Source organism: Aphelocoma coerulescens, chromosome 17 (assembly GCF_041296385.1).
Source record: "Aphelocoma coerulescens isolate FSJ_1873_10779 chromosome 17, UR_Acoe_1.0, whole genome shotgun sequence".
Classification (NCBI taxonomy): Eukaryota; Metazoa; Chordata; class Aves; order Passeriformes; family Corvidae; genus Aphelocoma; species Aphelocoma coerulescens.
The window spans coordinates 4,037,234-4,180,986 of record NC_091030.1 but is presented as its reverse complement, the minus strand read 5'-3'; the positions used below and the strand labels follow the sequence as shown (position 1 = coordinate 4,180,986).

Genomic DNA, 143,753 nt, shown 5'->3' with positions numbered 1-143,753 from the left:
GATAAGTGTGAAAGAATTTTCTTTGGAGTGAACTCAGTTCACTGGAAGATTGTTTCTAGCTTTGAGTAATGCCGGAGAATGTCCTGTGTGGCAGAATCTGCAGATTCCCAAGTTTGGGCCTCTGGGGGTAAGAAATGCTTCATAATGGGATGGCAGTGGGCTCAGTACAACTGATATAAATACATAACTCCACAGGCAGATAGCAGGCAACTGGCCTTTTTCCCCCAGACCCATTTAAAAAGTGTGTGGGTTAATTCTTATGCATGAGTCTGCATGAAACAATGACATTTCCAGCTAAAGAATGAGCTGGACAGGCTTTTTGTCTTGTGTACAGCAGTTCTAGTTCTTGTTAAAAACAGAACCCTTCATGCCACCTTTGCAAGGTGGCTTTAAATCAAAACTGGAGGATTATTATGGGAGGAAGGGGTATTTTCAGACAAAGTAGATCTTTACTTTCCGTAAGTTTAAAAAGAGTGGGAAAAAATAATTTTCTGGTAGAAAAATCAAGAGAACTAGTTCAGCTGGCTCAGACTGGGTTCTCAGACTGGAATGAATGGATAATGCTCTGACTGGGAACAGGGATCAGGGTTAGGATTGAGGGACAGAAAGAGCTGGTGTCACCACGATGCCAACTGTACCCAATCAGGAGGTCGATCGAAGATGCTCCTCTGTTGAGATGCTGATCCACACGTTTCCCTCAGCGGAAAGCTCCTAGTGGGAAGAGCAAGGAGGGGGAATAACAGTGTTTGTTTGTTGAAAGGGAAGCATGTTCCTGTTGACTCAGCCTCCATTAAATGGCTCTCATTATTGCCCAGGGTGAGCTGCTGGCACCAGCCCTGAACTGTCACCCCACTGCCATCTGGAAAAGGAAGGGAAGGGAAGTAGGGCAGGAGGGCCTGGGCGTCCATCCCTCTTCCCAAACCTCCTCCCTGAGCTTGTCTCGATCTGAAGGAGCAGTGCTGTGCTGGGAGGTGCTGGGAGCCCTGTGGCTGAGCCATAAATCTCACTCAGTCAGAGGGGAAGATTTATGCTCCCAGCCTGGGAACGACGCCCGTAGCATTCGCACACACACACACACACACACACACACATTCCCTCCTGGCAAAACACAGCAGCTCTGCCAGAATGGAGACTGAGGAGAAGGTGCAGTCCCAGGAACAGCTAAATTGCTTTCATGACTTTCCAATAGCTTTTGGAAGACAAACTGGGGGCTTGTGTTTTAAATGTATCCCAGATTTGCATTTTGATTGGCTAACAGGCCATGCAGATTCCACGGTAAAGTACTGATCTGTCAAAGGCATCTGACAGTTTTCAACAGTTGCTGAAATGGCTTTAAAACAGACCCGGGAAGGCTGGGGAGAGAAAAAAAAAAGAAAATAAAACAACCTCTGCCTGATGAGTGAGTTCTTTCATCTGCTAAAAGCTCTCCAAGCCCACAAGCCTGCAGCTGACTTTAAATAGTCAGTGGAGAAATATCTTCTGGACAGGGATATGATGAAGCTTTCCAGTAGTTTTCTCCCTTTCACTCCCTCTGTCCCTCTCTCTCTTACACCTATTTACCTTTGCTCTCTTCCTCCCTCCAGAAAAAGTCCTATCCAGGCTGGTGTTGGGTGCCCTTACTTCTCATGGAAGTCAGAGATGAGTCTCACACTCAGCATGTCATAGGGTTGAACTTCAGGATGGTCCTGCAACCACAGGGTCACCTTGTCCAGTTGTGTAACATGGATAGTTCAGGGTAATTTCTGTAATAATAAAGGGATTTGTCCACTTATGGTATCTTTAAATGAGCCACAAGGGATTTTGCCACTGGGTTGCTCTTCAGACACAACCTGTTTCTGGATAGAACCAAGAAGCAATATATTTCCTAAGGACATGGCCTAGGGAGGAATGAGCAGCCCTGAAATAGCACTTGGCAGTGAGAGATGGAGTCAGTTGCATTTACAAGAATGATGTATACTGAAAACTGGGGTTTAAAGCTACCAAAACTCCAAACTGTTTCTGACTCCAGAGATTAAAAGATTTCCCCCACTCCTTTTCCATGTGAAAGAAGTGAGCTCATCTTCGGGGGTGCCTTTTTATGGATCAGCCCGCTGACCTCTGCAGAGCCTTTGGGCCATCCCCATACAGAGTGACACAATAATGATGGATAAGCATCATCTACCATTTTTGGTGAGAGGCAGAGAAAAACATCAATGTTTCCCAGGCCTGTCCCAATACATGGAGGCTGGCTCTGCACAGACCTGCCTCCTTTCCCAGAGCAGGGAGCAGCTTCTCAACCCTACAGCACATTCCTGTCCCTGCCCCACAACCCAGCCCTGATATCCCAGCACTTCTATCCTTCCTACCTCCTCAGCATTGCACAATCTGCCCATGAGCCTGTTCCTCCTTCTGCTTCAGTTCAGTGATGAAGCATCAGCCTTAGGCAAAACTCAGCTGTGAAGAAACGATTTTGCCTTGAGGCTGCAAACCTTTGGAGACAGACATGTAGGCTCTGCAACCTCCAAAAGACACATTAACCTGCTTGGTTTTCTTCTGCTTCTCTGAGGGAAGCTGACCTTGTCTGGAGAACAGGTGCTCACCAAGCCTCTCTACCACTCCTCTTCTCAGGAGGGTGGAGAAGGGGGGAAAATAAGATGGAAAAAAGTCATGTCAAGGTAAAGGCAGTTTTTAATTAAACTAAAGCAAACGCCCCTAGCAGCAGCAAAGAAAAAGAAAAGATTTATTCTTTACTTTCCATCAGCAGGAAGTAAGGATTAAGTACATGTAGAGGATGCTCTGGAAGACAAATATCATAGCAAATGCTCCCCTTCTTCTCCTTTCTCTAAGCTTTTATTGCTGAGCAGATATCATATAATGTGGAATATCCATTTGGTCAGTTTGGGTCAGCTGTCCTGGCTGTGATCCCTCCCATAATCTTGCCCATCCCCAGCCTGCTGCTCAGGGGGAAATGTTGGAGAGACTGCCTTGGTGCTCAGCAGAACCAACACACCAGTGTGTTACCAGCACTTTCCCAGTTACCAGTACACAGCCCAGCATTGTGAGGGCTGCCGTGGGGAAAATGAACTCCATCTCAGCCAAACCCCACACAACTCATACTTGTTTCAGGTGGGGTGCAGGCCCTCTGCATGGTTCCTAGCACAAATCCTGCTGGATGCTGCTATGTGCCATAAAGTGATGTGTAAAGTCATCATAACATGGTGGCATGTGGAAAGAAGGTTGGCACTCAACTCATGTGGGCTGGGAGAGATCAGTGCTACCCCTGGATTAGCCACAATGAGGTAATTGGCTGTAGGACATCTTGGGGTGTGAATTACAGGCTGCAAGGACAGCACATTGTTGGTAGCATAGTGTGGTCCCCAAGTGCTGCAGGACTTGGGCCCTCTATGGTCCCTGTGTATGGTGAATGCTCCCTTTGTGCTTGTTCCAGGTGAGATATCCCAGAATAAGGAGACAAATGAGCCGGGTGTGGAGGTGCAGAGGAAGAAGAGCTGCAGCCAAGGGGCTCCATCCCAGAGCAGATATCCCTGCAGCAGCTGGTTCTAGCCCAGCTCTGCACAGTGATCTGTGGCTTTCCCGCTTATCTAAGCCTGGCATGAGCAATGACTGATGAATCTCTGCACCATTTGTATTTGCATGTTCTGGATGAGGACTGGGAAAAATCACCCCAACCATCGAGTTCTACACACAGTTCTGGCCTCTCTGCATCCCCCTGGGCAGCTCTGCCCCTCTCCTGTTCAATAAACAGTCCTGTCTTCCTTTATTCACTCCTTCCTCTGATGTTCTTGACTATCTAACCCAGGCATAACTGGGGATTTGCTCATCTATTTAATCCCTAGCTAAGGCCATTGCAGTTGTATGTTAAGAGAGGAAAGTATTTTACTCAGTGCTTTTTCCCTTTCCCCAGGCCTCCCTCCAGAAGGATTTCCCTTTGACCTCAGCTAATGAAATGATCCAGATCAGTGACTGGGGAAAGCACCCTCAGGACAAAGTTCAAGCCTTTTTCTTCTCAACAGGCTCTCTGTGACAGTTCCTGTTCAGCATTTAGTAGGTATTTATTATTAATTTCCCATCTCTATCAGAGATGGATGTTCTTGGAGCTCATAGATGTTTTCCACTTGGGAGGAAACTGGACATCTCAGTGGGTTAAACACAAAGATGAGGAGGAGGTTGGCAGGAGAGGACAATGTGACTCCCACGTGTAATTCAGCAATTAGAACTGGATTGTTCTTTTCTTGTTCTTTCCTATTCTCCCCTTATGCCTTGGTATGGTCATTGCTAGCAATTTGTGTCATGGCATCCTGGACTCCCAGGTTCCACAAATCCATCCATTACCGCCTCCAGAAACAAATCCCATCAAATCACCAGCTTATAAACTGCATTTCAGATATGTTACATGAGCACTGATTGCAAATCTGAAGACATTTCCATTTTGCCTGAGGCAAAGTTTTTTAATTTAAAAAAAAGAGTCCTGTCAGGGTCTGTGCAAAGGCTCTTTAGATATTCCAACCAGCACAGTTTATTTAAAAATTCAATAAGGCAATTTTCATGGCAGCAAGGAAATAGAAACAGTGCTGGTGTCTGCACACCCAGTGAAGAGGAAGAGGCAGCCAGGATTTCATCTCCCAGATCCACTCAAGCCAGACTTTGCTGTTGCCTCATTCTAACAGCCAAAAACTGAGGTACACTTCCTGCTTGACAATTAAATTTTTCCCCAACAGCAGAACAAGGATTAGGGAGTGACAAGCAGGAATGGCCTTTTTAGAACAATCTGATGCCCAGGACAAGTATTACCAGACCTGTTTCTGGACTTCATGAGGCTAGAGAGAATACCTGGAGGAAGTGTCTTGGTTTGAAGGACAGGTGTCTGCTAAGGAAGGCAGGAGCCTCCCTTGGAATGGAAAATATGACCCCCTTCCCTCCAAATTATTATAACTTTGAAACTAAGGGGCTTTCAGGCAAAGATATAGGAAAAGGAATAACAGTTCTTTACTAGTGTATATACATATATATATATATATATAACAAGACAAACAAAGACAGAACCCCACAGCGGTGGTGAATTCTTCCCACAGCCACTGCAGCCTCCTTCCCCTCCGAATGCCGAGAGCAGGGAGGAGCTAGCAGCTGCCCCAGCCCCGTTTTTCCCAGCCCAGGTCTCGCAGTATCTCTGCCCCTCCGAGAGAAACCCTCAGATAAGAGGAGTGCAGCCAAGTGCTATTCTCCTCTGAGCTTGGCAACTTCTTCTGTCTCTCCTAAGTACCAGGTCGTTATTGTCTCTTAACAACAAAAATGGGAGAAAATTCCCTGAAAGAAACAAAAGGAAGGATCCTAAACCCCAAGAGGAAGAGAGGGGTTAACTTTGCATAGACACAGCCCTGGGAAGAGGACAGAAGGTAAGTAGGATGCATGTCAAAAGTGGTTGTTCTCTGCTTTCTGTGAACCATAAGGGCTCCTTGGGAAGCAGAGACAAAACTGAATTGCTGTTTATAGATCAGAGGTGAAAAAACATCCCTGGCTGCTCTAGACATAGAAAGGCATTTCCTGCTGCCTTATGGCCCTTGCTGTCTGCCAATCTGTCCTCAGCCAGGCATAGATAACCATACCATCCCCTTCCCTTGGCATGGCATCAGGACGCAACTAAGTCCTGACTTTGAAGGTTTGGAAGGTTCCCATCTTATCGAGAAAAGAAGCAGCCAGAAATTACAGATGCTTAGAGGAGAACGGAGACCTCTGTCAGCCATCCATCCCCTGGAAAGCTCAGCCCCAAAACTCACCCCATGAGCAGTCACCTCTGTGACTTCCCCCACCTTACGCATTCAGGTCCCAGCTCCCTGGCAGAGGAGCTAAAGGACACTCTGAGCCTGCTGCTAAGGAGATCATTAAGGCAATCACATGAACCTTTCCAGTCAGAAGGATGAGGTGGGGTTTTAATTAAGGTAATTATACTCAGCTGGATGGGCTATTTGCAGAGGCATTTAAAGCCTCTAGGAGGGTTTAAAGATAGTAATACTGATAGAGCACAGGAAATCTACTGCCTGTGTGGACCACTGGACTGGGGCTGCTAGCACTGCTGGTGTCCTGCTTGAGAAACCTGAGGCTGGATTGGAGAGTCAGGTGATGCTTTGCCAGTGGCAAAGTCAAGAATGTCCATTCTAGAGAGGACGTGGCTCTCTCAGGTCACGGGAGGGAGTTTTCAGAGCGTCAGCACCTTTTTCCTCTCAAAAGAGGACAAAAACTTTTAACTGCCGAAATGTGAGGATAGTAATTTGTGGGGAGTGGCCGGTATCTTTGTCAGGTCAGTTGGCATTTTGTGTTTGAAATGGAGTGATTTGGGTTAGGTTTTTTTCCCCCCTTAAACTCTTATAGTGCAGTGATTTACAATTTCTATATGAAAAGTCATTACAACTTGAAATTGGGAACTTGACACTCTGACAGTGTCACACTTCTGACAATTTAAAACTTGTAAATTGTAGAAGAAGGGTCAGAGCTGACCCCGGCCTGCAAGAAGATGGGATTTTGACAAGCCAGTGCTTTCTTGTACAAGCTTCCATGGGAATTTTCTAAACAGCCCTGATTGTGCCCACTTTATTCTCTTTTTCACTCTTTCTTACTAGAAGTCACACCTATCACCCCTAGCTAGAAGCCTGTGCTACTCTTCCTTTGTAGCAGCTTTGGGGAGCACTGGTGGTCCCCAATGCTCATTCATCTCATTGTTTCCACCTCCTCAGTGAGCCAGAGTGGATCAATGTGACTTCCACTTCACCCCTTCCCATTTGGTGCTGCCTCTCATTTTGTTCTCCTTTTAATGCCATCTTTATTGCCAGGCTGTTCTAATGCTGCTGTTTATTTATGGCTGTTACTGAGATGATGCTTTAATTGTCGGATCAGCGCCTCCAGTCCATCAGGCAAAGGAGCAGCTCTTTATAAACATCATTTTTTCTTTAGCTCTGCCACATGCAGACACCACACACACACAATTAGGAACAACAATGGTGCTATTCCAAATGAACCCTTGTGCAGCTCTTTGTGATTTTATCCCGTTTCAGAAAGAACAGCCTTTGAGTCTGTTTACTGTTCTTTCTGCACTGAGCATTTTGCTTTGTAGATCCAGAAAAAGGAAATTCAATTAGAGGAGTATTCAGGATGGTTTTTATATATATTTTCTACCAATTAGCATTTTATTAAGGCAGTTAAATTGCATTTGCCAGAGACAGACACAACCCATTGCAGAACATTATTTTAAGATCCCATTTCTTTTTTTTTTTTTTTTTTCCATCTTGCAGGCTGAAAATGAAATCAGGGAATGATTGATTAATTATTAATTCATTACTGGTGATTGGGTTGAAGCTGGTCAGAAGAGGAAAGTGCTAAAACACAGTCTTGATTTATGTTTTCAGACAACTTTGCAGGTGTTACCTGTGGTGGACAGATGTCCTAAGGCCAAGTGGAGATGCTGGGGTGCATTGGATGCTTTGTACCATCTGTTTTTGAGGACTTTAAAGATCATCCAGCTCCAACCCCCTGCCACAGGCAGGGAGAAACCTTTCACTAACAGCCCAGGGTAGTGGGAGGTGTCCCTTCCAACCCAGTCCATTCCATGATTCTCTGATTTCCTCATCCTGACCTCCCTGCAGGATGGAGGAGGTTGATAGGGAATAGTGATATCTTGTCAGTATCACTCCAAAAATCTTTTGTGCAAGAACCATCGTACTCCTTGGTTAATCCCCCTCCTCATCATGATGCAGCTGATCAGGGGGATGAGCAATTGCTGCTCCTCCTGGGGGGCTGATGACAGAGGGCACAAGCACACATGTGGCACAGGCTGCTGGCTCTCCCCAGCTGTCCAGGCTGCGCCTTTGCCTGGCTCTAGAAGGTTAAGCTCAGCTTTCCCTTTCATTCCTGCCTGCTCTGAAGGCTCCTCTCCATCACTCCCCCCTGTTTGCAGTGTCTCTTCATTGCTCTCAAGGTCACCATTGATCAGATTGTGAGCACTTTACATCTGCAGCCTTGGATGGGCAGAGAGAGGAATTGATTGCAGTCAATTCAGCTGCAGATTGAACTGTATTGACTTGTCCCCTATTCATGCAGACGAGGAGCTTTGCTACCTTTTAATTACCACGACCAGCCCTGCCCTGCTTCAATGGGATGGCTAGGGGTGTGAATGGAAGTATGGGGGTTATATGGCCTTGAGAAAGTCTGGGGGGGAGGGGGGGGTAGGATGTAGGGATTTTTGTTCTGTCAGGACCACAGGAGAACTAGTGCTGAGGGAATCCCAGGGACAGAAAGTCATCTTTCCTCTGTCCACAGTGACTCTTCCTGGAGGAGTCTGTCACTGGAAGTGATTTATATTCCATAGTGGGAGCCAACCATTTCCAAGACAGGGGCACTGCTGAAGAAGAGCAGCCACAGGTGAGGTGAGGGTGCTGCTCCTTTGAGCAAGACACACTTGGCCAGGCAGGCAGATGCTCAGCTGGCAGAGGCCACACTGGGAGAAACATTTACCTTCCCTGTGCATGAGCACAAAGAGGAGGAACGTGCTGATATAAGCTCCCATTAATCTCTGGGTGAGCCCCTCTCCTCTTTAGCAAAGTCCTTTGCCCAAACCCTGAGTCCTCTTGTGGAGGAGGAAGAGCTGTTTTTGTGATCCTTGCTTATATCTAGGGATCAGGGGAGACTGGGATGTGTTCAACTGGCCCTTGTGGAAAACAAGCTGTCCATGACTGATTTCCATGGACCAGCCCAGTCTCCCCAGACTGGATTCTTCTGCTGGCTCTGTCCTTGGGCTCCAGGCTCTGCCTGCACCAGCACAGTAATTCCCTGCTATCATAGAAAGTACAGTTGGCATTTCTGAAAGGTGTGGGATTGGCATCTTTAGAAGACTGAAATCCTCTGTTCATCTGCTGAATTGATGCCAGTAGTACAAGCAATGGGAGTAAGGGAAGAGAAGCGATGCCAGTAGGGCTGGTGAATAACAGCTTTCTTAGCAAATTGAAAAGTAAAAAAAAAAAAATGCAACCAGAACAACAAAATTACTTCCATTTAGGGTCAGGGAAAGTATTGCACTTATTTTTTTACCATTAAAACTATTTTGAGTAAGACAACAACATTAAAGGAAATGTCAAAACAGAGTCATTTTCAAACAACAGCTACAGTCAACATTTTAATGACAAGTGGGGAAAAAAGGGGTTTTAAAATTTTTTTTTTTACCTCTTGCTTCCCTTTCCTGCTGTTTCTACAAAGAGACAGAAATTCTCTGTCAGGGTGATGTGACCAAATACTTCATTTACCCTCCTCCCTGGGACTGACGTCCAGCACACTTCTCCTATCTCCAGGATTAAAGCCTAGACATGGCTCTTTTTGTAAGGATGCTGACCCCAGGCTGGGTTTGTGCAGTTCCTACCCAGTCATGGGAAACTGAACTAAGACAAGTGATTAATTTTTACATGAACTATGAAAACACCATCAGCTGGTGACAAACACAGGCCACAGCTTCCCTCAGAACCCGGACTAATGATCTGTAGGACCCTTTCCTAGCCCTCACCGTGAAATGGGGGTTTATTTTTTTTGACTGAGTGGGTAGGGAATGGTGTATGCATCCTGACTTTGTAGGCTCAGATGAAATAGGGAAAGGGGCTTCTCCTTTTCAATTACCTGGCAAGAATAATAATCCTTTATTTTAACCTTGCAGCAGGCAAAGGTACTTAGAAGATATATTGAATGTGTACGTGCATGACTATGGTTTTAGTCCCTGCTTTCCAAATGGTATTTGTATGGAAGCCATCCCTTGTCTAAACAAAAATCCCAAATCCTCTGGACAAAATATAAATGGGCTCGGTCTTCCAGCTTCCATGCTGCAGAGATGGGGTTGTCATTGTTTGCAGACCAAGGATGTCTCTTGACTATTGCAATCCAAATTTCAAGCTAACACAGACACCAGCTTTCAATCATAAAGCTCTTCCTCTCTTCTTTGCAGCATCCCAAAGGGGAGAAGTGAATTCCAGCAGTTAACAACTCCCAGGGAGAGAATGTGCTATGCTAATCTCCCGCAGTTCCTCGCTGCTAAAATAAATTCTTCTCATGTTAGTAAGACTCCCCTGAGGCCTCGGCAGAACAGGTGCTCACTTGACCCAAGTGTCACCTGTGCCTCATATATCACATCAGCCCCAGGGGAGGAAAATGCAGCCAAGGCTCCCTCCCCACACCCGCCCAGGGGAGGCCTGGCTCAGCACAACCACAGATGGAGCCCTGGGTGTATGCTGGGAACTGCAGGGAATGCTCCTCTCCAGAGAGGAGATTTGCTTATTGTGCCACTTGGCCAGCTTGTGTGCTGCCTGCCTTCAGTGATGGATGGCTCCTTGGGATGCTCCAAGGGATTGCACAAGGCTCCTGTTTGTCCAGTGTGATGTTTGAGGTGAGGCATCTGTACCGAATGTTCTTCTACCAGGTGCCCGTGCACTGATTTTTGGAGAAGACCTCTGGATTCTCATGGCATTAGGCTGCTTAACTAATGCTGCTGGTCTTGGCCAGGGAGATGAGCAGCTTCCTCTGGCTTTGGTGAATCAATGTTTTCTTGTGCAACTCTCTCAGAAGTGGAAGGAAGTCAAATATTGAACACTTCTATCCCTGGATGTGTTCCAGGCCAGGCTGGATGGGGCTTGGAGTCACCTGGGATAGTGGAAGGTGTCTCTGCCCATGGCAGGGGGTGGAATGAGAAGAGCTTTAAGATCCCTTCCAACCCAAACCATTCTATGATTCTAGGTTTGAAAAGTTTTTTTCAGGGAGTGTGTTCCTGCAGAAACTGTCTGTCTTGTCCCACAGCAGCCGTAAGGTGTAAAGTGTCACTGGAAGTAGCCTGAATGATGGTGCATCCAGAGAAAAACAACTCAGTGAGGGAAAGCCAAGCCCAAGATGTGATTCTGGAGGTGCAAGGGGGAATATTATCATGAAAACTCTGGGGAACATCCTCTGTCCCTGTGGTTCTGGATGCCCACCGCCGGTTACTGGAGCTAGGTTTAAAGAAAAATAAATCCTGTCTCTTCCACAGAAGTTCTTGGCAACAGAGATGCCATAAAAAGAAGTTAGGGGAGTGTCAGGGTCCCTCCCCCTGCCATGTAGCCCTGGGAGAGGGGCCCTGGGGGGAGCCATGGGATTTCCCTGCCCCTGGTCAGCCTCGTTCCCCGTTGGTTGTTTTGTGTTCCCTGCGTGGGAAGGACCCTCGGGTCCCGGGATTGAGCAGTTCCTCAGCAGAGCCCGGCCATGTGGCTGGAGAAATAAACATCTCTGAAACATCTACCAAGAATCAGTCCATAGATATTTCTTTCTCACGGGCCTCCTTGTTTGATACACGTGTTACAGAATCCCAGCTGTAACAGGGGAGGTTGCCTCAGTATTGATCAAAAGGGGAGAGTGGAAGTGAGAGAGATGTAATTTTATCTGAATAATATCAAGACCCACGTTGCATCCTTCCTACAGTTTTCCCAAAGTCACCCAGCCAGGTTATGCAATGATGGCCGAAAACTTGACATTCCAAACTTGTTCACTACGACCCTAACTCCAGGAGCACACGTACTTAAGGCTCTCATTTTTGTCCATACCTAATTATGTGTGCTATTTATTTGGCAGGTTATTAATTATTTTGCTAATTATTTAGACTCTGCGTGCGACTAGTCATTCCAAATGATGTAAAACGTGGGTTGATTTCACACTTCATGCCATGTTTATCCCAAAGTCAAAAGGGTTTATATTTTTATTCATAACCAGGCAACATTAGTGCAACACAAGAATCCTGGGAACTTCAGCTGGAACTTCTAAGGAGCCAGCTCTCATTGTGTTCCCTCCCAGGCTGTGTAAGGCTGAATGGTCCTGTTTTGCTGAATGCAATGTTGCGTGAAAACTTGCATAAACTTTTTATGAGCCCCTAATTGCAAGTGTTTGTGAGCCATCATCTAATATGGAAACAGGTTCAAGTGGACCTTGTGGTTTAAGTGACCAATTCTGCCTAGTATTGATCAGCTCGTGAACATTCCCGAGCATCTGTTGGGATGGGAGTCTGAATTGTGATCCTGATGGATTTGCACAGCAAAGATGCTTCAGAAAATTAAAATCTATTCATGGAATACTCTGGCAGCAGGAAAAAGAGTTTATATATGGCTTATAAATTCTTCACCAAGCTCTGAGAATAACTGAGTGCTTGCAGGGAAAAGGATTGGGGATGCTCACATGGAACATGAGTGAAGAGGAATCACTGCATTTATTTGGGATGAAATGGTGAACATAATAAGCAGATAAGAAGCACACTGATGCTTTCAAAAGGCTTCAGGATGGTTTTTCTGAGCGGCTGTTGGCAATTTACTTCTTGCCTCACTTCCCATGTCTTGGCTCATATGGATACTCAATTCAAGGATGGATGTCCAGTGGGATGGGTGGGGAAAAGAGGAAGAACAGAAAACAGATGTAGCTTTGTATCTGTGCCATGCCATAGTGCACAGTGAGGCACTGGAGAAGGGAGGACAGCCAGCTCCAGAGCATGGGTTGAAAAGGTATGGAAAAATTATTTTCCATGATTCTTATTTCACTCCCATTACTAAGGCACGGGAAAAACAACCTCCTCTGTTGTGGACCTAAAAATCTGTGTGTGTGTTTTTTTTTTTCCTTGGAGCAGTCTTGCAAACTTTTCCTGAGGGCCACCTGTCAGGCAAAGCCTGCTCTCTGCAGCCACCTGGGAGCCACTGGAGGCAGGCTCAGTATTGATATTATTTATTTCTCCTGTTGCCGTAACCAATTAAACAAAAGCTTACTCAGTCCATAAAGAGCAACAGCCTGGGGAGAGTGGGAGGGAGAGGCATTCCAAACAGGCATTTTATCTCTGACACACACTCCTGGGCAGGGGATTGAAGGTCAATGCATACACATCATCCTGGGCTGATTGCAGTGCTGACAGCCACTCACTTGGTTTTATGAAATTATCAATTGATCTGTGATTGCAGAATCTAATCAAGGCTTGGGAAATGCAGCGGGTGGAGGAGCCAGTTGGGTTGGATTGTTCTCCTACCTCTGGTTCTGTGGGAGGGGGCTCTACAGGAGCCCTGGGACAGGGGTTAATGCATAACCTTTGCTATCAGCTGCCTTGTTTACAGGTCACCCTGGCCTTTTGTGGTGTTTTTTTGCTCATTCACTGCTGAAATAACATAAAATTGTGACCATATTCACGTGATGAAGACACTCACTGGGGTTTGGCTCTGGCTGAAAGCTTTGCACATCACAAAAGAAGTGTCTGGCAACATTTTGAAGTAATAAAAGATCACTGGATATTGGTAATTCCTATCCCCAAGAAAACAGTGTTTGCTGGAGCCTGACAAGGGAGTCAGAGAGGATGACAGAACATCAGCAAGGAAAAATCTAAGAATTTGTATTACTTGAAAAGGGATGAAAAGTGCAAGGTTTATCACAAGTCATCCTGACAAAATAGGGAAAGAAGGATTTCATCAGTGATGTGCACTGGTATAATTTTAAGTGAGTTATTATAAATCTGATAATATCAATTGCTTTCAGAAAAAGATCCATATCCAGGTGCCATACTATAATTTGGATAGTTCATCTTCCAGCTACCTACTTTAGGAATCAAGTTTTCATGGCAGGAGAAAAAAGAGAAAATATCTTTTGTGACCATTCCAAAGGATCAGAAAATAGAAGTCAAAATATCCTTTTCTGTTTAAGTTAATTTTGTATTTTACATTAAATTCCTTGCACAGAATCTAGAGACAAAAAGATTTTTTTTTTTTAATTTTTTAATGCTTTAACTTAGAACTGAGCAACGTGTGGTATGAATTCATGGGTTTTTCTCCTGGAGCTTTCCCTTCTCAAGGCTGGACAGACCTGCTATATCACCATCCTCTTTTTAGCAGGATATAGTATTTTCCAGCCATCCATACTATTTTCTCTGTACTACTTTCTAATCTAAATGCACAGAATTTTCCTTTCACCTCCTTTGCTCTACCACTGAACATGCAGCAGTCAGAAGTTGGGATCAGCATTAACCAACCATTAATTAAAAGAATAATGGCAAGGCTGTTATTTCTACACTTCTGTAAACATTCCTGCATGCCTCAGTCCTCCAAAGCTGGGGAGCTTGACAGGACCCAGGACTCCAGGTGGGGAGATATTGATATTTTTTCCTGCTCTGAATAACCTTCAGAAGGCACAAAGAACATGCATTAAAGCCTTGGGAACATTCTCCATGTTTCATGTTCCATTTCAATGGAATTACTCCAGTGAAACATCAGGAAAAAATTACCATTAACTGCAATAGAAGAGAAATTCAGAATTCTTGCCAAGATCAGGGCTCTGTTGTACCAGAGGATGTTCAGACACATAAATAGAAACATGCCTGGTCTGAGGAGCTTCATGTCTGAAAGGCAAGAAGACCTTTTGGAATCTAGAATGTCCTAAAACGAAGAGTCTGTTCTTAAAAGTAACAAAATAACAATAATGACTGAAGAGTACAAGCCTTTTACAGTCAATAACAAAGGAATTTGGAGCAGTGGAGTGTGCTGTTCTCTCTTTTTTCCTAAATAAGACTTATGGGTTTTTTCTGATGGTGTAAGGAGCTACGAATGGACTATTTCTCTTTTTTATTTTTTTTTTTTCCCAAATGAAGAAAGCAAGAAAACAGCTGTATTGTTTAAATCCCACCTGTTCATTTCCAGGACCATGGATCTACTCAGAAGGCAGCAGAGAGATACGAGAGGTTATGCTTGATCTAGTTTGAGGTGGCTCCAGCAAGCACATGTATTTCCTTTCCATGCTCCTTTTAAAACGCTTTACTGTTTAATAAAACAAAGTCAAACTGCAAGGGAACAAAATGATTTTCATAAACATTGCTGTGGGGAAAGGGGCCCTTTGGATAATAGAACTTTTATCTCTGTTTTTGAATCTTCAGGCTGCCCTAAATGCATGCAATAACAGTAAGTCATTCCCAACATGCACATTCTCCCAGAATTACTGTATTAAACAACTGTGTTAAACAGGTGGGGAGGGAAGGTATATCTTGTTTTATTATCCCTGCACAGAAAAGCTGATTGGGAGGAGCTGGCCTTGCTGCCAGGGATAGATAAGATCTGAGCCTGTGGAGGTCAGCTCGGACACTCATCATTTACAATCCGAGGCACTGTCCTGTGCTGATATAAAACTGCAGATCCAGGGATGGGAATAAATGGTGGCTTTTGGGGAGCCATGGTGGGGGAAGGGGCTTTTTGTTTTAAGGGTAGAAATTTATACCAATAGGCTGCAAGAAAAACTGGGGAGTCCTGGGGATGAGGTTTCACCCTTACTCAGAAATGCTAAAAGAAAACCTCCATCAGCAGTCTCTGCACAACCTGTACTGTTAATAACTAAGGTCAGGCTTTGGCTAAAGCTGAAATGGCTTTTTATCATCACAGCTCAGTCACAGAATTGGAGAGCACTGTGTGAGGTGGTGAGGATGGGGTGGGACAATTGTCCTCAGAGCCTCTCCTTGTCCTGGCTCAAGTTACTTCTGTAATAGGTTGTGTGCAGGGGAAGGGGCTGTGAATGTAGATATGGATGTGCTCCAGGAGTGAAACATGGACATTCCTTGATGCCAGCCCCTGCCTGGGGGTTTGTGGAGAGGACTGGGACAGAATCACACTGCAGTCCCACTCTCTGCATCAAAGACTCCAGGGGAGTCACACAAGGACCCAAGTTAGAGTCCCAGCCTCTGATTTCCTACACAGGGCCAGACTAAAAGTTTCTTTCTCTCTGTTTTCAACGAAAGTAGAATCCTCTGATTGAGAAGTGTTGTTGAAACAAAAGCCTTTTCCATGTGAAGTTTGGGGTCAAAATATTGATGTTTTTAAATAAAATCCCATTCCATCAGGGAGTATACATCCATCTGTCCTGCAGATGTTAGTCTGTATGTTTAGCAGCCCTGCAGAGAAGGAACATCATGTGGTGGAAATATTTCCTGCCACATTAAGAACTCTTTAGTAAAATTTTGGTGGAAAATAATTTTCAATTCTTTCTTTTCCCTTAAACTGTAAAACCTTTGCTAGCAGACCCTCAGAAAAACCACTGGCAGAGCTGAGGTGAAGAAAATTGAACAAGCAGTTATCTCCAGGGCCTCCTCCAGACTCCCTTTATACAGAAAGCCATGATAGTTAATTCTTCACTTATTTCTGGTGATATGAAGTCAGGGGGTTTGAGGTACTATGGACTGAAAGCTTCCATTAGAAAAAGGCTGATCCAAGGGTTAGGAAACAGTGATGGTATTTTGGAAGCAACAGTTAAATTTGCTGTCTGGACACATCTTTTCTATGTTACTTTACAGATAAGTGCCCTCAGTCTGTCACATTTTCATCTATAAAAATGATAAGAATATTTCCACCTTATCCTAAATATGTTAGGACGTAAATCTAGAAGATTGAGGCTTTCTGTCTATGTGAGCACATGCATCTACCTGCAGTGCCTCCTCCCTTTCCACAGACATTACTTCATTCTTACAGCACATTCCCTGATTGTAAGAGGCAAAAGTGTTGGCTTTTCCCTAAACCTCCTTTTCTCTTTGCTGTGCAAAATAACATTCTAAAGATGACACAAAATTCTGCCACCAGACATCACTTTCATGGTGCTCTCTCTGGCTGAGGCACTGCCTGGGTGAATCTGACTGAATAAGATCAAAAGAGGAGTTTGTCTGTCCACATTGTCTGGATCAAGTGGTGCACAGTGTAACAATGTGGGTCACACCCCCTTTTTATTTAATCATTATGGTTATATATAATAGTAATACATTTTATTTAATACATAATTTGATTAAAATTTGAGCATTATCTGTGTAGTATGAATTATCAATAATAGCTATTATTTGAGTCTGAAGAACAGTAATATATTTTGGCCTAAACAGAGGTGCTTTCTCCTTTTATTCTAGAACAATATTTCTAGATATTTCTTTCTACTTGGAGAACACAAAGCCTGAGATTGCAGAACTGGGCTAGGAAAGCTAAAATCTATTCCAATGATCCGTGGGGCAGTTCTGATTAATGCTCTGACAGGTCTTGCTTGAGTTTCCCTACCTGCTGAAGTAATATAGAAACCACGTCTCATTAGAGTGCAGCTAAATTTATGCTTAATTGCCTCCAGAACAGAGGTGTTTGGAGGTGCACAAAGAAAAGTGTGCATCTCTGCACATTCAGAGAGCCTTGAAGAGGCTGTAATAGGATACTTTGCCCAGTCAGAGGATTTGAAACCATCTCACCTTCAGCATCGGGGTCAGAACAGCCCCATGTCCTACACAGTGCTCTTGTACAAGGCTAGGGAGCACCTCACCCTATCACCCAAGGGACCCTCAGGGTGCTGTGAAGATAAAAGCAGGCTCAGACCATGTTTGGAGTTACCGTGTACACAATTAACCCCTTATCATTTCGTTGGTGAATGCACCAATTAGGAATTATGTCTGTGATTAGAAACCCACTTGAAATCAATCACTTTCCTTCCAGCAAGCAGGACTTGAGTGCAGGAGTTTGTGAGACTGCTGGGGCCTCTCTGGATGAAAGGCACAGCACTGAAATGCTATACAAAAAATGTTCCTTCTTCCACACATTCCTACAGGAATATACGTGCCTCCACCTACTTCAGCACACTGAAAGGAATCTGCTACAAGAATAAAGCTTATCAAAGCCTAAACACATCACAATCAGCCTTCTGTGTAGATGCAAAACCTTACTGAGCAGCAGCAGCACAAATTAAAACCAACAGAGGAAGACAGAGACTCATTAAAATGACTTACAACAAATCAGTTATCAGGCATTTAAAGAATAAACTTGTTAGAATAAACCTGTTAAAGAAATCCTCAGTAAAGCTAATTAGGTCGGTGTTGCAGTGGCACAATGGCTCCCTTCTTCCACAGAAGACTTAATGGCAGCATAAGCCTGTTAAAGGCACACACTAAATATACAATAAGCCAGCTATTTATAGGACACCTCAGTCAGTTCATCCTCTAAACCTGACCTACCTGCAAATTGCCCCTGGTGAGAGAGCTCTCCTGGGCTCCAAATGCCTATTGAAAACCCAGGACCATGTGCCTTGTTGTTTGTGAAAGATACATCCATGGATGTGCCCCTTTTCCCAAACAAAGGGACTGGTGATGGCTGTGGAAGAGCGACATGATTGAGGGATTTTTGTTTTCCTTTCTCTCCGTGTTGTACTCAAGGCACAGATTAACCAACAGAACCTATTCTCAGAGCTTTAATGACAATATTGATCGAGTATTGGTGAAGCAGGAAGGAAAGAAAGAGAATAAAAATAATTACTTTGCCCCTATAGAGTGGTTTTTGTCAACATGTGTAGAGATGGATGATTTGGAGATTAAAGACATTTAACTGAGGTCTGGCACTGTGTTTTTTCCAAGTTCTGCCTCTGGTTTTGTGTAAAACAGGTTCTTTCTACGTCACTCTCATGAACAAGAGGGTCAGTACTGCTTCCTTTTAACTTCACCTATTGCCATTGTCCTCGGTGACAATGTAAGATGTAACCAAAACCATGTATTCTATTATCATCCTCCCAAGCTGTTAAAGCAGGTGGGGCAATGTTCCTTGTCTCCTATCATGACTCATCCTTGATAACTCCCTCCGGAGATCTCTCTGTTTAATGGGCAATCAAGGGCCCACCGCATGACTCATGGAATTACATCAGCCCATCGTGGGATGCTCCACCCAGGGGGAGGAGCCAAGCATTCCCACCTGGGTATAATCCAGGGTTTGGAATGGCACAAGCAGCCCTTACCTATGGGATTCCTAGAAGACGAGAGCCGCACCACTGGGCCAGTGGTGAAGTGAAGACCAGACTCTTTTTCTACATGATCACTGCTTCAGCAGGGCCACTTCATCCTGACTGCTGCCACCACCCTGACTAACAGGGTATCAGGTTGTATCCTGACTCTGTCAGTGTTATTGTACTATTGCACTTATTTTAATTTTCCTATTAAATTATAATTCTGACTTGTGATCTCCCACTGGTTTGTTTTCAAACTAGTACAGCCGTACTGAGGTTTGTGAGGCAAACCTTGGAACTTCCCTTGGGATGATCTACAGAGGCCAAAGAGGCTTTGGTAGAGGATGTTAAAATTCCCATGGTGCTTTAATCCTGCTGATGTGGATAACTGCAAACCGTGGTGCTCTCAGTTGTAACATTGCCTATAAATACCTCAATATAGGGCTGGATTCATGCTTTTATGTTGTCTAGACAAAAAACTGGGTGGGCAAATGCAGTTAGCTCAGTCTGGCTTCGAGGTGGAAGTTAGTCAAACACAAATAATCCTGACAAGAGTATTAGATCTGTATTTTATCATTGTATTACACAGATGTGAAGAGGAGTAAAGTGATTCCCTCAAGAATATGTAGCTATCAGCAGCAGCAGAGCTAAAAATAGATCCCAGGTGTCCAAGCTGGTCCTGCACATACTATACGATAGATCACTCCCTCCAGAGGTGAGCTGGTGATTTTCCTCAGGAAACATTGGAAGAGTTAAATGCTGACTGGCTGGGAGGAAATTGGCCTACAACTAACAGGGAAAGAAATGTTTATTCCTGGAGAAGGTGTCACAAGCATAAGGAAAGCTTGAAAACAAGAATTGAACACGACAAAAAGAAACACTTGACAGCCACAGCCCTTTCAGTTGCCTTGAGTGTCTGTGTGCAGAATTAATTGCTGGCATCCAAAAAATAGTGTCAGCTCCAGAGATTGAACTCAGAGTATGAATCTACTGTAACAGCACTGGGACATTGGGGATGACAATGCTCTAGAGAGGACATCTGGGCTGGTTCAGAGCTGCCATGGGAAAATGGATACCCAGAGGGGAAAATAGAGGGCACAAGAACCTCTAGGATTACCCAGACTGAATTGCTGTCTAATGTTTAACCCACAGAGAATGAAGTGATTGGTACAGAAATCTGAAACCTGCTGGTACCAAAACATGTCTGGGCAGCAGGAAGTGAAGAAGGATGGAGGCAAAGATCCTTGTTAGGAATATCTCTACTTCCATGGAAAGGCAGCAGCTGAGTTCAGGACTGCTCAGGGAGAGGTGTGCACACACAGAGTATGTAGCAGTCTTTACTTTGGGAAGCATCCAAATGAAATAAACAAACTGTAGTTTTTATACTCACTCTTTAACATGCTGCTTGGGAAACAGTGCCATAAGGGCTGCATCTAAACAGCTGTGTTTCACACAAAGATCCTGGTCCTACTCACCTGGATAGGGTACACACACCACGGCTCCTTCTTGGTTTACCTGACCATGTTTCTGTAAATAGATTCCTGAATATTTTGATTTGTCCTTTCCTGCTCTGACCACTAATCAGAATAGTCCAAGAGGCTGTGTTTATGCAGAGTTTTTGTGAAGCCCTTTCAATATAGTTCCTGGCAATCAATGGCATCACTTTGTCTTAATGAGATAAAAAGTCCCTATTGTAGGTGAGAAATAATATTGCTCAAGGCATGTGGTTACTGTGAGGAGCTCCACTTCTCAGGGTGCTGGAATGCACCAGCCATCAACCTGGTGACTCACTGCATACCTGAGGCAAAATGCAGTTATCTCAGAGTAACAGCACACTCTAAAACACGGTATTCCTCACTGATTCAAATTTTCTCCCAAATAAATAATAATACCCAGTGGTGAAAAAATAAAAGTTACTTTTTATTCCTCCCCCTATATTCAATACTTGCCAGGTATATTGGTCCAAAGATAATGGTGATGGTCCATTCTGACCTGGACTTCTGTTGTTGAAATAAATGCATTTAGGTAGCATGAATCTGTTGGAACAAGCTGGATTCCCTGTCCTGGAGATTTGGACCCTTAGGCTTCAGAAAACAGTTTCCCCCCTGTGTTGTGTGGCAGAAAGCCAGGTGGCTTGGCTGTTATTTATAATCCAGGGACAAAAAGACAAAGCCACCCCTTCCAGAGGCTGAAAACAGTGGCCCAGACAGTTGCAATGGATCAGCACAAATTGAACAGTCATGCAGTGGGATGTGTGCTCGTGGCATGACTTGGTTTTCTGCTGGGGCTGGTACCATTATTCCTTGCTAACATCCAATGTAGGACCTCAGCACAGCCCTGCTGGGTGGGGACATCAGAACAGAAGCACTGACCCTCTAGCTCTCATCAGAATTAGCTTGGACTTTGGATGACAATGGCTCTCCTGCAACTTTTTAAATCAAGCTAAACCCTCTCTCACGCCTGCTTCATAAACATCAGGAGATATCCATGCCTTTTGCTTTGCCATCTCCTTTGCAGTGAATCTTATGGGGGCTCTGTGAGACACGAAACAGTTGCAAGAACACAGATATGTTGGAGTGAGGAATAAGAAAAAAAAATCCATTGAACATTTTAGTCCCTGCATTTGACTGCACATGGGTTTCATCTGCCAACATTTTTTTTTAATTGGTCTGAAGTGCTGAGTGATTGCAGATAGAGGGAGACTGAGGCTTGAAGTCTTCTGCACAGCTCATGATGGGCTGGGAGTTACAAGTAGTTCCCTTTTAAAAGTCTTAGTCCAAGTTCAGAAGGAAACTAAACTGCAGATGATGAATACTGATGACTTGTGCTTGGTCCCACACAATAGCAACAATAGTGAATATGAAAGACTGCTAATAAAGAATATGGATTTGTGCCTAAATGGCAAAATCAGCAGATATAGGTTCATTTGCTTGCTCTTCCATGCACCACAGCAAGCTCTAAAGGAAAGTATTCAAATCCTCTGGCTTCATCCTTCTTCTAACATTTTGGAATTCATCTAAGCACTGATTTGGTTCCCTTTAGAGTCAACACAGAGAAAGAGAACTTCAGAAGGCAATTCAAGCCATGTCAAAGACATGTCAAAGAGAACAGGAAGATTACACCTGTAGAATTAAAATGACCACTTTCTGTTAACTGCAGAGAATGTTTAGATGAATACCTGAAACCACATGTCTGGCCTGTTCTAATTCCCCATTAATCCAATGGATCAAATAGTTAATTTGTATCATCTAGTCTTGGCCAGGAACTGTCATATCAATGACAGTCAGGAAACAGTCTTCAGAGCTGGGAAACAACCAATTCCCACTGTTCTTTCTGCCCACTACATTTTCTGAGAGTTGACCTCAGAGTGGTCGCTGCCTTATTTTAAACCTCAGTGAAAGACAAATCACTATTACTTCTTTCTCACAAGACATCTCCTAAGAAACAGAACAGCAGGGAAAAATACTAGAAAAGCTAATTAGAAAGCTGGATTTCAGGAAATTGAAAATCTCGTTCCGCAACTTCAGTTCATGGTGCTTAGAACAAGTGTCCTGAAAGTGCTGCCCAGGACAGCTGGAGTTCAATTCTGAAGTTAAGACATTCTGCCTTTGTTAGTTTGAAGCTGGAAAGAGATTGATCTAAAATGATAAATCTGGGATATGTTAATTTAGGAACAATGCAAAAGTGGGGAAGTACCTATTTGGAAAGATTAATGAGTTCAGAATTTTTAAGGTATCTAAGAACTGCACTGAGGATGATGATTCAGTTTAATGCAAGGGAACTAGATATCAGAAACTCCTTTTAGAAAAAACCCCAAACATTTCCCAACTGCTTCTTCCCACTCTGTTGGGACCTGCCAGCACTTTATCTTGGCTGGGGATTCCAGCCTTTCCCCAGCCACTGCTGAAGACTCAACTTAAACCTTTAATTCTGCATTTGGGGGTGGTGGAAACAGGCTCTGCTTGCTCCTTGCCTCTTGGCCTGACCCTTGAGCCCATTCACAGCCTTCTTGCCATCATCCATTAGAACAGCCTGGTAGTTGTCTGTCCACAGAGCCCTTTGTGTCACCCATCCTGCTTGGGGAACACTGAGACACTCATCCAGGTGTTCAGGGATACCAACAGCAGATGAATCTGGTTGGTGCATAGGATATCTCTGCAACCAGCACAAAGCACAGTCTGAGTAAGATCACTGCTTGCTGTGATATTGTTTGCAGAGAAGAAAGAGGAAATATATTTCACAAGAGACTGGGAAAGCACCAGAATATCAATACAATGCTCACAAAGCAAATTTAATCCATTTTTAGCCTGTAATAAACAATGAAGTCTGTGAAACCTTGGCAAGAATACATTGTGCATTCTCAAGAAGGACAACACAACAGGATATGTAGGAAAGAAAAGTTTGCCGGTAGCATGTGAAGAACTGAGAGTGGAGTCTGAATATCTTCACCAGCTCAAGGGACTCTGGAGTGAGTTTTGCTATAGAATCACAAATAGAGATGAAGAATTCACTGTGTGCAGCTGGCACATACAGCTCCTTTTGCAAGAGACAATAATGGCACTTTGTGCTGGCCTGTTTGGGGTAGAGTGAATTTCCCTTATAGCAGCTCATAGGATCCTGTTGTAGGTCTGTGACCAAAAACTGCTGTTCATACACTGATGATTTCAATAATGAACATCATGCTCAGCAATGAAAAGGGAAAAAAAGAGGATTTTAGTTAGATTAGTCATCTTTTGTTTGAGATCCAGCTGGGTATTGATCTACCTGTGAGATGTGGTGAGTGGTTGCCTTCATCTCACTTCTTTTGCTTTCCTTTAGTCATCTTCTACTGCTTCAATTTTGAAAAATTTTTCTCTTGACCACCAGGTTTTCTTGCTTTTATTTGCCCTTTCCTCTTCCCCCAGGCCCCTGGAGTGAGGGCTGGAGGGCAGTGAGGGGATGACTATGCTGTGTTGAGTTGAACACTGGAGTTAACCCATACCCACAGCACACCTGGCACACACTGTGGAAACCTCTTTGTTCATCATTGTGGCACTCTGAAGTGACCAACTTCTCTGCTTTCTAGATCTCTCAGTTCCATGTGTTTTCTTCCTAAACTTCTAATAAAGAGTACAAATTACTGTTTCCCCATCCTCGTCACTACCACAATTTTTTTTTTTTCCCAGTGCTTGCAAATTGGAGACTCTCTCTTTTCACCCTGTGTGTTGTGAATTTCTGTTCTCATTCATATCCTCTCCTGATACACTGGTTTCTCTTTTCATCATGGGAACAATATTATAGTTTAAATAAGTCCACACATTGCTTTTAAGACATCTGTGGAAAGAAGGGCAAAAAAAAATGAGGATTGGATGTGCTAAAATTGTTAAAAGCTCAAAAAAAAATTCCTTACTGGAAGAAGAAATAGAAATCCTTGTTCAATGGAGCTTTGCTGATTTGGGGTGAAGATCCAGGCTTTGTTCATTGTAGGGAGAAGGTGACTTGAAATACCCCAGACTAAAAACAAGAGACCACTGAAAAGAAAAAGCTACTGAAGTGAAATAATTTTGTTTTTAAAAATGGCATCCAGAAACCTTATCTTTGACACATAAGAACAGACACATAGCTAAATATACTGTAACCTGCTTAGGTTTCCAAAGCAGCAAATTAAACCAGTGGACTATGCAGTGAGTGTCCATTCAGATGAGCAAAGCTCATTGAACACAACAATACTGTAAGAGAACATGTTGAATACTCAATGCACCAAATAATCCGCTTTTGATACAGAGACAGTCACAGCTGTGGGAAAAGATGCAGCAACAGTGTATGTGTGATGTGGGGGGGAACAGGGAAAACATTCTGGACAGGAAAATGATAAGCAAAACGATTCTTTTTGCATTATGCTTTCCTCTAATTATATTTTTATTATATTCATAGAAAATCTTATTTCCAGGCAGGACAACTGCCCCAGGAGTTGGTTGACTTAGACTTTCTGGATGCAGGTGTTACTCTGTAGAGTTTTTATCACAGAATTACAGAATCGTGGAATATCCTGAGTTGGAAGGGACCCACAAGGATCATCCAGTCCAACTCCTGCCCCTGCACAGACACCCCAACAATCCCACCCTCTGCCTGAGAGCGGTGTCAAAGCACTCCTTGAGCTCTGGCAGCCTTGGGGCTGTGACCATTCCCTGGGGAGCCTGGACAGTGCCTCACAGCCCTCTGGGGGAAGAACCTTTTCCTGATATCCTCCCCTGACACAGCTCCAGCCCTTGGGTGATGAAAGGTGCCCCAGGTCTGTGAGACCTTTGGGTGCCTGAAGAGTATCATCTCACTTGTTTTCTCTCTCTCCCTCTTCACAGGAATATGAAATGTCATTCTGGGTGGTGCCAAATCCTGCCAGACCAAATCACAGAAGCCATCTCGGGCGTACTGAGGAAAGACACACAGAACTGTTGCATTGGTTGGGCTGGCAAATCCCATGTTAACTGCAGGTTAACGGACCCTTCGCTTTAATTTCAAACAGCCTCATGTAGGACACAAAGGTTCCTCTTCTATTTCTGGTAAATGCCAAGAGCATCAATGAAAGAACACACTGATGATAACCCCAAGCACCATTTATTTGTTTAAACAACGGCTTTGACCTTGTTTATATGTTCTGTATAAGACCCAGTTCCTGAATTTTCCCTGCTGTGGAGTTTCCTCTGAGGCCTTGCACCAGGGGAATCTGTGAGAATAATTTCAGACTATTATTCGACCCAGTGTGACAGAACGCAAGGTGGCTTACCAGGAAGTGTGCTTTGTGGCTGAACAGTCACTTGGAAAAAGGCACAACTCGGGAGATTTGGGTATCCTGTAACTGAGATAAGGTAAGCTTCAGCCCTGTCGGAGCAGCTTGGAGTTTAACGAAACAGCTTCTTATTCTGCTTAGGAAAGATTTGCTGAAGATTTAGCCTAAGACAATGTTCTGTAGCCACAGGGGATGGGTGAGAGAAGGACAGAATGTCCTTGCAGGCCAGAGAAGGGCTTGTCCTTGCAGGAAGGAAGGCGTCTCCCACTGCCCTCCTTTCCCCACATACCCTGCACGAGGTGGCTGATTTTTTCCCTGATTTTTTTTCCAGCCCAGCCCAGCCCAGCCCAGCCCAGCCCAGCCCAGCCCAGCCCAGCCCCGCCCCGCCCCTCCCAGCCACTGGCTTTTCTTAGGGGTCCCTGTCTGTAAACCTCACATCACAGTGTTGTGACGCTCTGCTCATACCCTGGGCTGCCTTTGCTGATCTGCTGAGATTTATCTGGGTGGGTCATGAATCGGCCCCATCTCCATTCCTCATCCCAAGTCATCTCCATGCCCAGCGGCGGGACTTTCACCCGGGGGGCACAGGCGGGCCGGGAGCGCAGCCGGCTGCCGCTGCCTCCGGCCTTGGCTCGGCTCGGTTCCGCCCGCGGCAGCTCAGCGCGGCTCCGCTCGGCTCTCCCGGCACGGCCGCCGCTGTCCGCGGTGCTGAACCGCGCCCGCCCGGCGGGGATGCGGAGCGGCTCGTCCCCACCGCACCTGCCCAAGGAGAGGCGGGATCCCTCCAGCGTGGCGTCAGGCTGGGAGCATCCTGCTCTCCCATCACCTCCCAGCTCGGCCGAGCGAGCCGTGCGCTGTCCGAGTCCGCAAGGAGAAAATTGAAGGCGTGGGGGTGTAGGAAAAAAAAAATAAATAAAAAATGGATGGGGTCTTCCTGGAATGGCAACCGGCGCCGCTGCAGCCTCCTCCCCAGACCCCCTCTTATTCCCCCTCGGCAGACAAGTTTTTACCCCTCCCGCAGCTCCATCCGACGGCCCTTCCTACTCTCACCCTCCCTTCCCACGGCCCAGGCTCCGTCTGGCCGGAGCTTAAGTCCCTCCTTTTTGCCACCGGCCCCTCCCCTTCTCTAATTATGTACGAAACACTTCTTAGAATAAAATGGCCAAGCTGGGGCTCCGCCCTGCTTTCCTCTTCCCCATTCATCCTCTCCGGCCCGCTCCAAGCCCCTCCCCCGGTGGCAAGCCCAGCCTCTCGCTTCCCTCCTGGAGCTCTTTTCATTTTTATTTCTAACCCCCTCTCCATTCTTCCTGCTGCCTCTGCTCTTTCCCCCGATGGCTACGAACTGAGCAGCAGAAGAGGGGGGGGGGCACAGGAAGGGGGGAAAAAAAGCAAGAAAAAGGGAAAGGAAGAAGGGGAGAAAAGGAATTTTTTTTTTTTTTTTTTTGCTTCTGCCCTTAATGCCCGCGATCTGGATCAAGGAAGGGGATTTTCTGTCTGAGCATGAAAAGGACTGCTAGAGCCCCAGGATTTTCACGCCTGCAGTATCAGCCCCGCACCCAGTATGCGAGCTGGACAGAAAAGCTCTCCCACAAGTTCCTACCGAGCCGAATAAAACCCACGGGCGACCCGATCTCCGCCAGGGAGGGACATTAGCATCAGGTAAGGCGAGCGCTGCGCTGCGGCTGCGGCGCTGCCCCTGCCCGGGGCCGGCTCCCCCGTCCTGCCGCGCGTTGTGTAACGCGCCCGCGGCCCCTCCGCTCCCCCTGCCTGCACCTCCGCCCTGGGCGGCGCGGAGTGACGAGGGGGGATGGACGGCAAAGTCCCGCGGATCCGTTAGCCATTCTGCGTGCCTGGTGCTGAGCGAGGGGCCGAGATTCGCGCACTGGGAAGACTGGGAGCGCTGGTTTTTACTGGGGCGAGACGCAGCCCCCCCGGAGGATGCCCGGCAACTGGGGTTCAGCCCCGACTCGGCTGGGCTGGCGGCGAGGCGGGTATGGCGGTGGGGGTGGGAGACAGCCAGGATCCATCTGTATTCCGGAGTATCGATACATCCCGGAGAAGGGGGGACCGTCCCCAGGGAGATGGTGTCATCTCCACTTAATCCACTGCTCCGCTTTCGCAAGTGACAAGCAAATCGCGGAGGAAAAGGAAAGTCTGTCGCCTCGAATTCCACACTGGGCTGATTGCCTCTACTTCCAGCGGGGATGGGAGACAGCGGCAGAGCCGGGGGAGGGCAGCGATGGCGGGGAGCTGCACCCCACGGTGCTGGAGATGGCTTTTCCCCACTCAGCATTCAGTGCTGCTTGCGAGGCTGGTGTGGAGCATAACTTTGCCTTTTTCCAGTCCTTGGGGAATGGGGGGACGGAGAGCATCTCCATGCCATTGCATCATCCCCGAGGTCCAGTACAGCCTGGGTCTAAAGACTCAGAGACGATCTAGAGAGAGGAGGGGGGTTATAGGTGTGTGTGTTTTGGCTTTGGAGAGTTCCCCCGTGCTGGTACCTGGGAGTGGGTAAGGGGAGGAGGTGTCACTTCTTGGATGCAGTCTCCTCTTCATGGAGGAACCCGGCAGCAGATTAAATGCTGGCAGAATTCGTGTTTGAATTTAGCCGTGTGACTGACATCTGCACTAGGCAGGACAGGAAGGTCCTTCATGCTTTACTCTGGTTGCTCATCTGGCTGCATAATAATAATTTCTTAATGGCAGTAAATCTGCTTTCCTAGGAGCTGTAGAGAAGTATTTGGGAGACAGTGAGAGAAGGAGGGAGTGAGTAAAGAGGCTTTGGTGTAAGGAACATGAAAGATTTAAAAAAAAAAAAAATCCTTATAAAGCAAAAATATCAATCAGCTCTCCTTGTGAGTAGCAGGCAGACAGCCCCGGACTCTCTCCCTCCCACACACCCCAGACAAGCCACCGTGGTCTCCCTGAAGCATGTACACGCCAAGCAATCCAGCACATGCTGTGGAACTCACAGCCCACCCCATGCTCAGCCACAGTACCTCGGGCTCGCTCTCCCGTGGATGCAAACACCTCTCCAAGCTCTGCGGCCCCGCAGTTCCCACACGCTCAGCCACACAGGTGGGACCCACGCACACTGGAACGTGCAGAAATAGCTGCATTGATATTCTTATTATGTAAATCAAACCTTCAGAAGTTCACATGAGCACACACATGCTGTCTTCTTTGCAGGGCTCGCAGTAGGTGGTTTGTTCCTCCAGTGTAGTTTTCTGTCTTGTAGTTGGCTCCTGGCATTGATTTGGGGTTTGTCGGACTCCAAAGCCCTTTTCAACTCAGCAGAAATGCCTACTACGTTTGGTGTGTGTAGGTTTGTTTTATGGCTCTTTGCAGATTCCCAAGACTCTGGAATGATTTCACTACTGGAAAGGCAGATGAGCAGCAGACAGGGAAGCAGGGAAATGGCTGGGGGCGCGGTGGCAATTCCATACCCATCATGCCTTCTCTGATCAAGAGCTGGAGTCTGGGAGCATGGGAAGAGCTCTGCTGGAGTTACATAGCTTTTTAATGTGTGTGAGTGTGTGTGTGAGCAGAACCACACACACATCTATGCTAAAACACACAATGCAAGGCTCCACTTCAATCTTACCCTGGTTCAGAGTAAAATCCTCCCATCCTCAGGGGACAGATACTCCCTTTGCAAGCCCCTTTGGTGAGAAATGACAGAGTAGGCACAGGGGAGATTATGTCACTGGGGTTAGAGGTGTTTAACATCCCCCTCTGACCTTCCTCCTCTTCCCCTCTTTCCATAGGGCCTAGTGAGGAGACAAGCCTCCAAGAGCAGGAATATAATGAGGCCGACTAAAGTCTGTGTTAAAACTTTGGAGAGGAGGAACATATGGTGAATTGGCTTGTTCTAGGTAAAACGTGTCCCAAAGCAAACGACACAGAATGTGTATCTGTTCCCTCCTAGCCACCACTGTTTACTACATTGGAAGTATGTGTAAGGCTGGTGCTAAACACTATGTGGGAATGGGTCTGCCAGCAGACAAGAATCATTGTTGTCTATATGACAGAAATAGTTCAAAGCCAAATCCTCCCATCTTTGCTCAGGCAGGAGCCCCACCACCTTCTCCAGGCGCATTGCTCAGGAGAGCACGGCAGGAACTGACTCCAGAACCAGGGATCCGTGCCCAGCTCCCTGCCCACCTCCAGGAATGGACGTGGATTTCCTTTACCCAGGACTTGGTATTTACAGCTGATGCAGAGATGTTGAGAAAGCAGGAAAAAATTGATCGGGGAGGGGGGGAGGGGGCGGGGAAATCGCTGAAGAACAGAAACGAGGGTGAAGGACTCCCCGAGCACCGCGAGGCAGGGCATTCGGAGGTGGGAAATCAGGGAGGGACCCCCCTGGGAAGGGAGCACACCCCTCGCCCCGCGCAGCCCCGCGCCCCGCTGCGCCAGCGCGGCGGGCGGGCGGTGCCGCCGGGCCCCAGGAGGGGGCGCTGTGGCTCCACGGAGCGCCGGGCGCGGAGCGGCGCGGAGCGGAGCGGGGCTCGTCCTCATCCCTGCGCGCATCCCTGCGCGCATCCCTGCCCGCATCCCTGCGCGCACCCCTGTCCGCACACCTGCCCGCATCCCTGCCCGCATCCCTGCCCGCACCCCTGCGCACACCCCTGTCCGCACCCCTGCCCGCATCCCTGCCCGCACACCTGCCCGCATCCCCGTCCGCACCCCTGCCCGCATCCCCGTCCGCATCCCCGCCCGCATCCCCGGCCGCATTCCGCGGCAGCATCCCCTGTCCGCATTCCCCGGCAGCATCCCCCGCCCGCATCCTCGCCTGCATCCCCTGCCCGCGTCCTCGCCCGCATCCCCTGCCCGCATTCCCAGCCGCGGATAAAGCGGAGGGGCCGGGGCTGGGTGCTCGGTGCCGGCGGGGCTCTGCTCCCGGAGCCCAGGTGCGGCTGGAGGGGTGCGGGCCGCGTCCTCTCGCGACGGAGCCGCGGGGCGAGCGGGAGCCGTGCGGGGAGCCGGCCCGGTGCGCGCAGGGATCGTTCACCCGGTGATAAAATGCAGCTACTTCTGGGACAGAGCCCAGCAGCTTTTCCGTGCCAGCAAATACTACAGGGGAAGTGAAAAATCACTTCATGCATTGGAAGTGCAGAGATGAACTTAGTGAGGCAGAATATAAATTACCCGGGCCGAGGGAGCTTGTGCCCAGTTGTTTGATTTACACCATCCTGCTTGCAAAAGTATCGTGAGATTTTTAACAGCCGTAAGGACCTTGGCCCATTTCCTTCCAGGCCACACAGAGCAACTTTTCAGAAAGGAAGAATATCCACACACACAGACAGATCTGGCCTCTAAACACATCCATGGACCCGCGGCTGGTCCTGCGGTTCTCCCTCATCCCTGGAAGATGGCTGCCAGGATGCCGAGGCTGGCTGAGCAGGATGCCGGGTTAGGGAATGGTGCTGAGCTAAGTCAGGGCAAAACATCTCCCCCCAGCAATGTGTGGTACCCCAGTGTGTTCTTGGGTGCCAGGGAAGGTTTTCCCCTGCTTGCTGTGCCTCTGCATGGCCACGTCCAGCCGACGTGCTGGGCCTGGAGCATGTCAGGCCAGGGCTGCAGCGGGCTCATGGCTGCAGTTGGTGTGGAAAAGGGAAATGTTGTCAAGCAGAGAGACCTGGGGAAGCAAACTGGATATAGCTGCTAGGAACTTCTGTCTGGAGAGAGGATGGGCAGAGCTGGACCAGACAAATGAGGTGACATTCCAAGGGTTTGGAGTAGGCACAGGACAGCTGTTGCTGGCTTGATGAGCTAAGCTATGCAGTGCCAGGGAAGGAAAAGTCCTGACTGGTGGGAGGGAGGAATGGGGGAAAGAGCAGAAATCAGAGGAGCAGCTGATTTAGACTGAGCTGAAGGCTATTGAAGGACTTACGTTTATTTCAGGAATGCTGGATCACATCCCAAGTGGAGGTGGCATAAACTGGGTATATGAACATGTCATTTTGGAAAGAAAACAAGAGTCAGGCCCAGGATTCCCCTGAGCCTGGGCTGGGGAGTTTAACACAATGTTTACAGCCCCCTGCCCAGGGAGCTGTTTTCCTGCAGCCTTGAGGCAGGACCTGCAAGCAGCTTCACAGGAGAAAGATGCTTATTTATTTTTGCTATTTGTTCTTCTGAAATCATGTGTTCTACATCCATTTTATTGTTGCCTGCACAGCGCAGCTGGCAGAGCTCAGCTCTGCACAGAGCTGCTGCTTTGTCCGCTGCAGTGCTGGGTGAGAGTGGGACCCATGTTGGCCCCAGTGGTGGTGGCATGTTTCTGGGTGTTGATCCAGCATTCCCCAGTGCTTGAACTCTCACACACATGATTCCTGGCTCTTGTTCCAGGAACACAACCAGTTGCAGTGGATCACCTCTTCCAGTGGCAATAGGAATAACAGTAAGTCATAGAGGAGTGAATAATTAAACCAGCTTCAGAGGGTGGCCTGCAGAGGAGGATGGAGTGAATTGCCTTTGCCAGACACATGCTGTTATTCACTGTACTGGGGACAGAAATGCTGGACAGAGGTAGAAACTGAGGTGCCAGAAGCACCAGTACAGCTTTGAAGCCCTGGAACAATTCTCTGTGTGTGTGTTAGCAGTGGGCACCATTCGGTGGAGTATTTCCATCACAGAGACATCTTCCCTCCCAGAGAGTCATGAATTACAGCAAAGTCAGCTCAGGGCTGACACACACCAAGCTTGCAAACGAAGCTGTGAGAGGTTCTCACACAGAAGCTCCAGAAAACCAACAAAACCCCAACAATTTGCTCCAGGGCTTTTGGTTGGATATCAAAAGAGAATATAGGAGTAGAGGGAGCTCTCCCTCCCATCTGTTCCCCGTACTCCCAGCTTCCAGTAGAGTAGCTCTGGATCTTGTAGTCTTTTCATGCCTGGGACCTGACAGGAAGCATGTCCTTTACCTGGTATTTAGAGAAGATACATCCTGAAGCCTTACAACAGGTCTTCTTACAGCCTGGACTTTTATATCTTTGCATGTTACAGCTGGAATATGTTGTACAAGCGAGTTCCTGTGAAAAGCTCACAGCCTCTTGCTGTAAATCACTGCAACCTGTCGAAGCCAGGGCTGTTAACTGGCTCTGTGGTGAGTGAGGATCTCTTTCTTAGGCTTTGATTTAAAGTGTGATTTAGATCCCGGCCTGTGCTCTGGACTCCACTGTGGCCATCATGGTTTTGGATGCAGTTTTGGCCAGAAGTCCTGAGTCAGCACAACTGATTCCATTTAGCCATTTCTTTACCCTGCCCTCGCTGCGTGTGTGGCTGTCAGATACATTGCTAACACTGGAGACCTCTGTGGTAATTTATCCTTTCAGCTGTGGATGCTGACTTGCTAAGCAGGGTGGAAGACAGGGAGGGTGAGCTTTAAAACCATCGCCTCATGCAGGCAGCACATTCCAGGTGAGGCTACAGACACCAGAAAAATAAATAAAAGGAGTTTGTGGAAAATTACAAAGAAACTAAAACTAACCAGGGGAGAATGAACAGAAATGAGCTGTCACTCCAGGGAGGAAGCTGGGGATTCAGAGCAGGCAGGAGGACCAGGATGAGCAGGTGTGAATCCTTAGCTAGACTTCTGGGATCAGTGGAACAGATACCAGCAAGGCAGGATGCGGGTGCTGGAGCAGCCAGGCTGCTCTTGGCACGTGGCTGCTCTTCAGGCAGGTGCAGATGGTGAGTGGGTAAACAGAGCCCTCAGACATATGCTGGGGTATGTATATGGCTCTGGGTCCCTCCTGGCTCAGACCACCTCCCTGCCTGGAACAGGAGTGTTATTCCAGCCATTTCCCACACTGCTCCATTCTGGGTGAGGTTTACAGTCAAAATCAAAGGTGTGTTTTGAGGCAGCAGCAAGAGCTTAGGAGGTACAAGCTGAGACCAAAGAATGCCTAAGAAATACCAAGAAAGTCAAAGAAAAGAACTAAGACAGCACAGTGTTTGTGCTAAAATTGTGAACAGAGAGAAGAAAGCAGCAGCAAGGATCCCTGTAACATAGCCTTAAGACCAGCAGCTATTTCTAGAATTGCTTATTGTCATGTCGTCCAAATTCGGAGTTGCTTCTGCAAAACAACTCCAGGCTTTGCTGGTTTTTTTTTTTCTGGAGAATGCTGATAATGTGGTTTATCTGCTATTTCCACTCTCCTAAAAGAGAACTGTAAAGTATTTGAAAATGATGGACCATGTTTTAGTCCAGTGAATAGATAAATCTGGTCAGCCAGGGAAAAGAGACCAGTTAGGATTTTCCCACAATACTTACCTAAAGTAACCAAAGACTGGAAATTTGAGTTCTAGAAATATTTAGATAAAACCCTTTCTGTGCAATTAGAGATACATATGCATCAATCCTTTTATTTGCTGCTTGGGGGGAAGAGTTACGGTGAAAAGACTGATTGGAACTGGAAGTGTTGCTCAGGGAATTTGCTGGAGGATGAGAGATGAAGGAGGGATATATTTTGCTGATGGAGCTGGATTGGGCCTTGTTAAGACTGGAAAAAAGAAAGACATGGATGAGCGCTGTCACTCCTGGGATAACCTTTCAGCTGTGTGGCGACGTGCAAAGTCAGTGGTTGTCTGAGGACTGTCATCTGCAGTGCCAGCTGGAATATCCTGTGTGTGACTATTTCTTTATTGATTCCTTTCATGCTTTGTGTTTTCATAACATTCTGCAGTAATGGAGTAAGTTACGAGTCATCTCTGGAAGTATTTTTTTGGGGGAAGTTTTAGATCTGGTACCACATAATTTCCTTGGGCGTCTCTCAGCTTTCTGTGGGAAAGAGAAGGGGTGAATAACCATATCTCAGTTCTCTCCCCACTTTGTGACGGGATAGATGCCAAAATCACTCCTCTTGTCTCAAAAGCCCTGCTGCTGCTGGATGTGTCACTGAGTGCTCAGATATTGCTCAAAGTTTATCAAACATGGACTTATTTTCACACCTGGGCTCAATTGTCAACTGACCCAGAGCAATCACAACCACAAAGAGCCCAATCCTGCAATTGGAATCGCACGGAGAAATTTTTAATTACAGCCCCATGGACATAATGAAACTGATTTCCAAGATCAAAGCCCAAGCAACAGCAAATCCATACACAGGCTGAGTGCAGAGTGAATCATGTTTATGGTCCATCAGTGTTCAGCTTCTTTGTTCCAAAATGCTGGTCAGGAAGGCAGAAGAAATATTCCCCGGGATATTATAAAGACTAACATATCATCAGAGGGAGAATCAATGGAGATGGATGGCAAATTAGATGGACACTTGAGACATTAAAAGGAAGGATGGAAAATGGAAGTGATATTATAATTGAACCATATTAATACATTTTAAATTGCTTTACAAATATTAACAAGTTAAATAAGGGAAGCCTGGAAATAATAGTTCATCTAGTCTGGGAAAGATGGGAGTGAGAAGGGACATTCAGGTTCCAGTACAAAGGTATATGAAGGTTAAAATGAAAAGTGATCAGAAGCATTTTAACACTTTGATGATACAAGAACAAGAGGACACATCAAAATTAAAGGGCACAACTTTTAAAGCAAATTAAAAGGAAATAGTCCTTTCTTCAGTGTATAGTGAAGGCACACAATTCCCTGCTGCAGGATGTTACTGAGATGAAAGTCCGGATGGATTTGAAGTGTAAAAGGCTACATAACTTTGTAGCAATTAATAGCATTTGCAGCCCTGCAATCTGGGACAATGGTAATCAGGTCTCGGGCTTCAAAGCAAAGGATGACCATCTTCTGTGGTCAGGAAGGACATTTTCTGTCTGCATAAAAAGAACATAATGTGGTTGGCCAGGTGATGTGACTGCCTATGGTCAATCCCGCTGGAAGCTAAGTCAGCAAGAGATTAGCAAATTGCTTCTGTGGGTGCTGGATTAAGGTATTATAAAAAGGTTTTCATCAATGCCAGACAGAATATCAATCCAGCAATCTCTTCTCCTGTGTCAGCTCCCACAAAAGTAATTTCAATGATTAGAGTAGATATTGAAGTAGGACATGAAATGGGTGGTTATAGGTGGCAGCCGTGACCCTGAGCTGCACAGCTCAGTTTCCTCTATCAGAACCGGTATCTGCGGGCTGGTGCAGAGCTGGGATGAGCCTGGAGTCTCCCAGCACCAGGTTCTGTATGGATACAAGCTCCCTGACCCTAAGGGCCTGCTGCCTGGACAGAGGAGGGGGAAAAGAAACAGGGAATGCTGTCACCTCTACTCAGTAGCAGAGGAAATGCAGCACAAGGCTCGGAGATCAGTTCAAATCCTGTCAGTAGAAGCATTTCAGTTTGCAATTTTGCCTTGACAGATTTTCAAAGTAGTTGGTGGCAACGTAGCAGAACATTATAGAAAACAGGACCTTAAATACCGCTGTGGGATAGGAGGAACATTTGGAAAATCAGCCTCCAAGGTGCTGGTAAGATGTCACCTTAAAGAATCAGCCCAAGCTGATGCAAGGAGGCTGCGACAGAGATAAGTGGGTGCATGAAACCTTGAGACTTAACCAAAGCAGCCTGGTAGGAGTGACAGGGTGGACAGAAATCAGCTATGGAGCCATCTCCTCTCCCTGTATTTTCCCCACAGTCCCATCCCCCTGAGGGTCCCAGGGTGACTCCCCCTGTCTGCCTTGTGTTGGGCACAGTCCTGCCTCCTGCCCAGGGTCATCCATTATCACCATGCTGATAGGAGGAAGGAGGAATGTGCCTTTCTCCATAACTTTCCTCTCCCATCAGCCATTCTTTTCCTGCTGCTGAAGACATAGGTTGGGTGAAGAGAAAACAAAGCTGTTGAGTACAGACAGGGAAGTTCAGCTTCAACAGGTGACACTTGCTGATGGCCACTTCTGCAGTGGCCATGAGCATCTCTAGGTGAACAGAGAAGAAACTACTCTCCCCTGGTCAGGTAATACAGCAGTACTTCTTTCAGAAAGGTGGAATGGGTGGGCAGCTGATGGCTGTGAGGAAAACAGATCAATAGATGGGATAAAGTTCTGACAGGTGTGTGACTGGGAGGAGGGAAGGGGGAGCTGAATGGTGGGAACACAAAGTTCACTGCTGGGGCAGGTGTGAATGCTCAGACAAATTGCCACATTGGGACAAACAATTCCTTTGCTTCCTGGATCAAAAACAAGAGAGGGATGTGAGTGGCAGACGTAAATCTGCTAGTGAGGTGTTGTGTAGGTGTGATGATTACTGTGCTCATGGCCTGGGCTGGAAAGGATGGACAAGGGAGTTTTTGTTCTGCAAAATTCATCAGAAAGATGCATGCAAAAAAAAATAGCTATAAGGTAGGATTGCAATTTACCTGCATCATTGGAAGATTGATTTCTGATTAAAGGAGCAAAAAAAGGAGGAGAATAAAACTTTATGAATGGCAAGAATGGGGGTCAGAGGTCTAAAATGGCAGCTGTTAGTATTCTTGAAGGATTGGTTCAAATGGGACTGCAGAGACCAGTGCAAGCTTCTGATTTCCAACCACTTGCATTTAGAAAAGAGAGGGAGACCAGCAGGCTGGCCTCGGTGAAATTCTGCTGGATTTCCCCCAAGAATCAGAATTGTCCCTGCATTTCAAGTACCTGAAAGCCTTAAAACACTGACGAGGCTGAAAGGTGAGGTGAGGGTCAAAAGCGAGAACGGCTGATAGGAATAAGTAGATTGTAGTCTCGGCTGCTTAATTCAGGGATCTGTAATAAAACTGCCCAGTGACAGATAGTGAATAAAAGACTACAGGTATATTATGGTTTACGGAGCACAGGACAGATGTGTCTCTAAGGAGGAGGAGATAAGGAGAGGAAGGCAGCAGCGGACCGGGAGCAGCAGCTGTTTTGGGATGCAGCAGCACTGTGTGAATAAAGCAGCGCTGTAGCAAGATAGTTAATCGTGGTACTGTCACTGACATGTTGTATATGACCTTGAGTAGGTCACTTAGGCTGGGAGCTTTTCAGAAGAGCTTTTTAAATGCATGTGTTTCCATGCACAGGAGCTGAATCCCTTCAGTGCTGCGGCTCTGAGATTCCGGCTCACACAGCGGATGGGAACTACCCAGGGAACTCGGATCCAAGTTTGGCATGAGGGGAAATGTGGATTTTTAAAGAATTCAGCAACCCCTGTACTCATGAAATATAATCCCCCAAAGACTGGTAGTCAGCAGTGCTGTCTCTTTACATTTCCAGTGCTGGGCAAAAGCAGTACTGGTTTGCCTCTGTCTCCCCGCCACCCCAGCAAAATGGCTCCATCTTCACAAATCTGGCCTGAATGAATTTCTCTCCTCATTGCCTAAGATCACTGGCAGAGTTGGCCTTTCACTGGAATAGATAAGGGAAGAAGAACATGCTGACTGCATCTTTTTGCTTCCCTTGCACACAAAAATGAGTATTTTACATACACAAAATATAAAATGGAGTTTGCAAGTGCGCACACACACAGAGACATGTGCATTGTGCTTTAAGAATGCTGAATCAAGGCTGCTGTTTCATATTAATCTTTTTACCAACTTCAGCATTTGCAGTAAATAGCAATTAATGATAAAGCTGCTTGCATTAAATAGAAGAGCAAAAGAGGCTGATAGGTCCTTCCTTACCAGTGGATCCTCCTGCAGTGCTTCTCATTACTTTGTTAAGTTTGAAGACAGACATTTTGTCCGTGGCTGCACTTTTTTTCTCATTGCTGCTCCTCTTAGGCAGCTCTTCTGTAAAGCCCTGACACCAGTGAATGCAGTCCCCAAACCCTCGTGTCTTACACCACAGGGATTCGTAGCCCTTTGATGCTGGGGCATGACCCTCCCTCGGGGGCTGTGGCAGTGGTGAATGGAAGGGCTGGGGACAAACCCGCTCTGCTGCCCTTGCACAGTGTTGCTCTGGTCTCCAGACCTCCATCAGTAACATTTGGAGTCAGGGAAAAGGAAATCAACAGGACAGCTAAGACACACTCTGGATTTTATTTTTAGGTGTAAGTTTAAAATTCCAGGCACTTGAAAGGATATGAGGACTGATTCCCAGCTCAGTCATACAGTATTTTTGTGTTAAGAGACTCAGGATGCATTTTCCATGCCCCACATGCAGAGTGTTCAAGCTTGCAGCATCTGCTGGGACAATGCTGCAGGACTGTGGAAGATGACAATAAACCACTGGAGGATTTGTGCTTGCTCATATTGCCCAACACTGATGTTAATAAAGCGAAATATACCCAGAACTGGGTTATTTCTGAGGGGAAGCTTGTTTCCTCCTGGAGAAACTCCAAGAGCAAACTAATACAGGGAGCTGAGATCTTTGGCAATGTGGAAACATCCAGAGATATTAGATGCTCAATTCCTACACACATACCTAGTTTTCTTTAAATCCTCTGGATACAGGAAGCTGAGCAGCTGCTGCTTCCCTAAATAGCCCTGGGACAAAGACTGCTGTGAGCACGGTCCTGTGCTGGAGAAACCAGACACAAAAATGGGTGCAGACACTGCCTGAGGAGCAGGATCCCTGGAACAGGCTGTTCCCATCCCTGCATGCCTGTGTCTCACTCCGAGTGCTCTTCAGGGGCTTGACTCAGGGATGGCTGATGGAGGGAGCTCTGCTGCTTTTTTTTTTGGCTGTCTTAGGCACTTGGACATCACACGTTCCAATTTTCTGCTGGGACTTTGTGCCTGTTTGGTTCTGTGGTGATTAAAAAAAAACAAACAGAAAGCCAGGAGAAGTGAAAAGGAGGAATTCAGAGAAATAGAGGGTGAAAAGGGATGGTGTCACCATCTTAAAATAAACCAGAAGCATATGGCAATTTCTAATGGAAGAAGTGAATTCACTCTCAGATTATTTCCTGGGAACTTTTCACTCATTTTTGATACAGGGCTTTGCTCATCTATTTTGCTGTAAACCTAATTATTTCATTTTAAGTTCTCTGTTGAATGCAGGTTTAGACTAGAAGAGAGCAAAGGACTCTGAAAGTCATCAGCTTAAGGAACTCACAGAAACTCAGCCTTGCTGAGATCCCTCATGTTGTTATGAAGATCTGACAGACAGTTATTGGAATTCCTGGTAGGAATAGGTGAATAATGATTTCTCTCTCTTTTTTTTTTTTTTTTTCCCATCGGTTTAGTTCTGGAAGAAAAAATGAAGGGAAAAAATTACTTTTAGGTATTTAACTATAATTAGTGTGGTGGAGGAAGAATGAAAAGATTTTATATTTGAGACTAAAAGGAAAAGAGAGTAGAAAATCACTTCAAAACTTAATTTTTTCATAAATGAATAACTTTTTTTTTCATGACCATAGTATTTCCCTTTTGGTTGGTTTATTTTTTTAATCTTTCCTTCTAGATCCACTTTATAAACATCTCATCATGAAGCATTTAAGCTAAGAAATAATGCAGTCGTGTACTTTGATTATTTTAATTTTTTCCTATCCCACTTTTTGACAGTAACTATCTAATGAATTCAATCTGAATTAATAAACATTGGCAGACAATCCCCAAGCACTTTTCTGAGCCTAATTTTAGGATGTGTTAAAAACAATGTCTTGCATCCTTTAGTGCCTATGATTGCAGTTTCCTTTATGCTGCACATGGTTAAAGACAATTCCTACCTCAAATAACAGATACTCAAAGGGTCCAGAGTGATGGGAGATAAAAGGAGAAAGTAAAAAGATCTGTCTGAAGTCAGTCAGGAGCAGAACCATTTAGAGAAGTGTATGGTCTTGACTTCATTCCCTGCTTTCTCACCAGCCTGGGGATTAATTATAAATCTCTTTCTCACCCGTTAGATTTTTCTCATCCTCCTTCTACTCCTGCACTTTCTCATTCACACCTTCAAGTCTTTGCTACTCTTCCTTTAATCCAACTTTCCTGCCTCTCCAATTTTTGTACACTTTCCCGTTTTCTCCTCTGCTCCTCCTGGAGAAGATTGCAAACGAAGTGGCAAGTGTTAATAACACGTCTTGGCTGTGCCTGCTGCGATGGAGAAAGGAGGAGCAAGGGGGGTGAAGGAAAGTTGCAAAGAAGGAGGGAGGGGATGATCTGAACTGATTTCAGACTCTGGGCAAAGGTGCAGGAAGGCAGAGGAAGCCCCTGCACGCTCAGAAACCTCATTGCAATGGGAGCAGAGTCTGAACTGATTGTCTCAGGAGGAGAACATCAACATATCTGCAGGGTGGGACTTGTCTCCTCAGGGATACAGGGGCCAAAGCAAAGACTTCCAGGACTGGGAGGTATGTAAGGGGAACCAGCAGACCTCTGTGCTGTGCTGTGACAGGAGCTCAGACATCCTGCATTTGATTTGTGTGGCTGGGTTTGTGCACAGGGACTTGTGGTGGTGCTGGAGTAAAATCAGCTGTGGGTGTGCACATTCAATGAGACAGGGCTGATGGTGCTCCCTGTGCTGGCAGGGGATCCACAGCCATCTGCTCTGGCTCCACAGGGCCCCACCTGAGCCCGGGATGTCCCTGCACCTCTTGCCGGCTTCCTCGAGTCCTGCAGGATCCCCTGTTTGTCACTGGAGCCTCTGCTGTGTGGTTGCTGGGGAAAATCTGAGCAGAAGCTGTGGTTTTAGGGGTCTGAAGTGTTTAAGGGGTACACAGGAGAGCCCTTGGTTTGGGCTGGCAGCTGCAGCTCCCTGAGGAACACAGGCTAAGCCCACAACAGCTGGTGGGGACAAACTGTGTTGGTCCTATTGGAACAAAGATGTTGTCTAGTCTGCAGGAGGAGAGACGAAACAGAGGTGTAAATTACAGGGAAGTTTCCTTGAGCTGCTCTGGTCTGAGAATGTTATACCAGAAATAAAGTGTCCAAGAATAGCTGCCTGTCATTGTAAACAGTCACATAAGCCATGATAGATAACTTCAGGCTGTGTCTTTGTGAGCACAGCAGAGTCTAAAAACTCTTTTTTCTTTGGAAACTCTTTCCCAACACCTTTGATTTCACAGGGATAAGCCAGCTGTATTTCTGTTCTGCATTTAATTTAACACTCATACAAAATTATGTATCTAGCCAGCTATTTATTATCTAATTTGATGTCTGCAGTTGAGGAAAGACTATTTATCCTTTCCCACAGCAGTGTCTCTTTCTCTGGCAGCTCTGACTAGCTGCTAGGTGCCCTGGGAAATGTCAAGGCAGAATTAATTAGTCATGACCAGCCATGGAGGTGTTTTTCAGATTTGGATTTGGCCAGCTGATTGCACGGGATCTTTCTGGGAGTCAGGCTGTTGAAGACACGTGTGATGCTTGCTCTGGATTGCTTTCAAAGTCACTTTAGGAAGCTGCAGAGGCGTGAAGGATCCATCCAGGGTGAGGAGTTCTAGCAGGAGAATGTGTGCAGGCTGGTGGAGGGGACTGCTCGTGTCCTTTGGCAGGACACCATGGCAGGGAAACTGTAAAGTACCACTCAGCATGTCCTGTCCTTCCCCCAGCCCACAAAGGTGTAAATCTCTCAGCATCCCCGTGGAAGCTTTGTAGGCATTCATTCTGAATGTCTTCCTTGGAGCAGGAGGAGCTGTGATGGCACCTGGCACTTGCCAAACTGGAAGTCACCCCTCGGCCTGCCCACAAGTGATGGCAGCACCAGCCAACTGCACAGGTTGTGCTGAAGCTGTAGTGTTTGCTTTATAAATAGCTCTGAATTCTTGCAGACCTTCTTGCCTGCCTTTGTAGAGCCTGGTCGAGCATGTGCTGTTCTTCCTGGTCAGTGATTTCCTCCTGGCACTGAGGAAAGGTCAAGTGTCCACGCCAATTCTTTTGGATCTGTCAGCAGCCCTCAGTCCCTCTGGCAATGAAGGGCTAATGATTTGCAGTGTCTGGCACGGATGGGCAATATCTCCCTGCAGGAGCATTCCTCCTTTCCAAAGACACTCCACAATGTTAACTTGGAATAATATAGCATTTCCCTCAAGGACTCTTCCAGGGGGTAATTCCTTGCTCAGTTGTACTCTTGCTGTCAGAGAGATGGGGCTCCAATATTACAGATGTGCTGGTGACAAGGGGTAAGGTCAACTTTCAAGTAAATTATCCAGTTTTCAAAATTGATCATCCTCAAACCTCCTTTCCTGCCTTCAACTTGTTCCATTGTTGCCTAACACAGACAAATTGAGGCACTTTGCTCCTTCCCCACCCCAGAGATGAGGCCATATGCACAGAAACGTCAGCTGGGATGGGATGGAGCCATTTGTGGGGCAGGGAGGTGGGAACATCAGCTTTTAATGGAAATCTCAGACTCCAGCAGTGCTCACTATTAGCCAAGAGCTGTAATCCATAGTGACAGGCCAGCTGGAGCACGGGGACACATCCAGGCAGATCTGCATTCAGAGGTGCACTCCTGGCAGCTGCATGGGGGAATTCAGATTTCCAACCATGGAGCCTAGCGCTCCAGGCATGTCCTGTTAAGAGGAAAAGCAGACAGTAAAGCCCCTCTTCCACTGTAAATAAATCTCCAGAAGTTTGGGATGCTTCTTTTTATTCCCACTTCACAAACACAGCTCTCCCTGGGAGAGGTGGTGAGGACTGATCCCTCTCTCTGAGGGTGCTGAGCCTTCCATGGGAATGAGCAGCCCTTAGCATGTGTTGGGACTTCCTTTAATCCTGTTGAAAGGGAGGAGAGGGAAGGAGAATGGTCGTGCATGGCCATGCTCTGCTATCTCTCCATCACCATCCCACACAGCCTCGCTGGGTCCTGCCTCTCTCCACATTTAGAATGGGCTCTGTGTCCTCCAACCATCCAGCACTGCCTCCGTCTCTTACCGAACCCGTGGCTGCACAGGGGACCTTGGGGACATTTTCCTCCCTTAAAAGAGGAATCGATGGAGTTTCCTCGTTGCAGGCTCAGCTCCGTGCTGCTGTTCTTGCCTTCCCTTTTGCCACTTGCTTTGCCCTTCTTTTCAACCCACTTTTCCCACCACCTACACAGAGGTGGCAGCAGAAATTCACAGGGAGCGATTCCCCTCTGCTACACAGGGAGGAGCAGACATGTGGTTTCAAACGAGCAAAAAAAAAAAAAAATCAGGTAGACTTCCAGGAAGGAGGTGGAATATATCTCTTAAAAGTACATAAGTGGTTTGAAAGACAAAGGCCCCAGGTGGTCAGTGATATTCAGATTTTTAAATCCCTGATGCTTATGAAAACATTGCATACAAATTCTGCTCTGGGAAAACCTGCATTTTCTTCTTCTTCTTTTTTTTTTTTTTTTTTCTTTAACAAGTAGAGAAGTTGGTTTTCTGGTGTCCAGAGGGGAGAGGAGCTGTACTATGCTGTCATTGACAGAGCTGCTTGGAAAATGAGCAATTTCCTTGGGAAATTCCTGCCTTTTGATACTTGGTTGGTTTTTTTTTAAACTTCAATGTGAAAGAAAACCATGATCCCACACGGCTCTTATGACCTAAAAATTTAAAAGCAATAATAATTTGAGATCATAGATATCTTCTGTTCCTGTGGTGCTGAAGCACTAAGATACTGTGGGAAATATTTAGCACTGTATGATAATACATAAAATAAACAGCACCAAATGTTTTATGCAATATATAATGCATTCTAAACATTTAATACAATACATTCTAAACATGTATCAATACAATACATAATATCTGAAAATGTCAAAACAAATTAATTGAAACAACACAAAAATAGTGTGTTTGTTTCCTCAAAATTAAACATTTCAACATGACTGAAATGAAGAGAGAAAATCCAAATTATTTGTTTTGACACTTTAAACATGAAAAAGTTTGTCAAAATTGACATGTTCCCATGCAACGTTTCGATTTTGAGGGAACTGTGTTTTCCTGCAAAAAACTCTTCTGTCAAAATTTTTTGACCAGCTCTACTTACAGTCTATCTAAACAGACAAGCATCACAGCCAAGACTCTCAAACACTCCAGGTGGTCAGGAGATGGATTAAGCACAGAGCAGAGCAGTCTCAGAGAAGGAAATAAATAAAGCTCACAGCTAGAGGTGGCCTCAAACGTGGGTATCAAAGGGCTGCAATGTTTGAGATGCTCAGAGCTGAGTGGTGTTGAACTTTAATCCCAGAAAGGACTTAATTCCTTCAGTTTCTATTTTTTTTTAGCATATCTGTGTTGCAGAACTGGTGCACTGATGGGAGAGGGTGTTTGTGATGCCAGTGCAGATCCTCAGTATCCTCTGGGATTTTCCAGTTCTTGGCTTTGGCTGGAGTTTAGCTGGTACCAGCCTTCTGTGCTTGACAGATTAATACTGGTAAGGATGAGATGGCTTTATTTTCCACACATCCTTCTGGCCCAGTGGAAATCCCAGGCTTAGAGCTTGGGGAATAGGTAGAAATGCAGTGCTCCAGGTGGATTGGCTCTGGGATTCAGGGCTGAGAACAGCTTTGGGTAGGTGTTCTCCCACCTTCATGGTACACAGATTTTAAATCTTCTCATTATATAAATGCAGTTACAGGTTAATGTGAGTTTCTAATTTAATATGTTGTTCCAAATTAAGAGTTAAAATGATATTTGATTATCTTTTTGCAGTGAGATCCAACCCAAAGCTCATTGACTTCAATAGACCTTCCAGGAGAACCTGCAGTGGCAGAGCCTGCGCTTCAGATTTCTGACTTCTGCTGCAGAAGCTGCCCATGAAATGCTGTTATTTGGGGCCAATACTCATTCTAGCTCACGTTCCTAACCTGAATTGAAGTGCAGTGCATCTAACTTCTCCTCTGTGGGGTAGCAGGGCTGCAGAAGGGACAGATCCTGGGTGTTTTCAGCCTCAGAGCAGTGTCCTGCATACCTAAAGCAGTGATTTGTGTAACTCACCTTTAAGTGATCCCCCAGGGAGTTTCAGGGATACCAAGCTGACATCAGGGACTTCCTGTGCTCCCCCTGGCCCTACCTGCAGCTCTGTTTCTCCACAGAAGCCTGAGCCATGCCATTCTCGGCAGATCCCCCCCTGCTTCCAGAGTGTCCTGGCAGGAGTATGCACAAGGGTGTGAGACAGCGGCTGCAGGAGCCAGGGGGACTAAATGCACAGAGAGTTTTATGGCCACAACAAATTCCTGATCCACTCAGTGGGATAAGGAAGGTGGAGCTGCCCAAGGCCAGAATTTGCAGCTGCCAGCTCAGAGTCCCTTTTCTCTCCCCTCTTCAGCTGCCCCTGCTTCTCTTGTCTCCATCCAGCTGAGTGGTGGCTAAATATGGTGCCCTGAGGAAGCTCCGATGGTGCTTTTCATCCTGGCAGGCAGGGCTGGCATTATCCAAGCAGCAGGAGCTGTACCAGGAGGATGGCCTGTGGATTTTAACCCCTTCTGCTCCTCCAGTAAGAGTGGAGGAACACAATAACCCAGTCAAAGGCTAAGCTGCTTTTTGAGGGACAAGACAAATGGGAAGATAAACCATTTGCGAGGATCCTTAGGCAACCTCAATTTCTTTTACTGAAAGAAGCAGTGGTAGTTTGCATTTCCCAAGCCCTATGGAGTGGGATCACTCCATGTGGCTTCAGTGGTAAAGTCTCTTCCCAGGAATGAACTTCAGAACAGAAATACTGCACAGACTGTCAGGTGTGGGATAAGAGTTGACTTTCTTGGATTGAATATTACATTATTGCTCTCCAGAGGAGTTCTGGCATCAGTTTTTTCCTTCAGCCTCTTAGCTCACAGGTCTCAATTGTTGCAGTGGAACATGTTAGAAAGGCAAGACTGGCACCAGGACAGAACAGTAGTGAAAGCAAAGCCCGGGATTTCTGGACTCTGTCACAGGCCTCATTAAACTGAGCATTCAGATTACTCTTTCCTAAATTTCTATTAAGAATTGCAGGGAATTCCATGATTTTTGTTCAGTTTATTGTGTCTGGTTTGCAGGTGTTTCTTTTTCCAAACTGTAAGAACAGTATTAAATGAATTTGGATATTTCCTCTTGTGCATAAATTACAAAATCTATTTCAGCTCAGTCAAAACACACAGCTTAAGAAAACACTTCATTTTGATTTTGAATATATGTTACTCAACATGTAATGAAAAACAAAACACAATCTTGAACCAATCCCTTCCAAACAGAACACTCAACACATTCTGTTCCAAAGAAAAGCTGACTTTATCAAAATGCCTTTTGTTTCCCCCTTAAATCAACAAATTTCTACAAAGTATTTTGCCTCTGATGAATTGGCATTTTCCTGACATGAAATGAGCAATCCAAAATAATTCTAAGCAGCTCTGTGGCAAGTCCCAGCTAATTCTGGAATAGTAGCATGAAGGTGCGTAGGAAGGGTACTGCAAGGAGACGTAGCACTGAGCTGAGACGTAAGAAATTTGGGTTGAATTCCTGAAGCAGTTTTAAAATGATCTGGAACAAGCCATTAATGTACCCTGTGTCTCAATTCCCATCCTGCAGAATGAAAAAAAGCAGCGTTTCCCCATCTAAAGCTACTGCAAGGATAAAAATCTACTAATGCTTGTAAGATTACTGGACTTAGATATGAGGTGTATAAGTAGTAAGGAAGACAGAAGATAGAGCTGCGTTTTTGTGTAACTTTGAAAGAAATTATGGGGAAGTGGACTAGCTAGGACAGTACTTTAACAATAGCAGGAATAATTTCAAGTTCAGGGCAGTGCTTAATAGAAATCACTGCTCAACACCCACCGTATTTTTTTTTTTTTTTTTAATAAGCAGCTCAGAAAAGTGCAATTTATCATCATTATTATTATTATCATCTATATTCATTCTATCTCTGCCATTTCATAAATGAGAGGAGTTCCTCACAAACATCTACAAAAGCGAGCTCATTATCCAGTCTCGCTATTTTTAACTCTCATTTGTGACAATAGCTATCAAACTCTTGCCAACAGTTGGGCTGCTGGTGTGCTGACACCGCTGCTCCACGGCCCGCTGAGCGGGATTAGCTCACTGTTCCCTTGCGTTCCCCCATCTGTCCCCGGCCATCTGCTGTCCTTGCTCTCCTAAATAGATTGTGCGCTTTTTGGGGCATGGGCCGCCTTGCTGGTTGCTGTCTGTGCAGCACCCACCGTTCCAGTCTCGGATTCAGCAGGACTGGCTTCAGAATCACAAAATCGTGGAATGTCTTGAGTGGGAAGGGACTCACAAGGACCAGAGTCCAGCTCCTAGCCCTGCCCAGGACACCCCAGCAATCCCAGCCCATGCATCCCTGAGAGCGTTGTCCAAACATTTCTGGAGCTCTGTCAGTCTTGGAGCTGTGCCCATTCCCTGGGGAGCCTGTTCAGTGCCCAGCATCCTCTGGGGGAAGAACTTTTCCCTGATATCCAACCTAAACCCCCCTGGCACAACTCCAGCTGTTCCCTCAGATCCCATCACTGGTCACCAGAGAGAAGAGATCTGTGCCTCCCCTTCCACCTCCCCTTGTGAGGAACCTGAATACCACAAGTTCTCCTGAGTCCTGTCTTCTCCAGGCTGGACAAACCTCAGCAGCTCCTCTTATGGCTTCTCCTCTAGACCCTTCACCATCTTCATGACCCTGTGACACTTCACCATAAACCTGTGTCCACGAGCAGAAGTTCCTTTTAACTAATTTCCCAACGTATGGAGAGCTGTGAGAAGGTTTCCAAGCAGAGCCCTGACCCAGGTGTCTGTGGAGCCTGGAATTCAGAGCAGTGACTTTGGCACCTTGACCAGTAGATTTATGATCAGGACTTTTGGGGTTTGACTCCCTCTGTCCAGCGCCACCTGATTTTGTGACTTGGTGCAGGTACCTGCTACTCTTGTTTGGTTTGAAGCTGCCTCTCCTCCTCCTCATCATCACACCAGGATTTTATAATTAGCTGAAGTGCGGGCACAAACGAGCTGAGAGCGGGTATAGAGCTTTTTTAATTCTCTCCTCCTTAAAGGCAGGGAGTAATTGGGAGTTTCTGCACAAAAACTGCTCCCTTTAGGCTGCTGGTTGAACTCCATTAATAAAAAAGGCTTTGTGGAGTGGTTTTGTTTCACTGAATATTCTGACAAGTTGTAAGCAAAGTGTTGACAAACTGAAAAGAAGAAAAAAATCTTTTCTCCTACAAGACATCTGGGGTCAAAAGTGATATTTTTATCACTGTTCCATCTTAAGGGGGTGGAAAGACAAATCAAAAGGAGAAAAAGCTCCAGTAGTTTCAAATAGAGATTTGGAAACATTTCCCCTTTGAGCTCTCACAACCCAAACACTGACATCTCCCAATCATTATTTTTTTCTGCATGAGCAATTTGGCAAAAGTGAAGTGAATTTGTGGACTCTGTTGGTGTTATTGAAGAAGTATTTCTCATCTCCTTGCCTTTCCTCACCCAAAAATATTTCGGCTGATGAATATCCCGCAGGTCTAACCACTCATGCATATTTAAAACTGTAGTGGTTAAAGAGTAATGCAAATTTAGACACTAATCAGAACAGAATTACAGAGATTTGGGGAGGGATTAGCCAATCACTGCCTGAAATAGTGAAATCCCACTTCCATAAAGAAATAGCTTTACAACCATTTGGGATTTTACGATGTTGTATGCCACAGTCACCCAGAGAGTCAGAGCCACTGCTGAGTTGCAGCTCCAGCCCTGACTCAGTCAGATATCAGTGTCTCCAGTCTGAGCTGTAAAGACATCTAGGTCAGAAGTGCCCAAATTCTGTTTTCCCAGAGCTCAGGTTTATCCACAGCAGTTCCTATGACTTAAACTCTGGCAGATTGGCTTCCCTTTCCATCCACGTTCCCTGTATTCCTCTGGCCCTGACAGAGGAAAGGTGTCCCCAGCTTGGTTGGGTTGCTGGGCAGGGTTTCCAAAGGACAAGCAGGGCTGCTCCTGGCTGTTGTCTTTCCAATACTTTCAGGGGCCATCTCTCAGTTAGGGGCAGGACAGAAATGTTACTGCTCCACAAGTTAAATTAAATCGTAAAGGTGTGGGGCAGTAATTACCTGTCCAGGAATCTGAGTGCACAAACTCGAAGCAGGGATAGCTGAATAAAATCTAGAGTAGCACATCCCATACTTAAAATTAAGGGTACACTTAAGCTGCTCACTGAAAGGAGGTCAGATGTTCGTCACTTTACAGGGCCGAGCTCTAAACTAACATAAGCTCTTTCATCTCTCCCCTGACACTTCAGCCTCTTACTAATTTATCAGCATCCTAAAGCAGTGTGTGAAGTTGCTGAAGAGCAGAAGTGTTTCAGATACAAATAGCAATTGTTAGCCTCTTCCCTCTGGTAAATGGCAGCAGGCAGAAACCTCTCTCAACCTGCCAAAGACCAAATGTAGGACACAAGGAAGAATTATTGGTGCATGAAGCTTAAAGAGATAGGGGACTTATTCCTTTACTGCAAATAATGTGTTCAGTAATTTCTTTTTCCTGAGTCTGCATTTCTGATGGAAATAGTTCACAACAATGAGCATGGGAAAACAGAAGGGATGTGTTTGAGATCAATTTGGATCTAATGGAAGGGATAAATGAAAGGTACAGGGGTTAGAGGAAAGGTAGAAAATCCCAGGAGGCAGAGGAATGTTCACAGCAAACGATGGAGAGTCAGAGCACCTGCATCCTGTCTGCCTGTTTATAGCAGGGATCTGGGGCTGCACAGCCTCCCTTGGATGAAACAGACCTTGCAATATAATTTTGTGCAAAATCTATCACTCTGAGCTCTCCCACTGTATAAAAATTACCTTTTAAGTGGCTAAGTAGACATCCAGCTCTATTCTTTTCTTCTTATTTCAAGAAACAATGGGAGTAACTGCACTTGCCTGCCTTACTAGAGTGCTGAGAGCTTTAATTAATGTCTCTAATTCAATTTGAACTCCTTGGATAAAAGGCAGTGCCTTGTGACAGCAAAGGTATTGCCAAAAATAGAATATAATTAAAACACAGATATCAATCACAAAGAAATTAAGTGTACATTCAAATGCAACTTGCACTTTACAGAAAATACTTGCCTATTTTTCCTCCAAGAATCCTGAAGACTCATAAGATAAGGAACATTTAATGTTCCAGGCTGAATTTGTATTAGAAAAAGGGCATCTTAAGCCACCTAACAAACTCCAAGGGGTTTTAAGAAGGATCTCCATGTGCACTGGGGGATGTGTCTCCATGCTGGACGGTGCTGGAAAATGACTGTACTATGACTCAGAGTCAGCACATCCAACATTTTCTTCTCCCACTGCTTGTTTGCTGTGAACTGGAGCCATGTCCTGGCTCACCCACGGATCATGTTTATTAACAGATGTGATGATTGCATGATTGTGTTTGTTGACACGAGCCAGAAGGACCCAGCTCACTCACTGCTCTGTCGTGCTTCTCAGTGGAAATGGGCTTTATAGCTGGATATTGTTAACAGCTGCCTTGCAAAGCTTGCTGAGATGGTTATCATTCACTGCTTGTAGGACAGAAACACCACTGGAGTCACCTGGGCAGCAGGTTTGTGTTTCAGGAGGTGCTACAGCCCGATTCTGGCCTCTCCAACAAGTTCATGATATAAATAGTCACACAAATACTATTGTGGCTCCATGTTGATAATTGGAAAGTCAGGCCAAGACCCCACACGTAAGGGCACTGCCAAAGGTCGTAGGGGGTGTTTGGGGCAGAGTTGAGCCAAACACTGGATTCTTGGATCAAAACTCAGTGTCTGACTCCCCCAAGTCTACCCTTTAGTCCACAGATTGCTTCTGTGCCAGATTTAGCTTTTAGTTAGCCTTGGGTCTCCCACCTAAGAGCTCTATACTTGGAGACTTCCCCTCCCTGCTTCTTCCCTGGTTCCTTTTGCCAAATCCATGAAACATATTTCACATCACTGGAGCCCCATAAAGACACCTAAAAAATTAATTTCAGATTCAAGCTTGTTAGGAGGTAGATTGAATGCACCTCACAATATTGTCTTAGACACAAGATAATCCCACTTTAGTAAGCTTTATAGCTTCCATGGGGACCAGCCCTGTGGAGTGGATTAATCTTTAATGTGAAACAACATCTCTACAGCAGCTACAGGGGGGGAAAAAGACACTACTAAAAAATTAAAGTTGATGGTGTGATAGTAGTCTGGACCCAGTTGTGCTCCACCATCCTCCATTGCCTCAGGCACCATTCCCTGCTCTCAGAACTGATTCAGGCAGCTTCCATGCTGGAGATGTGATCATTTCTTCAGTGGTCTCAAGGCATGTTCTCCCCATATCTTACCTCTTGGATAAGAACATCACAGCCCAAATCATCCTGACTCCAACTATGCCCCAAAGGAAAGGAAGAGAGGATGGAGACTTGTGTGTGGGGAATTAGGAACTATCTCCTCTCTTTCACAAGCTGATATTTCCCCAATGTATGATATTCACATGCAGGAGGACACACTGGGCTTTCTCTGAGGCCTATTTTGTTTGGCTCTTCTCATATTTCAGTTCTCACTTGCATCGTGCTGGGAACTGGAGGGGGGGCTGTCCCCAACTTGGGTACATAAGAGCTCCCTTCTCTCTGCAATAGAAATCCAATAGACAGTGAAATATTTAAGGGAAAACTGATCCAGGCTGGCAGATGAGGGGAGTAGCTATGGATGAGTTTAATGAACAGACAACCAAGGAGGCTGGGACAACATGTACAGAGCAGCTGATTGTTACCTGCACACCCAGCTCATGGCAAATATGCTGAGTTTGCAGCTGCTCACCCTGGTGGGACAAGAGCAGCCAGGCAGGGAAGGAACCTGCGTGGAGAAGCAGTAGAAATACACTTCTGAACTGGAATTTGGAGGTCCTGAGGTGGGATGTAGCTGGGAGCATTTCCCCTTGGGCTCATGAGTGAGTGGAAGCAGGGATGTTCTGTGGCCCATTTGGAATGTGCTCTGTTGCCCTCAGTTCGAGGCTAGAAACTACCCTGTTTTGTAATGTAAGGTAGAACCAGTCCTTGTGTGATGTGAGGGATTAAGCACTGAGAACTGCCCTGTTTAGGGCTGAAATAGGAGTCAGTGGTGAAGGCTGGTGTTAAAAACATGTCTCCAGAACGGGAACAACCTCCTCAGCCGGGAGCTGCAGGTACCACCAGGTTTAATAACAGTAATATTCCATCTGCAATTAGAAAGAAGTTTACATGGGACCAACAGAAAAATCAAACATTGGCTGACTTTCCCATACTTGATTGTTTTTTTCCACTTCTTCCTGTAATGCAACAGCTGAGTGCCGTCTTTAACCAGACGTACACAACTCGGTTCTGGCAAGTGCTGCTGAGCTTACTGCAGCTCCTCGAACACATGCTGTGCACACGTGCAGGCTCCCACACGCTCTGGCACACACAGAGGGCTCCTGAGCTCCCCGGCACACCCAGGGCTCCAATCCACCTGCACAGCAGCCTCACACACTCATTGCCATGGGATGCAGCTCTGCCGTGCTCCAGGGAAAGCTCCTGGAGCAGAGGAGGTAGCCATGCTGACCACCAACGCTGGTGGCCTCTGGTCTGTGCTCTGCTGCTCACACCAGCCAAGGTTCACACACAGTGCTGGGAATGCGGGTGGCACCTCTAGCACACCTCTCCTACACTTTCAGCAAAACTTTTTCTTTCTGGGAATTACAAACTTTTCAAGTGCTTACAGAGGACTCAGACTCAAAACCAGAAGGTTTTCTGGAGATGTGCAAAAAAGCCTGGCGTGAAATCTCACTGTGGCAAAGCTTTGAGTAGCCTAATTTCTCCTGCTTTAAAAAATATCTGCAGGCTCTCTGCACTGTATTTTACAGAAACAGGTGGGTATCACCAGTCCTGAGGACAACTTGTGCTCCCAGAGTTGGGGGAGCAGCCTTAAGATCACTGCTGGCCCAGCTATGCCCACAGTGTTGGCATATCCTCCACAAAACCCAGAAGGCAGGAGGAGGAACCACTTGTAAGTGTGGAGAGGACTTTTTCCAAGCAGCTCCCACGGGCGAGGAGCACAACCCGACAGGCTGAGCTGCTGCAGCCACACAGTGCTTTGGAAGCAGGAGGGGACTGTGCTGGGTGCGGGGTGACAGCTAAGCAAGCCCCTCACCTGCCACCACAAGAGCGCGTGGCTTTGCCTGGACAGGGGCACGGTGCCAGCAGCCCGACTGCGGAGGCGGATGAGCTAATGGCTGAGGTGCTGGAAATGGGAGTCAGGAGACCAGGGCTCTCTTCCAGCTGTATCCATGGCTTGCTGTGTAACCTTTGGCGAGGCACCTTACCCCCTGGTTCCCTTCCCACTCACCATATGTCTTGTCACATGCCTGGGAGAGGAGCTGGCGTGGCGCAGGGCTGTCTCTAGCCTCGCTTTGCCCGGGGTGCAGCAGGGCAGCCACTCTTCCACCATGGCAGTGAGAGTGTGTCCTGCTCCAGGTGCTGGGAAGGATCCCCTGAAGCTCCCTAGTAAATCTCCCTTGCTGAATATGCTTGTTCAGCATTCACTGTGTCATCCTGCAGAGCCTTGATCTTGGGAAGAGCCTCGAGGTCCCACCATATGAAATAGCAACAGACCCCATCCCCTGCACCACACACACCTCCCCAACACCCCAGCAGGAAAGCAGGCTGAGGACATTTTTATCTGTCAGAGTCTGGCAGGATTTCATAGTTGTGTGTGTCTGTGTGTGTGTGCCTGCGTGTCTGCGTGTGCTTGTCGCTGAAGCCTGGGTAATTATTTTGTTTTATTTCTTTTTTTGGCAGCACTTGAAAGTAAAAGCTGGGTCTTTATAGATTGCTCAGGTTGCACAGAGTAGATTACAGATCATCAGAGAGACATGAAAGCAGAAGACACGTTTCTCTGGCACAGCATTAAAGGGACAATAAAGGGGTAATTGTAGCCTAGGGTGCAGCCACCTCCTGTACCCAGCCTTCACTTGCCTTTGCAGCACTGTGGAGAACTTCATGAGGGAAATGATGGAGAAGTTGGGGTGAGGATGTCTCAGGTCAGGACCTGGTTATTTCAAAGGTGATATATGCTCAGGAGGTTAAAGGCACCACTTAAATACATGAATAAAACACTGCCAAATACTCTAAGCTGTAACACAAGCAAACCAAAGTCTTTTAAAACTTGATTTTTCACATCTGTTTTCACCCTGAGAGATGGTTGTCAAAGGATCAGAGCAATTCCCGTTTTTAATCTCTCTTTCTCTCTCCCTCCTCCCTCTCTTCCCCTTCGTTTCTTTTTCTCTCTCTCCTTCCTCCTATCCCCTCTCTCTTTCAACAGGACTCCACAGAATGGAGCAAGAATGAGAGGAAAAAGGCAGACAGAAAAGCATGAACTGGAGGCTTGTTGAGTTCCTCTACCTCCTGTTTATATGGGACCATATACTCGTACAGCCCTCCCACCAGGACCCAGCTGCTACCAACCAACATGTCTCCAAGGAGTTTGATTGGCTTATTTCAGACAGGGGGCCTTTCCACCACTCACGGAGCTACTTATCCTTTGTGGAAAGACATCGTCAAGGATTTACAACCAGATATAAAATATACAGGTATGCCGGGTTCCTGGGGCTTGGATGAGTTTTTAGGTGGTGGGAACTCTGCCAGTTCCCATGGGCTCCAGGCTGGGAGTCAATGGGAGATGCACCATTGTCCCTGTTCCACCTGGAAATGCTCCTTTGGTTCCCCATGGCCCTCAGCTGCCAATGCACATTGCTTCGGAGGCTCGGGTGGAGTGCTCTGCTAGTGAGATGAAGGCACTGCAGTGTCATGGCAATGTGCAAAGCACAGAGTGAGATGAAAAGGAACTGAGGGGGTGGGTGTTCTTCATTCGTGGTGACAGACAGTTCACAGGCAGGTTCCCAAGCAGCTTTTTCAAATCAATGGAGCTCTGGACAGCCCAAGCCTCTGTACCAAACTCATACATGTGAACTGCCAATAGCTTCAGGTTCACATAAAGATGTCACCACGCACGTCAGTGTGACAGTTCTCACACTGCTGTGTAGGAGCCTTGGCTGTGTGCTGCCTACCACAGACTCTCTGAGGATTTATCTCCATGTATAAGTTGGACTTGCCTGCAGAACTGTGATCTTGGTTTAAAAAACTACAGAGAATTAAAAAAATCCTACAGAGGATAGGCAGAATTTGGATTTTATTTTGCCTTCTAGGTTTCTAAGCCTTAGTTGTTGCTTGTTTCAAACTCTTCTTGCCAGCTTTGCTATCTAGAACCACACTTTTTCCTCTTCATTTTAATCTGAAAAGCTGGGGTGCTTACATGAACATTCTATTAAATCAGCAAGCACTTTGGAGTGAAGGGGAATAAGCCAGCAAGTGTCAGGAGATTTGTGCTAAAACCCAAAGAGACTGGAAAACCCTCCCAGGCATGTGTGCATTTACATAATTATATGGTCCTGTTGTGCTTCAGAAAGACACTTGCAAATGCAGCTATGCAAAGTGGTGGGCAGGGAAGTGCTGGTGAACAGCCCATGGCACTGTGAGCGTGGAGACATGGACATGGGGATGGGGGAGCAGGGAATCACAGAGAATCACTGGATGTGTGCAGGGGGTGTTGTCCCATGAGCACGGAGCCAGAAGCAGAGTAACAGAGATGTGTGAGGCATCAGCTCTGTGTGGGGAAGAAAAATGAGTTGTTCTTGTCGTGCAGCCTCCAGGGAGTGCAGCACCCCCTCCCCTTGCAGCAGCAAGGGCAGGTTAAAAATATTGTCCTGGCTTGTCCTCTCCAAAACAGCTCAGGGGGAAGACAGCCCCAAAAACTAAAAAATATGCTGCCTTGCTTCCACTGGTGAGGTCTCACTGCCTGTGCACAGAGAAGCAGAGAAAACGCCCTTTCCCAAAAGCCTTTCTCCCTGGCTGTGCTCTGCCCAGCTCCCCTCCTGCCCTGCCTGCCAACACACACAGTGACCCAGCCTGCAGATCCCTGCCCTGCTCCTCGCCTCTGGCACTGGCTCTGCCCTTTGCTAAAGAGCTGTGCAGCCCGGGATGCCACCACGGAGTCTGCAGGGGCTGGGGGGAGAGAAGCACACGACGGATGTGTTCAGACGCATCTATGAACTGTCAGTGTGGGTCAGGCCACAGATCCATCAAGCCTGGGATCCTGTCTCTAAGCATCATGGAGAAACGGGTCTGGAAGGACCTTGAGAGGTCATTTAATCCTTGCCTCTTCCCCAAGGCAGACTCAGACATACCTGTGTCGTGTCTGACAGAGGTTTGTGGGGAACCTGGAAGGTTTCCCGTGACAGAGGATTCACACCCTGAGCAGGCAGCCTGTGCCGTGGCTTTGCCTCCTCCACTTTCATAAAGGAACCAGAATCTTGTTTGCATGTGAAGCCTGGGATTTGTTGTCCTATCTGTCAGGGGGTAAGGAACAAATTCCCTTTCAGTTTGTAGGAAACTAATGTGAATTTGAAGTCTTACCTCAGTTCAGGATGAACTTTATGTGGAAAGGGATCTGTTTTCTCTGTTTCTGCTGAGTATTGCTGAACCATTTACAAAGGCCACATGGAGCAGGCAGAGAACACAACACCCTCCTTCCAGCAAGGGAGAAAACAAGCATCAGCATTCTGTGTGTTAGGGAGGTGTCTGAGAGGGGTCTTGCAGATGGTGACTATGCTGGAGAAGTCACCATTCTCAAAAGAAACTGGAGATGAGACAAAGTCCAGTGGAAGTCGTTAGGGAGAGAGTTTAGAGAGGACTGCAAGGATACCCAGGGCATCTCATGGCAGAACGCCACACACTGAGCTGAAGGAGGGATCTGGCTGCTTGGGGAACACCAGCCATGTGTGTGGTGGTTGGAGCTGCTGGGAGCTGAGCACTTTGGAAATACAAGTCTGGGACAAACCTGCTCCTACTGTGGTCAGCTGAGGAGGAGGGGAAAGCCTCATGTGCTTCAGCAGAGCAGATGGAACGATCAGGTGGGAGTCTGGCTGGATGCTGGAGGGCTGTTTGTTTTTAATATCTGTCTCTGCCGGCAGAGTTGGTCACTTAAAAGCTGACTCCATGCATTTTTGAAGGGATATCAGACTCAGTCTGGCTATGGAGAATTAGTGGAACCACAGTCAATTCTCACAGTTAAGAGCTAGACCGTGCACACACTTCCCCAGAACATTCCATTTTACTGAACCCCACAGGGGTAAAATCTCATTTTGTGGGCTCCTTAAATTGACTTTGAGAATCTGTACAGCTGTTGGGATTTTGTCAACTGTTTAATTCCAGCATAGAAGCCTCTTTCCTACCAAAAGATGTCTCTCAATTGCTCTTTGCACTAGACTAGCCCAAGGGAGGCACATATCCTGCATTAAGGACATCACTCCTTTCCTTAGAAAAGCAGCTGATACGGAGCACGAGAATTTTCTGTGCAATCTTCTCCTTCAATGCCCCTTTCCTCCCATACGTTTTTAGGTTGGCTGGTTTTTAGTTTGGTGCTCTGTCAGGCAGTTCCTTGGGGCACTTGTGATTTTTGTTGAGTGAGGTTTGGCCTGACCCCTGCTCTTCTCCCAAAGCCAATGGCATCAGATCTCAAACCAGCCACAATGACCAAGGGTTTGGAGAGGATGTGAAATCAGGCCAGAGAACTTCACCCATCCCTAATTGAAACGCTGTTGGCTGTTTAGTGGTGATTTCCCCGGTGTCCTGCTCTGTGGGAACAAGGACACAGCACATTAGGACCATGTCATTTACACTGGAAAACCACTAAGACAAAGCCACTGGTGGTGCTAAGAGCAGCATAAGGCAAAATGCAGCATTTTCTCCTTTTTACAGGTGATGCTAAAAAGGAAGCAACATAAAATCATGGAGGAGTCCTCCTTCCATCACTGCTGAAGTCCAAAGGTCTGTCAGCAGCAAGCACAGCGCCTGTTGCAGTGAACAGGGCTGTTTTATATTCTGCATAAGCAGACTTGCTGTAGGATCTCAGAGCTGATGATCTCTTTCATAGGAAGCCTGGATCCAGGTCTACCATCCTAGCATGGAAAGACGCTTCACTCTTACAACCTGCAAAGTCCTGTTCCCTCCTTCCACGCATTTCATTTCAGTGGATTTTAGGTTTCTTTCTTGTAAAACTTGGATCAGTGATTCTCCTGGTGCCCTCAGTCAAGGCTCACGCCTTGCACATGGTGTTAGGAGGAAGACAAGCAAGGGGGGAGATGTTTTATATTAAATTGTGAACAGTAGGAGTGGATACCATTGCATTAGGGAAGCACATTAATCAGCATCAATTCATACTAATAAGGGTGGTTTAGGGGGGCCTCTGGCAGGAAAATGCTGCTTTGATCATTATCTGTGCACACTGATGCTAATCCAGATAGGATGGCAGATGCTGAGACTGGTTTGTGGGATGTCTGAATATTCATTGTCACCATCCTTGTTCCTAGTCATGAGAGCCTTGGGTACGAGGTACTGCAGGAAGGCTGGAAAACAGATGAAGCTTGGCTTGGCTTTGGGACTGGGGTTCTGCTCAGACCAGAAAGCATCCCTGTTACCACTGAACAGTTAACAGCTTCAGCCCACTGCTTTGAAGTATGTTGTCATGTTGTCCTTTTTTTTCTTCTCTCAGAAGTTAATTATTTAGCTATAATGTAAAGCAGAAAGTGGGCTGAGCACTGGAATACTCCATGCAAATAGCCAGGCAGAGGCACTGACACAGGAATTTCCCTGATGATGCTGCTCAGTTGAAGCAAGTTCTAGAAAACACAAATACTTTCTAGAAAAAAAGAACAAAAAATAAAAGCCTTTTCTAGGAAAAAAAAAAAGAGGCTTTGTTCTTCAATGCCAGAGGTGGGAGGCAAAGAGGGATGAGGTGAGATGGGCTCATCCAGCTGAGCAGAGGCTGCCACTGCCAGTTCAATGGAAAACAGGGACAGGACACAGTGCCTTGGAAAGAGGAGCCCACAGGCGGGATGGCAGAGAGGTGACACAGGCAGGATCTGGATTTTTGCCCCAGGCTCCTGGTGTGGCTGTGGGTGACCTCATTTCTGTGTGCTTCAATTCCCTCCCCACCCCCTGAGAAGGGGAGATGAGGAGATGACAGCACTTGCCTGCTCTGCATTGCTGGGCAGACTTAATTAAAAGCTGCAAGACGTTTGGACATAAGGGAAAACAGCAATATAAAATGGATGATCACACGGGGCTGCAAGTGGAATGTCCATGTGCAAGAAGAAATGCATATTTTCTATGCGTGGGAGTTTAATTCCATTTTCTACAGTGACAGTGGGGACGGGGAAATCTGGCTCTCTGTGTAAGAGAGCAGGGAAACCCTGGGGTATAAAAAGGAGATCTGCTTGCCTTGCAACTTCTTCTGCAGTGGGACCAGTTAGAGGCTGCCTAATTTCACGAAACCTGCAAATAGAGAATCCTTCTGGGACCTCTGTCAGGTCTGCTTAAAATACACCAGCAGATTCAAAACTTAGTGGGGGAGGTGACACCAAAGCAGTCAGTTCTGCCCCATCCCTCCCTCTGCAGAGTGACAGGACAGATGTATGACAATTACTGACATACACTTGGTACAGCAAGGTCCTGGATAGTAAAAAGGAAAAGGAGCTCCTGAGACAGGAAAGGTTAAGGTAACTTGCTGCACAAGCTGGACAGAAATTGGTTGGGATGCTGCCTGGGGAAAAACGCTGATTTTATTTTTCTCCCAAAATGTTGTTTCATCAGGAGAACAGTGCAGGTCTAGGACAAGTCAGTGGAGAGGTGGGAGGTGTCTCCACCCATGGTGGCTTTCAAAGCTTGGCTGGACAAAGCCTCAGCTGATGTGCTCAAGAGCTGGTCCTGCTTCCAGTGGGAGGTTGGGTTAGGGACCCCCAGGGTCCAATCTAACCAACATTTCTGTTATTTCCCTGTTTCTCCAATTCAGAGTGGACACTAAACTGTGTGCTCATAAAGGGATTTGCTCTGGTGAATGCATTCAGCCACACTAGAGATTTTTATTTAGTCCTAGAAAACCCACAAATCTGAGCAGCTACATGCTCCCTAAACATGTCACTCCTGCAGTGAAGAGGAAGAGAAGGATGCTGAAGCCAGAATCTTTGCTGTGCATGTAGCACAGGCTACAACAGACTTAGAAATGCATATGCTGTTCTACTGCTTGAATTTTCCCTTCAAGGAAAAAAAATAAAGACAGGAGAAAAAAGATTGGTCTCACAAAACCGTCTCACAAAACTTTCAAAGTTTTATGGCACCACAAATTAAAAACAATGAGCCAGATTCTCTGTGACTTAAATATGTGAAACTGTTGACTTCAAGGAAAATTCACCAGTTTATTGGCTGGAGAATGTGTTCCAGCACATCCAGCACTGCCCAGTGCCCAGAGCTGCACACACAGGACCAGGGTTTGTACGGCTGCCTGCCTTGGCTGGGAGGACAACGAGCTTTTATTATTTCTGGGCAAAAGCAAAATGTGACTCTTATATCAGGCACTGGGCTTGGCCAAGCTGGTCAGTGATTGTGAGGGTTCTATGGGTGGTTTTATATCAGAATCACAGCTCACAGAATTGTTTTGGCTGGAAAAAACTTCCAAGATCTAGTCCAACCTGTGCCTGATCCCCACCTTGTCACCCAGCCTAGAGCACTGAGTGCCACATCCAGGACTTCCTTGGACACCTCCAGGGGTAGAGACTCCACCACCTCCCTGGGCAGTCCCTTCCAAGGCCTGACCATCCTTTCTATGAAAAAATTCTTCCTGATGTCCAACCTGAGCCTCCCCTGGCACGGCTTGAGGCCATTTCCTCTTGTCACTTGTTCCTTGTCACTTGTCACTCCTTTCAGGGAGTTGTAGAGAGAAAGAAGGTCCCCCCTGAGCCTCCTTTTCTCCAGGCTAAAGTTTACTCCAACCTACAGAAGTCTGGCCTTTCCTGACTGGAACTTCTAGGCAGATTTCATGCAAACCTGTGATTTCCAGAGCTGAGGAACTGATTTGGCAGAAAAAGCAGTCTTGACAGGTGAAAAAAGGAAAAGAAAAAAAAAAAGTTAATTTTTAACTAGATTACTTTGTGGTCTCATTCATTCTGTGGTCAGGGGATAGCAAAGGGACAGGAATGTGTGGATGGAGGCAGGAGGGTGACAAAAGGGACTGGTGGTGCTGCTCTTTCCAGCAGCAATGTGCATAAATTCTTTTAAAGTGGTTGTGAAGTTGTTTTGGTTGTGCTAAGTTCTGGCAGAGACAAAATCTATTAGAGCTGCTTCCATCATCTTTTCAGGCTGTTCTTCTCCCATCTCTACATTCCTCATTGACTCTTTTTGCTGTCTCTCTATTGCATTGAATTTAATCTACTGGTCACTAGAGCAGTACAAATAATTGATTTTGTGGTTCACTGGTTGTACAGAACAAAAATAACATTAAAAATGTGTTGATATGAAAGGGATGTTTATTCAACTTTTCAGTAAAATGAAAAAATTAAAACATTTCATTTCAGGCTCAGTGGAAGTTCCAAGCCTTGCTGTTTATTTTCACTTTATTAATCCAGTGAATTTTTTTTTTTTTCAATTTTTAAGGTGCAAAAGTTCATCTCAAGACATGAAGTCAAGTAGTGCCACTTCAAAAATGCCAAAAGAGAAACAGTTTGATTTTCAGTGTATTGTGTTTAGCTATTTGTTCTTCAATTTGAATTTGCAAGGAGTTTTTATATCCTTGAGTTAGGGAAGGACAGAAAACAAAATGACTGTCCTTGTTGTTCACTCTTTGTGACTTTGAAATCTTGAAATTCCCTAGGGTCCAGCTTTGATTTTCCCTGGGTTCAGCATCTTAGGAAAGAAAAAAACCAATAATAATTTCCCCAGCATGGCTGGGCAGAGGAGTGAGAGCCAAGATGAGCAGCTGGAATGCAGCTCTGCCTGGGAAGGCTCATGGTGCTTCCCAAAACCAGGCTGGGTGCTGGGAGCTGGGTGCTGTGACTGTGACAAACTATGCCATGGCTGCACTCACAGGTGCTCTCTTCACGCACACACCCTGGCAAGTTTTCAGTCCTGTTCCACTTGTTTGGATGCCTGAAGCATCCAAGAAAGCACCGTGAACGTTCTTCTCAAGCAGCATTCAGGTGGTGCTTAGCTCTGGTGTGAATTGATAGGCACTGTTAGGCCTTTTAATCTTTGCTTGGGCTTTTCTGGTTGCGCTGGAGTTCTGCTGACAAGGTTTTCTTGTTAGGGGTTTATGCTATCTGTTTAAAGGGGACATCAGCTTTGTTGTTTTCCAGTCAGAGGCAAGGCTTTTTTTAGGAGAGACAACACAGCAACTGAAGGACAGAGGGAGCTGAGATGAAAGGAGGTTCTTTTCTCCGTGTGGAATGAGCAATGGAAATCCATACAGGCAAAAATACAGAATCTCCCTGGTTTATATTATGCCTGTAAATGAGCGATGTACATTGGTTTGTAATCAGTAAATGCTGTGTAAATAAATGTGTGTAAACCAAAACCTGAAATCCATTTCCATAGTGCTTGTAAACAATGAAGCCTTCTAGTGTTGTCTTCCATGTAAATGCTAATCTAAAAGTGACATCACGACACGTTTATGCAACTTTATGAAAGCCACAATTTACATTCCTGTCTCAGCATCTCTAAAAGCAGTTTGGCAAACAGAAGCCATTCAGTGATGGGCATAAACCAGACAATTCCATCACACAGCATCTCCTTCAGCCCCAACCTTCATTCTTCATGCAGTGCAGGGACTGCTGTGTTTACATCCCCTGCATAATGCAACTCCCTGCACATGTGCAGCTTTTCATGGATTTGCACGAGCAGAATAAGGCAGGAGTAGGGGCTGGCAGGGAATGGCTGGGGCTGAGCTGTGCAGAGCTTCATCCTGGGGTGTCTGAGCAGGCACAAAGCTTGGCTCTGGTCAGGCTGGAGGAGCAGCTGCTCTGGCTGCCTTTGGATTCGGATGGTGATAGCTTGGGAACATCCCTGGCAGCTGCAGGACTTGACAGAAGGACACACCTCTCCTTCTCTTTGATATTCTTGAGAACAGAGGGCAAGAGGAAGGATAAATGGCACCAGCCTTTGATATGCTTGGAGCTGCTGAGATGTGGGAGCAGAAAATCTGTCCAGGCTTGGGGAAGGGCAGCCCCGCATCCGAAGGCAGCAGCGCGTGCCCTGTCCACCACAGGACAGCGTGGAGGCAAAGCAGTTGATAAGTTCACATTCTGATAAGGCTCCTGTGGTTAGGACAACGCCAGTTCCTCTGGAGAAAATCACTGCTGTGAGCTGCGTGCCTGCAAAGGCAGATCAGTGCCTGCCTGCTGATCCAGGGGAGCTCTTAGCTAGATTGGCCAAGTGCTAGCACAGATCTGCAGAGCTGCGTCTTCCAGCACAAAAATTCCCCTCCTCAATCCATAAAGAAATATTTTGATCCTCGTTCCAGTGAATCCCAGAAGCAGCACAGAAATATTTTAGTCACTGAACCTTTCCAAAGAGATCTGCATCCTGCTGGGCTTGGACAAGGATGTCCACATCCTGTCCCCTTGGAGACTTCTTGCACGGTGAAGGAGTATTCCCCTCCACATGTCAAGCAGAGGCTGTGCCCAGCAGGGCTGCTCCCAGCATGCTGTGACAGCAATGACTCTGCACGTTCCTCTCAGATTCCTCCAGGGCAGCAGACTATGGTCCAGTGGCTTGGGAACATATTTTAAAGGCTAACAAGGCAAAGAGAAACTTTCATTCTCTTTCTTAAAAAAAAAAAAGTATTTTTAGCTGGTTTTTTTTTTCATGAGCAGATTATTAATTCTGTTTTCAAATCAGGCGGATGCTTATTTCAGCAGAGAAGCTGTTATATTAAAATAAAAAGTGATCATGTTAGATGGACAGAATAATTTTGTTCTGGTACAAGTAGCACTGGGAGAAGGCATTATAAGGGTTTTTTTTTATTTCTGAATCCCTCCAATGTTTCCCTTAGGTTCCAGAGAGTATGTTTTTTTCCCTTTTTTTTATGCTGATTGCCACCCACTAGGCTCTGTAAATGGAACAAGATGTGTCCCACCAGGGCAGCCAGAGCCATCCAGGCAGTTTTCCTGGGCTAAGCTGCTATGAGCAGGTACAGAACCCAAGGACACAAAGAAACCCTGGAATCAGCTTTGCCTGCAGCAGGGTTTGGGTCAGCCCTTTGTGCCAGGATCTCCTCTGCAGGCAGTGTGATATCAAATGTTCCTGTGCAGAGCCAGCACTTTGTGCTGCTGCCCACGTGTGCCTGGAGAAGGAGCTGATGCAGCATCCAGGTGTCCTGGCACAGCCCAGCTTCCCTCAGGAGAGCCTGGGGCAGGTGAGACCTGCTCTGCTCCTAAGCACGGGGTTGATGGAGGCAGCATTTGGCTGCCAGGGGTGTGCACCAGGGCTCTGTTTGCTGGTGGCCAAGCCTGGGAGCTCTTATGATCAGACCCATTTCACACCTGCAGCTCTTCACCCTTCCAGAACCGGCACGGTGGCCGTGAAGTATTTACAGGAAGCTGCCATGAGGTTTCCTTCACCATGGAATTGTTTTTTTCCCGGTCAAATACATCCCATCAAGTTAAAAACATGGAGAGAGGGAGGAGAGGGGCAGGGATGGTGTTTACACCCACCCAGCTCTCTGGGCTGAGGCACTGCAGTGCAGGCTGCTGGCAGCTGCCGCCTCCTCCTCCTCTTCCTCCTCCTCCTTGTCCCTCCCTGCCAGACTCCTCGCAGCTGCCTGGCTCTGGAACCACGATTCCAAGAAGAGAGAGATCCTCCCCATTCCCACGCTCTGTGGCGTGGGAAAGCCTCTGACCTGCTCCAGCACCTGCCTGCGAGGGAGCCTTGAGGTCTGGCAGTGGCAGCTGCCAGCAGGGCCAGGCTGGGGCTTCCAAAGGGATGGGATCCTCTAAAGGATCTGTGATGCTTCTAAATCAAAGTCCTGCTGACAACACAGAGTACTAAATGCCTGCCTGGGGATCTGCTCCTACAGTCATGTGATGACATCAGAATTTAAGCTTTAATTAAGAAATGAGTGCAGGCAGGGAGGAAGAGTCTCTAGTCCTTATGGCTACAAAAGAAAGCTTGGAAACATGACCTGAGTGCAACCAACATCTGCTTTAATGTGCAGATGGCTCCCAGCAGAGGGGTGAGCAGCCGGGAGAGGAAGCCATTCCATCAAATTCTCAATCAGGTCAAGCCAGCTTGTGCTTCTGCTTGCAATGAAAGAGCTTTTTTGGAGAGAGATTCCAAAAAAGCTGTGCTACCACAGAGTTAAAGAGAACCGTGGAAGCCTAGAAAGGCTTGGGTCGGAAGGGACCTCAAAGATCATCTAGTCCAGACACCTTGCCATGGGCAGGAATGCCACCCATGAGATCAAGTTGCTCAGGGCTGTCCTGCAGCCTTGCAGGGCCAGGTTTCACACTGACACAGCCCCTGCTCATGGACAAACGTCTGGAGGTGTGAGAGCTGTCTGATTGAACCTGCCAATGATGTGCAGCACTTTTTAGGCAGCAGCATGGAAATTGTCTGCTCTGGGATTGAGGCAAGAGGTGTTTTGCCTCCTGGAGTTCCTTAAATTGAAGGGACTCCTTTAATATACCCTTGCTGGCCCCAAACCCCATGCTGTGCTTTCTCCTGCCATCGGTTTCAGCAAGGGTAGGGAGCAACCAGGCATTTTAGAGGCCAGTTAAAGAAAAACCCCTGGATACTCTCCATCTCCCAGGGATACACAAGGCTTGTTGAAGGAGAACCCTGTTTGATGGCTACGCTCTCACCAGGGTCTGGAGGCTCAAAAATGCCTGATATTGCAACAGCCTCTCATTCCCCTGAGTGAGTGTCATGGAAAAGCCACTGGAAGAGTACCCCTGTAACTTCCAGGGGGGACCAGTCTCTGGACTCTGACTCAGTGAAGCATCCTGACGCTGGAAGCCTGTGTTTCTGCAATAAAAGTGCCTTTTTGCAAGCTGCAAGCAGAGGTTTCATGGTGACTGGCAGCTCTGCTGGAGCATGGGCTGGGCTTGAGCACTGGTTTGAGATCTGAACATCACTGAGCATGTTGGGCATTCAGGTTGGATGAGGATGCACTGACCAGTGAGGGACACTTCCACCCCATGGCGACCTGCAGGTGGAAGAAGCTGTGTTATGTCAGGAAAGCAGGTCTTTTATTGCCTGTGCATCCCTGCAAAATTGTTTTCATTATCCATGCATCTCTGAAAGGTATTTTCATTGTCCATGCACCCCTGAAAGGTGTTTTCATAGCCCATGCACCCCTGCCCAGCCTCACTTTGCTTTCCCTCCCCTTTCTCTCATACTGGTTATTTTTTTTTTTCAGCAAAGGCAAACCTGCCCATCGAGTATTCAGCATTAAATATTTCAGTGTTAGCTTCCAGCTCTTGAGCGAAAACCCCAGAAAGAACATTACTTTTAACTCCCCTCCAAATGTCTGGGGCTGTCCCTGGGGAGTGCAGGTGCACAGCCAGGGTGAGGCTAATCAGAGAGCTTGGTACACAGGGAAAAGCATGTGTTGCATGGTTAAGAGCAAGCAGGAAATACAGGAATAAGACAAAAATTTTTTAGCTTCCTCTCTGATTAAAGTGAAATGAATAGTCCCACAGTCCTTGTTCTCCTTGTTTTCCTTCCCCTGTTTTCCTCCCCTTCTCCCCCATTCATGTGCAGACTGTGAAAGTGTCAGATTCCCCCCTCCCACCCATAAAAGACTCCTCTCTGTTCCTTGGGAGTATTTGATATTTGGAGTCTCTGCTGTACTGTTCAGCAGTGAGTGTTGCCAAGTCACATGATGAACTGTATCTCAAGACTATTTAATGTCTCTTCAAAGCCCACACTTTCAGAGTCCTGTGATTATGTAAATGTCTCAACTCAATTTTTAAAGTAAGTTTACGGCCCTCATAATTGCAGAGGAAAACTTGATAATACGACTCCTACATACTCAGAAAGCAGAAAGCAAAAAAAAAAAGAAGAAAAAAACCTCTAAAGTTTATCAGATTTTAAAAGTCTCATGAATTTTAAAACCAATCTCTTAATTCTTTTTTTGAGCTTGACTCATGATTTTCAAACTGTCACCATTGTGGCTGTAGGGATTGTAAGGCTGCTTTGTTATCTTATTAGGTAACTTACATAAAATATCCAAGCCCATGGAGACTCAGAAATGGAGTATTGCACTTCAGTGCCCATCTGGAGACAACAGTGTCTTTTCTTCTGTGGAGTTGCCGAGGATCTCCTCTTTAATCCAGGTCTCCAGTCACTACTGCAGCATAAATATTTCCCCAAATTATATTAGTGTTAATCATATGAATGAGAATAGCCATAATATTGATCTTCATAATACTTAGGTTATTAAATTTGAGTTTGAAGGTAGTTCTGTGGTGCGATTCATAATAGCAAATCTCCTCAGCATGCATAAGCAGGGAGAGCAGGCCACAGAGCAATAGCACTGCAAAGCCAGGGAGGAATATATTCCAGAACTTTCCATCCTACCACAGGATTGCACAGGGAACAGACACTTGTGGCTAAATTACCAATGCCACAACTGAAGTTTTGCTAATTGTTTGATGATCTCAGATGAACTGAATTGATCTGAAAGGACAAAAAAGCCTCTGAATGTCGAAACGGATAGTTCCAATATTTCTATGGGTATAGGCACCACCCAGGGGCTCTTTACTCATCACAGAATCACAGAATGCTTTGGGTTGGAAGGGATCTTTAAAAAACCCCACTTCCAACCCCTTGCCATGGGCAGGGCCACCTTCCACTCTCCCAGGTTGCTCCAAGCCCCATCCAACCTGGCCTTGGACACTTCCAGGCATGTGGCATCCACAACGATATTCCTGGAATGTTTACAGACACAAAACCAGGGACACTGGTGTGGCAAGATGAAGAGGGATCACCACTGTCATCTGCCTTCCCCGTGCAGGTGTACTCAGGCTGTGTCATTCTGTTTAGGAGCCACACACACTGAAGGGTGGGGAGGGGACAGAGCAAACAGGGCTCTGCTGGTCTCTCCTAAGTGACTCCATGCCCACAGAACCATTGATGCACACAGCTGTTGAGGTGTCTGCAGCATCTTGCACAGCCTACAGTGGATTAAATGAAATCTGAGAATGCTTCCCTGTGAAATGACTCTGTAATAAGGGACAGAAATTACCAGCTCTTCCAGCGTGTAAAAAAAGAGGAACCAAGAGTGTGCAAGAGGGTGAGTGCTACTATGTAATAAGCTTACAGGATAATTGCCAACTGTACTTGGACTTAATTTTTTCCTGCAGAAGAGTCATAAAAATAAGTTTATTATTTTCACACTGGGGAGCAGAGATATTTGGATCAGGTCTTTAAAAAAGACAGTACTTTATCTCCCCCTGAATATATAAACTCCATTGGTGACCATCTCCTGCACAATTGTGAGTGAGCACCCAAAGGAAAAGGTTTTCTGTGCACTGTTGCTGTCTGTGAGCTGGCATAGAAGTATCTCAGCTCCCTGTCAAGGTCTCACAAGTGTTTGTAACACTGAAGCAGGATTTTCACTCATAGTGGTAGGGACTGTGCACTGAAAGGGGAGCAGAACTGATGAAATTCTACGAGCGTGGAGGAAAACAACAGAATGGCAAAGTCTTTGTATTTTAGGTGCAATAAAATTGTCTCAGTGAAGTAGAAAAACATTTTCTCCACAGTAAGTTTTTGTCAAAATGCTTTATTTTGTTAGCAGTAAAGTGTTTCAGACTGATGAATTGGGTTCAACGTATTTTTGATGTGTGCCTCTCTGGGCACCAGTGACTATGGTGAAAGCAAGAGATCTAAGAAATGAGCTATTTTGACAAAATTTTGTCTAGTGAAAACATTACAAGCTGTTCCAGATTGTTCCAACATGGAACAAAGACAGATTCTGCAGGCCTGAAAGTAGCTACTAAAAGGAATCCTCTCCTGGGCAGCTCCAGCCACAGCTGAAGCTGGAGCTCTCCCAAAAGTGAGCGATTTAAGCTTTGTCTGGAGACACAGAACTGGAGCCCTTACCAATTACAGATGAGTTATCCTCAGGTGCCACGGGGAGAGTGCACAGGGACCGAGGAGTAAAGGATTAGCCAGTGCACACAGAAATATTGAGCAACTCACTACTACCTCCTATTGTGCTCATGCCAGTGGAAATCCTTCTCAGAATGGCATATTTTATTCAATTTTTAAGAGCTCTCAATTTTTCATTTAGGAAGAGAAGGTGGAACAGCCTCCGATCTGTAATCAATCAGCCCGCCCTCACAGGAAAGCTCTGAGGAAGAGCTCTTGCTCTTTGGTCCTTTATCTTCTCTGAGAACTCATAGAAATTGTATTTCTGAATGGGATTGAGAGTGAGGGAGAGAGAAAAGCACAGCCAGGGCAATCCTCAGCTAAATCTCACAGACCTCCGTCCTGTAGTAAATATCCTGTAGTAACTAACCCTAGGGACAATATCCCAAACAACATTTCTCCAGTCAGAATGTTTCAGATAAGCTTGGCCCAGACTTAAAAAAGACATTTAAGCACATTTTGTGGGTAAATAACTACCTAAGTACCAAATTCCTGTAGATTTTAATGGGCATTACAAAATCAGGAGTTTTTAAACAGGATCTCCTGCTATCAGAAATGCAGCCATCCATAACATAAGCCATGAATTTATTGTCCCTGGTAATAAATCACTAGAGATACACAATGATAAAAAGAGGAATAACAGACACGGCTCATCCAGGAATCTCAAAGCCCTTTGCAGCCATAAGAGTTCTTTAGGATAGTGGAGGAAAATGCTGGGCTTTGTTTGTTTGTTTTGAATGAATAAATTAATCATTAGTAAAATATTATGCAGTTCATCAGATATATTATTCACTAGCTATTTGTCAAAATAACAGCTCAGTCATATATCATCAGAACTAAACATTTATAATGTGTGTATATCTAGTCCTGAGATGATTTATTCAGGCTTATGGTATTTTAGTTATTGACCAGTTAAAGCTCCACTCCCTAGGGAGGCAGAGACGTGGAAGGTTGGGGGCTCATGGTGAACTTGGACCATCTCTTTTTGCTGTGGTTTTGGTCAGGACCTGATACCACAAGCAGAATCCCACATCTGCGTTTCCTTTTGGCACTGCCTCAGTAGATCAGCCTTAATTCTGGTTATCTCTAGCCAATGTTAGGTCTACCTCAGGTAGGGAAATCCATCCACTTACTCAAAATCAAACTGTGACCTGAGTTCTCTGTGTTCTCTCAGGACCAGTGTTTGACCCCAACACCAAGGTCCTCATCCCTTCTGAGTTACCTCAACTGTTCAGTATCTCCCCACCTCACAGTTGCTGTGCAAGAGGGTTTAGGGATCCCAGCTCACTGCTCCACGTGATAAATCACACAGTTTTGGAAATACTGGGGAAGAACAGAGCAGTCTTCTACCAGGTCCCTCCCAGCTCCCTTTCCTGTGCCAGCGAGCTGGACTCCTTCCAGAAGTGCCTCAGCAGGGAGAGGCTTTGTGACTGACACTCCCAACTCCCCTTTTCATTCATGACCAGCATCCCAGAAGGTTGCAGGTGCTTCCAGACCTTTACTGGATTCAAACATTGCAGCCTCTCCCCTGGGTTTTATTAGGGAAGCTGGTGCCAAATCACCCAGCTCCCTCCTACTCAATAAAAAATGTTTATAACCCAGTAAATTCTAACATATCAGCAGCTTGTTATGGAGGGAGAAGGTCACTGGGAGGGAAAGGGGAAAAAAAGTTACCCTTCCATTTGAAATGCTGGCTGGGTACAGACGAAGGAGTCAGCACTAGGAAAATATCTTTTGATATGATAAAGTCTCATAATAGAAAATGTTGCTGCAGTACAGGCCTCGTTTCTTCAGATAAATATTTAATATAGATCACTAAAGATTAATCGAGTACAGAAAAGTGTCTCTTATACGGTTGGTGTAAAGAAAACATCTTCTCGTTAATTTATTATGGAGCCTGAAATGAGAAAAACCCTATGGAGGGAAATGCAGGGGACGGTTTCCATAGAGAAGCAGAGCACCACACCAGAATTTATTTAGTGTGTGGGCAGAAGACTTCCCAGAACCAGCTGCAGCGTGGCGTTCGCATGATAAAAAAATCCCAGTGTAGGAAGAAGCCTCCCAGAGACACTTGTGTCTTGCTGCTCTGACTCCTGCACATCCCAGGGGTTCCTGAAATGGTGAGACCAGAGGACCTGTGGGCATTCCAGAGCTTGGATGAAGACTGTAAATGGCAGGTGTAACATCCCAGCTGCTCGCTCAGGAAAGGGCATTCAGTCCTTTTGGAGTTAGGTGATGCCCTAAGCTCACTGTGAGGAGAGGAGCCCCACATCCTGCAGGCTCCTTGCTTTAGGCAGGATTCCTGATAACCATCCCCCTGACAGTGTCTCCAAGACACTGTGGCATTTCACAGTATTGGGCAGTAAGGAATTCAGGGTGCTGCTGGGGATTCCCATCTCCCACAGTGCTGGGACATATTCAGTCAGTTCCTCTGTGGTGGGTAAAGGACAGGATCCTTCTGCTTTCTTCCACCATCCACAGAAACCATCATCCCAACCATTTAGCAGCATTAAATAGGACAGCGACAGAGAATAAATCATCAAGAGCAGCAGATACAGTATGAGGGGGAAAATAAGAGTCACAGGCATGGGAGGAGAGATAAAAGATCCAATTTCAGCTGAGACTGAAATGGAACAAAGTCAATGAGATGAAGAGATACACAGGATTTGCTCCAGATGGCCAACTCCACTGCCATGGAGCCTCTGGCACCACCAGCATCTTGTGATGAACTTGTGAACAAGGGGATACCTCTTGTTTTTAGCTGAAGTGGGCAGGAAAATCCAGCAGATCTGTCTGTGCTCAGGAGTGGGGGAAATAGAGGAGCTCCCTCCTTGAAATGCATATTCTAGAGAGCAGAAACAGCTCTGGAGAGAAGGAGGCTGGAACATTTTCCCACCTCTCCAAGAAGCTATGTCTAGTTGTTTCTCCAGAGGAAAAACTTTCTTTTTCTCCTTGGCCTTTTTCTGAGGACACCTTCCCTGTTTTAGGGAATGTTTTTGCCAAGCAACTGACAGAATGTGAGTCTGCATGTTTAGTTCTCCCCCAGAGAGAGGCTGAGGGGAGGAAGGTTGAATGCCACCAGTCACACCCTCTGTGCATGACTGGGAGGTGAGCAGGGAATGGAGCTGGGAGGAACATGGCAAAACCATGGCTAAAAGGGATGGTTACCTCCATTTCTGGGCCATATGCAACTCCAAGGCTGTCTTCTGGCTGAACTCACAGTATGCCATTTGTTTGGCTCACATGGAAGGTGGTGGAAGGACAGAGTGGCTTTAGCACCTGGTATCTTAACCCAAGGTACATGGCACTAAGAGGACCCACCAGGGTCACAGCTTCCCACCTCCCACTCTTCCATTTGAAGAACTGAAGTTTTAAACCTCTGGGATGCTGGGGGTGCTCTCTTTGCAGTCAGCATCTCTCAGGTCTTGACTGCTCCCAGAACAACCAAAGGAACAACCAAAATCCTAAACAATAATTTTCTCTGGTTCTAGCACAGGCTGTTGGACTCTATACAGGTGCAAATGAACAGCAGCTCTAAGCTGGGACTATCTAGAGGAGAGCCCAAGAGATTTTTAATAGCAGTGGGAACAGTTGCAGTCATTTAATATGAAACTATTCTGTATTTAAAACATTTATTTGTGGCAGATGGCATGGATCTGGCCAGGAGAATTGCAACAGCTAATTATTAACAGTTATCCCACCCATCCCACCCCCAGTATAACCCACAGCTGACCAAGGGGCTCTTGTTTTGTCCCCTGCAAGCACCACAACTGCACTGCAGCTCGGTCCCTGTCACCTTGGTCTCCGACTCTGCCTGTCATGCTCTGCACTCCCGCTGCAGTGAGCCACAGATATAATCTATGGAACACAGATATGATTTTATAATAAGTTTTCTATGCAGCCGGGATAAAATGCCAAACAGAATCAGAAAACAATCAGTCAGTGAAACTCTGCCCCAGCGATGAGTGTGCTGCTGGGCACGGTCCAGTGCCCAGGAAGATTGAGGCTTTAAATACAGGTTCCACATGCCCATCCAGAGATGGGGATAAGTGGGGCAAGGAGAGACAGGCAGGGGAGGTGGGAATACCCCGTGCATCTCCTGTTGGGAATAAGTTAAACCAGGAACAAGATCAGAGCTGCACAAAGACACCTCAGTACGGGGTTGCTTCTCCCTATCCTGTCTCCTTGCAGTTGGGATTTGGCAGCAGCTGGGGTTTAGCCGTGGCAGTGGAAGGAGCAGGGACAGGCAGGGCTGATCTTAGTGAGATAAACATGTGCTTGTTGTGGAGGCCTCTGGGTGCTGCTCTTGCACAGAGGTGGATAATTTATTCCTCTCACGGTTTTAGGAGCCCTCCATTAGGTTTTCAGGTTGGGTTAAGTTTACATCAGGTTCTATGTCCTACCACAGAATATGGTGCGTAGGACCCTATGTCTGTCCTGCTCTGCATGCTGCAGGAGCTGCAGAGAGAAAACCAGAAAGGATGGCTGGGAATCATGAGGAGGGAAAGGAACTCCACCAAAAGGCAGGAGAAAGGAGAAAGCTGGATGCCTCAGTGTAGAGGGAAGTGCTGAAATGCATCCCACTGGCTGGAGCATCACTCAACTACTCTGGGGGTTTATCCTAGTCCAGAGAGGGCAGAGCTGTATCCCAGGGATAAATGACCTAGACCAGGGCAAGGAAGCAGCTGTTCTGTCCCCCTTCCTCCTAGCACTTGCTCAGGCACTGGGGATTGTGCGGTTTCCAGTCAGTAAGAGAAAAGATCAGGACCCTCTCTCTATTAGACTGCAAAGATACTGCTTTTTATTTTCTGTTCCTCCAGTATTTGTAAGAGTTGGGGGATTCACATTAGCTTTTTTCCTGTCTTCTTTAAGCACTCCAGGCTTGAGTCATATAATTGTATAACTCACAACTTCCATTTAAAAAATAAGAATAGGCTGTCTTTTAGGATTGCAAAGGAAAGCCAGAAAATACACGTCTTTAAATCTCAAAACACAGAAGGCAAATAAAAAGCATTGCAGATATGGTTGTTTTGCTCGGTAGATAAATATATACATATGCATATGCTTCTAAATTCTGGGGTCCAATTCATTCTTTGGGAGCAGAGGCTCAGATGTGCAATAGCACATAATCCCTAACTCAGGTGTGTGTGTATCTTGAATTAGAATAGGAGCTGATAATTTAACTTTGCCCCATCCTCCCCTCCTGAAATAACCATGACGGGAGGTTTTTCATGGAATCCCAGAATGGTTTGGGTTGGAAGAGCCCTTAAATATCACTCAGTTCCAATCCTCTGCCACAGGCAGGGACACCTTGGGGTCTCTCCTCAGCTTTTCTGCAGCATCTGATGCCCTCAGACTCAATGTTCATCCTCAGAAGGATCCTGTCTTTTAACTCAACACAAACCAAGAAGTCTGCTGTGAAAGAGAGCAGCACAAGAGAGAGGGGAAGAACCAACCCTCCAGGAGTTCCCACCCAGACTCCCCTACCCGGGAGATGATAAGTGCCAGGGGTGTGCATCTGATCCCTCTCACTTTTGGTATCGATCAGGTCCAACACCCTCCCTGTGGCATGACTCCACTCACTCCACTGCTTGCACATGGCTTTGGTGTCCTCCATAAAGGGCTGAGATTTGGGAATCTGTGCAGTGGTGATTTTTAATAGACATCTTTCTGACAGGACGTAAGGGAATGGCCTCAAGTTGCACCAGGGGAGGTTTTAGGTATTAGGAATTGTGGAACAACAGGCATTGGAGGGGCTGCTCAGGAAAGTGGTGGAGTCACCATCCCTGGAAGGGTTCAAAAACTGTGGATATGGCACTTAAGGACTTGGTTTAATGGTGAATGTGGTGGTGGTGCTGGTTGATTGTTGGACTGGATGATCTTGGAGATCTTTACCAAATTTAATGATTTAGTGATTCTGGCCCTGTTTCTGTTCTCTGTAGCTGCTGTGGGGTTGTGTTTGCACAACCTGAGTGAGGTGTGGAGGCAGAGATGAACTGAGCCCTGGGCAGGCAAAACAGGGCAGCAACTTCAGCCATGACCCCACCATCTACTTTAGTCCTTGCTGGTGGAATACTTTGACCTGTCTACATCTGTGTGAATTTTCTTCATGGTTGTGCTATATTCTTTTTCCTTGGAAAAGTTGTTCATCTCCTGCTGCTTTAGCTTCTCCATCTACAGTGACACATTTGCTTAAAGGTGCTTTGAGATCCACGTATCAAAGTCACAAATAACAGCTAAAGAAAACATGACTCATGATAGGGAAATTGCCAAGCATGTGCCTGAATAACCAAGTGCCTCAGAGCTTCACAAACAGATCCCAGGAAACAAAAGCATTTGCATTCACAAGTCCCTGTTCTTTGGCTAGGACAGGACAAAAATAAAGCTTTTTCTTTATGAAGTGTTGCATAAAAAGCATGGTTATCTTTTCATTGCAGGCCACTTTGCAGCATGCAAAGAGATTGCCTTTCTTCATGAGTTTGTGAATTTTTATTTTATTGCAGTCTTTTTATTTCCTCCATCAAAACATGCCTGAGTTTGAAATGGCATGACTAGGAATGAAAATTAAATACATCAAAACTGATTTTTGTAGAAATGAGATTTTGGAGCAACCAGGGAATATTCAAGGCTTTCTCACAGCTTGTGTTCAGTTTTTTTGCTAAAGAGGGATGTAGTCTGAGGAAATGGGTCACCTTTTTCTTAGAGAAAATTTCTTCAGTTTTACTGTAATTCTGAAATGTCGTAGGCTTTTGGGAACTTTTTTTCTTTTTTAATCTTGAGCAAAGCACAAATGTCTCTGATTATGTATGACTCAAATTTTGCTGCAGCTATACTCTGCAGACTAATTTTTTTTTTAGCCCTTAACCTCTTATGCTATTTGCTAGTAATTTCAGACCCAGTCACCATCTGAATCCTATACTGAGAGGGGACATCCTCTGCACACAGCCTCTGTGGATATTCCTGCTTGCTTGATGCCACTGCTTGAAAAGCAACCCTTGGCCAGTGGCCTGAGTGGAACAGCACAGCTTGGAAACCAAAGGGATGTGGAGCCCCAGCTCTGAGGGTGAAGGCACAGAATTGAGTGTCCTGAGGAGCCATGAGGAAGAACCACTGTTTTCTCCTAAACCAACTTGGAGGAAATAATGTCCCAATACTATGGAAATTAGGTGGCAAGGATCAAAGTGGGAGGGAAGTGTGTCTTTGTTTTACTATTTTAACACAGTTTTTGTTCACTTGCTCTCTCCTACTTCTGCTGTGTACTCACAGAAGCTTCCTGCAAGATCCCTTGCAATGGCTCAGATGATAGAGGATATGAGTCCTTATCCCATCCCCTGTGCCATTCTGAGGCTGGTGGCCATCTGTTGGATCTGGGTGTGCCTTTGCAAGCAGGCAGTGCTTAGTCTGCCTGTCCTGTCCCACCCCTGCAAGTTGTCTTCCCTGCATATCCTCTCATGCAGTGTGGAGCACACCCTTCCATCTGAAGGATGGCAGGGAAGGGACTGGACCCTCCTCACTTCACTTAACCTGGACAAAACCCCCTTGGCTGCTCTGCAGCAAAGGATCCCTGGTGGGAACAGGTGGCTTTGCCAACTGGTTGCCTTTAGGCATCCCATCCACCCACCAGCTCCTGCCTTGAGTGCTCAGTGGTGTCTCCATCAGCTGAGGATGACTCAGGGCCAAGGCTTGGGCGACAGGGGACAGTTTCCCATCACTGCCTGCTCTGCCCACAAGCCTGGCAGCTGTGCCCAGGTGGCTCAGCCAGGACTGCCTAGAGGACTCAGCTGGGTAGAGGAGGCAGGAGCAGCTTTGTATTTAAACATCATCTTTTGGGTTTTTTTCCCTCTTAAATCAGTGAATTTGAGCCTTTGCCAAGCGAGGAGCACGACTGACCGGAGGAGGTGTGATGGCTCCATTTTCTAACAACAGTTCGAGTTCTGAAACATGGCTGCATGCTGTGTTGGAGAAAATTTTGTACCTTTTTTTTGAGAAAAAGGGCAATCAAGGCTAAATTCCTGATATTGCTTTCCAAGTATTGACAAATGCTGTGCTGAAGCTGCCGGCGGTGCAGCAGTCAGGTACCCTTGCTTGCAACATGAGGAATTAAGGTTCAAGGCGACATTTCTCAGTTTTTTCATCTGAGCAAGCTGTGAATCATGATAAGTACAGAGCAAAGTTTGGGGCTGTGGTGTCACAGGCTGAGGTTATCAGCTTGCTACAGCTAAAATTAGGAAAAAAAGCCTGTGGTCGCCATACACCTCTATCTTCAGGAAATGAAGCAAGTGCAATTTAATGAAATGATTTGTTCCAAACTGTGTTCTTGTTACAGCCTTTGATTGGTGCCATTGTGCTCCTAGGAGCACTGGCAGGCTCTGAATCCACATGGTGAATTTTGGGGCAGGGTAGGCACCTCTTGCTGACAGGATCCATGGGGCAACAAGGGCTCACCAGGACTAAACATGGGCCAGTCGCCCCTGGGTGATTCGTTATCTGCTCTATAAATTAAACTCTCCCTGCCTGTCTTCTGTTGCAAACTTGGTTACAAAAGCAGCAGATTTAAATATTCTCATGTACTACTTAGCCACAAGAGGAGGGACTTCATCAAGGCTGTAATCCTCTCATCTACTAGAGTCCCAAAAAACACATCAATGTGAAAAGGTCTAGTTTATTGGGTGGTTTTTTTGTGGATTTATTGTTTATTTTGGGGTTTGGGGTTTTTTTGTTGGGTTATTTTTGTGTGTTGTGTTTGTTGGGTTATTTTTGTGTGTTGTGTTTGTTTGGTTGCGTTATTTTTGTGCGTTGTGTTTGTTTGGTTGGGTTGGTTGGTTTGTTTTGTTTGGCTTTTTCTTTGTTTTGTTGGGGTTATTTGTAGTTTTTTCTTGTTTCCCGCCCCCAAACCAATTGCTACAGCACAAGACTGAATAGTTTGGGGCTTTTTTCTGTCTATGTCACATGTTCCTATACAGCCTTATTTGTCTCAACATCCTATGTCTTGGCTTCCCTTCCAACCTGTTGTTGGCTGATGTCTGCCCTCATCCCCCTGGATTAGGATTGTGTGCTGAGCAAAGGAGTGTCCAAGGAGGGGATTGAAAGAAGTGTGGAGAAGAGAACCTACAATCATGTCAGCTATCCCACCTTTCCTCAAGAATACCTACAATTCCTTAAATGACTCAGATGTTTCCACCCATTGCTTCAGAAGTGCTGCTTGAAAGCTTCTTCTTGGCAGCTCCTTGACATTCCAGGATCAGCTTGATTGTGAATTCTGGGTCAAACTCCTAGAAACAGAAATCCAGAAGACCCTGTTATGAAAAATGATACCTGTGTCATTGTATTTGTAACCAGAGAACTCAAAATGCCTGATTCACAGATGAGTTTCTCTAGGCTATATCAGGTATTTTAGTGGGAGAGCTGTTCTGGCTGCATCTTCCATGATTTTTTTATCCTAATTCACAGCGAAGGACTGGGTGTCTCTGTGTTGTCCATCCCAGTGCTGGAGCACAGGACCCCACAGCCTGTTGGAACAGCCTGTTGGAAGCTTCCTCAGTAGCTTAATAAACCATGTCTGATCTGGGTGAGCTTTCAGGGAGAAAACAGCACCAGAGCAGAACATTTGCTATTGTTAATAATGTTAAGCTGTGGTGGTGTGAACAATGCTGGGAGCTCTTGGAGAGATGTCACTCCTGCTTCCAGCAGCTCCCATCAACCCTGATGGAAGTTGTAGTGGCTTAGAAGTGCCGTCAGCTGAGGTGATGTTAACAATCATGGGCACCACTCACCATCACTCGTCTGCTGGGTGGCCAAGGATGACGGAGGCTGGTGTTGGGAAGGGTCTCTCCAGTGCTCTAGGTGTGGGATTTTTGCAAGGAAATCTGCACAAATGACATTACAGGGAGAGCTGGGGGAATAAATGCCCACAAGCTGTTAACACTGGAACTGATGGGTGAGATGGAAGGGCAGTGCTGCAGCTGGCTCTGCTGGGATGTGGGAACAGATCCATAGAGGACCGATGAAGGCAGCTGTGTTGAAGAAGTTCAGAAGTTACTGTGTGTTATTGAGGATGCAGAAACCCATGACCTGGACGTGATCCCAAGCAGGTGAAAAGATAGAAACTTACTCTGCCATGTTTTCATGTTTTGGATTTGAAGTCAGGGTTAAGAACCACAGCCACATCCTGGCCATGATCACATTTAATAATAAGCAAACTTAATAATGATTAAATTTGATGACCTGTCTTTTAACTTGTTCTTACCTATGCTGAATCACTCTGCCTTGAGTCTCTAATAATAAATTTATTCCAGCTTTTTTCTAAACAAATTGATCTTTTGGGCACCCAACCATTGCATGTTTCTTCCTAAGAGACCCAAATGCAGGCCTATCCTGAGAGAAAACACAAGACTTGGAATCATGTTTGTCTGACTGGATTTTAATTCAGTGCTGGAACAACCTGTTTACCAAGGGGCTTTCAAAGTCACATGAAATCCCTCTAACTTTGAAATAATTTTATTTCTTTTTGATTCTTGCAATCATCATGTTGTTCTGGACCCATTTTTTACCTCCTATTTTTTACCTCCATCTCGCTCTCTCTCTCCAAAAAAAAAAAAAAAAAAACAACCAACCTCTGGAACAATTTAATATCTTTAAGCAAATGATTAGAGAGATGAAAACAAAACTCTGGAGCAGGCTGAACTGCTTGCCCAAAAAAGGGGGAGTGTTTGAGGTTTCAGACCCCTCAGCCAACACCAAGCACATGGCCAAAGGACAGACCAAGGGGAAAAGCAACAGGAGATTCTTCCTTTGTCCTTTGGAGCCAGGTGGAGGAGGAAGTGGTCCAACAGCATTGCTTAATTTCTGCCATAGGACTCTGCTGAATGATTCAAACACTGATTGTCCTCTCCTTGGTTCAGTCCTATCCAGGTAAATGCCCTTATAGCAATAAACCTGCTGCAGACAGCACAGCATTTATCAATAGATCAATAGTCAATTTATTTACCTCATTCACCTGCCAGCTGTCATAAGTGAGCCTGTCTGCTTGCCTGGCTGTTATGCAAAATGCTGTTGGACTTTCAGCTTAAGTGATTCTTTTTTCATACTTTTCTGGAATTAAATTTTTAGATTTTTTTTTTCTTCTTTTTTTTCATGGCAGAGTTTCAGCCTCTGTCTAATTTGGAACTAGTTTAAATCTACAGACTGGAGGTTTTTTAAATAGATTAGGCGGGATGAGTGCCAAACCCTCACAGGAAACTAATTCTTGTAGGTCCTTTGAAAAGCTCAGCTTTGAAAAGAGTGACTTCTTCATGCTGGCCTAGATAGGGAAGAGGCCAAGCTGCAGAGGAAAGTGCTAAAAGAATATTGCACTGCTCAGCCTGGGGCTGTCTGGCATTTTGAGGGCACAGACTGGAAATGAAACATCACTGACCCCACCATAATCACAGATACCCCACAAAGACTTGTATAAACCCTGATCTGGCAGAACAAGATAAGCATTATAATGCTGTTGTCGTGCTCAGACCCTGTCCCTTGGCATTGTTTGCAGAATCCAGGGCTCACAGGAACCTGGAAGAGCCATCATCCTGAGGACTGGAGATAACCAGGACTTTGTGCAGCCAGTGGGTGGGACAATTGGGCTGAAAAAAGGAATGGCAAAGCAAAACAAAACCCCCAAACCAACAGCTCTGTTGTAGGCGCATCTGGAAGGATTCTGGAAGATTTAGGGGTAACACAGAACTTGTTTCTTACCCAGACAAGGCCTAAAATCTGTCTGGTTTGCTTCACACTCATTCTGACAGTTACTAATAGTTGTCTGCAGCATATACAGACATGTCCAAAAATGTCTGTCTTAATGATGGTGAGGTGCTTGAAGGAAAACAGGGGCAGGGACACCAAAATCCCAGGGAACATCTCTCTGACACCAGGGAGTTCTGATGTCATCACAGTCAATTATGGGGGCAATATGCCAAGGAGAGGGCATGAAATAATGTTTGTGTCCTGCTGTTACTGAAGAGCGTGTTGCCTTCAGGAAGGCTCATCACCTTTGGGAGCAGCTGATGACTTTCAAGATAAATTTTATAAAAGAAGTAAAGAGCCATTGAGCAGAAAGGAGCTGGTGCCTTTTCCTTGCCCAGCTCCCAGGGAGGGGTGACACTGCTCCTGTTTGGGTGTGCACTGGGTGGGATGCACTGGGTGCCCTGAAGGATGTACCTCCAGCACCAGGAGGGGTTGGGGTGCTCTACTTAATTTGTTCAGTGTCTTCCTCCTCTGCTATTTTTTTTCCTTTTTAAAACTGTGTCTGTCTTGATCATTATTTGATGCATTTCATTTCTTTTTTGTTTCAAGCACCAGGCTCCAAGGTCTGTGCTGAACTTGTTTCCTCACTTACATGCTTTGGTTGTCTTGGCCATTTGAAGATGGGGAATTTAATTTGCTCTGATGGACTCTCTCCCTCAGACTTCCCTCCCTGGGTAGAGATGCTCCTGCCCTTGGATCCTGCTGTCCTCTTTCATGGTGCAGAGTGGGGTCTGCATGATGTACCTATTCCAGGCTCTTGACTTTTCCTCCCTCTTCAGCAGTTTTTTTCCCTGTTTTTCTGTTTCCCTAGAGGGGTCATAGTGCTAATGAGCACTGAGACATTCCTAGTGGCTCCTTCTGCCCCTGACATACTGGCCTTGATGGAAGCTCATTAATGCAGGCTTGAAGGGGCAGTATTTTCTCATCCTCAGCCCTATTCAAATAAAGTGTGTCCCCTTGCTGTTACAGGGAGAAAAGCCTTTACTATGTGTATGTGCCCCCCTAAGGCAGTACTTCACCCCTCATCCCTCTTCCCTCTCACCTCCCTTCCCCCTTCAGCGCCTCCTACCCCTTTCAGCCCTAAAGAAGCTCCTCTGGATTTTCTCCAGAGGGCAGCTGTCCTGTGCTGGCCTGGAAGGTATTTCCTGGCACACCCCAAATTCCCTTGGGCTCTCAGCCCTGCTGAGCCAGGGCACCAACAAGTGCCTCTCCCCCACTACTTAGACCCTGGGTCAGAGTTTGTCCTTATCCCATCTCTGCCTCAGGGACACTGACTCTTCCTTCTCCTTGCTAAGAGGTTTCTCATCTTTCCAAGGCCATTCAAAGCTTCCCTGCTGGCAGAAGTTCAGGTCCTTGCTTGGAATTTCCCCTGAGGGTCAGAAGACTCTGTCCTAATCCCAACTGTACCAATCCCAGCTGCACCATAGGGTTCCCTCTAATCCTGATCAAGTCTTTGCAACTTCTTTACCTGAAAAATAAGTGATGCACAGGGCAGTATTTCTCTTTTTGAATGCCTCAATACCTGTAGAGGCCTCACCTCTGTGTCTCAGGCAGTGGCACACAGACCAGTGGCTCTGAGAACCAGAATGAAAGGCAGCCCAGAATGGTTTTGTGAGGAAAGGTTTCAGTGCCCTTTTGCACCCATTAGCCATGAATCCAAGGCCTTGGTAAATCCTCCCAAGATTCACAGATGGAAGGATTCAGTGGTGACAAACAGACAAGAGTATTGTTTACTTAACTCAGCACCCTGAATTCATTTTGGCTGATTTTCTGCTTCTGCAGAAAATGCAATTAAATCTAGAGTTGAAAGCTGATAGAAAACCTGTTCTTGGAGGTGTTTCTTCAGAGGCTTCAGGAGTTCCAGGCTGGAACATTCCCTAAGGCCGAATCTATGCTGTTCCCTGCAAATATAATTTTTTTTATGACCTCAATAATTCTAAATGATTTCAGTAGTCATATCTATTAATGTGAAGTCTATTTTCCAAAACTGTACCTCAGTCCTGGCCTCAGGTGCATCTTGCAGCAGAGGGTTCTGTAGGTTGCTTGGAAAATTGCTGGAATTAGAGGTTTGCTTTCCATGTAAAATATTGGAATTCAGTGAGCCAAGTTTAAAATGTATCTTTTGGACATTAAACAGGAAGCTTAACAAGACCATATCATTTGCTTGACCATCGAGGTTGGAACAGATGATTCCACTGGTGTTCCCTTCCAAACTTAACCCTTCTTGGATTCCAATCCCAATGAGTCAACAGCATACAAAGAAATAAAAGAGCCAAATGCTATGCAAAACCTATAAAAAAGCTTGAAACATATCACTAAGTAAATTCAAATCATGCATAACTTAGAGGGAATTGCAACTGGTTCATGGATATTCTATGAGCAGAAGATAAACATCTAAGTTAGTTGCATAAATTATTCATCATAACATATTTGCTCAGCTTTTCTCATCAGCTGGGAAAGCCACACATCCAAGCATATGAGGAGTACAGCAGAACTGGGCTTTCACCTCCCTGATGTGCCCTGGGAGCAGGAAGCCCTGGGGAGAGATGGCATCAATAACAATTGATGGTGGGAAGAGTTTCCTTCACTATCGTGCTTTAGAGGTGAATCCTGCTCAGGGCTCATCTGCTACATGAATAGGGACTGGGATTGTCCCTTTGCAGCTGGAAAGGCTGAAGATATGACAGTGATTTCTTTTAAACTCCTGCTTTTGCCTCCTGCCAGTGGTGTCATGAGGTGATGTTGGACCTGGTGTCAAAAATGAACCCACTTTCCCTTTGGACACATTATTTATCAAAATTTCATTCTTCTTTCCTGCCTTCTCCTGCCTTCATTGTCCATCGCTTCCCAGTTTGCCCTGTCCTTCTCCACACCCTGAATGGTGACACTCCCACGGTCTGCGTGTTGATATTTCATAGAATCCTGGAATGGTTTGAGTTGGAAGGGACCTTAAAGACCATCTTGTCCCACCCCCTGCCATGGGCAGGGACACCTTCCACTATCCCAGGTTGCTCCAAGTCCTGTCCAAACTAGCCTTGGACACTTCCAGGGATGCAGGGGCAGCCACAGCTTCCCTGTAGGAGAATAGGGATCAGTACCTGACCAGTTGCACATTTCAAATCTATGGTCTTTGCTGCTAAATTATCTATTACTAAGCAGCAAAACCAAACTGTCTGTACTTTACTGGGAACATGAAACATTCCCTCAGCCCTTTCTGAAAACATGCTGGCTCTGGAGTGCTCTGGTCCCTCCTGACTTTATGGATACTGCAGGAAGCAGGAATCCGAATGTGGGCTTGAGTTTTATAGGAAGCAATAATTGTCTGTTTGGAGAGGAAGCACAGATGGCATTCTTTCTATGCTTGCTAATTATGATCTTTCTGATGGGAACAGGGGCGTGACTATTTATTATGAAACCTTGCCTGTCTTTAAGCATCCAGCTCTGCCCCTTCCCATGCAGCGCAACTGCGAAGGGACCATTCCTTCCTCAAAGGGGATTTCCTTGTGTAGCGAGGTCTGGGATTGAAACTCTAATCTGGAATGATTAGAGAAACCTCTCTGTAGCATCAGAGAGAAACTATTTGTCTTTACTTTTAAAGTTTAATCTATCATTAAAATCAACTTTTACACAATTCTGGAACAGCAGATAACACCCTCTGCTCCATAAAGGGGATACACTGGTGATGTATTTGTTATCTGCAGACAACTTGGGAGCCAATGATCTGTTTCAGTCACTCTTTGTGTTAAGAACCTGTTGTATGGGGGGGGGTTGCCTTTAGACTGAGGTTTTTCTAGGAAAGATGGATTGGAAGATTGGAAGATTTGACACTAATGACTCTTGTAACATAGTAAGAGGTGTGTTTTGTTTTGGCATTTTGACTTGGCTTGTGAAAGCAAGGAACTACAGAGGGGGCATTAGCTCAGGTGTAAGGGGATATTTTGAAATAAATAGTTGGCACTTTGCTATTTTGATGAATGTAACTGCTGCCAGGCAGTGTGGAGTGTTGTGAAGGGACACAATCCAAATAAATACCTGCATAATTACATTTAGTCAAATAACCTAACACACATTGAGTGGACTGAGTATAGAATCAACCTGGGCAGAAAAGATCTGGTTTGTGATCCTGGCCTTGCAACTGAGTCTCCTAAATCTGCCTGTGTGTCAGGGTCTCTGCCAGCCGGGTGGGGTTGTTGTGCTGGGTGGACACACTGTGATGGGACATGCTGCCTCAGTGCAGGTGTTGTCATTCCTGGTTTGGACTGAGTGTTATGGATTTTTCCACACCAGCCAGAGTAACAGATTTGACCCCAGGATCCTTCTGGGAATGCCAAGTCTGCCTGAAGGTTTCCAATTAGTCTTTCCTGCATTACAGTTCGAGCTGGGTGCCTCCAGAGAGGACCCTGATCCCAATTCATGCCTCAGAATTATACCTGTACCATCTAATCACCCAATCCTCAAATCCAGCCCCAAATCCTTGATTCTGATCAGTGGTCCCTTAACTTATTTTTTCTACCAGTCACTGGGGCTGGCCTTCTTCTGAAGTGACTTCATTCTCTTGGAATAGTCTCCTTGGTCCTTATCTTCATTCCACTTGTATCTGCTGAATTCAGCTTGTTCCTTGTTAGCAGCATTAATTTTCTCAAAGAAGTTTACCCTTGGTCAGCTCTTGCATGTGAAGGCTTCCTCTGCTTTAGCTGCTACTGCTGAGCCACACTAATGCTAAGCAAGACTATTCCCAGAGAACATTATTAAATATCTTCTGTAACACTGGGATAAAGTTAAATTTTTTCCAGGCTGGTATGGGGCTGTATTTTGGATTTTGCTGGAAACAGTGCTGATAGCACAGGGGTGTTGCTGAGCAGAGCTTACACAGGTCAGGGCTTTTCTGCCTCTCATCCCACCCCACCAGCGGCTCAGCTGGAAATGGGGAATGGATTCCTTGTTTTGTTTTGGTTGCCCGTGCAGCTTTTTCTTTATCTGCTAAACTGTTTATCTCAACTCATGAGTTCTCTCACTTTCACCCTTCAGACTCTCTTCCCCTTTGGGAGGAGTGTGTGGCTGCATGGGGCTGAGTTGCCAGCTGGGGTTAAACCACAACACCTATAATCTAAATAAAATGTTTGTTCTAAACCCAAGTTACTGGAATAAGTGAATGAAAAGTGACAGAGAAGCCTGTGAGTTGATGGTCTGGGAGACAGCTTAAGATAGAGCAGGTGCACTGTAGGAGAATGGGTACAAATAATATCCTCTCCTTTAAGGAAGGCTTTGCTCAATATTTTTCAAAAGACATTAATAGGTTTCTCATTTTTCAGGTGCTCAGCTGGTGATGTTTCAGAGGCTTGATTTTTAGATTGCAGGTGTGCGAGCTTTTCTCTAGGCATTTCCCTCTGTGTCGTTTCAAAATGGATACCTGCAATAAAGCATTGCTTTTGCAAACAGTAACTTTATTTTTTTTTCTCCGTTGCTCTGAGTTTAAAAGCATGGATTTGAGAATCACTTTGTTTTTTTTTTTTTTTCTAAAACACAAACAAAACCTCTGCTTTCATCCTGGACTCTGCTGATACCTGAATCCATCCTTTTACATGGTTCGTCTCAAAAATTGTTTTCCAAAATGCTCTTTTGCCATACTCCTGAAGATGTTTGGAGAAAATGTATTTTCTCCAGCTTTGCTTTGCAAAAGTGTGCTAGGAAGGCTTGTGGGCAGCAGGGATATAACAATGATCAGTTTGGGCTAGATCTGTGGTCTAGACCAGCTGACAGAGACCAGAATTTGCTGTTTTATGGAGAAGTGCAAGACCCCAAAGTGTGGGAGGGTGAAAGGACCAGCCTGCTTTTGTTTTAGGGAAGCCCAGCTCTCTGCCAGACACCTCTGATGACTCCAAGGGCACCTCCTTACCAGCCTGATCCTCAGTGTATCCTTACTGTGCAATAATGTCTCGCTTTTCCTCTTCTCCTCCCCTTGCCCTCTGTCCAGCCTTGTGGTCTCACGTGTGTATCCATGTGGGAGTGTCCAACAGGATTGGCCCCGTCTCCATCCTCCTTTCCTGCTCCCGGTGATTCTCCCTGCCCCTCCAGACTCGGAGGCTCACCCCTGTTGTGTTCCTGTGTTGTGGCATAGGGAGTTTGCCCGTTGGAAGGTGAGGAACACAGCCATCGAGCGGAGGGACCTGCTCCACAACCCACTGCCCCTGATGCCTGAGTTCCAGAGGAGCATCCGCCTTCTGGGCAGGAGACCCACCACACAGCAGTTCATTGATACCATCATCAAAAAGTACGGCACCCACCTCCTCATCTCTGCCACCCTGGGAGGTAGGTGGCAACCTGGGTTGTTTTCTGATGAGGGGGGTTGTGGGGAGTTGGTGAAGGCACTGGGCAGTGCTGGAAATGTGTCCAGTTTGGCATGGAGCTCCTGGAGTGAGTCCAGCAGAGGCTACAGCAGTGGTGATGGGACTGGGACATCTGTTACGAGGGAAAACTGAGGGAGTTGGGGCTGTTCAGTCTCAAGAAGAGATGACTGAAAGGAGACCTCATTAATGAGTATAATTATCTAAACGGGGGTGCCTAGAGCATGGACCAGGCTCATCTTGGTGGTGCCAGCCACAAGGACAAGAGGAGCAGGTAGAAACTGATGCCCAGGAAGTTCCACCTGAACTTGAGGAAGAATTTCTTTCTTGGGAGCATTGGAACAGATTGCCCAGAGAGGGTGTGGATTCTCCCTCACAGAAGGTATTCCAGAACCAACTGGATGCAGTCCTGTGCCATGTGCTCTGGGATGACCCTGCTAGAGCAGGGAGGCTGGACCAAATACTCCACTGTGGTCCTTTGCAATCTGAATATCCCTGTGGCTCTGAAACCGTGGTGGTGCAGTGGGGGCACAGGCCAGGCTGCAGCTCCCCCTCCCAAAGCCCAGCTGTGTACCCAGAGTCTGAAGAACCTTCACAAATGAATTCAGAGTGTGAGGTGGGAGTTCAGCCCCTGTGCTACGTGTGCCCCTGTGCTGCTCTGACCACCGTGTGTGTCAGGAGAAACACATCCCTCAGCTGGGGGACTGTCCTGCCAGCCCTGCACCACTGCCCTCAGCCTCACAACAGAATGTGTTCATCCCTCCTTTTTTTACAGGATGAAAACAAACGCAGGGGGGAAAAACATCCTTTCTTGCTGGAACTGGAGGAATTTTAAAGAGCTCCAGGAAAAGGGAGATCAAGGAGTTGGGCAGGGAGCGTGAGCAGAGGGGAAGAGATGGTCAGAAGGCTGAATGCATTAACATGGATCAGACTTCTCCAAAAACAGCAGATCAGTAAAATTCAAAATGTGTATGCAAGGGCTGCAGAGAGGTCTGTGTGTGCACAGAATGTGTCAGGGATGACATCAGGGAGAGCCCTGTAGGGCCATGAACTCCTGAGCAGGCGATGCTGGTGGTGCTGCAGGAACATTTTGAGTAGTAACTATTGAACACTGGAGGGGTGAAAATCAGCAGCTCCTATTGTTATTTGCTCCTGGTTCTTTTTTCCCCCTCAGTATTATTTTCACAGTTCTTTTCCCCCTTTGGGGTGGGGCTTTCTTTCATTTAAATGCTCTTCTTCCAAGAACTACTTTCTTCCAAGAATTACTACTACTACTATCTGTGAGAAGGATTCTGCAGTGTTAAAGGCTCAATTTTACTTCAGAATTTGTCAGTGTTGCTCCTTCTAATGTACCTCACCTCCAGCCTTGCCACATTGACATGTTTGTAGTGAACTTTGAGGAATTTCTGGCCATCTGTCTGTTCCCAGAGCATTCTGCAGACACTGGGATGAGATTAGATGTGTACATATGATTCATGCACAAATTAGGTGGTAGGTAAATTGGCACAGCTCCCCTGAAGTCAAATGGCCTCTGGTGTGGTAATGTCCTTCAAAGATCCTTGGGCTGCTCTTCCAGTCCAGGCACCCAAACAAGTCCATTCCATCAGCAAAAAGTGTGAGAGAAAGGAGGTTTCCAAGCATTGAAGAGCACAAGTGATTGCTTTCATCAGGCCTTAATGAAGTCTGGGTAAAGATAAACTGCTTTTTTTTTGAGGAAGTCACTTTTCAGGATGATGTTTTACAGAGCCCAAGAGAGCCAAGTAAAGTGAGATTTTTTTTTTTTTTGTGGGTTTACTTTTTCTCCATTGACATTCCTCTTTTTCTTGCCACTCACATCCGTGGAAATTAGAAATAGGAAAGACCTTTGATGGTAAAATATATTTTTAATTTTGCCTGGGTGAGGTTGTAAATTATTCACAGGGACTTGTTTCTTCTCCTGATTTTACAACACAACAACTTTAAATATGCAGAGACTTGTAATGAGAACTGGTGTTAGAGGGGAGAGCTAAACACTCCACCAGCCTCAAGCATGGTGAGCAATGGCAGGGAGAAAAGGAGGATTTATCTTGGCAATGTAGTCCCAGGGAAAATGTAGATGGAGCTGGGCATGCATTATGCACGGCAGACACGCTCTAATCACAGTCTGTGGGCTAAACAAGAGCTCTGGGACATAAAAGCAGAGTGTCCTGGCTCTCCCAGGAGCTGGTGTGTCCTCAGCAGAGCCACAAGCAGTTCTGCCCTGGGTTACGGTTGTTTGTAGTTCAGCCTGGTGTCTGAGGAGGTGGCAGACGAGTGACAAACACACAGGAAATTGTCTGGCTTTGAAACGCCAGCTGCTGCACGGGCCCCAGGAGGGTGGGAGATAGAGCAGCACCTGAACACAGCAATTTCCACACCTGGCCACAGGAGGAACAGCTCTGGTGCCTTTCAACCTACAGAGCAGCCAGGTCCCCTGAGAGCCCAGTAAAAACCCAGGTCTGCTCCAGTGGAGTTCTGACAAAGGCGTTGGTGAAGGGTCACTGGGAGGGCATCCATGCTCTGGGATGGAGCTGAAAGCCAATTTTCAGGAAAAGCCCTCAAGGAAAAACAACTTTGAACATAGCATTCATTTAATAAAGGAGAAATTAAGACTTAATAATGCAGCAAAATTCCGTTAACCTCTCTTGATCCAAGAGTTGCTTTCCCATGTGCCCCCTCCATGGGGATGATGTGCTTTTCCAGCTCTGCACAGAGCTACACAAAATAGGTTTCCAGCAGCAGTGTCCCTGCTCAGCACCCCCCAATCCTAGGGACAGCACTGATCCTTCAGGAAAAAGCATCATCGCTCATGGATTTTAATTCTCTCTTCCTTTGGAGGAAAAAATGACAGCTATTGTGGGGAAATCACTGATCCCTACTGTCCCAGAGCACAGATTTCTCTTCTCTGTTGTGTTTCTTAGTGCCTGGTTTGTGTTGTGTAAGGATCAAATCCAATAGGAGATCTGCTGGTGATCTGACACCAGTGCTGCTGCCTGATGTGATTCCACCCAGGCTTCCTGCCTGCCCTCTGGCCAAGGCATTCCAGCCTCATTCCTCTAGAGAAAATGAGCTAGTCTGGAATGAAAAAGTCCTGATTTTTGTGCCTTGGCTAGTAATATAAGGCATGGTATTTTTCCAGAAAAAGTTGTTTTTTTCCAATTATTGGTGGAATTGATAAAGAGTTGATGGCTGTGAATCACAGTTAAGGGGAGAGTTATCCCAGGTCTTCCTTCTCCTGCCACAGCCTCACAAAATGGTGGTGAAGCATCATTTCTCATTTCTCTCTACTGTATCTCCTTGCAGTTAAATGCCTCTGTTACATGAGAGATCCAAAACTTCTGGCTCAAAACACACTTTCACACTGATCCAGCCTCTTCAGTGGCAAATGAGTTGACTCATGAAAACTGACAAAGTTTTTTCAAATCCTCCTGAAAAACACAAAGAGATGAAACTTGAAAATGCACTGAGAGTGGTCGGTGCAGTGACCACTGTTCCTCACACTGATCACAGACATTTTATTACCTGCATCTTGTGGGCTGTTTGTTGTATTCACCTGTTGTGTCTCATCTGATACAGGGGGTTAAATCCCCTGGAAGATGGATTAACTTTGTTTGTGTGGACAGAGCCTGATGTGGCAGAGCCTTGATCCCTGCCAAGGTCTCCTCACAAGCTCAACACACGATAATGGTAACGGTCAGAAAGGAAATCAAAGCTGGTAATTTTCCAGGGAAAGTGTTTTTGTGAGAGGTAACAATGATGATATTGTTACTACCACAGCTTTGATCGTGGTCAAAGGCCAGTCTGTTATTTTTAACAAAATGTTAAAGACAAAGTTTTACATGCCAAACTTCTCCACTTGGGTCCTGCAAAGCCAATTAAAAGGTTTCAACTGATCAATTCTTTTGATGAAAAGTACCTTCTTTCCACAAAAAAAAAAAGTCCATTTTTCATCTCAAAGCCAAAGGCTGAATCCTCAACACAACTATTGCTTGAAAAAACTGAAATCTAATAAAAATATTTTGATTTTCATCCAGAATATTTTTAGTTTGTTTTCAGGCATTTGGCTTTCAGATAAAAGCTGGAAAATTTCCAGGGAAAGTGAGGGGGAGAGCTTACCGGGATTTGGGGTTATTTTTTTCAGATATGCAATAAAAGAAGTAATTTGGATGAATTAAACTATTTCAGCTAACAAGATTTTTAAAGAAAAATAAGTTCTTGTTCTCTTAAAAAAAAAAAATTATGCAAAGATGATGAAGACCAAAATATTTTTTGATCTTGAAAATGGTGGTACATATTTTTTGGACCATACTACCACTGCCAGAGGCAGTGAATTCATCAGTGGTTCATCTATCAAATAAGAACAAGCACCATTCTTCTTATTAGGAGAGTTATGTAGAAATGGCACATTCCTCCCATAGTTCTGTCTTCTCTTCATTTATTAAAATCCAAGTTTCACATGTTAAGGATGCAGGATGGCGTTCCACCTTCTTAGACCTCTGACAGTGCCAGCCTTATGTTAAGAATGAACTGGATTTTAATGTGCCTCACCCAGCACAAATTGAACTATTAGGTAAATATGCCTTCTCAGCTTCATGTCCTTTTCAGATATGTTTTGTTACATTCAGGTCTCTGCTGATGTTTATCAGTTCTTAACTGCTTCACTCCCTGATTTTCTGGGTTAGCATTTCAAAATCACCTGCTTTTGTCCCGTATCTAGTACAGTATTTTCACTCTCTACTTACATTCCCTGAATGAGACTCTGGGAGAGGAAAGAAGGCAGGAAGGGTGGTTAGTTTAAATTAAATTTCTTATTTACTCTTTCCTCTGATTACTTCTCTTCACTCATCCCCTTTCCCTTCCCCTTTTGAAAGGCCACTGGAAGCTGAGGAGGCCCAACTAACATTTGTTTGTCCACTGTACCTACCCACACACTGTATTCTTTTTGCAGTTTTCCTTCTAGCAATCAGGTCAGACAGAGACTTGCATAGAGTGGGATCTTCTCCTGTCAGGTGTGCATCATTCTAGAGGCACTACCCACAGAGAGAATGTTCCTCGAGTGGGACAGATAGGCTGAATCCTCTCCAGCAGTTGTGTCAAAGCTCTGCTGGCTAAAAAATATCCAAAATGTTGTCTACTCAATTCAGTGGAGCTGATTTACTTGTCTGGTGGACACGGCCTTGCTGTCTGGATAGAGGAGGAAGCTTCTCTATATCCCCCTGGGGTCCTGGTGCTGGCGAGGAAGGGCAAATTCCTCCAAGAGTGCTTTAGGTGTCGGACTTTTCTTTCTCTAGGTGCAGTAGATGACACCATTTGCTCCTGTTAAGATGCCCCTACCTGGCAGCCTGAAATCTCCTTTTCTTTCTGCTGCAGGAGAGGAGGCCTTAACCATGTACATGGACAAAAGCCGCCTCGACAGAAAGTCAGGAAACGCCACCCAGAGCGTTGAAGCTTTACACCAGCTCGCGTCCTCCTACTTTGTAGATCGTGATGGCACCATGAGGAGACTCCACGAGATCCAGATCTCTACCGGAGCAATTAAGGTACCACATATTGCCTTAGGAAGCGGCAAAAGATTGTGTGCCTGTACGGATTCTCTAGGGATTTGGGGCAGGACTTTGCCGGTCTGATATCTTTGATCACAAGTTGTTTTGTTCCCAGGGTTAGTTTTTCTCTTATTCAGTTGAAGAATTGATTTTCCCAGGGCCACAAATGTCTGGAAAGAGGTGGGCATTCAGTGTGGTGGTTGTGTAGGATGGGAGACTTTCACTAAATTTGACAGGGACTTCTGGAAGGGAGAAAGGGAGCAGAGGACCCAGATCATTTATGGAGGTTGGAAGGGAAAGGCAGGTCTGTGAAATGAACAACCCTGTGCCACCTAGGAGTATTTGTCTCCTGAGGGTGTAAGGCTGCAAAACATCTCTCAGCTGAATTTGCTACAAGAAAAGGTGAAAAACTCAGTGTGGCATTACTGAGGCATCTGGAATGAAACGGACTGAGAGACAGCTTGGGGGGTTGCAGCAGGAAGAAAGGGAAGCTGCTCAGAGAATACAAAATAGGGAAAATGGCTCTGCAAAGGCTGCCTTCTCTGAAAGCAATCATCCTGCACTGGGCAGGGATTTTATTGTTGCTGAGTTCACTCCAGGGAAGGTGATGTGGATGGAGTCATCATTGTTAGCCATTTCTGAAAGGTTTCAGCTCTCATTACTGTTCTGTGCTGTCTCATGGCTGAGTCTGTTCCCTTCTGGATGGGAGATTGTGTTGAGATACTGAAACAGTGACAGCAGATAATCACCTGTGGTGAATTCCAGAAGGGCAGCTCTCCTCTGTGGCTGGAAACCAACAGCAGCAGCACTGCAGGTCATCTGTGCCTCCATCCATCCTCAGCACAGGGCTGGTGTTCACATCTGTTGTGGGAGCACCAGGCACCGCTGTGGGCTGGCAATCCATCTCTGTTTCTTGCTTTGCAATACGAGAAGCCAGGGAATAATTCCTCTACAGGCTTCTGATGTTCTCCAGTGGAGATTGTCTATGAGAAACATCAATAAGCAGGATCCCATTGCCAAGCCCAGAATAACCTGAGGTACCCTGAAGAAAGCAGCCACAATTCATTCTGATTTTTCAGCTTGCCACTGCACCAAACATTAGCAGTGTCTGTGCAGGGTGGGGCCTTTTTTCCCAACTAGGGAAGATGTGCTTTGGGTTATATCAGCTGGTGACAAGGAGTCCTTGAACTAAAAGATTTTAAAAGCCTGGGGAAGGTGTGAGGCTGCAGTCAAAGGGAACGTTCTTTCTTTTCTACATCCTGTGTAGGTAACAGAAACTCGGACCGGCCCCCTGGGCTGTAACAGCTACGACAATCTGGACTCTGTGAGTTCTGTCCTTCTACAAAGCACTGAGAGCAAACTCCACCTGCAAGGTAGGGCCCAGGAACCAGGGAGTGGGGTGGAAATGGGAGAGGGGTGCCCTTTTTCTGAGCCTTTTCCCCTCTTCTCTTTGCTGTGACACTGTTGTGTCTGGAAGCTCCCTGAAGCTTCTGGTGGCTTCAGATGAGGCTCAGCTGAGCAGAGCCAGGGCTGACCCCAGTGAAGTGTCTGAGTGCCCTCTGCCATTGAATTTTGATGGACTTCTGTGTATGATACACACACCAACATAAAAATTGTGACCTCTTCAATCAATATTGAAGGAGAATTCTGCCCCCATCTCTCCATCCCTCCCGAATCGCTGATTTGTGTAAGAGGTTTGCATATCAGCTTTTGGGACTCTCTAATGACCGTAATCTTTGGGAAAAGTCACAGAGGTTTTATTTGAATGCTAGAAGCCATGGCTCCAGTCCCAGATGGGGAGCTAGTCCAGAAGTCAACAGATAGAGGTCATGGCTGAATTAATAAATAAATGCATGCTGGTTAGCAAGAAGTCAGCTTCAGTAGAAGGAAGAAATTCATTGGGCATGTAATTTACGAAGGTTATTCCCAAGTTTTTTTACAAAATAAGGAAATGTGGTATTTAATTGCTCATTTGCCCAGATGGTTTTATTTCTGGAATCCTTGTACTTGCACAAATTTTAATTTTTCAGATGAATGGGCTACATTACATCTTCCGCTTTGAGTATAATTTGGCAAGTGCTGTTTTAATCTTTGGTTTCACAGAAACTGGGTTTCATTTACCAAGTAATGTTGTGGATATAATATTATTGTTGTTATTATTTGCCATTAAAAATCATAGGCAAGTTGTTTTCACTATGCCAGTGATTACCCAAATCACTGAGTTCTGGTTCTTACCTAATTAACAGTGAGCAATTTGAGGGGTTTTTTACACTGTGCTGATAATGAAAACCCAAGGATGACACATGAGATAAGTGGGGAAGCAGCTAAATCAGCAGGCAGCTTGGGTTTAGGCAGACAAGTGGGTAAATCAATAGACCTCTATTGGTTATCTGATCCTACAAGAGAGGAGATAAGCCAAGGGATGGGGAAGGAGGTGGAGGAAGAGGGAAAAATTAGGAGACAGAGGGGATGAGGCTGTGATCTCTGATGGGAGCAGACAGAGGACCTTGGGGGTCAACCATACATGGGTTTCATGCTCCATGGCTGAACCCAGTGCAGGGAGAGGCTGGAGCCAAGCCAAGGGAGACAGCAAGAGAAGGGAGGAAGGTAGGAGCTCTTCCTAATAGATCAAAGTGACCTTTAAGGCTCCACCTGCATTTTCTACCTAATCTGGAGTGTGGTTCTTGGGATAATTACCCAGGATCCTTCCTCTGCTCTGAGAGGCCTCATTAGGAATTAGTCACAGGGCTGCAGCAGGTAATGGATCGTGACCAAGTCTCCTCTGATCTGATCAGCAGCCAAGCATGAGCTGCTGACAGAAATCCATGCTCCTGCCTTTGTGTCACTCCAGCTCTGAGCCTGGCTCAATAAAAGAGCAGCTTCTTCATGACAGGGAGAATTTCTCTGTCTGAACTTGCTGCCGCCCAGCCCTGGGAGTTGGGGTTTCAAAGCTGTGCCTTTTAGGAGAGACTGGGTGGAATGTGGCACTGACTGCCATGGTCTGGTTGACAAGGTGGTGGTGATCAGTCAAAAGTTGGACTCGATGACCTTGGTGGTCTTTTCCAACCGAAGTGATTCCATGAGCCCATGTAGGGTTTGGGCAGGTTGATTTCAGGAGAGGATGGTGCAGGGTGTCTGGTGCTGCACTTGTGGTTACTGGGACAGGAAAGAATCCCTAATTTATAAGCCAGTATCCTTGTGGGCCCAGTATGTATGACATGCACTGGGCTATATATATACACATATATACACGATATTTATCCCAGGAGCCACAGAAGGTCTCCCTTTTTCCCAGCACTTTCTGGAGCAGGATCCCTGTGGTGATGCAGGGCAAGAAGCCAGCAGCTCTACAGCAACATGGTGGGAAAAGGGGAATTTGTGCTCCCTGGACAAGTGTCCTGGGCAGAAATTGGAAAATTTGACTGAAAAAAGCAACACCTTAAAACATTTCAGGAAATCCACATTTCAGAGGCACGTCCTGTTGTATCAATACTGTTATTGACAGTATATGTCAATATTGGAGCATAGCACTATTTCAGTGAGGTATAATGCTTCTGTGCTGTTCTAAACTAACAATAAACAGGAAATGTTGCATATCAGGTCGTTTGCTGCATCAAATATGGTCATATATTATAATAGTATGCATAATGCATGTTATATACAATACTTATATAATATTACATAGATTATATTACTATATTTAATATTATATTATTATAGATCTGTAAATACCCTTCTATATTATACATATATAGCTACATAGAGAGATATATTATATACCTATATAATATATATGATAGTATAACATTAGAATTTACATTACAATTACTATTGAAGCTTTTTCCAAGATGGGCAGAGCAGTAATGACCAAAATGGGCAGAACGGTAATGAAAGCACAAAACATTTCAGCTTTTCAGTGCAGTGAAATGAGGGAGTATGAAAAAATACATTTAGAAAGTCAAAAGTGCTTTTGGAGTCAACATGCTCTCACAAAATGCTTCAATGAAACTGCATTTTCAACAGAGAACTCTTCTGTGGAAAATATTTCAAATAGCTTTAATTTAGAGCTGGGGAAATTTACCTCTTTTAATGCAGGAAGCCTTTTATATACAGTCTAAAGCCAAACATCTCTCTCTAATAGTTTCTCTAGGTGAATTAAGGACATGTTCCCTTGTCAGACACTTCATATTCTGCCTGTAGTTATCTAAGATAAACTTATACCAAATTGGTGCCTCTCTTCATTTTTAAAGAGGAACTTTATGCTTTACAAAGTGGCAGAATTCCCCCTCTGATCAGTAAGTTACCTTCAAACCTAAGATACTCAAGTCAGCAGCAAACTTACTGTGTGCATCTGTTATGATCTCCTGAGGCTGCTGTTGGGGATGAGCCCATTCCTTGTGCCCCCTGGCTTGGATTGAGGGATTGTCCCCATGGAAATGGTCCAATATTCCAGTTTTTAAGACCAGCTTGCCCCTCTTCTTGGCTGCTGACAGGAGGTTGTTTCATCAGTAGACAACAGTGAAAGATTGAATATATATATGTTTTTCTGAATGTTTGAAATACCCAAATAAATTTGTTAGAGAACAACACAGCATTTGGGATATTTTATTAGGGTTGTGGCTGGCAGCAGGGCTTTCCCAGCTAGCACAAGCTGCTCTGTGGGGCTGTTATATTCCTTGGGATTACAGCTTTCCTGCTTTACAGATAGAAACTGTAGCACCACAGCAGTGGTCTCAAAAGATTGATGCCACCTGTGCTTTACTGACAACCATAACCCACTGAATTGCAGCAATATTTAGTCCCTGGGCATGGGATAGAACTACACATGAAAGGGAGGATTCCAGGACTTGGTGAGATGCTGCTGCTGGCACAGTGCTTGTAAAATCTCTTGCTGAGGTCTGATCACAGAGATGCTCAAAACTAAAGCAAAAAAATTGATATGAATCTACCCTTGTCTGGGGATGATGAGGAATCTGTGAATATTGATGTGTATATATATATATATATGAAAGTACTTCTGTGGAAATAGGCACAGCTGTATTTCAGTGACACTCATTTCTTCCACAAGGAAATTCCTGGCTGGAAGATGTGAGTCACATGTAAGCCCTACAGGCTGTTTGAAAGTCAGGGGGTTGTGTTTGGAGTGTGCACACTGGTGCTCCTATGAGTGGCTGGATTTGGGTGTCACCTGTGCAAACACAGCTCTGAGTGTGTGCTTCTTGTCAAATGCTTCAGGTAACTGATGGGTAAAGCAAAACCACTGATGAAGTTAAGTATTTATATAAGTGCTTTGATGAGTTGGTGCTAGGTCAGAGGTACAGAGGTCTGATTGCCCCTTAAACATGATATTATTTCTTACAAGAGGAGGTTATCCTGGAAATGTTATTTTTTTTCAGAAAGCATGAGTTTTATGGGCAAAAAGCGAGTATCCAGGTGAAGCACTGCAGTGTTAGAAGATGTTGTGTTCTGGAGATTACAGGGTATTCATGTTTCTGCATCTGCTGGAATGCATGGAGGATGTCCCTTGGAATGGGAAGTGCTTTCCCTGAAACTTCAGTTGCTTTTTTCACCCTATTCCTTAAATAAAAATAAAAATCTCCAAAGTCAGGATCGTTTGTAGATGGGACCAAGCAGCTTGTTGTGCTTTATCCAAGTTAAAATTCAAAGAGAAACTGTGGAGAACTTAAGAGCCTGAGGTCATTTGATCATATTCAAAGAGTCAGAGCAGGTTGCTCCTCCATGAAGCAGAGTGGAAAATGTATTCATGGGACTTGGACCATGAATGAAGAGTCAATGCACATCAAGAAGTCCAGCTCTGCTCTCATGTAAGCTTGAAAGCTCAGTGAGTACAGCTGCCTTCAGGCTCTCCAGTCCCCTTTGTGGATCAGTTCTCCAATAGCACTGCACTTTATTCCATCCTGAAGGAAAGTTTTGGATCCTGGCAAGTGGGACCATCACTAATATCCATGTGAGGATTTGACAAGGGACCATCCCTCTGTGGTGGGTTGTTTCAGATAAATCAGAGAATCCCAGAATGGTTTCTGTTGGAAGGGACCTTAAAGCTCACCCTGTTCCACCCCCTGCCATGGGCAGGGACACCTTCCACTATCCCAGGTTGCTCCAAGCCCCATCCAACCTGGCCTTGGACACTTCCAGGGATGGGGCAGCCACAGCTTCTCTGGGCACCCTGTGCCAGGGCCTGCCCACCCTCACATGGAAGAATTTCTTCCTAATGTCAAATCTAAACCTACTTTGTTTCAGTTTAAAGCCATTCCCCCTTGTCTTATCATTACAATCCCTAGAAGAGGCTGACCTTCAGGACATCCTGAAGACAGCAGGAAGAAATCTGAGCTTCTTGTTGAGACACATCTCAGAAAAGACCAAAGGGACCTCATAATGATGATCCTCTGCAGGCCAGTTGTGAGGTGTTTGCAGGGATGCTGTACTGGTCAGCTCTTTGTGTGTTCCTTCCAGTCCCCAATAGCAAAGCCAAAAAGGCAGCAGGATCTATGCAGAAACTGTGCCACTGAATGCCAGGCTTGAAGTCCTTCCCTGTCCAAGTGTCACAAACATATTCCCAGCTGGAAAGTGCTCCAAGATCATCCTGCCTGGAGGCTGCCAGTGGGGTCAGGCAGAAGGGCAGCTTGCTACCACCAAGCCTGGTGCTCACCTAGACCAGGGGGAGAGGAAACAGGGCTCCCTGTGCCTTCCACAGCCTCCTGAGCCCCCAAACCTGCTCTTCCAGAGGGACCTCATTAAGGCTGAAGTGGATCTCTGGATCCAAAACCAAAAGGGTAATGGGGGTCCCAGGGTCACCACCCGTGGCTTTTCTCTTGTCTGGGGTGAACACAACCCATCAGAGATGGACCTGCACACCTGAAAGGGGTCACAGCCCTTTTTGCCATTTCTGCACACTCTCATCCTCTGAATTATTGTCTGATTTTCATTCCACTCCAATGAGCTGTCAGGCACAAATCCAGTAATTCAGCACAGCAGAAACACAAACAGATGGGCAATTGACCCGTGTGCCTTCATTACACTGGAGTTCAGTGCTGCCATTCAGGCCATAAACTCCTCTTGCTGCCACTCCAAAGTCCCTGGCCTTTTCCAAGTGGGGTCTCGTGAAAGGCTCATTTGGAGTCATTGTCCTCTGCCTCTGCACCACAGACACCGACAGGGGCTGACAGGCAGGACTTGCCAGATAGAAACAAACAGCTGTGAATCCTCAGGGAGATCCATAGGGAGTCTGGAGGAGGACAGGACGGAAAACCATGTACACTGTGCACAGGGCAAACACCTAAACTCTTATTACATCCTCTGGTACCTGAGCAAGGGTGCACTTACACTAATGCCTGCACAGATGGATGGATACACAAACACTTGCCACAGAGAAAGGACAAGGGGGTAGATCTCCCTGCTAATGTAAATCTGCTGAGCACCACTGAAATCATTGGCCCTAAATCCATTTGCACTTTTATAGGATTTGGCAAGTAGCCTTCCTAGCAGGGAGCAAGCTGTGAAGGCTCAGGTACCCAACTCCTGTATTTATGCTATGGGAGCTGGGCTCTTAACTCTGTAAGGGTCTTTTACAAATCCAGTCTTGTGTTATTTACCTTTCTTCTCTTTTCCATTCCTTCTTATTTTCCATTTCAGTGTGTATTTTCCTTTTTTCTATGGTACCAAACCCATTTAGTGTCTCTCAAAACAGGCCAGAGCAGCATAATGCTCATTGCTTCTGAACTAGCACTTGGTTTCAGGAGACAAAAACAGTCACACCTGGGGTTAAGGGAGGCTTTGCATTCAGGGGCTTTGTACTGTGCTGGGATCTGGGAATGGGATGAAAGGGTGCTGGGAAGAGAGAAGTTACTTGTCGCCCTTCTCCCACACACGAGATGGGCTCTGTTCTCAGCTAAATCACTACTTGCCCTGGAGGGATGCAGGTGGTACCTTCCTTATTCATGACAGCTTTTAATTCTTCACCATAACTTTCCCAAACTGCTAATGAAACAGGTTTTGAGGAATAAATACCTGAAATTACTTTTTAATTTACTTTTTTTCCTCCCATAACCCTCTTGCTACCTCTCCAGGTCTCCAGATCATCTTCCCTCAATACTTACAAGAGAAGTTTGTCCAGTCTGCCTTGAGTTACATCATGTGCAATGGGGAGGGCGAATACATCTGCCGGGACAGCCAGTGTGGCTGCCAGTGCTCTGAGGAGTTCCCTCAGTGCAACTGCCCCATCACCGACATCCAGATCATGGAGTACACACTGGCAAACATGGCCAAGACCTGGACAGAAGCCTATAAAGATCTGGAGAATTCAGGTAACTGAGCAAAACTCACTTTCTCAATTCATGGCAGATTGTATCAGGTAAAAATCTTTTATTCCCTCAGTATAATGCTCTAATTTGGCTAAAAAATAGAGGATATTGAGCCCAAACCCAGGATCTTAGTCTTGAGGGAGTACCATTTTCCCTCTATTAAACACACAGACAGGAACACACACCACACATGGAATTATGTGTACAGGGATATTTTCCATGGAAGTGTGTGATTGGTTAAAAATCTGATTTTTCATACCAAACCATCTCCGAATCTCTCTTTTAATAGTTCTATGGAGAAGCTCCCATAATATGAATGATGCAGAAATTGCTTTTCAGATTTGCATGAATGATTTATTCTGCTTTGGAGAAAGCAATTCAGAGGGAGAAGAACACACAGGACAGATGACACCTCCTTTGAGGCAGGGAGAAGAAAGGAAAATGACTCCTCTCTCCTGCAGGGCAATGCCTGCTGCTGGGAACATTTCTCTTTTCCATTTTCCCCCCAGGTGAGGCTGGGGGTGCCAGCAGAGTTTGTTCCACGTTGATGCTGGTAGTGGGAGTGGTTTACCCATAGTAGGTGTGTTGTACTCATGGGATACACACCCTTGAGGGCTTGAGGTAGGAAGGAGCTACACTTCCAGTGAATTCTATCCTTTAGCAAGTGGCCTACTTGCCCCAAAACCACACAGGCACCAAGCAGAACTTCATCAGGAACTTGTCCTTGTGTTGATTCTCATCTTTCAGTCTTAACCAGCTGCTTTCCAACACATTTTCTTCAATGATTATTGTCACAACTGCCCAGATCTCCATGTCAGGGAGGAAAACTGCGAGAAAAGAACCATCTAGCCAAATTCAAGAAGAATTCTTCCTAAGTTTTCTTTCTTTCTTCATGTTGAAGGTCACCATAATCCCTTTAACAGCTGAAATGCAGTAGCCTGTGATGTTTCCTTGAAGGGCTATTGAGGATTTTCTTCATACTTCAACATGTGGCCCCTGCTGGTGTTTCTGCTGCTGCACAGATCCTTATGTCCCACTCATGCTGTCACCTTGGTGCTCAGCTGAGCAGTCAGAGTGGGAATTAATGGCCCGAGGCTAATGCCCATCTTGACCAGATCCCCCCATGTACCTTGGGGAGCCACAGGGCTGGGCAGTTCCAGGAACAGGTCACCAGCTAACGAGGTCAGAGGTTTTCTGTGAGTTTCTATGGGTTCATGGATGGGGTGGGTAACACCAGGGTAAACCAGAAATGTGGATTTCAGGAGCTTTTGCTAGCTCAGTACTACACAAGTTTACAAGGATTGCTGGCAGTGCCGGCCAGCACAGCTCTGCCACTGGTTATGTGTTACCAGTTGTTAGTTCTGGCACAGGATCTTCACATAAGGTGCTCAAGAGTCACAGGTTGGTCTCATTAAAGCCCTTCTCTTCCCAGGGGATCTAACCCGAGCACTGAGAAGGTGGGAGCCCTGTGGAGAGGGGAGTTCCAGTCCCACAGTCTCTGTCCCCGTCACATTCTGTCCTTGCTGCACTCGATCCAAGCACAGGCCAGGGCAGATAATTATATTCAGGCTCCCTCCCCTTGAGATTTGAACTGGGGAAGGTGTTTTTCATTTGCCATGTTAAAGTGACATATTGCAGTGCAATTTCTGCCATATTCCACCCAGGGCTGGAGGCTTTTCAGGGCTAGATGGAGTGATTATCTTTATGTCTAAAGATGCTGCATCTGATTCATCACTTTGATGCATCATGCGTGAACTTATCCTTTGAGATGGAAGTTGCTATCACAAAAGACTGCAGTATTAGTGTTTTGCTTCTTTGTTTTAATAAATATTCCCAATAACTAGGGGGTTTTCTTCATTATGAACAGCAGAGGAGAAATCTCTGATGACATCTGAAGGCTTTTCCAATAAAGTGGACTGAAAGTCACAGGAGTGCTCTGAAAGCAAATACCATTTTGCACAGGAAGCTACTGAGAGCCTAAAACATTTGTATTCTGCTTCTGGTCTGCGTTGGATCCTCTGTTAATCTGAAAAAATCATGCAGGGTGAATCAAGAGTTGGTGTGATTTGGAATAGTATCTTCAAAGTCAAGGAGGATGCAGTGGACTGAAGCTGCTTTGAATCAGCTCAGGAGTTTTTTTAGCCCTGTGCTTCACTGCTTGTGTGTAAATTGAGAAAAATCACACTGCCTTATTCTTGGCATTTTAGAATGGCTGGTCAAAAAAATCTGTGACTGTGGATTAAAAAACCCCCAACTTTTAATTAAGTCATTAAGTCATTAAGTGGAGTTTTATTTGTTAATTTGTTTGTTTTTTTCAAGACTATTGCCTTCTGATGTAAATGGGATTTTTTTTTTTTTTTTTTTTAACTCTGGCAAAAGGAAAACTAAATCTGTGAAAGAGATGTCTGACCTGTCAATTCCCTGCGGTGGCACTTGTGATGCTGAGTCATTGCCATGGGACTGCCTTAGGGATGGGGTGACTCGGCAGAAAGAGGGGCCAGGCTGCATCACGGGAGGTATAGTCCCAGCCATCAGCAAGGCTTTCTGTGCAGAGGAATAAAATAACAATAAAGACAAACAGACTTTTAATTAATTGGAAATTCTTAGGGTTAAAAATGAACTATTCCCAGAAATAATGAATATCCCCATCCATACTGTTGGTTTCCAGGCAGAGTTATAAATAAATATAAATAATGAAGAAACGATGTTGGTTTTAAAGTACTTTTTTTTCCCTTCATCACCCTAATTTTAAACAACCCCCATCCAGCTTTTATTTTGCCAGATTTGCTGCTCATTTGTTTTTCCCCCAACGTTGCACTGCGGTAGCAAAACGTACACACTGCACTGAAACTCCTGCCTTGCCCGTCTCGATGAAAAATGTAGCACATTCATCATCAGAGGGAAAAGAGCCTGGGCTCCTGCACAAACAGGCTTTTGAGGAAATTGATTTATAAGGGGCGGGAAGCAAATGCAAGGCTTTTACTGCTGAAAGGTACCTGGAGTAATCAGCATGGTCAACAGAAGCAATTATACATGATGGTACTTTCAGAGACCCGTGGAAAAGCACAGAGTCAGGTTTGGGGAGGAGAAGGGCACTGGAAGCAGCATTAAAACCAGAATGAAAACCTGCGAGATGACTTAAAAAAAGAATCTCTTAAGTTATCTTTGGGGGAGAAAGGAGATAAACAGATGTCCCATGGATGCTGGTAGTGCAGTGATGATGATTATTTTTATGAGGAGCTCAGTTACACCATGTGATGAGTAGGATGTGAACATGAACATCCATTTACCATCCATGTCAGGATGGGACTGACTAATGTACAGATATCCTTTGTTAGGCAGTTAAGCATGAACTGCAAGTTGATGAATAATAGGAAATCTGTTATGCAAATATCTTTAACTTTGTACTATAGGATGTAAATTATCTGGTCTGATTTTCTCCACTAATTCTGTGGATTATTTCTTTTTATTTGAAAATATGTCAGCCTTTACAAGCTCTCCTTTTCTGACTTTTTTCCTTTGCTTTTGTCCTCTTTTCCTTCTGAAAAGAGGATGAAGGAATTAAAAAAAAAAAGGATTGGGAAAGGATCAGAAATAATGTAGATAATGTACAGGAAAAGATGGCTGTACTTCTTGTTGTCATGTTTGGGAAGTTTATGGCAGGGGTCTAGTCCAGCCTCCTTCTAGAAGCAGGACCAAAGCCAGCACTAGGTCAGGTCAGCCATGGGTTTGTTTAGCAGAGTCTAAAATGAGAGATTTTTATACATCTCTGATCATGTTCCAGCGCTGCATTAACTCCAAGTGAAGAAATTTTTTAGTAAATCATTTTAATTTCTCAAGCTGCAAACTGTGTATTGCTCCTTGTTATAGCAACTGTCTCTAAAAAGAGGAGTTTTGTTCATAAATGTGAGTACCTTCTGAGCAGTTGCTGCAGTAATTTTTTATCCCTTGGTCTCCTCTTTACCAAATGAAACCAGTGCAGCTCCCCACACCTGACTTTGCAGAACTTGTGCTCAGGCCCTGGAGCATCCTGGTGTCCCTCAGCTCCACCCTCCCTCTGTTCATCCCTTTTAGGTGGGTGCCCCAGGTGTAGCCTCAGTAGTGCCAAGAAAAGGTGAATATCAACTTCCCCAACCAGCTGGATTCAGCCCAGTATGACATTTTTTTTCCAGTGGAACAGGCTGTTAACCCACCTCAGTCCCCAGGACCTTCCTCAGCTGGTTGTGCCCAAGCCTGTGCTGCCACATGGGGTTTTTCTCTCCTGGTACAAAACGTTGCTCTTGTTGTTATTGCATTTTATGGAGTTCTTATTGTCCCACTCATTGCATTTCTCAAGGTCTCACGCTGTCAAATATGGTTTTCTACCATCAAAAATTGAGTTATTTTTCCCTGAGAAAGTTGGAACCATCTGTTTTTTTCCTATCTGAGGATGTCCCAGCCTGGTAATCAGAGTCTGAGCAAACCACCCTTCTCAGGGAGGAAGGAAGGGATGATCATAAACAGAAACAGTATCAGAATTTCTGATTGTGATGAAAAAAAACCCTCCAACAAACCCTGCATAATGGTGGGTTTTTTCATTATCAAACAAAATAATATGGAAATAAAGTGATCAAAAAACAACAAACACAACAAACAGCAACATTGAACAATATATTTTTCGATCAATTGGATTTGTTCCCTTTAGCTAAAATTGACACCTTTTGTTCTCACCTGAGCTCTGCAAACTATTTTATTTTATTTTCCTCATTACAAAATGCAACTCATTTAACTTCAAATGGAGTTAAATGAGAGGAAAGAATCAGAATGCTCTTTTTAAAAAATGCGAAAGCAGGACATTTTAATAGCATCCAAACCTTTCCTCTGGGGAATTTTTACAGCTTTGTTTTTTTCCCCTTTTTTTAATGACACAGCCAAATGCTTTGCCTTCAACAACAAACAGCATTTCAGGAGCAGCTAAAAAACAATATAAATGAGAACTCTTTAACTGACAATGATTACAACTCCCAGCTTTTTGTTTATAACCCTTAGACTATAACCTCATGCTCCAGGGAATTTCTCTCTTTTTTTTTCCTCCACCCTGTACACTTTAACTGTGTTGTTTCACCTTGATATTCACTATAGGGGATTTTTTTCCTGTATGGGAGCAGCAACAGCCATGGAATTAGTGGCTTCCTGGGGCAGAGGGACAGAACAGTGAGTTAATGGACATCACCTTCCTCTGGCAGCGCTGATGGCCTCGTCCATCACTGCTCTTTCTCCCTCAGCTAATGAAAAGCTTTGCAACTTTGTTACAGCTCCGAAACCTCCATATTTCTCCCCATTTCTTGTGTGTCTTCCAGATGAGTTTAAATCCTTCATGAAAAGGCTACCTAGCAACCACTTCCTGACCATTGGGAGCATCCACCAGCACTGGGGGAATGACTGGGACCTGCAGAACCGCTACAAGCTGCTGCAGAGCTCGCTGGAAGCCCAGCGCCAGAAGATCCAGCGCACTGCCCGCAAACTCTTTGGCCTCAGTGTCCGGTGTCGGCACAATCCTAACCACCAGCTGCCTAGGGAAAGGTACCTGCATCCTTCCTCGGGCACAGGGGGGCTGGGCTGGGGGCTGGTGGAGCTGAGCTCGGACTTGGACCTAATCCCAACAGGCTGTGTTTGGATGTGGGTTGTGTTGGCATGGATGTTTGGGGGGAACGGTAACATCTGGGAGTGGGTTGAAATTCCTGGAGGTGTAGGTAACTTTTGTCACGTTCCTGACTACACTCACATCCCTTCAGTGTGGTTTTACCTACCCAGGGGAAGGGCATCCCTTATTCTTTAAGTTCTGCAAGAATATGTTTAGTCTGTTCTGCAGACTAAGCTGCTTTTTTGTGGTTTTCCCTCAAGATCCACAGCCAAACTTTCAGCCTCCACTTGCTGTTAAAAGGGACGTGGAGCACAAGGTGCTTCAGCCCATTCTTGAATTGTGCTCCTCAGCATCTCCAGAGTGAAAGAGAAGCTTTAGTTTCATTTGGAATACATCACATTGCTGCTGTGAGAGGCAAAGTGAACCTGTAAAACCTCACTGAGCAGAAGCCTTGCAAGGTTATTACAGGTGGAGAGAGCAGATTTTCCATTACTGCTACAGCAACTATTGATATCTAATAATCCCCTCCTGCTGGCTCCTTTCAGCTCTAACCTGTAGCTGAGTTTGCTTCAAGTCATTTTTGGAGACTTGCATTTCTGGATTTTAATAAACATCTCTTGCTGTGTCTTTCTACATTGTCTGGAATGAAGGAATACTGAAAATCTTATGGAAAAAAAATCAGTCTGAGTGCCTTTTCTTCCAAGCTTCTCTTGGAATGGTCAGGCCAAGTTAATATTTGAAGAGAAACTGTTTGTCCACTTCCTTCGTTACCTAAATATTCAGTTTCAAGAGAAAAATTGACAGATTGACTGCTGTCTGCTGCTCTCATCCAGCTCCCTGGCTGCTGAACACGCTGACTTTTCATTTCACGCTGGTGCAGCTCAGAAAACTCTTCCAGGGCTTAACACCTCTTTAATTACCAAGAAATCTCATGTTTCAGGACAAAGATTTGATGGACTTACTAGGGATGAGGAGAAATATCTATTAAATGTAAGAGATTATGAAATAAAGTCTTTGGAGAGCTTCCTAAACCTGGCCCATCTCTGCCAACTGGCTGAGCTGTTCTGACCAGGCTGATGCTGGAGGAGCCACAGGCATGTCCAATGTGGATTTTATAGTTGTGCCACAACAACAATGACACTAAAGTGAAGCAGCAGCAAGGAAATCTCCATCCAACCACGTTGCTCCAAAACATTTAGACAAATATGTCTCCAGCATTTCTCATCTATTTTAAAAACCCAGCCAAGCAGAAAGGGAGCCTCCAACTACTACAATGAAATCTGGGGGAAGGAGGATGGAATGGATGATGGCAGCTGGGTTTTTTAAGTGACTGATGTGCTTGATTTGTTTAAGTCAACATCAGCAGGCGCATTATCATTTCTTTTCTTGTTTGTCATTCTGCATCTGCAGCTAGGCAGGGGGGCAGTGTGGTAGGAGCTCTGTAGTGGAAGAGGTGCAACCCATCTTTCTCCTCACAGAGCTGGGAAATACTCTAATTTTCTAATTGTTGCGGTACAGAGTGACAGAAGCTTATCAAGCATACCAGTGGCTTTGAAAGGATGGCAAGGTTCTATTAAGAGCAAGCCTCTCTCTCTTTAATACACATAATTGTAAGCCTGCATTATTCATTCAAAGGCAATGTGAAAAAAAAAAGAAATGAGATTGCTGTTGATTGTCCTCAGGGAAAGGAAGAGGTGGTGCTTCCAAAAGGAAGATAAGAAAGGAAGAGTAGGCCTTCTGGCAATTAGGCTGATTCTCCATGACCCTTTGCAACAGCTAAGGAGACAGAGATATATAAAATATAGATAAAGATGTAGATAGATAGACAGACAGAGGTCTATTCGGTCTGGACTTCTTTTGTAAAAACCCAGGAAAGTTTACAGGTTTAAAACAGAGGCAAGTCTGTTGGTTTAAAAAGGAGACCACTCCTCAGTTAATAAAGCTTCGATGTTGAATGATCACCTGTAGTTTTATTTAAAAATACTGGATGTAAAACAGAAATAACATCCAATGGAGAGAGGGATTATACATGTTCTGGCCTCCAGCCAGAATACATCTCACAGCTGCTGAGAATAAAAATAGCATTTTTTACTTCACTGCTCTGTACAGAAAACCCAAAAGTACCCCCAGAGCAGCTAGCGCTGGTTGGAAAGTGAAAGGTGAGTTGGCAAAGGCAAACTTTTCAAGTCCCTGCCTTTTTTCCTTGCAAATAAAAAGAAAAATCTGTCTGGCTCCCTGTTTCTAGCATTGCCAGGGAACCACGTGTCCAGTGAGCAACAGTCAGAAAACACTGCAAAGTAATTCTCACTCAGAGCTTGGCCTGCATGTCATATTTATTTTCACTTTAGAATCATGGAATCACTGAGGTTGGAAATGACCTCCAAGGTCAGTGAGTCCAACTTGTGCTTGATCCCCATCTTGTCACCCAGACCAGAGCAGGGAGTGCCACATCCAGGCATTCCTTGGACACCTCCAGGGGATGGGGACTCCCAGCACCTCCCTGGGAAAATTCTAAATGGAAATCAATGGCTACTCTGGTACTGGATTTTAGCTGTTAAACAGTGGCTCTTTCCAGCATCCTCCTTCTCTGACACGTCTTAGGTGCAGTGCTGTGAGCCTGAGCCATCAGAGGGGTGTGTTTTAAAAAGTTACCTTCTGTCAGCTGAAGGGCTTTGGCTGTTCCTGTGTATATTCTTAACCTGCCCCAGTTGCAAGAAAAAATGGGGTAATTTATACCACTTTTCTTCTCTCTCACTCTCTCACACTTCACACTGTCATGTTTGTAGTCGATGCCCAGCTCTGCCCTGGATTCTGTATTTTCATTTAATTACATCCTTTATTGCTGCCATCAGCAGATGGTGGGTAGCCTCCTGTTTCATTTTCTTCTTGTTTTTTTTAATCCTACTTGTGTCTTTGCTGAAAGCTGAGACATACACACGCACACAACAAAAAACAACCTCCCATCCTTCCTCCACAAACCTCATCTGGGGAACAGGAAATTTAATGGTGTCCATTGCAAGATATCAGCTGAGGTTTCTTTCCCATTTTATTCTGCTGGCTGTTAGTATAAAGAAGGACAGAACTATCCAGTGATTTTTTTTCTAAGACAGAACACACCCAAAATGGACAGAATGTGGTCACCTGACTAATTTATACTGTGTCCCCTGCTATGGCCTAGCAGTCCTTGGCCCAGGAACTCAGGGGCATTATCAACCCCTAAAACCTGTGCAAAGCATCAATCCAGCACTGTACAAATCCAGCTGCATTCGACTGGCTTTCCAAACAGGAAGCACAAGGCTTCAGATGGGTGAAAACATATTTGTATTGCTGAAAAGTGAGCAAAAATTCACCTGTGAGCAGAAGGCAGCCTCAACCCCCTGGGATGGTTTGAAAATTCTTGTTGCTGTCAGCTTGTGGCTGTGTTTTGCAGCCACACTGTGCTGTGCTGTCCCCTCCCCTCCGAGGCAGAGCTGTCCCAGGAATCAGGAGGAGCCCTGTGCACTTTTTCGAGGGACCTGGGCTGTCACTGTCTCCCTCTACAGCAGATATTTATGGAGGTCACTGCCTTGCTCCCAAGCTCCCCAGCCAACCTTGTCCTTTCCACCAGCAGGAGAGCTCCTCTTGGCTGGGAACAGGGGAAAGAGACCCTGGCAGCCCTGTACCACAGGAAGAATGTGAAAATTGCCTGTTCCCACATCCAACACTTCCGAATTTTTCTTCTAATGCCCTTCCTTTTTTCCTCACCCTGTCTTTTTTTCCCCTTTCTTTTCACTCCTTTTCTTCCTGCTTTTCATTCCTGCCTGTTCTCTTTCAGTTGTTGGTGTTACTGTTTTTTCTGTTTCTCCACCCCTGTTACTCCTGCCCACTGCGTTTCTCTCTCATTTTTCCTTTTACCTGCACATTTTCTTCTCTTTATTTCCCAACTTTTCTGCTTCTGCTCCTTGATTATTTCTTTCCTTCCAGCACTTTCCTCTGTTTTACACTCTCATCCCTCCACTCTCTCCCTCCCCCGAATCATCTTGCTGTTCTTTGCTGCTGTATCATTTAATGCCTTCTTTGATACAGCCTACAGCTTAATGATTATTCGGAGGTCAGGCGATGCAGGTGCCATGAATTTCACTAATCCAGCTCTGAGAGCCTCTGTCCATAATCACTCCTCCCGTTCTACAGGGGCTGAATCCTAATTTGTCATTAGCCAGTCCTCTCACTGCAGCACTACCAAGAACTTTTTGCCCAGAGGAGACAATGAAGTATTCATTAGCCAGGGGGAAGACGGAGGGGAGGGAGCAGCGGCTGCACAGAGAGTTCTGCTGAGGACTGTTGAGAAAGGAGTCGCTGTGCCCAGCTTTGCTGGGGCAGTGGGAAGGGGGAAAAGGGGGAAACAAGGCAACATGGCAAGTGGGTTGTGCAAAAAGTGAATGTGGGTTGCAGTGTCATTTTCTAGGAGTTGTTCCAGGGCTGCAGGATGTGGAGTTGAAGGTGCTGATACAGTAGCTGTGGGAGTGGTGGGGCTCAGGGGTGGGTGAGTGGGGCTGATTTTAAGGGAGAGACTGCAAGAGGTGGTTAATTAGCAGCAATCTTTGGGTTTGTTTAAGAAGGAATAGTTTTAGCAGCTTTGTCTCTGTGCATCCTGGCTTCCACCCTCTTTTCTGCTGTTCTGAGCTCTGCACCACAAGCAGAATTTGCAGCTTGCTTTGCCTTATCCTGTTATAGGTCTGGTTTTTAGAGGGTGGGGCCAACTGCCAGTGACCTGAAGAGCAGTTTTCTCCTGCTAGCCTGGGAGTTCTGCTGCCCTTGTGATGTCTGATAGCCCCACAGCCTCTGGCATGGCTTCATCAGCTCCATTCCCATGTCACTGTAGCACTGCTGGGATCCTTGGCAGGACACTGTGCCTGTATCAGCTCCTAGAGCAGAGTGAAGAGAGAGAGATCAGATGAGCATTTCTAACTGGTAGCTATTTCTTAGAAGGCTTTTGCTCATCACCAAAGGAGTAAACAGCAGATGAAAGATTCAGTCTAGAAATAGACTGGAATAGCTCCCAGATGCCTCAGCAGGGTATCGATGTTCCGAGAGCTCTGCCTCAGATATATCCCTGAAAACACTGTAGCTCCAGCAAGATGCCAACACCAAGTCCCTGTGAGGCCTTACAATGCTAATTCTTCCTTCTCCCCACCTGCAGGACGATACAGGAATGGCTTACCCGAGTCCAGTCCCTGCTCTACTGCAACGAGAACGGGTTCTGGGGGACCTTTCTGGAAAGCCAGCGGAGCTGCGTTTGCCATGGTGGCACCAGTCTGTGCCAGCGCCCCATCCCCTGCATCATCGGGGGCAACAACAGCTGTGCCATGTGCAGCCTTGCCAACATCTCCCTCTGCGGCTCGTGCAACAAGGGCTATAAGCTTTACCGAGGCCGCTGTGAGCCCCAGAACGTGGACTCCGAGCGGAGCGAGCAGTTCATCAGCTTTGAGACGGACTTGGACTTCCAGGACCTGGAGCTGAAGTACCTGCTGCAGAAGATGGACTCTCGCCTGTATGTGCACACCACTTTCATCAGCAACGAGATCCGCCTGGACACCTTCTTCGACCCGCGGTGGCGCAAACGCATGTCCCTCACCTTGAAGAGCAACAAGAACCGGATGGACTTCATCCACATGGTGATCGGGATCTCCATGCGCATCTGCCAGATGCGCAACAGCAGCCTAGACCCCATGTTCTTTGTCTACGTCAACCCGTTCAGTGGGAGCCACTCAGAGGGCTGGAATATGCCTTTCGGGGAGTATGGCTACCCGCGCTGGGAGAAAATCCGCCTCCAAAACAGCCAGTGCTACAACTGGACCCTGCTGCTGGGCAACCGGTGGAAAACCTTTTTTGAGACCGTCCACATCTACCTACGCAGCCGGACTCGGCTGCCCTCCCTCCTGCGCAATGAGACCGGCCAAGGGCCCGTGGACCTTTCCGATCCCACCAAGCGCCAGTTCTACATCAAGATCTCAGATGTGCAGGTCTATGGCTACAGCCTGCGCTTCAACGCCGACCTCCTGCGCAGCGCAGTGCAGCAGGTCAACCAGTCCTACACGCAGGGCGGGCAGTTCTACTCCTCCTCCTCCGTCATGCTCTTGCTGCTGGATATTCGGGACCGAATCAACCGCCTGGCGCCTCCAGTGGCCCCGGGGAAGCCCCAGCTGGATCTGTTCTCTTGTATGCTCAAGCACCGCCTGAAGCTCACCAACAGCGAGATCATCCGAGTGAACCACGCACTGGACCTGTACAACACCGAGATCCTCAAACAGTCTGACCAGATGACAGCCAAACTCTGCTAACCCCGGACTTAGCAATGGACACCTTGGTGATTGATCTTTTTGCTGTATAAAAAAAAAAATAAAACAAAACAAACAAACAAACAAAAAAAAAACCAAAAAAAAAACCAAAAAAAAAAAAAAAAGAGGAAAAAAAGTAAAAAGGAAGAAGGAAAAGTGGGGGGAAAGGAAAGAAAAGAAAAAGGGAAAAATAAGATTTGTAAAATGTAATTAATATACAAAAGAGAAAAAAAAAGAGGAAATTCTTCATTTGTTGAAAACTAAACCCGTTCTAGCAGCTGTATAAAACTGTCAGGCATGTTTGTTATTTCTATATCCGTCATAAAAGGGTAACACCGTACTCTCTCTTGACCTTGGGGGTGTTGCTTGCGAGTCCTCAGGGGCAGAAGAGGAAATAAAGGGAGGAGCAGAGAGAGGGGCAAACTTCTGTACTGAACTGTCAAGTTTTCTGCTATGCAGGTGCCAAGACAAAGAGACATAAAAAAAAAAAAATCAAAGCAAACAAACAAGAGTTATATGTAAATGTAAAAGAGCTACCATTATTCCTATAGTGGGAGTAAATGGTTAAAGATAAAAGATATTTCTTCTGTTGAGATTTATGCCAGCTTTATATTGAGTTATTCCCACAGCCTGTGCTGAGCTTTGCTGGAGGACAGGAGGGGATGGCAGCCCTTGGGGAGTAAAACTGATGCCTCCTTGGTGGGACCACACAGAAGAGGTGGAGGGTGGGTGAAGGGCTCAGGTGTCTTGGCTTTGGGATTTCCATCTTGGAGGACGTTTCACCAGAGGTAGAGGCTCAGCAGATGCTGGAAAATGGGATGTGTTGGGTTGTTTAGCTGACCTGCACTTTGTGCCCTGCATCGGGCTGATGTTGCCTTCTGTGGTGCCAGAGGAGGAGCAGCACCTGTAAATCTTCACTCACTCATCTTTAAGGCCTTTCTACATAGTCCCTAAAGCAGAGAAAGCCAAAATCATAAAGGCAAAGCTGAGTTTGTCTTTCTGCCTCAGGTGCTGGGTTTTTCAGTAGCACTGGGTAACCCTCATCACCACAAAAACTAAAGCACAATGCAAGGGAATACATTTCCAAGGAAACCTGGAGACACTGAAGGGTACATAGGTCATTTTTGTTCATTGGGAAAGGAAAAAGTCCTTTTTACTTTCTTATGTTTCTGTGGCTGTGAATAATATCCTTGTCTCACTTACACTTTGTCCACAAAAAAAAAAAAAAAAATTACAGCAAATATATGAGAACATTTTATGAAAATATATGCAAAATTAGTAAAACGGAGGGGTGGGAGGGAAGAGCACAACAACCAAACCTACCCTGAGTTTGCAAGGATAAAGCCAAATTAAAAAGAATTGAGTTATCAAAAAAATACAAAAATAACCAAAAGGTGGGTAAATTTTTTTGGAATGTGTGTGGACATGTGTTTGGATTTAAACAAAAAATAGGATGTTGAATGGAGTGTGTGAATGTAGGATCAGCTGAGCTGGGTGATGAAGCCTGAACACTGTGGGAGGTGAGTAGTGAGGTGTTTCTCTTAATTTCACTCGGTTTTTTTTTAGTTAAAGTTGATTGAGAAGTGCTACTGAGAGATTGGAACTCCTGCCCTCCAGAAAGGGAGAAATAAATCTCTGATCCTGATGGCTTCCACAGCTGGAGGAGCATCCTGGGGAAAACAGGTCTGAGCAAGGGGCACAGTCCTGATCCAAAGACCAAGATTCAGGTTTGGCTCAAGATTTAACATGTTGATTCAACTGAGCTCCAAATAGTCTTGTAGGAATTTTGACTTTATTTGAAGACTTTGGCTGAGATTCTAAGACTAACATCAGTTCTGGAAAGACCTGAATGCATTGTGGTGTTTGTCATGTGTCACCAGGGACTTGGGCAATTAAGGCTGGCTTCAGGTTTAATTCATATGACTTAGGTTGATCTCATCCAAATTTCCTGAGAAGGACCTGGATGCCATAAGGAAAATATACATTCACTGAACTCTCCTGCTGAGCTACCAACTGAGGGCATAAGAGAAGCAATTTGGGTAATCAGTAAAACTCCAAAAAGGGGGATTAGTCACAAAAGTCTGTCTATTGAAGAATGGGTATCAGAAGAAGAGCTGGGTGAATTAAACAGCAAAGATGTTTATAGGGACATTTCCTTTAGTAGTAGCTTTTTTTCTCTACCTTGTATCAAGATCTCTCTCTCCCCTGGGCAGCCCACACAAGAGGCCTCAGGTTGCCCATTTTTCCCTGTGTTTGTTTTTCATTTGCCTGGTCTTTGCTTTGTGTAGCAGAAAATCATATTAGACCCCACCATTCCAAGAGTGTTCTTTATAGATGTGACATTTCTGCCTCAGCTTTCTGATAAGAGAACATTTGGCAGCAGTCGTATGCATGGAGGTGAGTTTTAAGCAAATAGTAGAGAGTATTCATGGGAAATGAATGTCAAATTTGTAATTATCAGTAGAAATAATGTTCCTGACAGTTACATCCATCTTAGCAGGGAATAGAAATGTACTGTTTAAATTACATGTATGACCCAAAGAGCTGACACTGGAAAGAACTATGGTTATAGCTCTAAAAATACTGACTGCTGTTTCTGAGCAGCCTGAGCTGCAGCCTGCATGCAATGATGGGATTTGCTCATGGCTGGGAATAGTGACCATGCCAACACAGAGTGAAATTAATTCGATAAATTCCTTTCCTTTGAGATAAGAATCCAGGTCTAGTGAGTAGAAGACAAAGAAGCTGGAATTAAATCTCAGATCTCATGGGTTACTAGCAGCACATTACCTAAATTCCGCCTGGTGTTTGTGGAACTGGTAGGGATCAAATCAATTGCCCTCATGTATCTTTAGTGGTGACTTGGGATGAGCAGCCCCCAGCATTTACTGCCTTCAGCAATGAGGGCAACTCCATAAACCTTTAGCAAGGTTTTGGGTGCCAACACAACATTAACTCCTGGCTGGCCCATCCAGAACCAAGTGGATGGTGTGGAGCTGAGAGAGGCACGTGAGGTAACATTCCCATCATGGCTGGGAAGGGGGAAGCTGGAGTGTAGGGAAACAGGGCAGGAAAAGGAAAGGAATTTTGGCATAGACATGTTCACCATATGGAACTCACCTTGGGAGTACCTGATGGTGCACCTGAATATGATGGCACATCAACACCACACAGCGGAGCCACGTGCCAACATGGTTACATGAAATTTTGTGGAGGAATGCAGCAAAAATGCCAAGAATTAACTCCCATGTCCTTCAAGGTAGGGAAGATGAAGCTATTTGGCAGCTCCACCACAATTTTGGGCTCAAAGCTTATGTCACTGAGAAAATGGCAAAAAACCCAACAAGCCAATCAAATGTGGCCTGGGTGATGCTTTTGATGCTAGGAAATAAATTAAACAGGGCACCTGCTCTGCTTCCACTGCTCAGTCCCAAAAGCCCTTCCCCAGGTAAGGGGCAGTCTGTGACAGCCAGATCCAGAAACATCCCCCAGGTTTGGTTTAGGGAATTTGTTCTGCAGGCAATAGGAGCTGTGGAGGCATCTGACATCTGTCTCAGCACGAGAAAGCAGTTCAGATCCCCCAGGGAGGCCACACCAGTGCTACAGTGGGGTTAATGGGCTCCTGAGGAAATGATGGTCATAAAAATGTGTTTGACAAGACAATGACTGGAATGGTGGGTAATTAACAGAGCAGAATTAGGTGAGGCCAGGAGAACACTTTCACCATAGAACTTGACCCACTAACCTGCATGATCAGTGGGTATTGTTGTAGAGTTTAATGATAAAAGGGATGTTCATACTCTCAAATCAGAGTAGCCATTCTCTGACTGTATGAGAACAAAACCCACCTTCCTTCCTTGGCACAAGAAGGAGTTAGGGAGCAATTCATCAGATTGTCCAGCTTGCTCCTTGCTGTCATTAGATTAGGGACCACATGAAAGCTGGAGCTTCAAAATAACCCAGAGAAAAAAAGAAAAGCCAATGCCAGGTGTCCCAAAGCCAAAGCATGGAAAAAGCAGAAGGTAGGGCAGAGTCCCACTTCCCTTCAGATGCAGAAGACTTCTGGGACCATTTTCCTCCAGTCATGTGACAGAAATGCATTGGGAGCTTCCCAAGAAATCTGCTCTTTTTAAATTATTCAAATTTAGACTCACCAGCCGGTGTGGCAGAAAGCAAAGACGTCAGCAAGTCTGATTGACATGCTGATGCTATGGCTTCTGGAGTGTGCTGAATGTCCATTTGGATCAGGGCTAAGAGCACAGCATGGAGTTACCACGGAAACGTGGGTAGGCCATTATTAGCTATCACATGGAATCATCAGGAAGAATCTGGACCTCAGCAGATTTGGCCTCCTCAGAGGCAAAGGGCACATCTCCAGAGACCCCCCCCGGTCAGGCCCAGTGACCCCCCTGCACAATTCCAGGAACAACCACATTCTGGAGCAGAAATGTCCTCTTGGAGGGATGAGAAGTAGGTGAACAAGAAAGGAGAGGGGGCAGCAAGGGCAGAAAGTAGAGGAATAAATAAAGGATGGAGATAATCTCCCCTTTTTCTTGCCCCTTCCCTTTCCTTTCCTGGAAGCCTGGCTGCTCTTACATAAAAGAACACAAGAGATCTGCTACTTTTTGAGATGACAAGGCTTATGCCAGTGACCTCAAAGAAATCAAGCCCAGCCCCAAGGCCCTGGCAAATCAGATTAATGGAGTTTGCATCTTCCTGGGTGGGCTGCACCTGGGATGAGGGAACTCCAATGCTCCCTAAAGCCATCCTGCTCCCTAAAGCTGTCTCAGGCCATGCTAAACCAGGAATCTCTTTCCCCAAAGAGAAACATGGGCAAGTAAAAGAGGCTTCTTGGCCACTTGCCCAGCCTCCCTTCAGAGCCAGAATCCTGTAAGCAAGCTGTGATGGACTTCAGCTGCCATGGATGGGATGTTCTTTTTAGCTCTTTAGCCCACTTGCTAAAACACGGCTCAGGAGGACATTTGGCAGATGGTGCCTCCTGCACAAGGGTGTAGCAAGATCCCCAGCCTGGCTGCTCAGTCCCAGTGCTGCAGGAGACACGCTGGGTGCCAAACCCAGCTCTGTGCTCTGTCTCCTAAAGCACTCTCCTTGAGGAATTTACCCTCATTGAGAGGAAGAAATGGCACAAGGAGGAGGTGCTACAGGTGTGAGAGTAGAGACACGGGAGGATGGTCTGTGGTGCGTGTGTTGGGGAGAGGCTGAAGGGAGACACAGCAGACAAGGCATAAGGAGGTCACGGGGGAGACACTTCCATGTTCTTTCTACCTTGGAAAAATTTGAAATCATAGATTAACCCTGTTGGAGCCAGTCAGATTATAGACTTCTTGTCCAAGAATCTACGCATCAATACTCTCACAATTTCTTTGCCTTTATCTAAATCTCCTCCTAATATCACCAAAATTATTATTCATCTGTGAATTAAATAAATATGGAAACCAGTGAGGACTAAAATACTATATAAAAGCCTTGTTGGACACTTCAGTCCTTCCTCCTGAATTTTTAACTGGCCCAAGATGGGTGCTTTGTACAAATACATTGTTCAACCAAATCTTCCTTCAGTGTAACAAGAAAAAAAGGCAAATTATCCAAGTCTCTGCTCCTTGGATGTTAAAGACATCTTCAGGAACAGCCCCAGGTACTGTTACCCATCTTTGTGCACCCATCCTGAGCATTTATCTGTAGAGCAGTGCAATCTCCAGGTGGTTCCTGTTGACCTCCAGCACCTGCTTTTAAGCCAAGAAGGAAATTTGACCTTGTGTAGAGACCTAAAAAAGCCAGACCATGAGTTCCTCCCCAGGAGAACTGCAAAAGGTATTGCTGGAAAAAATCACCACGGCAGCAGAATCTGTGGAGGAGCGAGATCTGGTGAGGTGACCCCTGAAGAGATACAGGCAGGCACAAAAGAAATTGGATAACTGACCTCAGTGCTCAGGGAGGACTCCTTTCACTCCCCCAGCCCATCTTGTCTCTCATCACCTCCTCGTTTCAGTTTTGGCTCAGTGATGAACAAAGCCAGCCCATTAGATATTATATATAACACACATCATGCAAGCACAGCTTAAAATAATATTTTAATGCTGAAAAAGTCAACTAAATCAAGCTGAGCAAAAAAAGCAAAATGAAATGGGAAAAGCACACCAGCTCATTTTGTTTATTAGGGATGTTTTTTGCCAGTGATAAATCGCTGTGAGATACCTTCATTTTTAACTACACAACAGCTTCCAGTAGAAAATGTCCAACTGAATCATTTTGGCTGAAATTTGAGGTATAAAATGATAGTTTAAAGTCAAGATTTCTTGACTGACAAATGTGGGATGGGTATTACTTTTTGAGACTCTGAGTTAGCCCTGTGTCTTAATACTGTCAGTCATGTTGTCTAGAACATAGATTTGTCTAAATAGGAAAGAGGAGTTTGGCTGGGGTGATTTTCCAAGATGCTCACACATCTCCTCAAACAGGGTGTGCCAAGGGGAGCTGAAGGTCAGGAGTTCTCAAAGCTGCTGCCAGGAATAGAGGGAAGAACACCTGGATTATGGTGCTGTTGAATTCAAGTGAGGGAGCCAAGAGACTGAATGTGACATCAGAAGGACAGAAACACAATTACACCTTCTGTGTTTCTACGTGCAGGTTTTTGATAAGTTTTGATATGTGTATATGATTGATCTTTTAACTTATTAACAGACATCAATTAATTTATCTATTAATCTACATTTTGAGGTCTCAGTGACAGTCCAAGTCTCATTGTGTTTATTCCTGGGCATACACTGAATTAATACAAGTTTACCACTTATACAGACATGGTCAGTTTAGGACTACTCTGATTTTATAGGTGGGAAAAAGAAGTCCAAAATGGACAAAGAGGGACTTGCTCTGGCAAAGCCTGCACAGGACTGTACCAGAGTCTCTCTGGAGTCTCAGCCCTAGGCCTGACCTTTGTATGAAGATGAGGAGAATGTCAGCACGGGAATGGTTATTCCAGGTGTGCTTTATTTCCACAGCCAGTTCCTGGTGTCTGACTGCCCCACTCACACAGGCCTTGAGAAAGATGTACAGTACTGTGCTGCCACAATGTGCGTTTTGTTTCAGACTTCTGACATCCCAAATGCTCAGGTCCAGCCTGAAAGAACAGTCTTCACCTGATTTTGGGGTAAAGTGACCCCCATAATGGAAATTTCCTGGAGATGAAGCAATCCTCATTTCAGCCTGTTTTCTGAAGCAGGCTCCTTGACCTCATTCAGCATCTCCCTCTTTTGTGAGGCTGTGCTGTAGTTTAGGACTGAATCTTATTCTGCCATGTGGTGACAGGATCATATTCTAAAACTGTCAGGCATCTAAGGGCTGAGATCTGGCTTTCAAACTTCCCTAAGACATTTAGACTCAGGGTTCTGTTGAGATTCATTCCAGGATGAGAAAGAAAAACCTGGATATTGCCTGAGTTGGATTTAGACACTCATTCTGACCTTTTGTGTTTTTACAAGCTACTCAATTAAGGTAGATCACTCCTGCCTCACTCCAGGATACTTGTGAACTATCTCCAGACTTTCATTCCCTCTTGATATGAAAATCTAATCATGTTCATTGCTCAAAATCAACTCTGGTTGAAGACTAATGCAAAAAAGCTCAGCTTAAGCAAGCAGCTTGTTCAGGAAATGTAGATAAGAAACCTTGGTGGGTTGCTTTGAAAGTCAATAGACTTGGATTTAGGAGGATTAGTGAAGGGCTCAGTCCTGCAGGGTGCTGAGCACAATGGGTTGCAACACTGAGGGTCTGAATGTGTGTGGCAAATGCATGAAAGTCAAAGGGATTGTTCAAACCCCTCAGAGTTAAGATAGTGCCCATAAATTATTTTGGCTGGAATTCAGAGTTCTCAATAACTGGTAATGTGCAGGGAGAATCCCAGGTCTCAGGGCTGTGAAGGCCCAGGAGTCCCAAGATCAAAAACCCAACCTGCCAGCCTGAATTACTTTGCTCATCTCAGCAGCTGGTTGGGTGAGGTGAGCCTGGGCAGCTGTGATGGAAAGTGCACAGAGCCTTTCAGCCCAAGATGAACATCACAGGGCACCCAGCAGCCAGTGAGGGGCACAGCATGTGTCCAAATGAGCACTGATTGCATCATTTCTTAATGAGAATTAATATATCTGATGTAGCACTGAGGGACCTCAGTTGCACACCAAGACCCCACAGGAGCTGGCATTTTACTGAGATGTAAGGAAAAGGAGATCTGGTGTCACAAAGTCTCTCAGAAGAGCACTAATTAAGAGGAAGATGCATGTAGCACCATCTGAAGTTCCCAGCGGGTTTTCAAGGGTCAGTCCCATAAAGGTGGACCAGTCCTTCATCTGTTTCTTAGGGTGGTTTTTTGCTGTCCCTGGAAATGTTGGACAGGAGCCATTGCTTTTACCATTTCAGTATAATTCCATTCAGAAAGTGTTTTTATACCTCTCTGATATCTTTATAGAGTGAGCAGCATTTCCTTCAGGTTAGCATTACTTGTACATTTATTACAGGATCCAGTTAATAAAAATAAAGGCCAACAAATTCAGAACGAGAAATAACATAAAAGCCAACCAGATGACACAGACAGGACAAACTCATGTGCTAAAAAGGATTTGTTCAAAACAAGAAAGAGGGAAGAAGCAGATGTTGAAAGAGTTGCCCATGGTCACAGAGTTAGGCAGCGACAGAGGGAAAGGAAGGAAAATCTAAAAATGGATCTCTTGCAGACAGCCCTGGTTGTACCCATCCCATGTCTGTGGTTTTCAAAATCTGTACCTACAGGAGCAAGAGGTAACAGGGATGTTTAGGGTTTGTTGCCAGAGTGAAGGGAGCTAAGGAGCCAAAACCACATCTACTGTGTGACTACTTTATTCACCAGTTGTGGAATAGCTCAAATTTATTTGAAATATCAGGCACTGGCCAGAGGCAAGGTATTTCAGACCAGGGTGCCCAGCTGTTCTAATGGCCCTGGCATATTCTAACTTTCTGTGCTCTCCTGTAAAACAATAATGCCATTTCTCCCATCGTTATGCATCACAAATCAATCTGGCTGCTCATGAACAGTGCTGACCTGAATCTGTCACTTTACAGCAAACTCCTGTAGGATTCCAGGTTTACTGCCATATAAGTGCTTTATTAGACATGGAAGGCTGTAATAAGCTGATTAAGAAACCTTTCTTTTCCTTTTTTTTTTTCCTTTAAAAGACTTAATATATACTTTTCTGTCATCAGATAAGTACAAAATAAACCTGAAGCTTCACCCAAAATACATTATGCAAAGAAATCTGTCACTATAAAAAGCCTGAACCACGCAGGACTCCCTGTACCAACTCCTCTCTGCACCGCCTTGACTGCATAAGAGGGAGTCCTGTTGTGGCAACTGTTAATTCTTTAAAAGCCTTGAGTCAAACCATCCTTTCTGTGATTCAGCTGCTGCAAGGCACATTTTCTCCCTAGAAATGCAGCTTTCTGGAGCAATAGTTTCATTCCAAGAAGGGAAGTTCTAAAGTTAAAAGGAAAGCAGAATTCTCAAAGTTTTGGGTAAAAGGCAACCTCCCATCATATTTCATCTCAGGAATCTCAGGACAGGCTCCTTGAAGGGAAACTTTGGTGAATGATTTAAGAGGGAAGGGCTTCTCTGCTGGGTTTTGATTACTTCACAGCAGATGAGACAGAACCAGCCAAATGCTAAACTGGAAATGAAGTGTTTCAATAATTTCCCATTACAAATGTCAACAAAAATGATATTTTGCTGAATTTGCATTTCTGTAGGAGAGAACTGTTCAGCTGGGGAAAAATGAATTGGTCAGCTCTGTCAGCAGAGCTGGTTATGAGAAGTGAAGTTCATCCCATCTGGGCTAATGGGGTGTGAAAACTTGGCCTCGCTGAGTACATGTAGACCTTTCTTAGTGCTCCTGAGAGGCTTCTGGGAAGGACTGATTCTTGATTGCTCTGCCTCCTGTCTACACAGCTGGAATGTGCTGCTCCAGACAGGGACAGGGGGTGAAAACCTCATGGGGTTGCTCTATATATTTCCAACTCCCACCCTGATAATCAGGCAGTCTGCAAAAGCTGGTCTCCATCACACATTTCCATGGCTAATGCTCCAGAGATGGAATTAGCCATGAGGGCAATACAACACCCGATTTGGCTCTTGCCCTTGGGCTTCCACTGCTCTAGAAAATGATTTTGTGTGTGTATGTTTTCACCTCAGAGCAGTGGAGCTAGCAGGATTGTGTCCTAACCCTGCTGGCACAGCACAGAGGACACGTCTCGGGGATGGCTGGTTGTGGTGGGAAGGAAAGAGCACAGTCTGTTCTGATAGTGGGGAAGAACTGTCCTGGATAGAGAGAACCAAACCTGGCAGACATATGGATATCCAAAATAGACCTAGGAGCAAGATTTCCTGTAAACTACAGCAGTGTGGAACTTGGAGGGAGCAAGGTAGCTGCTCCAAAAGGAGCTGGCTACTGTGTGGGATGTGATGGCTCTGGATATAGGACCTGGGAGCAGGATGGTGGCACATATGGCCAAACAGAAGAGTGTTTTTTCAAAATAGAAGACAGAATTGTGAGGATCATCTACAATATTTTAAAGCACAACTCAGCCCAACTTGAAAGGTAGAGAAGGTATTTTGAGTGTCACATTAGGGCCACTGATGGTGGCAGGGTTTTGCAGTGTGTGCTCTGGAATCAGGGAACAAAAGCCCCAGATATTTCTGGCAATCAAAGCCCATCTTTTAAATCAGTTATTGAGTTTTTCCTCTTGTCGCAATCACTGCCTGGCACAAGCTGAATTACAGTGTTCTTTATTAACCAGCACTGCTTGCTCCACCTTAATTAGTGCAGACCACTGGAGTTAAGGTGAATGAGGTGAACATTAGATGCAATTTTATCTTTGATGTTGAAAAGGCAACCAAACCTCAACTCTTCTCCCTGTGAGTACCTGCCTCGCCTTTGTGAGATGATCAATAGCCCTTCCACTGGAGAGGGTGGGCAAAGCACCTTTCAGAACTGATAATTGTGCAGGATCCAAGTGTTTTCTAAGAAAATCTTTCAAAACCTTCACAAAATTTCTACTGAAGGCCAGATTTCCTGGGACACCTATAATTATTCAAAGCATAAGAGAGAAGAGATGAGAGTTATCAGCCTCTTTCACTTAAATAGGCCTAATTCAAATCAGGGATCAGAAAGACCAGGACATGGATAATCAAAGGAGAGAGGAAGAAAAATAAATGATAATAATAAATAATAATAAAAGAACAAGGATCAATATCTTGAAGGGGGAAAAAAAAAGCATTTAATTTTATACCAACCATAAAGTGTACACACATTCTGTGATTTCCCAGAGGTCTTCTAACTGATTCTATTTTCTTGTAAAACCCACATCTTTACACACCACATCCCCAGCTCCTATCTTTGCAATACAAATGTACATCCAGATTGCAGGACACCCCGAGAGATTTGTTCCCATGAGGCTGCTCTTCCTCTTCTTTTTTTTCACGTTTCAAAGTCAAATATTTATCTTTTGGCATCTTCTATGCTTTGCTTTGATCCCTGAAAGAGAAAATTCCTTTTCCTTGCCCTTACTCTGGAACACCATGAAGGCAGAGGCACCATGGCTCTCAGTGAAGTGGCCAGCAGGGTGCAAGAAGACAATCAAATTCACACAACAGATGGGAAGATGGCTCAAAAACAATTGTTTTCCCCAAACTATGGCAACATGTCAACATATTGACACATTCAAAAGCTTGGCAGCCTGGCAGGAAAAATGCTAATTCAGGTTGAGGAAGACACTGGGACATCTTCCCTTACCTTTGAAATTATCTGTTTTAAATTCACAGCTTACATGTTACAGCACAATGTGGTTTACGCTGAATTATTCTGAAGATCTGGCCCTTTCTAGAAGAGTAGAGAGCCAAAAAAAGTGTTTTATACACAGTTGAGTCAGTGCATCCCAGGCTTTTTTCTGCAGCATTAGAGGGGAATGTCTGTGTGAGGCCTGTCCTGGATTTATCCTGATCCAAAGTTGTTTTCCATTGTGGCCGGGTTGGGGTCTGTGGCTCAGACCCTGGAAGCCGTGACTGACTCAGAGAGGGTGTCCCATAAGGGACAGCCTTCCAGAGGTCTGCGGGGATCCCTCGGCTGCTGGGGTGCCTCTGCAGAGGGGTTGCCTGTCTCAGCAGGCTGCCAGCTCTTTAGGGATTCAGTGGGAGTGATTGCAGCTCTTGTTCTGCGAGGCAAACCCCAGGCTGGACCGGGAGGAGAGAGACGAGAGGCTCCTTTAGCAGTTCCCCATGAGGCGGCTTTGTTAGCCCGCACCCCGTGAAGGGAGGCCAGGGAGGAGCTCTCCAACTCAAAGGGGGAGAAGGGTAAATCTTACAGGGATACCAGGGTGGGTGTGAGAGGGTAGAGGCCGATGGGTTACAAGGAACCTACACAGGGCCTCCCAGAGGATCGTGGTTCTTGCTTTCCCTCACCGAAGTGCTGCCTTTTCCAAGGCGATGCTGCTGGGAGGTTGTGCAATCTCCTTATCTCAGCAGGCCTCCTGCCAGGGCAGGGGCTGGGCAGAGCCCACAGTTTTCCTACACCTAAATTTGCCTGGACTGTTGACCAGACTATGAAAAATGATGGTATTGATTCCATCTCCTTGCTGGACAAGGTGTGACATGGATAATTGGTGAAGCTGTGTGGGGGAGTGTGCAAAAAGAAAGTTAAAAACCCAGTGATGTCCCATTCTCCCACCACTGGCAAACACACCCAGGCCCCTTAAGCAGCTCTGCCTGGCTCTGCTGCCTCCAGACTGGAGGTTGGTGGCACAGGGCTCTGATGGAGTCACTGCTCCTGCCCCACATGTGACACCCTCGTCTATGATGTTCCAGCCAAAGGTGTGTCCTCCTGGCCCCAGGGAAGTCAGCCTCTGGTTTCTTTTCCAACATGCTGGCCTGGGGAAGCTCGGCTCATCATCCTTCCACCTCCTGTGAAGGAGAAAGGAGACCAAAGAAAAGGATGAAAAAGAAATCAAAGAGGAGGAAAAATACCTGCTTAACAACTGGAGATCTCCTCAAATGTCCATACAAGCACCAGACTTTCTGGGGTGCCTCAGGGAGAGCAGAAATGACTGGAGGTGGGAGAAAAAAGGAAAGGAAAAAGTCATTACACTGAAAACTCACTTTAAAGAAGCCAGGGAAGGTGGGTCTGAGCCAGGCTGAAGCTGCCAATTTGAGCTGTGCTTATCACTCTGTGTAGTTCAGGGAGCTTTCAGGTGATTGCTCTAAAAATACCTTATCTGCAATGGGTAAAAATAATTTTCTCCTTTCTATTTATTGACTTCCCTCTTTACTTTTATGACCTCTCATTCCCAAACATCTTCCAAGGATTTAAAAATAACAATCTGTCTTTCTTCCTCCCCACCTAATTTGATTAATGTACACAGCTCTGTTTAATTGGGTGTGTGTGGAAAATGAAAATCTGAAAGAGGAGCATTGCGTTTGGTTTTGGTTTGTCACTGGTCTGACCTCCCAGAGGAGTGAACAACACTCCCTGCACACTGTCCCTGGGTATGTTTTGGGTGATTCAGATATGAACTTCTGTCCTTTGAGCTGCTGCTTTGTTGGTCCGAGGAAGAGGGTGCTAAGGGAAAGGGAGGCACTCCAGATGGAGGGGAGAGCAGGGAGCAGCAAACCACAATCACTTGCTTTGTACATAGATTAATGGCTGTACTTTATTCCAGGTACAACTTTTTCTGGCTCTGCCTTCTCTTGCTGTGTGCATGGCCCAATATCTTCACAGAATGGGTCAGGCTGGAAGGGATCACAGTGGAATCACCTGGGCCAACCTCCCTGCTCAAGCATCCTAGAGGTCTTCTCAGGCCTTGTTTAATTGTTGCCTCTCATGCTGTGAAGTGGCATTTACTTCATGTTCATCTTCTGACAGCAACAGGAAGAAATCTTAAGCTCCTCAGAGAGGACGAATTCCACAATGCTGTCACTTCAGACTGAATTATCTCTTTAAAGCACCAGAGAGTTTCTTCAGACGCTGAGTTACATAAGGGAGAAGGCTGTGCCTGTCGGAGCCCTCAGGTGCAGGCATGGAAGGAAGGGCTGTGCAGGATGTCTGTCCTGGTTGGATTTGGAAGGACAATTTAGAATTACGCTGTTCAGCCTTTGCTAGAGACAGGATATTATTTAGCAAGAAATAGTATCAAACACAGGGGGAAAAGAGTCCAGCAGAATGGATACAGATGCACTTCATTTAATTTAGTACTTTCCTGCTCCTCACTCAGTGATTGGGGACGCAGAGAACAGCAGCCACTTCGTGCTGCAAGCACAGCTTTTTATAAGGACTTTGCAGTTCCTTCTGCCCTATTAACACTTGCTGTATTCTACTCCCAGGCTTAATTATTCATCTTATACCCAAAAGTGCAGCAATGATTAAACTGAAGAGCAGTTAGGCATTTTCAAATTGAAGTAATGCTGCAGTGGTGGAGAGACGTGTGTTTCAAGGGTATGGGTTTGTCCCTCTCTCCGTGCCCAGATCTCCTCTCTGCTGAGCTCTGCCTCTGTGTTCCTCCCCTGCCCAGGCTTTAAAGCACCTCTCTTTGTTCCCCTTTCTCCCCTCATCTCACGATTACGTCTTTTAGCTCTCTCATGCCATTACCTTTCCCCTCTGTTGATTTGCTTCTGCAGCTGAATTTCCTCTATTGCTTCTCTGCAGGCTTGGATCAAAGCCCATTGAAAACAACTGAAATTTTCTTACTGACTGTTGGAAGATATTGTTGAAAGAAGGAAACATTAAGAATAACAAAACTGAACTGCAGTTTTCTGCCTGTGGATTGGGGATGGGTCAAGTGACTATTTCCAACAGCCTTTAATTTCTCTGACTCCATGAAACTCGAGCAAACCAATTCAGCACCGTTTCTGAAGGACAAAGATGTGCAGATTCCAGGAGAAAGCACAAAACAGTCCTATGAAGTGCCATCAACTGACAAGGAGCCTTCTCACCTTGCTCTAAATTGTGAAAATAACTTCATAAAAATGCTAGTGACACTGAAGATGGCTAACTTCTGCCACCGTGAAGTCAGGCTTTCAGTTGTAACTAGTTATTTAAGACAGAAAGAGACTGTTACCTTTGGAGAATGACTCAACCCACCCACTTCAGACACTGTACATTAAAAGAGGTGACTCATGCTCTGGAGATTCCTCCCTTTCTCCTCACAGCCTGTACAAGAAGGCAAGATCACTTGCTTAGACATTTAAATTTTTACAGGACTAAAAATGGGTAGAATTAATTCTCCCTTAGCTGAAGAAGACACAGATATTTCTGTGCTTCACAGTAAGCGCTGTGATGGACACCAGAGCACTGCTGCTCTGTGCCCTGCACGTGGAGCTGCAGGATGGACCTCCTGTCTTGTCCTAACCAGGTCTGAGGTAATTGATGCCCAACAGGCAGTCAGCTCAGGTTCAAGCTGAATCCTCCTGGGAGACAGCAGGAATTCCTTCTGTGCTTCCTCCTACAAAGTCATAGGTGGGCACTCAGTGTCCAGCTTGATTTCAAAAATCTCTTTTTTCTCTTTTGCTGCCCCACTTGTACATTGCACCCCATGGTGCCTTCATTCCATAGAGCTTCTCATCCTTTGTCACCTCATTCTATGTTGATGGTTCTAACAGGTTTGGCTTGATGTCCCTGACTTAACTAGGACATCCCACGATCCTGGGGCAGGTGGGAACAGGGTGCATGACCTGGTTTTGTTTTCCAAATGTCCCTCCAGCTGGGCTGTGGCTACACTCCCTTGTCTCTGAGTGAAAGGATCCAGTCCAGCACTTCACAGAAATACTGGAGCACAGCCAGTCCTCTGGTGAGAGAGCATGAGAGCAGCGTCCAGATTTTTCATTTCCAGAAAACCACATGATGGTAACAAAGTTAGGACTTGCTCCTGCTCTCTCTTGCTCATAGTTTCTCCCATGCCTTTTTTTGAGGGCTGCATCAGTACATTCATTTGTAAAACTGACCTGAAGACAAATGTGCACAAGCTTTTCTCGCCTTCCCACTGCTATCTTGGAGGCAAGGCTCCAGTTCTTAACCATATGACACAGTAAGATAAGCCTTATAATAAAAAGCAAACAATGCAAGGCCAGCCCCGGGTGTCCAAGCCGCGATCTCTGTTTGTTCAGCATTTTCCCAGGAGGTTGTGGGAGATACCTGTGAGTAGGGCTGAATGCACAGAGTCAACTTTGCTGAAGCAAAGAGCACAGCATTCTGGGCTATTAAACCAGTTGTCTTCCAGCCCTGGGGGAAAGGAGTTTGCCAGATAAAGTCACAAATGGGCTGAGTTTGTGTATCCCAAGCCCGTTTCTCTCCATTCCACTGTATCCCCCAGCGTGGCACCATTGTAGCACAAGCACCAACTTCTGGTGAGAAGGGAGCAGGGACTGAGGAAGGCAAAAGAAGGATGTGCCTGACAGTTTTTGAAACTTGTCTCTGGCTCTTGTCTGCCTTATCTCCAGATCTCCCCTCAACAGTGTTTTTTCGTTGTTCATGATAGGTTGAGGGGTTTTTTTCAACACAGACTTATAAGAAGAGTTAATACTGTCAAAAAAATTCACTCTTGGTGTAAACTATATTCTCTGTGGCATGATAATACAATATGCTGTTAAATTCTTTCACTCAGGAGGGAATAAAGGATATTTGAGCATAAATGCATTATCCACAATCCACAATAGCACAGCCTATACCCCTGTGGATAATGCTATTAGTGCTACATTTCAAATTAAAAAGCATATGCTCTTCTTCTTTCAAAAACAAGGGAGTGCTGCCCACTGCCTTCACTTGACTAAGAACAAAAGCTTTTAAAGTGATAAAACAGCATTCATTTGATAAAAACAACCATCTGTATCTGATTTTAAAAAGTGTTCATATTTAAAGACAAATTGCTGTTTTGGGAAAATTAAATACAAGTGGGAAGGTTCACTTGATCTGACCACAAATTGCTGTCTGCTGTCCCCAGCAGCACTAACCCAAATTCTCACACTAAACCCTGACCTTGAACAGCAAGTCTTGTGCAAGGGCTCTTTAAATAATTTTCTTAAAACCCTTCAAATAAACATGTTCCCTAACTCACCCTCTGCCTTCCCAACTTATTAGTCTGTATTAGTTAAAGTGGATTGCTTATTAGGTTTTTTTTATATCTTCAGAATAATTTGGAAAGACACCAAGCTCTTAATGTACCAGATTTTCATAATGCAACTTGATATTAACAAACATCAAACTCCATCAATGATCTGTGCAGCAGGCACCCTTAAAGCTTGTAATTAAGATAACAGGAGATAATATCAGCCACGAAAAAAGGAGAGTGGAGGAGGGAACACAAATGGAGTTTTTCTGAGGAGGCTGCATTGAGCTCGACCCTTTGAGGTCAGGACACAGCAGCAACATGGGAACACTGAAAATGTTGTTGTGATAGTGCACCAAGCTGAGATGGGTACTGTGATCATCCTCAGAACCACAGCAAGAAGCCCAGCCAGGGTAGAAAATGAATATTCACATACACGTGTGTACTCTTGGAAATGGTTATGCAGGCTCTTGAGGAAAAGTTCTCAGGTGTTATAACCTTTCCTTGATTTTTAAATCAGTGATGAATGTAACAAAGACAACAGGACCCACCTGTTAGTGCTTTTATCAGTAGACCTTACAGGCTGTGCAGAGAGGGTCGGTATTTTGAATGCCACCCAAATTATCTCCACTGCTTTATTTCCTCTGCTGCTCTGCTGGGCACTCCCAAAGGTGGATGTGCCTATGGAGGGGGTTGAACTGGAGGGCAGGGCAGTGCTGGCAAAACACAGTGAAACCAAATTCAATGCTATTATCACTTTGTGCTGCCAAGAATCACCCAGAATCCCCCATCTGCTGGGCTATTTCTGCTCGCTTTAGAAGGAGAGAAGTGGGAACAGTACTTTCTTTCCAAAATGTTCCCATAGGCTTGGAGAAATGTTTGTGGCTGTGCACACCTCCTAATCTCTTTTCTCTGGTAAATGGCTGGATATTTTTGTGCTGGAAAGTGTGGATGTATGTGCTGTTCCTTTCCCTAACATAACCGAATACATCCATACACAACTGAACATTTATATTTAGCTGTTAAATAAAATAAAATAGAAATTTAAAATCCCAGCATATTGTGATAACAAGTTTATTTCCAATCAGAAGCTTCCATCCATTTGGGCAAAACTTGCTGCATTTCAAGGCAATAAGAGACAAGGCCAAATACATATTTTAAACAAAATCAGAGCAGAGTTTATCCAGCATATTTCAGATGCATAAGTCCAGGCTAATAAACCCCCTTTCCCTACTCAGAACCCCCCGTGTCAGGAAGAAAACTAAACCAATTTGTCACTGCTGCTTCCTGGTGCCAGGATAAAAGTGTGTGCTATTCCCATCCCTTTGCCAGAGGTCACTGGATGCAGTGCCTTGAAGCCAATCTGAAAGAAAACAAATGAGTGCAAACGTTATAAATTGAACAGAAGGAGCTCCGTCGTAACTAGGGGAAAGGCAGGGGGATGATATCTTTGGGGGGAGCAGGAGGAGAAGAGCTGTGCATGGTTCATGTGGCACAAGAGTGCTGTAATCACTGCGCAGGGGGACGGCTGCTTCCAAGGACAAATGGATAATACATGTTTTGCCGGGGCGATGGTGAGATAGCGAGGAGCTTTGAACACACTGATACAGCAATTAAGCAAACTCCTGTCCTTGGGCAGCTACTGAGGTTTCTTAAAAGTGCAGTTTTAGACAGCGCTTCAAGCCTTTCCTCAGCAGCAGCAGGGATGCACAGAAAATGTGCTCCTGTGTGTGCTGGCAGGAGCAGGACGTCTGTCCAGGGACACCATTCCCTCCTCCAGGGATATAGTCAGGGACCACAGAGCCCCAGCCTGGCATGTTCCCTATTCTAACCTGCCCCTTCAGAAGGTTAGATTGGATATTAGGAAGAAATTCTCCCCTGTGAGGCTGGCGAAGCCCTGGCACAGGTTGTCCAGAGCAGCTGTGGCTGCCCCTGGATCCCTGGAAGTGTCCAAGGCCGCTTGGTCAAGGACGGGGCTTAGAGCACCCTGGGATAGTGGAAGGTGTCCCTGCCCATGGCAGGGGCTGGGAATGAGATGTTCTCTAAGGTTTCTTCCAACCCAAAACATTGTTTGATTCTGGGATTCACAGGGGAAGAAGATGAAGGGACACCTCGATTCTGATCCCATGTCAAATACAGAGGTGCTTTTCAGTGTTACATGGTAGCAAGAGAAACCATAAACGTTTGTACCCTTGAGCTGTTGCCTGTAGGATAAATTAATCCACAAAAATGTGCAGCTGGGCTTGTTTTCCTGTGCAGCTTGGACAAATTTGTTTTATGGTCTTATTGAACTAGATCCTTCTTTTTATATCCTGAAATGCACAGGGATGAGTCCAGCACTGCCTGTTTCAACCAGCAGTGCATGCACAGCAGATCTCTGACGGTCTCCAGAGAAACAACAGCACAACAGATGCCATTTTGGCTGACCACAGAGACTGGGAAAAGAGCCCTGCAAAGCTGGAAGTCTTACAAAGCTTAACAGCAGGTTCTACAAAGCCAGTGTCGTCCTCCTACCAGAAACGGATGGGTACACGTGGAGACAGCTGTGGTCTGGTAAGCAGTGGGCTGGGAGAGTTTTTTTGTCCAGACTGATGCATCCCCACTGAGTCACTGTCCATGCTCAGCAGCACCCTGAGGGAAGTGACACCGAACCTGAGCACTGCACTGATTAACTTTTAGCCACAGGTTTATCAGGCTAATTGTGCTTTAGAAATTCTTTCTCATTTACTTGACTCATTTTGCCTTTCTGTGAGTTATCCTCCTACAGGGGATTAATTTTTTTGCATTTATTTGCCAAATATTTTTTCATGGAATTTTATTTTCTGTGCCATAACTTGGTTGAATTGTAAGATTCTGCAGGTTGCCCTTTTTGTTCTGTTTGTAGTCCATCCAGCACTTTGACTGGGGGCACACTGTCCCTCTGTGAAACAGATAGATAGATATATCTATAGATATATATAGATATAGATATATATATATAAAATAGGCATTACATTGTTAGTACTCTGCATCCCATGTTCATGTTGTGCTGGTTGGTTCTGACACAACCCAGAGTTCCCATGCTGAGTATCAGCCACCTGATTTCATACACATTTCTCCATCAAAGCAGATTGTTAGGGCTAAAGCTTAGAAACAAAGTCAAGTTCCTTCTAATTCTGCAGCAGTCATTTCCAAGCACAGGAAAGGAGGTTCAGCCACTGAGCAAACAATGGCTGTATTAATTAGGCTGCTATATCTGGCAAGTGTTTTGAGGTATTTTCTCATTGTTATTTTGTTCCCTTTTGTGGAATGCCTGTGCCTTGTGACCCCACCTGACACTCTCACCACCATCCTTGCTCTTTCAAGGTATCTTTTATTGCCAGACAAAGGGAGAAATATCTATTTGAATGTGGCACCAGATCATTGCTAACATCTCTACAATAGAAAAAGGCCCTGAAGAATAAAGCCATCCTTGGTATTATCAGGAAGCCAGGTGAGGGCTGAGAGGGCTGAGGTGTTGTCACACGTGGCAAGGATTAAAGGTTGCCAGCCTTGGTGTTGGCCACACTAGGGCTGTTCTCAGCTGGTGTGAGCTAAAGTACATTCCATAAAACAAAAAAAATATTGAACTATGTCTGTTATACCCCATGATTTCACTGGAATTTCAGGAAACACGTGATGGAAAGAGCCCACAAAGGTCACCACATCCAGTCCCTGCTATCTTGGGCAACTGCTCCACGCACACCCACTCGAAAGCAGATCAAGCTTCATCATAAAACCCATCAGGCTGCTGCCTGCCACCCACTCCTCCTGCTGAAGGCTGTCCTATAGCTTCCCTCCTCTGCTGGCTGCAAACCTTCCAGCTTTCAAACAGAATTTATTACATGGAATCCATCCCGGCTCACTTTCTGAATGCACAATTTTAATCCAGCTGGGGGAAGAAGCAGAGGATGGTGGGGCCTCTTTGCATTCCTTTGTTGCACAAATCTGGGAGAGCATTCCCCTGGTGTGGGGAGCCCACTGCATGGATGAAAGGTAGGGCTCAGCTTTCAGTTCCTACATTTCCTCCTCTATTAACTCACTGCACTACTGAGCTCTCTGCTATTCCATTGCAGCCTCTCCTTCACAAATCACTTCTTTTTTTTTTTTTTTTTGTAGGCAAAGCTATTTCATCATAGCAAGATTTATCTCAGGACAATTAGTAGCAAGGAGACAATATCTATGCCAGTTTGCCCGAAATCCAAGATTCACCACAGGCAGTTCACTCACCAGGGGCCACAGGATCACCAGGCCAAACTTGAACATGGTTAAATGCTGTGAGCTTCAAGGTGAGGAGAAAGCTGGGCTCTTTCTGCCTCATGCACCCTGAGCGTGTTATGACCATTTAACATGCAGAATTAATCACACTTTATTCATTCAGATTCATTTCACTGTGATATTTCATATTGGGTGCACCATAATTTTGACCAGCTGGGAACATGGGGTAACTTTAACACCATCAGGAGCATCAAAGTCCTCTCAGTCTTAGCAGGTTAAAGCCTGATCCACCAAGACAGCCTGGGCTCAGCTCCTCCTGAGAACACTGGGGTTATGCTTAGTGAGGAAGGCTTCAAAGCTTGGACACACATTGCTTTTCTCTCTGCATAGAAATAAACCATTTTTGACCAGCATTTTCACCTTGCTGAATGTGGAAAATATCAAAGGAAATGTGCTTTGTATATGTAAAAAATCAGCTCAACAAGAAAGATTTCTCCTGAGGGATGTGATCAGAAGGGAAAATTCACCGCTGGACTTCTATTTGTCTGCAGAAGTTATATCTTTGTTTTTGCTAGGTTTTTTAGGACTAAAATGACAGTGATTAAGAGATTCATTTAGTAAGCTTATGCTTCTTCCTTTCAGGTACACTCTCTCTGGAGGAGTTAAATTGGAAATCCAAGGAGGCTTCTGAGGGTGGGGAACTCAGAGGAGGTGTGGAGAACATATTTCAGCAGTTCCTGAGGTGGCAGGTAGTGATTTCAAGTGAGGAAGCAGGAGAAGGTTGGAGTCTCTGATCAACCCTGGCTGGCTTCCAGCTCTCAGGGCCCAGGAATGGGTGTAACCATGGACCCAATTCTGCTAAAAGAAGAAATTCCTCCCTGTGAGGGTGGGGAGGCCCTGGCACAGGGTGCCCAGAGCAGCTGTGGCTGCCCCATCCCTGGAAGTGTCCAAGGCCAGGCTGGACAGAGTTTGGAGCAACCTGGGATAGTGGGGGGTGAAAAAGAAAAGCCTCTAAAACACAGCCCCAAAATGTTAAGTAACAAACTGAACCCAGCTGCTTCAGGAGGAAGAAGTACAAACCCTTTTTGCTGTACTTTTTCTTGTTTCTTTGTCTTCCTCAGACTAATTCTTCATTTATTTTCTTCGTTTTGCCTTCTCTCTTTTCTTCTTCCCATAAACATTTCTTCTTCCAACTCTATCTCCTGCAGCACAATTTTATGCTAACACCATCTTATTCCCCTATTCTTCTATCTCACTTTTTTCTGTCCTAGTCTGACACAGCAAGTCCCATTCTCCTGCTGTACTCTTACTTTCACCCTTTATTCTTAAGCCAGTTCCAGTCCTTGCCCCTCCTGCTTGCCTCTCACAGCTTTTCTCTGCCTGGCTCCAAGGCTGTCCAGCTTCTGGGCTCCAGGGACAAGGGATGCAGCAGCTGACACCAGGAGTTTGAGCCTGGGCTCAGGTGATGCTGCCTGGTGGTGCTCTTTGAGAGCCGTGCAAAGTGAGGTCACTTAACCAGGACAGAAGAACACACCTGCCCCTAACAGGCTTTGAAAATTGACTTCAGATGCGTGAAATGGGTCAATAAAAACAAGAAATGAAACTGATGTCAGAGGTTGTCTTTATTTGACAATAAATTGCTTCCTATGCTCGAATTTCTCTCTCAATTGGGAGGCTCGTGGCTCTTGGCCAAGGAAATGGGTCCTGCAGCAGAGGGAAATGAGGAGAGAGACTCTGAGCAGGGGACAAGAGCTGACAGGGCCACCAGCTGCTTCTACCTTGCAGGTGACCCTGCCCAAGGTGTTCATCATTAAGCCAGGCAAAGATGTCATAATATATTTGTATTTAATTATTTTATTACTGCATGGTGGTATTTTAGATTATAAAATAATATCAGAGCAGGGGTGTACATAATAACTCGCAACAAAAAGCAAAACTGCTGGAAGATTTCCCCTTACAGGTTTATTTTGTCAAGTATTGTTCCTCATTTACATTTTTCCCTCTTAAACTAAGAAAGAGATCCTCCCTCTGCATTGTGAGCAGCACCTTTTGAAGGCAAGGAAGAAAGAGTGGGAATAAAACGGCAAAACATTAAATAAACCCTGGAGCCCATGCCTCTACTGTTATGTGAGAAGGGGTTTCAAAGGGAAGCATTTGTGTTTAGGTTTCTGAGCAGCAATGCAGAGCAGCCCCACCACTGACTCCTTCCTGCCGGCTGTGGCTGTGCTCCTGACAGAAGATTCAGGAATAAGCCTGAGAACAGCAACCCAAACCCCTTCAGCTACTGAGTCAAAGGAATTCTGCAAGTCACTCCATGACTCAGATCAGGGCTGTCTCAGCCTGGCTCTCCTCCACATCCCCTGGAGATGCCAGATCCTGTTCCAGCGAGGAAACTGCCTCAAGCTGCCACTGTCACCCTCCAAAAGGGACCTGTTGCTGAGGCAGACAGCTGGATGTTGTTTCTGCTTTTCCTACAGCACACTGCAGGGGGGCACAGCAGAGCCTGGGGGGATACCTGGAGCAGATCCAGGTCCCCCAGGACGGGTTTTGCCAGGAGAAAAATGGTTTGACCAACATCTCTGGGCCCAGCCTGGCTGCAGCACCTGGCCAGCTGTACCCATGGCATGTGACATGGCACCAGGATTTTGTTCTGTTGCAGCCTTCTCCAGCTGTAGATGGCACTTGCTCTGTCACTTCCTCACTAGGCTGTGGTCTGGAGGCATTTTTGTTGCTTCCAAGCTTGATTGCAGACTTCAGTGGGGGAATTAGGGCAAGCTTTAATTTTGCCATAGCTCAGTGGTTCTTTATCTTCTCAGATAGTGACACAGTGCGTTTCCATCTCCCAGCTTTGTCGCTGCCAAGGACCACTGGCCTTACTCTGCTCCATGAAAAACACTCAGCACAGCAAGGTGAACCTAATGCCCTGGTTTTAATTTGGATGAGAAATTAATTGCAATAAGATCCCCATCACCACCAGCAACCCCCTATGGCTCTGAGATATTTGAGTGAGAGAAGTACGGAACAAGGGGAAAATACAATAACAGGGGCCTGGCTGGATGCTCTTCACCCCCTTGCCCCACAAGTGTTTATTAAAGGTGAATTCCTGAGGGTGTTTGGAATCTACCTCTGACTCACAGAGAAAATAACATTGAAAGCTTTGATGAGACCAGCCTGAGCTTCCAAATTTCTGAATCTGTATGAGTTTTTGAACTCCTGAGTGGTTAATACATCCAGGTAAGAGAGTGGACAACTAACCTGTGTATATCAACCACCCATACCACCACAGCTGGAGCTGCAGGTGATGATGTGGATCACAGGACACCTCTTTCACAGTCCTTGGGCTCCTTCAAGCCCTTCTGCAGCCCCACTTCCAAGGTGGAAATAGCAGCAGCAGAGGCAGGAGTGCCCTGGGATGGGTACGCCCTCTAACATCTCCTCCTGCCTTTGGGGGAGGAGGCTGCTGCCTCTCACCCTGTCTTTGAGCAGCAGAGTGCCCAGCACTCAGTATTTTGGAAAACAGATGATTTCTGCAATACCAGGGCAGGGGTTTGGCCCACACCATCAGTGCCAAGTTTAAAGACACATAATTTGACACTGTGGACCACTGAAAGTGGCTTTGTCTCACAGAGGACCCTGCTGTGGCTGCTTCCTTCTCAATCAGTGAATCACCCTAATCCAAGTCTCAATGCAAGATATCACCAGATCCATTTTTCCTGGACTTTCACAGTCCTATTTCCGTTCCCTTTGCTTGAACTCCTGGTTGGCAGGATCTCTCCTAACTTGTGAAGGTGTGAAGATTCATCATTTTTCCTTGTGCACCTTTGCTCTTATACAATGAGATCCAGGCTGTATTTGAAGTCTTCCCCAAACTTTATATAAATATCAAAAAAAACCCAGGGAGTTATATCTGAAATATTCTGTGTAAACATCTTCTGAAAGTGAGCTCTCCAGTCACCACAGCCTAACTAATATGATCTCCCTTGGATTTGAGGAAGTGACAAAAGTTCTGTATCTTAAACTTCAGAAGCTTTTTCCATACTGACTCAAGTAATTCTAAAAAAGGGTAAAAAATCTTCACCTATGGACAATATGGAGGATGAAGGTTTGGAGCAGAGGGATCAGAAATTAACTGGCTGAAAACCACAAGGGTCCTGAAAACATCCAAGCTGAAGAGATGCTTTCCCCATCTCCCTTCTTCTGTCATTCTTTATGGTCTGAGATGAAAAGAAATTGCAAAATTGTTTCAGAGTTTAATTTAAAATTGGGACGTTACATAACCAGAGCCATAATGATAATGGTTCCTGGACACACAAGGACAAGAACCTCCTGGGTCTGACATGCTGAGAACACAACCAGGCCAGCTCATGCAGAAGCAGGACAGAGGGAGGGACCTCACCAGCTGTTCCCCACACAACCCTTGTGTAATTAACAGGTGCTGTAAATGAAGCAAAGCCAACATGACAGTCACAGCTGCATTAGCTTCCTTGCTGAGCTCTGTCTCCTCCTGACCAAGTGCAGACATCAGCATCCCTCCCCTTTCTGGGGCATCTCTGAAAGCCCTTGAGCAGCCCAGCTCAGGCCTGGCCTCTTTTTGCTTCCCAGCCTCTTGCAAAACTCACAGGTCTGCCCATTTGGGGTGACCTTTGCTGAGCCAGCCTGGCAGTAGCAGCCAACAGCTTCTGCTGATGCTGGGAGATGGATTCCCCTTTCCAATCCTGTTTTTGTTCTCTGCTGCTGCACAGCTCCTTTAATGTCAAGCAGAAAAAAATGGATCAGGTGGAAATGCAGGGAAATGAACTCACAGGTTATTATGATGGCAATAGTTTCATTTCAGTCTACTTTATCATTAATCCCCTTTCAGAATCTGTGGTGTCTGCGGCTCCTCCTCACAGAGAGCTGGTAACTGCACACCCTCTGTTCCCAGGGACAACTTCCAAGTTCACCCGGTGAAAAGCAGGGGAGTGGGAAAGCCAAGCTTTGCCTGCTGAGTTCTCCTCCCTGGATGTACACAGAGTGTTAACAACTCTTCCAGCAACAAGATGTATCTCCCCTTTCTTCCTACCCCTTCTCCAAACCCCTTGCATTGTCTCCTCCACACAGCTTTCTGTTCCCTGCCAAAATTCTTCTTGTACAGGAGCTTCAAACCATTTCCCATAGGAAATTACTCCATTGAGGGGGTCTCCTTGTTCCCAGCTGCTGACATGCTGCTCCCAGGATATCCGTGGCCTATTTAAATAAATTTATTCCTCCATCCTCCCCTGCTGCAGTGCTGAAGTTCCCTGTAGTCCCATGGATGTCCTTCCCTTTGCTGGAGTTGGTGGGGGCTGCCCTGGTCTCTGGGCAGTGAAGGGATGATCCACGTCCCTGATTACGACCCAATAGTGAGACTGAAGCTCCACAGGGACACAGGGGATGCCCAGCCCTGGAGAGGGAAACATAAAACCAAAGTGACAAACAGCATTTGGGACAGCCACAGGAATGGTTCAGAGGTGGATAGTGATGGCAATTACAAAAGCTTGGGTTCTTCAGTACAGCTCCCATCCATGCTGATTACATTTCCATGCTTTCTTGCTTCCCCCTGATCTACCCTACAAAGCCTGCATGTGTCCCCTGAGTTGCCAGCCTGGCAGCCCCTGATGATGGGCTGCTGATCCCACAAATTGCAGAGCTCCCAAGCCCTTTCTCCTCCCTTCCAAACACATCCCTTGGCTCTGGATGATGCAGGGAGCTTCTCACACATCTCTGAGTTGCCTGGTTACCAGGTTAAGGCTGGTGACAAATGCTGGGTGACAGTTTGCTTAACACTGCTTCCTCCATGACCTGGGATCCAGCCCTCTCCATTCCCAGCCTCCTGTGGTGTCAAGTCTTCAGGTACTCTTGTTCACAGTCTCTTTTTGGCAACTTAACTCCTGAATCCTCTGTTCAGTCTGGTCTATCCTGTAATCCCCAATGTCCTGCAATGGAATTATCTCCTCCCAGACCAGCTTCCCCAGGATCCCTCAAAAAACTTCTGATTTAATGCCTCAATTCTCAAGTAGGCTGTTGCAGGAAAGATCAATATTTTTTTCTTTCCTCCTGCACTAGGAAGAAGATAAATCCATCTATCATTGATCCCATAACTTATAAACCCCCAGCCTTGAGATGTCTATCTTGACACGTTCACGTGTGACCTCATACAATAGGATACAGTCTCACTGTTGCAACTGTGTGATAAAGGAATAATAATAATAATGCACAGAACAACCAACATCTCCTTCCATCACTCGTATGCAGATGATGCCCTTTAAAACAAGGCCACCTCTCCTTCCTTCATTTACAGAGTTGAGTAAAATGTGGATCCCACATGTTCCCGTAATGCAAATAGGACATGGAGGAGTGACAGGACAAGCAGGGATGGTGTTAAACTGACAGAAAGTGGGTTTAGATTGGATATTAGGAAGAAATCCTTCTCTGTGATGGTGGTGAAGCCCTAGCACAGGGTGCCCAGGGAAGCTGTGGCTGCCCCATCCCTGGAAGTCTCCAGGGCCGGCTTGGACAGGGCTTGGAGCAACCTGGGACAGTGGAAGGTGTCCCTGCCCATGGGACTTTAACACCACTTTCAACCAAAATTTTGCCATGACTCTATGAAATAAAAGATGTCTTGAAACCCAGATTTCCTTTTATCTCTAAAATTTGGAAGTTTTCATATTCCTTAATTTCTTTCTGTGTTTTTGTCCTTTGTAACACCATTGGAGATGCCGAGTGAATGCATCTGCTTTTCCAGCTCCAGAACTCCTTCTCAGAGAAGACAATTCCAAACATTAAATTCTCCCCTCTCCTGGCCCAGTGAGATCCTGCTGTGCCTCCCACCCTTCAGAGCATCTTCTTCCTCTCAAATGGGGCATCCATCACCTCAGAGTCAAAACCACTCTACAGCTGAGTGGGCTGTTGCAGAGAGTTGTCTCAGGCACTGTTGAAGAGGCATTTGTCCAGCTGCAACCAGAGTGACCAAAACACATTCTATTCTTCCCCTGTTGAAGCCCAGAGTTTTTGGATGAATCTGAGCTTAACTATTTATAATTGACCTTTGCACAAAAGAACATGAAATTTTTATAGCCTAAATCCTCATTTATTAACTTTACTGGAGTGTAAAATATTGCTGTTTGCTATAAATTTGTACCAGGACAAACAATATATATGCTAATTAGTGGCTGTGCAGCCTTTTGGGGCGTCTGTGCTCACAAGTCCTTTCCACCAGGCAACAGAGAAGGATGGAACAGACAAATGACAATTGAGAGGTGTGATGCTCTCTGTTCAAACAGTGGAGTCTGGAGAGGTGAATTAATGGTGTTCATTATAATGAGTCCATTTCCTTTCCATTTCCTCTATAAATTAGCCCAGGTGCCATGCTGTGTCCCTGAGAGAGCCCATCAGGGGCAACCTGCTGAGATGCACCTGCAAACCCATCGCTCTGGAGTTCTTTTATCACTCCTTATTCAGCTTTCCCCTTCCTTTGCCTTCCTTCAGCCCACCTATCCATCTTCTCCATTCTGTCTCCTCCATCTTTGCCATCCTTTCAGCCTTTTCCCTATTTTCATTTTTGCATGACTTTATTGTTTTGTCCTGCCCCTCTTTTCCTATTTCCTCTTTTTTCCCCCACTTTCCTTTATGTCATTTCCTGCTTGGTTTTCCTCGCCAAACATTATCCTACTACTACTTTGAGGATCTCATTGTTACTTTATAAACTTTGGATCACCCAAGGACACATATCCCTAAGGCTCATCAAAACTCAACATGAAATAGAACCACGGAGAGAGGGAAATAGAGAATGAGATGTGTTCAGTTTCCTGTGGCTGAAGTAGCTATTTCATGGTTAGTTGGCTTTTGCTGCCAAAAAATAAAGTGGTGGGGATAATAAAGGGAGACTGTTGGAAACAGCTCAGATTTTCCAGGATCTGCAGCTCCAGCTGATTTCCTGTTTCCGTGTTTGCCCAGGAATGTCAGCAAATACAGGCTGGAAAAAGGAGTGGCAACCTGCTAGGAATTAACATGGATGCTCACAACAGTGGCTCAGGGATGGGGAAATGGGAGATCAAAGCCTTCTTAGGGCTGAGTGGTCACAGGATTCTGACATGGACCTGAAATGATGCTCCTCAAAATCTGTCCTTCCTCTTCTCCTGTTTCCCTGCACCTCTCCAGTTCATTGTCTGCAGGATGCAACAGGACACCCATAGGAGGAGCATCCAAAATTGTAATAAAGCTCAATCATCTGTGGGAACAGCTCAAATCAGAGGGGCCGGGACCAAGGAAAATCCAGATATACTAAACCCAATTAAAAAAAGGTGTGCATATTTCTCCTGGATACAGATTCCAGATGTTGGTTTTCACGGAATTTAGACCGTGCAAGGAATCTAACTGAGTTCATTGAATTGTGGGAAATTGTTAGGGATTTTCCATCAAAATATTTGCAAAGTGGTAGTTGGTTTCTATCAAAATAAAAAAAAAAAATCAGCTGAAAAATACCAGCATTGCAGAAATTGCTTCAACATTTCCTTTGAAGTAGGCAGGTACAAGCCCTACTCTGAAGACCGTGGGAGAGAATAATGTGCCCCAAAATATCATTATCATGAGGCAAAATGACATACCTGGAGGATTTTAACTCAAAATAATTCTTTTTGCATTTTCAAACCATCCTTTAACTATTTTGCAGCAAAATTGCATTTCTGTTCAACTTTTTCTGCTATCAGTCTTACGGGTACATTGAAATACCTCAGAGAGGAAAATTCTGCATGTGAATCAGGTCTGTGGTTTGGTATAAATGTTAAATAAAAATATTTCCCTAGATCCACAAGCTTTCTGCTTCCTAGGGAGTAATATAAACCCTGCTGTGAAGCTGTCCTTGGGTATTTGTAAAGGTAAATAAACAACAAAATACTTAATTAACAGAATGTTTGTGTAGAAAAAAAAATAAAATCAGTTCATCAATCTCTTTGAGTTTATACATATTGAAATAAAAATCTTCCTGTAATGATTTTTGTTTTCTTATTTTTCCCCACTAATTTTAACAAACTTTTAATGAACACAACAATGTACCAGAAGCTCCAGGGTTTTCAATTCTAACAGAAAGT

General features: G+C 45.6%; 1 protein-coding gene and 1 long non-coding RNA gene across 4 annotated transcripts in view; one reads left to right on the top strand and one right to left on the bottom strand.

Annotated features, from left to right (window-relative positions):
• Positions 1-5,864, bottom strand: part of LOC138119799 (uncharacterized) — a 6,173-nt gene extending 309 nt beyond the window's left edge. The window contains exons 1-2 of the long non-coding RNA XR_011155625.1: positions 5,775-5,864; positions 639-711 (exon numbers count right to left, since the gene is read on the bottom strand). This is a non-coding gene — a long non-coding RNA (uncharacterized lncRNA). The remainder of the gene's footprint in view (positions 1-638; positions 712-5,774) is intronic.
• A 21,032-nt stretch (positions 5,865-26,896) lies between these two features.
• On the top strand, positions 26,897-114,621 carry BRINP1 (BMP/retinoic acid inducible neural specific 1). Of its 3 annotated transcripts, none has more exons than XM_069031988.1 (8): positions 26,897-27,205; positions 54,620-54,887; positions 87,236-87,426; positions 92,850-93,019; positions 94,290-94,395; positions 101,110-101,346; positions 106,683-106,905; positions 112,146-114,621. In XM_069031988.1, the coding sequence occupies exons 2-8, from the start codon at positions 54,670-54,672 to the stop codon at positions 113,284-113,286; spliced, it is 2,286 nt and encodes a 761-aa protein (XP_068888089.1). In that variant the 5' UTR covers positions 26,897-27,205; positions 54,620-54,669; the 3' UTR covers positions 113,287-114,621. The 3 variants fall into 3 exon arrangements, with proteins under 3 accessions (XP_068888089.1, XP_068888090.1, XP_068888091.1); XM_069031989.1 differs by lacking the exon at positions 26,897-27,205 and adding an exon at positions 29,668-29,749; XM_069031990.1 differs by lacking the exon at positions 26,897-27,205 and adding an exon at positions 39,512-39,588.
• Positions 114,622-143,753: the final 29,132 nt, after the last annotated feature.

What these genes read in the sequence shown, in the direction of transcription:
- BRINP1 (XM_069031988.1), top strand. Translation starts at nt 54,670, where the DNA reads ATGAACTGGAGGCTTGTTGAGTTCCTCTACCTCCTGTTTATATGGGAC. An exon ending in ACCAGATATAAAATATACAG is followed by an intron (nt 54,888 to 87,235) that starts GTATGCCGGGTT and finishes GTTGTGGCATAG; the next exon opens with GGAGTTTGCCCGTTGGAAGG. An exon ending in GAGCAAACTCCACCTGCAAG is followed by an intron (nt 94,396 to 101,109) that starts GTAGGGCCCAGG and finishes CTACCTCTCCAG; the next exon opens with GTCTCCAGATCATCTTCCCT.